The sequence below is a fragment of the Heptranchias perlo genome, chromosome 1 (assembly GCF_035084215.1).
Source record: "Heptranchias perlo isolate sHepPer1 chromosome 1, sHepPer1.hap1, whole genome shotgun sequence".
Classification (NCBI taxonomy): domain Eukaryota; kingdom Metazoa; phylum Chordata; class Chondrichthyes; order Hexanchiformes; family Hexanchidae; genus Heptranchias; species Heptranchias perlo.
Window position 1 is genome coordinate 144204595 of NC_090325.1, and position 144179 is coordinate 144348773.

General features: G+C 43.2%; 2 protein-coding genes across 4 annotated transcripts; one reads left to right on the forward strand and one right to left on the reverse strand.

Annotated features, from left to right (window-relative positions):
* The first annotated feature begins 1881 nt into the window (after positions 1-1881).
* On the forward strand, positions 1882-51592 carry prmt9 (protein arginine methyltransferase 9). 3 transcript variants are annotated; one of them, XM_067992232.1, is made up of 11 exons: positions 1882-1986; positions 12099-12335; positions 16358-16525; positions 28658-28760; positions 35618-35724; positions 37369-37561; positions 38663-38846; positions 42063-42792; positions 44597-44750; positions 44876-44998; positions 49272-51592. In XM_067992232.1, the coding sequence occupies exons 1-11, from the start codon at positions 1967-1969 to the stop codon at positions 49488-49490; spliced, it is 2238 nt and encodes a 745-aa protein (XP_067848333.1). In that variant the 5' UTR covers positions 1882-1966; the 3' UTR covers positions 49491-51592. The 3 variants fall into 3 exon arrangements, with proteins under 3 accessions (XP_067848333.1, XP_067848347.1, XP_067848339.1); XM_067992246.1 differs by lacking the exons at positions 1882-1986; positions 12099-12335; positions 28658-28760 and having other exon boundaries at positions 16460-16525; XM_067992238.1 differs by lacking the exons at positions 1882-1986; positions 12099-12335; positions 16358-16525 and having other exon boundaries at positions 28661-28760; positions 35622-35724.
* Positions 51593-57380: 5788 nt separating this feature from the next.
* Positions 57381-94828, reverse strand: tmem184c (transmembrane protein 184C). The gene is made up of 10 exons (XM_067992254.1): positions 94172-94828; positions 91987-92117; positions 91835-91871; positions 88196-88401; positions 74869-74943; positions 69187-69280; positions 68390-68502; positions 68134-68233; positions 63676-63847; positions 57381-61016 (listed from the first exon to the last, which is right to left on the reverse strand). The coding sequence occupies exons 1-10, from the start codon at positions 94286-94288 to the stop codon at positions 60733-60735; spliced, it is 1329 nt and encodes a 442-aa protein (XP_067848355.1). The 5' UTR covers positions 94289-94828; the 3' UTR covers positions 57381-60732.
* Positions 94829-144179: the final 49351 nt, after the last annotated feature.

Below are 144179 nucleotides of genomic sequence, written 5' to 3' on the forward strand. Positions count from 1 at the left end.
TATATTACCCTAGTAGCCATCATTTATGTTTGAATCTAGATAATGAGCTATGGCAGGTTATTTGACCATGGGAAAGCAACACAGCTGAACCACAACTGATAGCAGCTAATTCAGCATAGACCAGGGATCAAACCTAGGACCTTATTTATACGTGACTTAGTACGACACCACATGTAGCATTTACTCGGGCAGTTATCTCTTGTGCGGTGGAACAGTATTGTGTAAAATTAGGTCACTAAGCTAATGCCAGCCCGCTTGATAATTTCATGCAACCGTTCAAGCACATTTCAATTAGGAGAGACAGCCTGCTAGTGATCCTCGGAAACCAGAGAGAACATGCCATGCAGTCTGTGATTTCTTCTCCTGTTATTCACCGCGCTGTCCTTCCAGACAGAGAATGAAAATTCCAAGCAGATGTTGCAAGCAGTAAATTCTGCTTACATGTGTGGCTGGGTGTCCATTGTTTGGAGCAGGGCAACCTCCTGTTTTGTCCTTGGTAAACTAACATGGCATTTATTTAAATTAAATAAGTTATGCACTGTTATAATAGAGGAAATATTGTAGGTATACATCTTCAGAGTCAGGATACTGTGGAGTGCAAATAAGTTATTTTTATACTTGTCTTTGTCATGTTTCCTGTCTTATTTTAACTTTAAAGACTCCATTTGCACCAGGGAAAGGACAGGGAAGTGGAACTAGAATAGATAGCTGCAGCCAAAGAGCTAGCCGAAGTAGAGGCACAGTGGGCCAAATGGCCTCTTTGTGCTGTGGTTCTATGATTCTGTCTGCTTCAAAATAACCATTACTCTTCTGTAAAGTATTCTGAGCATTGTTTGAATTAAAGAATTATTCTACTTTTTTTTAGCTTCTTTAAGTTTGCTTCACTCTGCAAAAAAGAGTAACGAAATATCCTTTTGTAGATGTCGTGACTGAAAATAGGCATTTGCCTGTATTTTCAAAGTTCTGAGGTGGGACTGTCAGTATTCTAAAGGCTTATAAAAATATATATATATATAATTTGTTCTTTTAACAATAGAATGTTCTACCTCAGACAGCAGACAATTTGAGGTTTTCCTGTATAATATGTGCTAACCCTTTGAATACTGAAAGCAGCTTTCACTGTTGCACATATTTTCTGTAATGCCACATCTGCAAAATGCAGTGTACATATGTAGTGCTGGATATTTTAAAGAATTACAGAAATGGACTAAAGCCTGGAATATTGCATATATAGTTATTGCATTATTATAGTTATGCTGTTTATTTTGGTGCAGCACTATTATTGTAATCCTCAAAAGATGGAAGAAAATGAAAAGAACTAAGACATTCATTTGTTACTGCAGGCACTAAATAATAAAAATATTTATGTTTAAGAGTTTGACATCATGTATTAGCCTAGAGAATGGGCTGTCAAGGGCTATTTGATCAAAGTCTGTTTGTGTACAACTGGAGTAGAATTCTTTGATTTCAGTGAGATAATTCCAACTCTCAACAAGAGACACTAAAATTAAATTTATAAGTCGCTCCTTCTTCCCTTTGGAACATAGGAATTGCTAGATGAGAAAAGACCAAGGTCCAACTTGTTTACCTTCTATCATCCTGGTAGTCGCATGATATAACAATAATGGATTTTACCAAAATGACCACCATAAAATAGGGATGCAACTTATGTTCTGAATTTCAACACACTTGTCTAGCCATCAATAGTTTAATAACTGATTAGAAATAGGACCAGCTCTGAGTGCTGCTGTTCAATCTGACCTATTGCATCTGGCTTTGTTTTAAATTTTTCTCTTGATGTGTTTTACCTTTGTTGTCTTTATCTCTGAAATTACAGGAATCTTTCCAACAAACTCTTTTTAAATGGGCAGAAGAACTTGATTCTTTAAGTCGGATTCAGGATATATTTGACTGCTACGAACAGGCCTTGGAGCTCTACCCCAATAATGAAGTGATATGGAACAGTATGGGAGAACATTTATTTAGGTTTGTGAAAGTATTTTCCAATTAAATTTGAATGTCTGTTATATTAAATGGTCATAAGTTGCAACTTCTATAAAACTCCTTAACAACCATTACTGTGTCCTCCCCTCCTCCTCAAAGCCCACCCAAGTGCCACATTCAATTCTGGGAACTTGGACTGTGAGTATTAGTGAGTTCAATCATAAGCGTCATCACACCGTAGCCCAATCCAGTCCTCATCTGACATTCACAAACGTGAACTTTGCAACAAGATAGAGAGTTTCAAAAAAAAAAATTCCTGTTGTATGGTTCTATGGGTGATGGTTGTCCTCCAGTATCTTGCCCAAATGGCATTATTAAAATTTGATCCTTGACTATGTGTTGCCATGTTATTCGACGGCAGTGAGTATCACAACTGAACCTCACCCAATGACCTTATTTGAACACATTTAGTATGGGTTGCAAGATAGTGATCAGAGCACCGGCTTCTTTTATTTTTTCCCTTCTTAACCAAAAGATGCTGAGGTCAGTTGTTGTGTCCCTTCCATTTCCTTAACTGAGATCAACAGTTGAATCTGGGAGCTTCTTTGTCTGTGTCGCTCGGTCACTTGTTGGATAAATTTGCTGAGCCACAGGAGGAGTCCACTGGATAGAGATTAGAAGCAGGCACCATGATTATTCCCCCTCCCTTTCTAACCTGGGTACACTGGTGCCCATTGCAATGCCCTCTTATCGCCCCAGTTGAGATCAGCTAATTCAGCACAGACCAGGATCAAACTTGGGACTTTCTTGGTCTGCAGTGCAGAGTATCGGTCAGGAGAGGCAGCTTTTACATATAGAATCATAGAGATTACAGCATAAAAGGACATTCATCCCACTGAACCTGTGCCAATGCTGGCTCCTTAACTGGAACTATCTACTCTAATCTATTTCCCTGTGCTTTGACAATATACTTTGATATTGATAATCTAAGCTGACACTCCAGAGCAGTAGTGAGGGAGTGCTGCACTGTCGAAGGTGCTGTCTTTCAGATCAGACAATAAACCAAGGCCACGTCTGCCCCCTCAGGTGGACATAAAAGGTCCCATGGTACTATTTTGAAGAAGAGTAGGAGAGTTCTCCCCGGTGTCCTGGCTAATATTTATCACCCATCCAACATCACTGAAACAGATTTTCTGGTCATTATCTCATTGCTGTTTGTGGGACCTTGCTATGCACAAATTGGCTGCCGCATTTCCTACATTACAACAGTGACCACACTTCAAAAGAACTTGATTGGCTGTAAAGCGCTTTGGGATGTCCTGAGGTTGTGAAAAGTGTTATATAAGTGGAAGTCTTTCTTTATCCTTTGATATTCTTCCTTTTCAAATACTTATCTAATTCCCTTTTTAAATGACATAAGCCTTGATTTTAACCCCCTCATGTCGGGCGGAAGGAGGTTGGTGGGGGTGGGGGGGGGTGGAGTTAACCCTAAAATCGGGGAACGTGTCCCCAACCTGCTGCGTACAGGTTTGTTGCTGTTTTTACGGCAACTGGTTTCAAGGCTTGCGAGCGTTCTGCCTCTGAAACACAGGACACTTCATTAACATATTTAAATCAGGCTCCAACAGTGCAATCGTGAGCCTGATTTAAATTTAACTGCTGCCTGCCGGATTTCCCAGACCTCGCGAAACCTGGCAGTGTAAGGGAGGCAGGAGCTGCTGGCTCCGCAAGGTAAGTGCTTTTTATAGCACTCCTTGTGGGCCAGGAGAAGCAGAAGTGCTCCCCCCGGCCCCTCAAGAAAGCCTTTCGCCTCCCTTCTGCCATTAAATTCGGCAGGACCTCCGCCCCCCCCTCCGCCCCGGCCTTGACGGGCTTTCCCCATGCTACTGCGCGCCCCCGCACCCTCCCCGCAAATATCGGGACCATGGTCCTTGCCTCAGCAGCCACTTGTAGTAAAGCATTCCATGTTCTAAACACTTTTTTTGAAGAAAATTTGAATCCCTTCATTCTTGTGGTAATCCTGAGTTCATGCGCACATGTTTACCCAGCAATGGAAACAATGCTTTACTATTCACCCTCTCAAAACCTTTCCTAATTTTGAAAATCTTTGAGATTTCCCTTTGACCTTCTCTGTTCCAATGTTGGAAGCCACAATTTCTTGATCTTTTTGCCAAAAATCTTTTTCCTGGTAGAATTCTAACATCCTTCCTATAATGAGTTGCCCAGAGTTGCAAGCAATACTCCAACTGTGGGGTCTCTCTCTCTCTCTCTCATTTGCAGTAGCTACAAATAATACATGCTGAATAATAAACAGTTGAAATACTGATATTTTATATTAAGCCTTCTCCTTTTACTTTGCAGTGCTGTATTTGAACAACAGTGAATGAGATGTGCTTATATTGACTTTTACCCTTACAGGTTTTGGTATTAGCCATCATCGGAGTGGTAATAATGCAGACTTCTCACTCATTATTACTATGAGTTACTCTTCCCCCTTCACTAATCTGTAACTAAATAAATCAATAATTATTTAAAATGAAAACATTAACTATATAAGCTGGTTAAATACAGATAAGTTTTTTTTTTAAATTCCCACCTCTACACCCCTCTATCCACCTATCTTGGAGGTCCTGGCTGGGGCACAGTTCCACAGGCACTGGCAAACTTGTAATATCTTATCCAAGTGGCTAGTCTTCATGTGTGAGCCTAGATAGTGAATATGGGCATTGCAATGGAGTCCAATTCTGTCCTCTCCCAATGTTCTCATGCATGAACTTTCCAGCTGGTGTCTCTGGATAGCAACCTGAGATGAGTCCACCGCCCCCACAGGGCTTGGAGATAAATTGTACTCTACGCTGCGCTCCTGGCTGACATCACCTAATGCAGAACAGACTAGAGATAGAATCTGGGACCTTCTGAACTGTCTGGCTTACTACTGCACCATAGGGTAGATTCCAGGCACACAGTGTATTCCTGGCACAGAGCCTTAACCTCCGGGAATACATATTGGGAAATTGCAGGTATATTCCCCACGATTTTCCATCCATTAAAATTAAATCATGGGAGAACACCCACGATTTAATGATGCGTGCGATTTACCCACTGGGGTATCAAGAGAGCCAAAGTGGTTTTCAGATAGAGTTTAAACTTAAAGTAACAGTCGCACCAGCAAGAGGCTGCACGTTGATGCAGAAACAATGACCATATAAAATTCTGATACCAGCTTTGAATGAGCAGAGATTTTACGATGCTACAATAATGTTCGCTTACGCCCAGCGCATAGGACTTCCTGTGAACCAAAACTTGACCTTGCCTACAAAGTAATCTGGGAGGTAGTGTACCTTGGGTGAACAATAAACTAATTTACCGGAAAGAGTGGGGGTAATTTTAACTTTCGGCACGGACGGTTGTGGATTGCCGCCCGTTATACACCACTATTCCCTCTAAGCTGCGCGTGTGCATGGCCGCGCAGCAGTTTATTGTGTGCCACACACTTCCTCATTTCGTCCACGCTGTCCTGGCACCTGTGGTTTCTGTTATTGCTCTCAATACACCTTTTTTTGACATTTGTAGATGTTTTAAAGCTCGGGGCCTAAAGCATGGTTTACCTGAAGCCTCTCCAATCTAATTGAGCGGCTTTCTACTTTTTTTCTATAAACACTAAGCCCTCTACCGTTCTGATGGATGCAATATTGTTTTATTCAACGCGCAGTCCCGAGGAGTCCCAGCTGGAAGGAAGTGGAGTGGGGTGGGTTCCTGTACAATCTGAATTATATACAGGTTAAAATGTCGGCTGCAAACAGCGGTAAGAACCCAAAAAAACGACTGAGTTGGAATCAACGTAAATCGAACAAAGGGTCCTTGGGGACTCGGGATGGACTGCATACTTGTAGGTACTGTTTGCGCTACACAGCTGGACAGCGGTAATAGCCAGGAGGTCCAAGTCTACACATAATGGGAAAATTCTATGTCTGATTTTTTAAAAATCAAATAAAACATGAAACAATTTCAGCTGTTTGAGAGAGGCTGCACTATATCTACAGAAAGAGCCACAAGCTCGTTCGCGCTCCACTCCAGAACGATAGCCCGGGGCTTGCGCTCATTGGCCTAATTCCAGCTCCGAAACCCGTCCCCGATCTCCTTCAGCTGCCGCAAAGCTGTTAATTAAAGGGGCAATGCTCACAGAGCTGTGCATGTGTGAATCTCTGCAAACAAAAAACGCCTCTCTTTAAAAGGCATAACATTCCCTTTTAATACTCCTTTTTAAAGTTGTCAAACAAATTGAGTGATTTTGTTTTTTTCTCATTCAAGAAGCAAGTGTATTTTTTAAGGATTCCCGCAATAGTATTTTTAAGAATTTTTAAATAATCGGGATGTTGGAATGTATTATTATCAGGACCACTGATTTACAGTAGTTAAAGACTGTTTTATTGCTTAGGGATCATAAAAACATAAGAAATAGGAGCAGGAGTAGGCCATACGGCCCCTCGAGCCTGCTCCGCCATTCAGTAAGATCATGGCTGATCTTCTACCTCAACTCCACTTTCCTGCCCTATCCCCATATCCCTTGATTCCTTTAGTGTCCGAAGATCTATCGATCTCAGTTTTGAATATACTCAACGACTGAGTAAAGCCCTCTGGGGTAGAGAATTCCTAAGATTCACAACCCTCTGAGTGAAGAAATTTTTCCTCATATCTGTCCTAAATGGCCGACCCCTTATCTTGAGACTATGCCCCCTAGTTCTAGATTCTCCAGCCAGGAGAAACAGCCTCTCAGCATCTACCCTGTTAAGCCATCTAAGAATTTTATATGTTTCAATGAGATCACCTCTCATTCTTCTAAATGCCAGGGAATATAGCCCCATTCTACTCGATCTCTTCTCAAAGGACAACCCTCTCATCCCAGGAATCAATCTAGTGAAGCTTCGTTGTACCCCCTCTAAGACAAGTATATCCTTTCTTAGGTAAGGAGATCAAAACTGTACATAGTACTCCAGGTGTGCTTTAACCAGAGCCCTATATAATTGCAGCAAGATGTCCTTGCTCTTGTACTCCAACCCCCTTGCAATAAAGGCTAACGTATCGTTTGTCTTCCTAATTGCTTGCACCTGCGTATTAACTTTCTGTGATTCATTCGCAACCCTTCAGATAATGAAGCAGTCCGTGCTTGCATGCAGCAAGACCTGGACAACATCCAGGCTTGGGCTGATTAGTGGCAAGTAACATTCGCGCCAGACAAGTGCCAGGCAATGACCATCTCCAACAAGAGAGAGTCTAACCACCTCCCCTTGACATTCAACGGCATCACCATCGCCGAATCCCCCACCATCAACATCTTGGGGGTCACCATTGACCAGAAACTTAACTGGACCAACCACATAAATACTGTGGCTACGAGAGCAGGTCAGAGGCTGGGTATTCTGCGGCGAGTGACTCACCACCTGACTCCCAAAAGCCTTTCCACCATCTACAAGGCACAAGTCAGGAATGTGATGGAATACTCTCCACTTGCCTGGAAGAGTGCAGCTCCAACAACACTCAAGAAGCTCGACACCATCCAGGACAAAGCAACTGCTTGATTGGCATCCCATCCACCACCCTAAACATTCACTCCCTTTGCCACCGGCGCACCGTGGCTGCAATGTGTACCATCTACAGGATGCACTGCAGCAACTCGCCAAGGCTTCTTCAACAGTACCTCCCAAACCTGTGACCTCTACCACCTGGAAGGACAAGGGCAGCAGCATGGGAATAACACCACCTGCACGTTCCCCTCCAAGTCACACCCCATCCCGACTTGGAAATATATCATCGTCCCTTCATCATCACTGGGTCAAAATCCTGGAACTCCCTACCTAACAGCACTGTGGGAGAACCTTCACCACACGGACTGCAGCAGTTCAAGAAGGCTGCTCACCACCACCTTCTCTAGGGCAATTAGGGATGGGCAATAAATGCTGGCCATGCCAGCGACACCCACATCCCATGAACGAATAAAAACAAAATGTACAAGGACATCTAAATCCCTCTAAATACCACATTTCTTAATAAAAAATATTCTGCTTTTCTATTCTTCCTACCAAAGTGGATAATTTCACATTTCAAGCTTCAAGTGCTGATTCTGAATGTGGCTTCAGCCTTATGAATGATATAAAAACAAAATTACGAAATGGCTTGAAAGAAAATCACCCTGATATGCTTATGCGGATCAAATCTCAGCTGTCAAGTGGTAAGGAAGTAAACCTGGACAAAATATATAAACACTGGAATAGAGGGAGAGATGGAAGAGAAAAACATCTGAACCAGAGACAGTCGCCACCTTCTTCTCCATCATCTCACCTGTCAGCTATAGACTCTGGGACCCCGATAATACCAGGGAGATGGGTTGGCAGCGGGGGGGGGGGCGACTGGGCGCGTGGGTAACCCGCCTAGTAAATCGATGCATTCCCTACGCGATCGCGGGTAAATTGAAGCCACTTACCTTGGCTTCCAGGTTTCTCGTTGGAAACCTGCGCAGCGGGCGGACTGCACACCCGCATCACAGGCTGTCAGCTGGAGGAGCCCTATTATAAGGGGCAGTCCTCCAATGCTGCTCCTGCAGCAAACAACCAAAAGAGCAGCATGGAGCAGCCCAGGGGAAAGGCTACCCCCAAGTTTGATGATGCCTCACTCCAGGTATTACTGGATGGGATGAGGAGGAGGAGAGAGATATTCTATCCGGCGGACGAAGGAAGTGGCATACCTCTGCCACCAAGAAAGCGTGGCACGAGGTGGCAGAGGAGGTCAACAGCAGCAACGTATCCCGCAGCTGGATCCAGTGCAGGAAGCGCTTCAATGACCTAACTAGGTCAGCCAAAGTGAGTACACTTACTCATTCTCCTACACTCCGTCTTCCACATCACCACCCCCACCCCACAACTCCTTCTGCACTGCCAACACTATATCACATCACTCCTCACACCCACTCAAACCTCATCCTCAACTTACCTGCACTTACTCACCTCCCCTGTACTCATCCCACCACTACCACTCAACCCAGTCCTCATACAATGTCATGGCTCTGTCGCATATTCACCCTCTGATGCATCTCTTTCACGGTCAGCCTCACCCAAACCAGTGCATTCAGCAGTTGGCCAGGTCACCATCCCTCACTCACACCTCTCTACTTTCTCCCCTTATAGGAGAAGAGAGCCCAGAATGCACGGGAAAGGGCGAAGACCGGAGAGGGGCCGCAACATCAGGTCGTCCTCACGGATGCGGAGCAGGAGGCTCTCGAATTGAGCCACCCCCTCGAGTGCTTGTCCATGGGGGAGGCCGAGACTGCCACCCGACAAACGGCTGGTGACAGAACTTTAACATTCAGCACTCACAATAGCAAGTGATGTTAACATGCCTTACCATCTTCAGCACCTCAACATCTGTCATGATACTTAATATTGCCTTCTGTTCTCTTGCAGGGCCTTCAGCGACTGCTGCGACGGCGGAGGGCGATTCCTCAGAGGACCTGCCAGCCTCTGAGGGGCACTGTCACATCTGAGCGAGCCATCCACCAGTGCAGATACACACACCTTGATGGGTCCCCGTCCTCACTTAGTTGGGGTTGCAGGTGGTGAGTCACCACACACGTGAGCACGAGCAGACACTGGTGGCAGGGGCAGCTGTGGAGAGTCTGCGTTAGTGGGAGCATTCTTTTCCAGGCTCAGCTCAGCTGGACACAAATGCTGAACCCTGGGGGCCATCCATGAAAAGGAGAATGATCGAAGGGGGGCAGCAGCACATTTGCGAAGTGCTGGAACAGGTGCCACGCGCACTCTCCACAATTGCGTAGAGGATGGAGGAGTCCAACTCCTGCATGAGTGGAATGGTGGCACAGGTACAGGAGGGGATCTCTGAGATACTGTCACAGAGACGTGAGGGCATCTCTGAGATAGTGTTGCGGATAAGTGTGGGAATGTCTGCGATGGAGGGAAGGCTAGCCTCCATTGAGCTTCAAGCACGGCTCACCAATGAGTCCATTCAGGCCCTGACAACGGCCCTTCGGACTCAGGGTGAGCAACATTCTGCCGCTTTAAACAGGCAGGCAGATACACTAGGACTGACCTTACAAGGCTTCACACATGTCCACCAAACTGTCGTCCAGCAGGGTGGAAGGAGTGACGTCGGCCTGGTCCAGGAGAGGGATGATGGCGAAAGGGGACATGGAAGTGTCGATGCCACTCAAAGTGCTTCCACATCTCACCCGTTGCCCCCCTCTCAACCAGTACCCGCAATGCTGCCCCCTCTCCAGGTGGTCGAGTCTGCCCCTGCATAGGTTCAGGTGGAACGGTCTTTGGAGGGGCCCTCATGGGCACCGAAACCCAGAGGGCGTCGGCCCAAAGCATCTAATCGGTAATGGCATGACCAAGAGCAACCTGCCATTACCTCTGCTGCAGCCACAGGGGAAGAACCACATAGGAGTAGTCGGAAGCATACGGCAAAGGTTTTGTGTGCACAAAGGTGTTTGACCATTTGTCATGTTTTTTATTTATGTTTGATTTTTTTCCACTCACAATAAATATTATTATTACCACTACTGCCACGTCATGCCCATTCTTGACTGGCTTGTGCAATAAGTCCCTTTCATGAGGTTCACCATGAACACCCATATTTGATGCCACCCATTGGGTCACTCTACAGTGGGTGTATGTGTAGTTGCACGACTATTTTGTGCAGGGAGCGGGGGAGGGGGCTGGTGTGGCCGCTCCTCTGTCCAGGTGGTGAGGACTGGACTCTTCACACTGTCTGATGTTAGGAGAACCGTTCACATATCAGTGACTCCCTGGCCTCACGAGCAGCCAGGTGAGCTGTTGTTCTGTCCATGCTCCTCCTCCTCCTCCTCAATATGGGTGGCAGATGTGGATGGGGCCTCCTCCAGCGGCACCTCTCTCTGTTGTGCCTTGTTGTGCAGGGCACAACAGACTACTGTAATGCGTCCCACTCTCTGTTGCGTATTGAAGCACCCCCCCAGAACGATCAAGGCACCTGAAGCACATCTTGAGCAGCCCTATAGCATGCTCAGTTGTAGACCTGGTACCGATGTGGCTGTCGTTATATCGACGCTGTTGCTCGGTGGTGGGGTTCCTCAGAGGTGTCATGAGCCACGTGTGCAGGGGGTATCCCTTGCCCCCGAGGAGCCGGCCCTTGCGGATGTTTGGTGCATGGAAGAGGAGCGGGATGTTGGACTCCTGGAGGATGAAGGAATTGTGGCAGCTGCCAGGGTATCTAGTGCACATGTGAAGAAATCTCTTGCAGTGGTCACAGGTGAGCTGAGTGTTGATGGAGTGATAGCCCTTCCTGTTGATGAACAGTCTTGGCTCGTGTAGAGGTGCTCATATTGCTATATGGGTGCAATCGATTATACCCTGCACCCGTGGGAAGCCAGCCACAGCGTGGAATCCCACTGCTCTCTCCATCTGGCTGAGGTCATCCATGGGGAAGTTGATATAGTGCGAGGCCCTGAAAAACAAGCCGTCGGTGACCTGCCCTATGCACTTCTGTGCAGACGACTGATAGACCCCGATGATGTCCCTGGTGGCACCCTGGAAGGATCCAGAGGCGAAGAAGTTGAGGGCAGCGGTGACTTTGACAGCGGCAGGTAAGAAGATGCTGCTCGGGCCAGCTGGGAGCAGCTCGGCATTAAGGAGGCTGCAGATGTCCGCAACTACCTGGCGACTGACTCTGAGCCTCCGTATGCACTGCTCCTCAGAGAGGTCCAGGAAGCTGAGCCTTGGTCTGTAGACCCTGTGGCGAGGGTAGTGCCTCCTGCGACACCGCTCTCTCTGACGAAGGGTCATCAGCATGTTTCTCCACAGATGCTGCCTGACTTGCTGAGTATTTCCAGCATTTTCTGTTTTTATTTCAGATTTCCAGTATCCGTAGTATTTTGCTTTTGAAATTGAAATGACTATGCTACTGCTACAAAACATCGTACAGATTGCTGATCCGTCAAAACCAGTTACAGCATTATTATTGATTCTACATGGTATAATAGTTAATAGAAAATTATTTTTTAATGAATAAAGTCATTGTAATATAGAAAATGTCTTTTTTGAAAGTTAATATACCCAAAAATGAAAGTTAATTCTGGTTTGTCTTTTTTTTCTCTCTATGAGCAGCATGGGGTTCCGAGATGAAGCTGCTGGCTATTTCCACAAAGCTGTCAAGCTCAATCCTGACTGTGCAGATGCAAGGGAGAATTTTTATCGTGTCGCCAACTGGTTAGTGGAGCGCTGGCATTTTTTAATGCTGAATGATAAAAAGAGGAATATTGCCTATCAAAGAGCAATCCAGAAAGCAGTGCAGTCTGGTTGCACATCTGTTCTGGATATTGGAACAGGAACTGGCATTCTCAGGTCTGTGGAATTTCCCTGCATGTGGTTCTGATGTAATGTGTGTGTATATAATATGTGTCTATGTATGTATACTATAAAGACGGGATTTGGAGGGGCAAAGTACCAAACTGGGAAGAAATGAAAGGTAGCATGTCTGAAATTCCCTGTGTGTTTTTTCATTATCAAAAAACAGATCAAGAGATGTGGTGAATCACATCCATGACATCAGTATGCACAATATGTGCCATACATACCTCGCTAACATCATTCATGCAATGTGCATGCATCTCTGGATCCAACTTTTTGGCAGAAAAAGAAATGAAAGACAGCAACACTATTTTTCAGGTTAGGTGTGACTGTTCCAACTTCACAAAACGAGAAGGAAAACATCTACAGCCCTTTTATTTGGACACAACCAAAAAATCATTTTATGGTGAAAGTGGAACTTTTCACATTAGTCAGTAAAACATTGTACCCCAAGGAATTTACGCACAGTTATACTTTTTCATGAGTATTACTGCAATTATTGCAAGAGGAAACAGACCTACCATTCCTCCATGTGCAGTCCATCATGCTTTGAATTTTGAGCCCATTCTGTATATTTGTAGCTACTGTAACAGAGCTCCCATTATTTGCATGTACACCCTAGATGTCTGGTTATCTAAAATTTAAAGTGCCAATGATCGATCTGATCTTATGGTAATGGCATGAGGAATGAACAATGAAATTGGATATTTTAAAAATAGCTCTTTGTTCAGACACCACTTTATAGGGCTCAATAATGTAAATAATTGTAGATTGCCATTTAGCTTAACTGTACCTTTTTCTTAATGTGGTGCTTTTTTGAGTTTTAATGATGCTCAAAAAATAGTGGACTATTTTGCCGGTTTTCTCTGAATTTATCTTTTTTTTGGGTCCTTTTTTTTACCCGGCTTTGAATCTGAAAAAACATGAGCTTTTAAATCGGCAGTTAAAATAAACAACTTTAATGTTCCTTAATAATGAGTCACTTGAGACTGGTTGAAAGTACGCAGGGGTCCTTGGCTAAAACAGATGTTTATTGCTTGGAATAGTGGTGGGAAAGGATGTCAGTCAGTACGATATCCTCATGAGCACTTAATGACATCAGTTTACTGGTCTTCTTCTCCAAGTCAAGGCAGAAAATTGAGTTGTTTCCAGGGGGGACGCAAAATACTATAGGATGTGTTTATCCCAACAGTTCCGATAAATGAATAATTCAGATAACTGCATATTAATTTCGGTACACTGATGTAGAAAATTATATTAATTCAGCACAGAATCTGATATGCAATGAAGTAATTGTATATTTAGGGCAGGTGATTCAATTAACTGGCTAATTCAGATATAGGATTTTTTTTTAACCGTACCCAGTTGGAGGTAGTAGTCCTGTAGTGTAAAGTAACACCCTCCCCCCCCCCCCCCCCACTCCCAAACATACATACTTATCTTTTATTTTAAGAAACTCAGTAACACATGCCAAAGCAACATTGTGATAAGGAATAGCTGCTGAGGTTAAACCCTTTCATAGATTCTTAGACTAGAGGTCTCCACCCAAATTTAATTGTGCACCCTTTCCATAACTGATTGTTTAATATTGTCAACATTTTGAAAGTGTACAAACTATACACGTGGGAAGAGAAGGGAGAGCGAGTTACAATTTTTTTTTAACAAAAGGTCATGCTTTTTTGGACAATTTGTTTTTAGAAAATAATATTATTGTCTTGTGAACAGACAAGGAACTGTGCCCAGTTCCTTATGTTGCAGCCAATTATGTTATTCATTATTCCAATGAGCTTATCTTGTATCATGAACCACTCTGAACCAAAGCTATTTTATAATGTTCATGTTTTATTTTAAAAAAAACTTTTCTGTGCATTTCTGTGCAAATGCATCCTGGGCAGTTCAACATGTACTTACAGCATTTGCATTGATGGAAGCAGATGTAATATTTCACATTAAAAACAATTGGGCTTGACTTCAAAACAGCTCAGACTCATGGGATGAAAGTATTCTCTTTGTCAGTTGTAAGTTCCCTAAGAGGAAATAGTTTATGTGCTCTCAATCAGATTCCTGGTGAGCATGAGTCCATAGATCAAAATCTCTCAACTCCAGGCAAACTGTTACTCAGACATGAGAACTGGAAAAATTCTAACTGCCCTAAACAAGTTTGCTGTGTTTGACATTGAGTGTCAGTGTTTTGTCACCAGTGCTATCATCTGTTGACTTGGCCATCACTAGAATTCATTTAAAATATAATTTAACAAAAATATCAGTTGCAGTTCTTTAATTTCAATTAATTGGAATTGCACTCCTATTAGATTTTAATATGATATTTGGAAAATAGTTTTAACATTTTTTTTGGTGTGACTAGAATGATTTTGTAATTCATGGTTTGTTGGTGAACAACAATGAAGCTTTTGGAAGTACTCTGAATACCTGCAATTATTCTAAGTGTTTGCAAATTGGGTTGTCTTAATAAACTTGGAGAAATAAGTCCAAACTCAGTGGAATTAAATCTTTTTGTTTGCATACTGATATACTCGGTATCCCCTACTGATGGCATACACAGTGCATGAAATATAATTGCAACAGAAATTATTTTCTTAGCCTCAAACAACACAGTGTGCAAAAGTGTGGTGAATGGATTGATGTAGGACTGCTTAACCTCAGTGATGCATTGTATAACAGGTGTACATTTCTGATTTGCGGTGATTGTGAGAAGGGAGGAAATGGAGAAAACGTAGTTGAGGTGGGAAGAATAGTCCTCTAGAAAGAGAAATATCAACTGAGAAAAGATGAGATACAGGGAATAGAAATTAAGATAGCAAGGGCCAGGCGAGGCAGAAGAAATGAGTACGTGGTTATTGCCAGAGACTGATGGGTGAAGGAAAGTGAGAAATGATAGTCAATTTCTTTTTCATTCTTTTATATTTTTCCTTGCTTTATGCCATCCTTCCATTTCTTCCTCTCTTTACCACTAACCTTCTCTGTCTTGCTTTTCTTTACTTTTTCTATTATCCATCATTCCTTTTGTATTCATGTTCTCTGCTTCATTGTTCCTTGCTTCTTTCTTTGTCTAAATTTATTTTTGTGATCATTTGGAAATGTTAGTACTTGTAAAATAATGGACATCATGTACCCAAATTTCCAATTTGTACTGGCACACTGCATCAACTCACCAATGTTATTTAACAGAACATCGCTCCCCTGCTACCTCTGCCACTGAGAAGGACAAGAACAGCACTGTCGCAGGAACAGCATCACCTTCAAGTTCCCCTCCAAGTGGCACACCATCCTGACTTGGAGATATGTCACTGTTCCTTCTTTGTCGCTGGGTCAATATCTTGGAATTCCCTACCTAATGTCATTGTGGGAGCACCATCATCACAAGGACTGCAGTGCTTGTGATGATGGTGCACACCACCTTCTCAGGGCTACTAGGGATGGGAAATAAATGTGGCCTTGCCAGCAATATATATATAAAATGGTAAGCCTCCCCATCAGTAGTGTGGACTTATAACAGTACCCCAATTATCTTACTGTATTGGTATGCTGCACCTTAGACTGGTTTCCAAACTGAACTGGGCTTTTTGGGGAAAGTACCTTGCAGAGTTAAGTTACTTCCCCAGTGTAAAGGAAAATTGAATGCCTTTGTAAATTCATACTTTACTCTCATATCAAACATTTGTTTCAAGACTGGTAAAGGCACAAAAATGTTAGAATAATCTGAGATGGAGGATCAAATAAGGTATTAAAAATTACTTGTAAAATGGTTTGGGAGGGGTTGCAGAAACATATAAGTCTAGAATCAATGCATTGGTGGAAACAGGGTACTCTTTAGAACATACAAAAATGTAATCTGCATCTTCATACCCACAAGAAATAATTTCTGGGAACCTAATTGTCAATCACAAGGTTGGAGTTGAAGAAATATAGGTGATAGACTTAAGACAACCAAATAAATTTGTTAGCCATATTTTTCCTTCCTCTCTCAAATCTCATTTTTTTCCTCTGTCATTCAGTATGTTTGCAAGAAAGGCTGGAGCTTCCCATGTGTATGCTTGTGAGCTGTCCAAGACTATGTATGAACTTGCCTGTGAAGTGGTAGCTTCCAACCAACTGGCAGGAGAGATCAAGATTCTGCATATGAAATCGTTGGACATGGAAGTACCTAAAGATCTCTCCAGCAGGTGCGTGCAGTCACAACCTAACAAAAACAGTGTGTTCTGCTTTGAAAGCTATGCTTCTAGGTTTAAAACTCCACGCCATAGCCAAAAGCCATAACGGAGAAACTTATTTTGGTGTGTTTTCTAGTCCTACAGTGAAGTATTGCAATTCTAAAATTTGTGCCTCAGCTTTGGCTTGTTAAAGCTGCATCCAGCAAAACAAGGGTTTCTACTCCTGAAATGGGATTACAGGATATACTTTGAATTTTCAATAAATGCTTTTGTATTTCATCTTGTAACTGTTCCATAGTTTACGAAATGGTTTTCTTTAAATTACTAATAGTAATTATAACAAAGGCGAATCAGAGAAATTTAGACAAGCACAGACAGTCATAGGTTTTAGGTTAGAGCTAGGTGCAGAGGTAGTATATTGGGTTAGGATGATAATGTTTTCCCCTCTGCGACCTGAGTTTAATGGATGGGTGGAATATAAAGAGGTCAACTTTCTATTATGTTTAACTGTTTGGGCCTGTTACCATGTGGGCTTACTCCCAGTGCTTTTTCCTCATTCAACTTGCAAAAGACAACTTTCATAGGTGAACAAGCTCACTATGATCTGAAATTTAACCATATGCATTTAGTGTATGGAAAATAGTATACTGCAGGGAAAACAATCCTTTTATTATGAATTTGCTACTTGTATGTAAAGTTCCACTGCATCTCGCGTCACTTCTGAAAACTGGTAATATCAGTCATACCAGACGCTTTTTGTAATGGGACTAAACTATTAGACAGGTTTATTCACAAATAGAATTATTTACAAATGTACATAGTATAGGCGAGTTATTGAAAAGTCCAAAACAGTATTAGAAGTCTGAAAAGTTAATCAAACAAACTAGTCAGACAAGACATTATGAATTTTTATAGAACTTGAGATGGTGTACTTCTCAAAGAAATAAGCAATCTTGTTTCTCAACAAAACAGAATGCAAGTTACATAAGCATTACATAGGTTGGAAGCACTCAAAGTAGAGAAGTCACCCGGTCCAGATGGGGTGCATGCTAGGTTGTTGAGGGAAATAAAGGTAGGGATAGCGGAGTCTCTGGCCACAATCTTCCAATCCTCCTTAGAAGTGGGAGTGGTGCCAGAGGACTGGAGGATTGCAAATGTTAAACCCCTGTTCAAAAAAGGAGAGCGGGATAAACCCGGCAAGTACAGGCCAGTCAGCCTAACGTTGGTGGTGGGGAAACTTTTAGAGACAATAACCTGAGACAAAATTAATTGTCACTTGGAAACATATGGGTTAATAAATGAGATCCAGCATGGATTTGTTAAAGGAAAATCATGTTTGAATAACTTGAGAGTTCTTTGATGAAGTAACGGAGAGGGTTGATGAAGGTAATGCGGTTGATGTTGTGTATATGGACTGTCAAAAGGCATTTGATAAAGTGCCACATAATAGACTTGTTAGCAAAATTGAAGAGATTGCGGGTCAGGGGGGAGATCGCCGGGGGTGGGGTTTAAGAGATAGTAGGTCAGAGGGGAGATCGTGGAGGGGGGGAGATTGCGGGGCGGGGAGGGTTGAAGAGATCATGGGTTGGGGGCAGATCGTGGGGGGGGGGGGTTGAAGAGATCGCGGGACAGTGGGGGGCTTCGGATCGTGAGTTGGTGGGGGACTTCAGATCGCAGGGAGAGAGTAGGCGGATCGCAGGGAGGGAGGCCGATCACGGCTGGATTGCTCGGAGGGCCAAGTGGGGGGTGAGGGGGGCGGGGGGATGAACTCCTGCCCCTTCTGGCCCACAAGCAGTGCTGGAAAGGCTCTTATCTGCTGGATCCGGCTGTTCTTGCCTCCCTTCAGCTGCCGGGTTTCCCAAATCCTGGGAAACCCGGCCCTCAGCTGTTAAATGTAAAATTTTCATAGCATCTTCGTTGTCATGACGAAAGAAGTCATAGGATTGGTACCATTTTACAGCCTCTCGACGGTACTCTCCAACATTAAAGACTTTAGTTGGGGCTCCAATCCAGTTGAGGTAGCGATTGAGTTTCTTAGCAATATAGGTCTTTCCCCTAGCTGGCAGTCCTACCATCACAATCACCGTGGGGGAATTAGTCAGGTGTGGAACAGATGATCGGGATGGCAATGCCGGTGCCTCATCCTTGTAAGGGATCCATATTTTCCGCATTGGGTTCCGCGTTAACTCCCTGGGCATTGTCTTGCTTGCGTTGCTGGTAAAGGATGGGCTTTGGGTTTTTTTTTGTTTGGGATCCAATGTGTCCAATGCAGAGGATGGCCGGAATACAGGTTGCGATAATTTTCAACGTGCACCATCTAGTTCAACTCCGATCTGATCTGATCCACAATGCTGCAAATGTGCTACTGAAGCTGCTGGTCTAATGCACCTTTCACTGCAGGTATTAACAAAGCTGAACCTCGAGAGAGCTTTGCAGTCCTGCCACATCCAGTCGTGAATGGTGGTGGACAATTAAACAACAAATGGGAGGAGGAGGCTCTGTAAACATCCCCATCCTCAATGATGGCAGAATCCAGCACATGAGTGCAAAAGACAAGGCTGAAGTGTTTGCAACCATCTTCAGCCAGAAGTGCCGAGTGGATGATTCATCTCGGCCTCCTCCCGATATCCCCACCATCACTGAAGCCAGTCTTCAGCCAATTCGATTCACTCCACGTGATATCAAGAAACGGCTGAGTGCACTGGATATGGCAAAGGCTATGGGCCCCGACAGCAACCCGGCTGTAGTGCTGAAGACTTGTGCTCCAGAATTATCTGCACCTCTAGCCAAACCGTTCCAGTACAGCTACAACACTGGCATCTACCCGACAATGTGGAAAATTGCCCAGGTATGTCCTGTCCACAAAAAGCAGGTCAAATCCAATCCGGCCAATTACCACCCCATCAGCCTATTCTCAATCATCAGCAAAGTGATGGAAGGTGTCGTCGACAGTGCTATCAAGCGGCACTTACCCATAACCTGCTCACCGATGCTCAGATTGGGTTCCGCCAGGACCGCTCAGCTCCAGACCTCATTACAGCCTTGGTCCAAACATGGACAAAAGAGCTGAATTCCAGAGGTGAGGTGAGAGTGACTGCCCTTGACATCAAGGCAGCATTTGACCGAGTGTGGCACCAAGGAGCCCGAGTAAAATTGAAGTCAGTGGGAATCAGGGGGAAAACTCCCCAGTGGCTGGAGTCATACCTAGCACAAAGGAAGTGGTTGTTGGAGGCCAATCATCTCAGCCCCAGGACATTGCTGCAGGAGTTCCTCAGGGCAGTGTCCTAGGCCCAACCATCTTCAGTTGCTTCATCAATGATCTTCCCTCCATCATAAGGTCAGAAATGGGGATGTTCGCTGATGATTGCAGTGTTCAGTTCCATTTGCAACCCCTCAGATAATGAAGCAGTCTGTGCCCACATGCATCAAGACCTGGACAACATCCAGGCTTGGGCTGATAAGTGGCAAGTAGCATTCGCGCCAGACAAGTGCCAGGCAATGACCATCTCCAACAAGAGAGAGTCTAAGCACCTCCCCTTGACATTCAACGGCATTACCATTGCCGAATCCCCCACCATCAACATCCTGTGAGTCACCATTGACCAGAAACTTAACTGGACCAGCCACATAAATACTATGGCTACAAGAGCAGGTCAGAGGCTGGGTATTCTGCAGCGAGTGACTCACCTCCTGACTCCCCAAAGCCTTTCCACCATCTACAAGGTACAAGTCAGGAATGTGATGGAATACTCTCCACTTGCCTGGATGAGTGCAGCTCCAACAACACTCAAGAAGCTCGACATCATCCAGGACAAAGCAGTCTGCTTGATTGGCACCCCATCCACCACCCTAAACATTCACTCCCTTCACCACCGGCGCACTGTGGCTGCAGTGTGTACCATCCACAGGATGCACTGCAGCAACTCGCCAAGGCTTCTTCGACAGCACCTTCTAAACCCGCGACTTCTACCACCTTCTACCACCTAGAAGATAAGAGCAGCAGGCATATGGGAACAACACCACCTGCATGTTCCCCTCCAAGTCACACACCATCCCGACTTGGAAATATATCGCCGTTCCTTCATCATCACTGGGTCAAAATCCTGGAACTCCCTTCCTAACAGCATTGTGGGAGAACCTTCACCACACGGACTGCAGCGGTTCAAGAAGGCGGCTCACCACCATCTTCTCAAGGGTAATTAGGGATGGGCAATAAATGCTGGCCTTGCCAGCGACGCCCACATCCCATGAACGAATAAAAAAAAAGTAAAAGTCTGTTAAAATTTGCGGCACGCAGCCTCATTAGCATATTTAAATAATTGTCCCGCCTCTTGAGAGGTTAGTCGCCTGCCCCACAACCCGTCTCCGTTAAAACCGGATGTGAGCGCGGGTTTCAGATTTTTGAAATTTGAACCTACCTCACCCCACCCCTCTCCCGCCCATTGTGGGGGCTTAAAATCCCCCCCCAGAGTACAAAAGCAAGGAAGTTATGCTAAACCTTTTTAAATCACTGGTTAGGCCCCAGCTGGAGTATTGTGTTGAATTCTGGACACCACACTTTAGGAAGGATGTCAGTGCCTTAGAGAGGGTGCAGAGGAGATTTACTAGAATGGTACTAGGGATGTGGGACTTCAGTTATGTGGAGAGACTAGAGAAGCTGGGATTATTCTTCTGAGAGCAGAGAAAGTTAAGGGGAGAGTCAATAGAGGTGTTCAAAATCATGAAGCCAGAGGACACAGATTTAAGGTAATTGGCAAAAGAACTTGGGGCGAGATGAGGAGAATTTTTTACGCACCGAGTTGTTATGATCTGGAATCCACAACCTGAAAGGATGGTGAAAGCAGATTCAACAATAACTTTCAAAAGTGAATTGGATAAATATTTGAAGGGGAAAAATTTTCAGGGCTATGGGGAAAGGGAAGGGGAATGGGACTAATTGGATAGCTTTTTCATAGAGCAAGCACGAAGGGCCGAATGGCCTCTTTCTGTGCTGTATCAGTCTGTGATTCTATGATAAGCTTACAGCATTTAGTTCACCCAGGTACCCCAACAAGATAAACTGAACTTATTACACACAGTGTGCTGCCTTTTTATATTCCTAATTCTTTGCTTTGAAGGCTGGTCTGTCAGATAAAAGTGATTGGTTGAACAATCTTTACAGTCTACAGACACTACAGCATAAGGGTGACAAACTGAGAGTATTGCTGATGAGTGTAGATATACATTGTCTGGATTTGGGCAGATTGAACTCGCAACAGACATTTAGTTACATTTCATTCATGCCTTGCTCGAAGCACCTTTTAACTTAATTACTTTTTTTGATGAGAAGCAAGTAACCTTCTTCTTGCAGTGTGTCCTGATGAGATGCAGAAAGTTTTCTTGAGGTGCATCATCAATCAAGACCTTAGCATGCCAAAATATTTTGTCTTCTTCAAAGTACTGTGGCAGTAAATTAGACATCTCGGCCCTGATATTACCAGGGAGGCGGGATGGCAGCGGAGGTGGGGGGGGCGACTGGGCAACCCGCCCAGTGAAATCCGTCCGTTCCCCACGCGATCGCGGGTAAATTGAAGCCACTTACCATGGCTTCCGGGTTTCCCGTCGTCAACCTGCGCAGCGGGCGGACTGCGCACCTGCATCACAGGCTGTCAGCTGGAGGAGCCCTACTTAAAGGGGCAGTCCTCCAATGCTGCTCCTGCAGCGAACAACCAAATGTACAGCATGGAGCAGACCAGTGGAAAGGCTGCTCCCAGATTTAACGATGCCTCACTCCAGGTCCTACTGGATGGGGTGAGGAGGAGGAGGGAGATTTTCTACCCAGTGGATGGGAGGAAGTGACCTGCCTCTGCCACCAAGAAGGCCTGGGTCGAGGTGGCAGAGGAGGTCACCAGCAGCAGCAACGTCTCCCGCACCTGCATCCAGTGCAGGAAGCGCTTCAATGACCTAACTAGGTCAGCCAAAGTGAGTACACTTACTCATTCTCCTACATTCCGTCTTCCAAATCACCGCCTCCATCCCATAACTCCTTCTGCAGTGCCAACACTACTCTATCACATCACTCCTCACACCCACTCAAACCTCATCCTCAACTTACCTGCACTTACTCACCTCCCCAGTACTCATCCCACCACTACCACTCAACCCAATCCTCATACAATCTCATGACTCTGTTTCATACTCACCCTCTGATGCATCTCTTTCACGGTCAGCCTCACCCAAACCAATGCATTCAGCAGTTGGCCATGTCACCATCCCTCACTCACGCCAGAGAGCCCAGAATGCACGGGAGAGGGCGAACATCGGAGGGAGGCTGCAACACAAGGTCGTCCTCACGGAGGTGGAGCATGAGGCTCTTGAACTAAGCCGCACCCTCGAGCGTCTGTCCGTCGGGAACGCCAAGACTGCCACCCGACAAACGGCTGGTGACAGAACTTTAACATTCAGCACTCACAATAGCAAATGCTGTTAACATGCCTTGCCATCTTCAGCACCTCAACATCTGTCATCATGCTTAATATTGCCTTCTGTTCTCTTACAGGGCCTTCAGCGACCGCCGTGTTGACGGAGGGTGATTCCTCAGAGGACCTGCCGGCCTCTGAGGGGGCACCGTCACATCTGAGCGAGCTATCCACCAGCGCAGATACATACACCTCGGTGGGTCCCCGTCCTCACTTAGTTGGGGTTGCACATGGCGAGTCACCACACACATGTGAGCACGAACAGACACTGGTGGCAGGGGCAGCTGTGGAGAGTCCTCGTCCTAGTCGGTGGGAGCACTCTTCTCCAGGCTATTATCAGCTGGACACAGATGCTGAACCCTGGGGGCCATCCTTTAAAAAGAGAATGATCGAGGGGCAGTAGCACATTTGCGCGGTGCTGGAACAGGTGCCGCGCGCACTCTCCACAATCGCGCAGAGGATGGAGGAGTCCAACTCCTGCATGAGTGGAATTGTGGCACAGGTACAGGAGGGAATCTCTGAGATAGTGTCAGGGTAAATGCGGGAATGTCTGCGATGGAGGGAAGGCTAGCCTCCATTGAGCTTCAAGCACGGCTCACCAATGAGTCCACTGAGGCCCTGACAAAGGCCCTTTGGACTCAGGGTGATCAACTTTCTGCCGCCGTAAACAGGCAGGCAGATACACTAGCACTGCCCTTACAAGGCTTCACACATGTCCTCCAAACTGTCGTCCAGCAGGGTGGTAGGAGTGCTGTGGGCCTGGCCCAAGAGAGGGATGATGGCGAAAGGGGACATGGAAGTGGGGACGCCACTCAAAGTGCTCCCACGTCTCACCCGTTGTCCCCCTCTCAACCAGTATCACAATGCTGCCTCCTCTCCAAGTGGTCGAGTCTGTCCCTGCACAGGTGCAGGTGGAGCAGTCTTTGGAGGGGCCCTCATGGGCACTGAAACCCAGAGGGCGTTGGCCCAAAGCATCTAATCAGTCAGGGCATGAACAAGAGCAACCTGCCACTACCTCTGCTGCAGCCATAGGGGAAGGACCATGTAGGAGTGGTCGTAAGCATAAGGCAAAGGTTTTATGATCACATAGGGAATGCACAAGTGTGTTTGACGGTTTGTCATGTTTTTTATTTATAGTTGATTTTTGTTAATGGCACATTAAATATTAATATTGTCATCACTACTGCCACGTCTTAACCATTCTTGACTGGCTTGTGTAATAAGTCCCTTTCATGAGGTTCACTGAACACCCACACTTGATGCCACCCATTGGGTCACTCTACAGTGGGTGTAGGTGTAGTTGCATGACTATTTTGTGCAGGTGGCTGTGGCACTGCACTGTGTTGTGGAGCTCCACGTGGCGGAGGTGGACGGCGTGCCTGGCGAGGCTGGTGATGTTGCTCGTCCTCGGATGAAGTGATGAATGCAGCAAAGGCACCCCCCATCCTGACGGTGTGAGATTGAGGGGGTCCGCAAAGTAGGTAAATGTGTTTGCACAGCAGAGTTTTGGGTATAAATTAATAATTTTGAGTGGAAAGACAAAGGTGTTGCAGCCAAAACTTTCTCTGAAGTGACAGAGTGCCCTGCTGCAATAAATGAGGTATTCCCCCCAACTGTCAAATAATCCTTTGCATCTCCCACTGACTGCTGGCTGAAACACGTCTGTTCCAACAGGGAGTGTTTCCCACAGCACGGGAAACATGCTGAGGATCCTTCAAAATTGCACCCCTGCCAAAATCTCCAGTCAATGAGGTCTGTCAAGTATCTCAAGTACCTAAATAACAACGTAAATGATCATCCCACCAGCTTTAATTGCCGATGGGAGTCTCTCATCCGGGAGCTGCGTGCGCACCCGAACGCGTCATTGGGGAACCCGGAAGTCAGCAGGTTGGAGCCGGGCTCCGAACCCGCTCCAGAATTCCGCCATTTTAGGAGACCCCCCCCCCCTCCCCCCAACACACCCGCTCGGCCATCCAAAAATCGGCCCCCTCATCACTGAACAAAAATGCTGATGCTTGATGAAGGTGTTAAAAGCTAAACAAAAACAGGAGGAAAATATTTGATCATTTTTTATCACCGGGTACTCTCTGTTCATTTATTATTGGATATTAATCCACAGCAAAAACAAACTGCTCTCAAGTTCGTTATAGTTCAGGATAGAGCTGGTGATGTTAATACCGCCAATTGCAAAGTCATGAGAACATTAAAGCAAGGTATTCCATTCTTACTGTTTTGAGAAGCAATTGCTCCTTACCTGTCCAGACAAACTGTGACTGACAGTGTTATCCCGATCACTGAGTGATCTAACCATTTGATGATTTCCCCAAAAGCAGATTAAGATGAATTAATGGACGGTATATATCCAGTTACTAAAATTGACACAATTACCGTGGGATGGCCTAAAACTAACTTGATCAAAAGTACAAGTTTCGACCACAAGGTCAGATTATTCAAGGTTTGGTCTGAAAAACAGATAGTGGAGTCAGTGATATAATTAAGGGTTGGACATCCAGTGAAGCAGTGTACAAAACCTTGAAGGGAATCCTGCAGGAATAGTTACTTCAGTGAAAGTATGCCTTTATTGGTTCTGTTTTGGAAATTTTCCCAACTTGACAAAGGACCTTAAGAATTTCTTTGAGTTATGTACACTGAGGCAAAAGTAAATTTGGAGGTTCCATCATTTAAGATTTTTTTTTAAAGAATGACTCCTTCCTTTTTAGGATGTGATTACCTAAGTGACTTGCTTACATGCATTGATGTAGGATATTACTATTAAGCATATATAATTGACATGTTTCAAATTCATAACCAAGGTAAACATTGGGCTGCTGTCCTTTTAAAACTTTTTATCATCATAGTAATTGCTCCATGTGGTTGCATCCATCAAAGTGTATTGCATGTAGGGCCTTATTTCAGAGCTACATCTCTGTTCTTTTTCTTCTTGTTGGTAGCAGTTAATACTATCGCAACACGAAGATAGGGTAATTCTTTTGTTGCTTCAATGGTTCTAATCAAGTTAAGTTTTGTTTCTGTAGCTCTTGGTGTTTTTGCAAGCTTCTTCAGAATGTTTTGCTTAGTTTTTTGCCATTACTGTAGTTGTTGCATTCACTTCTGTTTTTGAATCGGGAATGTGGTACACACTACCACAAGGAGAAGTTGAGGCAAATAAATTATAGATGCATTTAAGGGGATGCTAGATAAGCACATGGGGGAGAAAGGAATAGAAGGATATGGTTGATAGGGTTAGATGAAGTAGGTTGGGAGGAGGCTCATGTGGAGCATAAACGCCAGCATAGACCAGTTGGGCCTAATGGCCTGTTTCTGTGCTGTAGACTCGATGTAACTTGATGAATCCTAATGTGGAGATGCCGGTGATGGACTGGGGTTGACAATTGTAAACAATTTTACAACACCAAGTTATAGTCCAGCAATTTTATTTTAAATTCACAAGCTTTCGGAGATTTTCTCCTTCCTCAGGCAAATGTTTCAAGATCTCCTTGAAGCCTACGCATTTATACATATTGAACAATAATACATGGTGTTTACAGACTGCCCCTGCAACTGCCCGTTGCCAAGGCAATCACCGTGTTCAGACAGAGAGGTGTTACCTGCAGAACCTCCGAATACACATTCAACAAAAAAACAAACAGGGAAAAAAAACAGAGAAAAAAAAACACAGAGAGAGGCAGAAACATCCGGAAGGCAGAGAGAGCCAGCAAATGACCCATTATATTAAAAACAGATAACATTTGTTCGCTGGTGGGGTAACGTGTAGCGTGACATGAACCCAAGATCCCGGTTGAGGCCGTCCTCATGGGTGCGGAACTTGGCTATCAATTTCTGCTCGACGATTTTGCGTTGTCGTGTGTCTCGAAGGCCGCCTTGGAGTACGCTTACCCGAAGGTCGGTGGATGAATGTCCATGACTGCTGAAGTGTTCCCCGACTGGGAGGGAACCCTCCTGTTTGGCGATTGTTGCGCGGTGTCCGTTCATCCGTTGTCGCAGCGTCTGCATGGTCTCGCCAATGTACCATGCTCTGGGGCATCCTTTCCTGCAACGTATGAGGTAGACAACGTTGGCTGAGTCACAGGAGTATGAACCATGCACCTGGTGGGTGGTGTCATCTCGTGTGATGGTGGTATCTGTGTCGATGATCTGGCATGTCTTGCAGAGGTTACCGTGGCAGGGTTGTGTGGCGTCGTGGACGCTGTTCTCTTGAAAGCTAGGTAGTTTGCTGCGAACGATGGTCTGTTTGAGGTTGGGTGGCTGTTTAAAGGCGAGTAGTGGAGGTGTGGGGATGGCCATAGCGAGGTGTTTGTCCTCATTGATGACATGTTGAAGGCTGCGGAGAACATGGCGTAGTTTCTCCGCTCCGGGGAAGTACTGGACGACAAAGGGTACTCTGTTGGTTGCGTCCCGTGTTGGTCTCCTGAGGAGGTCTATGCGATTTTTTGCTGTGGCCCGTCGGAACTGTCGATCGATGAGTCGAGCGTCATATCCCGTTCTTACTAGGGCGTCTTTCAGCGTCTGTAGGTGTCCATCGCGTTCCTCCTCGTCTGAGCAGACCCTGTGTATTCGCAGGGCCTGTCCATAGGGGATGGCCTCTTTGACGTGGTTAGGGTGGAAGCTGGAAAAGTGGAGCATCGTGAGGTTGTCCGTGGGCTTGCGGTAGAGTGAGGTGCTGAGGTGCCCGTCTTTGATGGAGATTCGTGTGTCCAAGAAAGAAACTGATTCTGAGGAGTAGTCCATGGTGAGCTTGATGGTGGGATGGAAGTACTTGATTCAAGCCACACCATGGGGGTGATTTTAAACCCCAAGAGAGGGCAGGTGGGAGTTGAAAATAGTTGTTTTTTTGGGTCACACCCACAAAATTTTCAGACTTTGCATTCCCAATGGGAAGCCTGTACTTTTACGCGCCGATGTTAAACCCGGAAATAAAGCCGGGTCGCAGTTGTGACCAAAAAAAAACTTTTCAACTCCCACCCGCCCCCAACCCACCCGTTCTTGGGATTTAAAATCACCCCCATTGTTCTCTTTGTTATGTTATCAGCAGCATTCCTGAATCTTTCTCCAAACATGGAAAAGGATGTTCAATCAGTGTTTTTAAACATTTGTAAATAATGTAATTTGTAGTTTTTTTACAGAAGTTCTGTACAAGTGTGGTTAATTGTTATTTTTCTGTAGACATTCTTAACTCCGGTTGAAATGCAATTTTGCTTTTGTGTTTCTAGTGTTTGGCCAAAGCGTTAATTTAAGACAGACTCCCGGTCAAAATAAAGAAATTTACAATATAAAGATGTTTACAATTTTCTTCTGTTAAAAATGTTGTAAAAACCTATTTAAAATATAACAGGTGCTGTAAACAAATACTCCACTCAGAGCCATTGGCCATAGATTAATGGATTTGCAGCACACCACTGAAGTGGAATACAATATCTGTTTAATAATCACAATCTTCACACACAGGTCATAGAGCATTATTAGAATTTTCAATATTAAAATAAATTTGATAAACGGGCTGAAGTTCCTACCTTCATTAATTTTAGTGGAAAAGTACACCTGAGTAAAAAGTGGTATAATATCCCTTTATACTCACATCAATGCATTCGCTAAAATTAGCAAAGACAGGAATTTTGGCCCCTATAATATGTAAATAAGTTTCAAGGCTTTCTTATTTTGTCCTCAGGGTGTCGCTTGTTGTCACAGAGACTGTGGATGCTGGGCTGTTTGGTGAAGGAATTGTAGAGAGTTTGATACATGCATGGCAACACCTTCTTCTACCACCAAGGGTATGCTTTTTATACAGTTGTGACCTTCTAATATGTGAACATTAGACATGCTTTGACGCGCCTGTACCATAGTCAGCCCTGGCAGTCTCATGCCTCATTCACTACCCTTTTCTATTAAGTGGGTATGTTTTGATGGTATTACTTTTGAATATGATATAACTGACTATTGTTGTATTTATGTAGAATGTCATATCGAACTTTTCTGATAAAGTAACTTTTATTTAACCACAATGTAGTTGGGTGCCAGCCAGAATTACCTGGATTGATTATCCAGTTTGTCCAAAGTTTGTTGGAAGTGTATGTAAAGTATACTCTGCCCTTACAACAGTCATTGGGAACCAAGCATTTTGCACATTATAATGCAGTAACTTTACCATGATGTAGTACAGAACATAATAGTAAAAAGTGAAGAGATGAGACCGAGTTATTATTGCCAAGGTAGTATTACAACTGTGAGCCTTGTACTTGGTAGAGGAATGGGAGGTGGCAAGCATAGAGATGACATGTAATTTTTAAAAATATATTTCACAAAATTAGATGGATTAATTCAGAATGCAGCAATTTTATACTAAAGTGTGGAGCTTTACACTAAAGTTCCCTGGCACTTATATAGGACTTTTCACATCATCAGAACATCCCAAAGTCCCTTGCAAACAATTAATTACTTCAGTAACGTGTAAACATGGCAGCCAATTTGCACACAGCAAGGTCCCATAAACAGCAAATGAGATGAATGATCAGTTAACCTGTTTTTGGTGGTGCTGGTTGGGAGAGTAAAGTTGTTTAGGACACAAGGAGAACTCCCTGCTCTTCTTCAAATAGTATCACAGGACCTTTTACCTCCATCTAAATATGCAAATAGGCTATAAAGATCACTTCAGCTCACCACAAAATCTTTTCATAAAGGAAATCAAAGTTAATCTTGGTGATGTGGATCCTCTGGTGGTGCAGCTTGTTCTAACAGAATTCTGCCAGCGGGTGGCAGTAATGCTGTTAGCTGAACTCTATATCGTGAAGTAATACTATTTTAAGCTGTGTTACTCTTGCCTCTTGTTTTTATGCTAATAGTGATCTTTTAGACATAATCACCTGAGTGGGGGAAATAACCTATTACACTGACAGGCAATGGTAAAACTGGTAGAAGTAGGAGAAACAAATGTATTGTGAATTCACTGCTTCATGTTCTGATAGGTACTGTCATCAGTGGTATACTTGAGTATTATTTGGGAAGCCAGACTATTCACAACTACAAGAAAATAAAAGAGAGACCAATCTTGTTTTTTTTTCTATTTTATTTTCATTTTCTTGAAATTGCGAATTGCTTGGCTTGTGCATAGCTTTCCAAATGCAGTGTTCAGTGTTGCGGGGAAACTTTAGACCCACTGGCTACTTACCTTCATTGTAAAATGGAAAACTCTTGGCTGTCTTGGGCAATGTTGTGAACTCACAAAAAAGGATGATGCCAAATTGGAGTGGCTGAAGACATTTGTGCTACGAGTGATAGGGCAAGGTGCTCAGTCGCAGAAGGATATCGTTGCCCACAAAACCTGGGATCAGGTTTGTGTGACTGCTGATGGGGCGTACTTGATGGCAGAAGACTTGGCCAATGATTTCCTTGCCTCTGCAGCTAACGTCATAAACAAACTGAAGCTAAAGCCTGTTAGAAACTCAACCACTAAGTAGCATCCTGTTAAGGTAGCTGAAAAGGAAATGGCAAGTTGTTAGGCAAAAGCAAAGGGCCTTTAAAGGGTATTTGAAGTATATTCAGACTGATTAAGAGCTTTAAAGGTAGATTATAATACTTCAATTTGTGGGGCCAGAAGGGTCATTAAGGAAATGAATGAGATCATTGGGTTACATTCATCTGTAAGAGCACACAATTACGTAGAATTATCCTTTTTCCATTGAATCAGGTCTATTGCCAGTTGTGATCAAAATGATTCCTTTGGGTTAATGCCGATGAATGGCAAGTCCAGTGCTAACCAACAAACTTATGAGGGCATCCTTGGGGGCTGGAAAGAGAACCATACAGTATTAGTGTCTTATCCAACAGGCCATAGCAGTGACCCATTTGTGCAGAGATTGGAAAAACTGGTGGAGTTGGTGCTCAGGTAGAAGGCTTTAATGGGCCAGTTCAGTGCAAAGCTGGTGAATAGGATTCAGTTTGAAGCATGCACACTCTCTGTATTCCAGAGCATATTTGTGGTAAAATTTTAAAGGGGGTACAGGAACAGAGAGACCTGGGAGTTCACATTCATAAATCTTTGAAGGTGGCAGGACAAGTTGGGAAGGCTGTTAAAATACAGGATCCTGAGTTTTATAGAGGTATAGAGTACAAAAGCAAGGAAGTAATGGTAAACCTTTATAAGTCACTGGTTAGACCTCAGCTTGAGTACTGTGTCCAATGCTGGACCCCACACTTTAGAAAGGATGTCAAGAATTTGGAGAGGGTGCAGCGGGGATTTACCAGAATGGTACCAGGGATGAAGGAATTCAGTTAAGTAGAGAGACTGGAGAAGCTGGGGTTGTTCTCCTTAGAGCAAGGAAGGTTAAAGGGAGATTTATTAGAGGTGTTCAAAATTATGAGCGGTTTTGATAGAGTAGATAAGGAGAAACTGTTTCCACTAAGCAGGAGGGTCAGTAATCAGAGGACACAGATTAAGCCAGGGGGGAGACAAGGAGAAATTTTTTTACTCAGTGAGTTGTCATGATCTGGAATGCTTTGCCTGAAAGGGTGGTGAAAGCAGATTCGATAGTAACTTTCAAAAGGGAATTGGATATTTACTTAAAAAGGAAAAATGTGCAAGGCTATGGGGAAAGAGTAGGGGATTGGGACTAATTGGTAGCTCTTTCAGAGAGCTGCCATCGGCAGGATGGGCTGAATGGCCTCCTTCTGTGCTGTATGATTCTATGAAAAGGAGGATCCTAATAAGCCTATAAACTACCAAGGAATCTTCCTGATATGAATGGTTCTTAAGGGTTGTTATGGCAAGTATTAGATACTCTGAAGATCTGTGGTGTAATCCAAAAGGAACAGGCTGGTTTCTACTCTTGTGAGGAATCTGTAGGCTTGATTCAAGATTCCAAGTAATGGAGAAACCATTCAATGGGCTGTAAGTTGTGTCCATGTTGTGGTCAGGAGGATGGTGGCAGCACACTCGCATTTTATGGTGAGTTGTATTGATCGCCATGCCACTTGTGAGGAGCTCCTAGTACTTGCTGTCCACCAAGTAAAGGCTTCAAACCACGTTCCTGTTGTCTAAAAGAAAGAACTTGCACACCTATAGATCCTTTCACGTCCTCAGTTTGTCCCAAAGCACCGCACAGCCAATCAAACACTTTTTAAGGGCTCGATTTTCGGACCCCCATGCCGGCGGGTTCGTGGTGGGGGGGCTCCGAAAATTGGGGATTCCCGGGGCGGGTCAGGAGCCTGGCTCGAACCCGTCCACTTCCGAGTTCCCCAGTGACTCGCTTACATGCGTGCGCAGCCCCTGCATGTGGGACTCCGGCGGGATCCCACTTAAGGTAATTATTTTGATACTTCAGGTCGTTAGCAGACCTGATTGACATGATATTTTAGGAGGGGTGGGATTTTCATCTCAACTGAGACTGTTTCCCATACTGGGGGAAACACTCCTAGTTGAAATGGACGTGTTGCAGCCATCAGCCTGTGGCAGCTGCAAAGGTCCATTTGACAGGTTTGGGGGGGAGACCCTCACTCATTGCAGGAGGCCACTCTGTCGCTTTGGACAAAGCATGGCCTCCACCACCCTCCTCCTACCTTGCGGACCCCCTCAAATGTACATCTTCCGGATGGGGGCCACCGTAGCTGCAGTCATGACCTCCTCGGAGGACGAACAGCATCACCAGCCTCGCCGGCCACGCCATCCACCTCTGACACGTGGAGCTCCACAACACAGTGCTGTGACCTGCACGGTAGGAGGGAGAGCAACCGCAGAGAGAGATGCGTCGCAGAAGGCACTGCCCTCACCTCAGGGTCTACAGACCGAGGCTCAGCTTCCTGGACCTCTCTGAGCAGCAGTGCATACGGAGGCTCAGAGTCACTCAACATGTAGTCGTGGACATCTGCAGCCTCCTTCATGCCGAGCTGCTCCCGGCTGGCCCGAGCACCATCTTCTGACCTGTCGCCGACAAAGTCGCCACTGCCCTCAACAACTTCTCCTTCGCATCCTTCCAGGGTGCCACCGGGGACATCGCCGACGTCTCTCAGTTGTCTGCACAAAAGAGCCCTGCAAGTACACCTAAAACCACTCCGCAGAGACACAGTGGGTAGCATCAGTTGTGGGTCTTCATAGTGATCCTCAGGAAAGGGCATTATTGCACAAACCAGACAAGATTCGCAAAGACATGGCAGTAGCGGTGACAATATAATATGTAATATGAGTTGATCAGAAATCAAATGTAAGTTTAAAAACCATGACAAACCCTCAAACACCCTTGTGCATCCCCTTCATGCTCACGACACATTTGCCTTATGCTTCTTACAGCACATATGTGATGCATACCCTGTGGCTGCAGCACAGGTAGTGGCAGGTTGAGTGAGGCTGACTGTGAAAGAGATGCATGAGAGGGTGAGTATGAGACAGAGCCATGAGATTGTATGAGGATTGGGTTGAGTGGTAGTGGTGGGATGAGTACTGGCGAGGTGAGTAAGTTTTTTTTTTTATTCGTTCACGGGATGTGGGCGTCACTGGCAAGGCCGGCATTTATTGCCCATCCCTAATTGCCCTCGAGAAGGTGGTGGTGAGCCGCCTTCTTGAACCGCTGCAGTCCGTGTGGTGACGGTTCTCCCACTGTGCTGTTAGGAAGGGAGTTCCAGGATTTTGACCCAGCGACAATGAAGGAACGGCGATATATTTCCAAGTCGGGATGGTGTGTGACTTGGAGGGGAACGTGCAGGTGGTGTTGTTCCCATGCGCCTGCTGCCCTTGTCCTTCTAGGTGGTAGAGGTCGCGGGTTTGGGAGGTGCTGTCAAAGAAGCCTTGGCGAGTTGCTGCAGTGCATCCTGTGGATGGTGCACACTGCAGCCACAGTGCGCCGGTGGTGAAGGGAGTGAATGTTTAGGGTGGTGGATGGGGTGCCAATCAAGCGGGCTGCTTTATCTTGGATGGTGTCGAGCTTCTTGAGTGTTGTTGGAGCTGCACTCATCCAGGCAAGTGGAGAGTATTCCATCACACTCCTGACTTGTGCCTTGTAGATGGTGGAAAGGCTTTGGGGAGTCAGGAGGTGAGTCACTCGCCACAGAATACCCAGCCTCTGACCTGCTCTCGTAGCCACAGTATTTATATGGCTGGTCCAGTTAAGTTTCTGGTCAATGGTGACCCCCAGGATGTTGATGGTGGGGGATTCGGCGATGGTAATGCCGTTGAATGTCAAGGGGAGGTGGTTAGACTCTCTCTTGTTGGAGATGGTCATTGCCTGGCACTTATCTGGCGCGAATGTTACTTGCCACTTATAAGCCCAAGCCTGGATGTTGTCCAGGTCTTGCTGCATGCAGGCTCGGACTGCTCCATTATCTGAGGGGTTGCGAATGGAACTGAACACTGTGCAGTCATCAGCGAACATCCCCATTTCTGACCTTATGATGGAGGGAAGGTCATTGATGAAGCAGCTGAAGATGGTTGGGCCTAGGACACTGCCCTGAGGAACTCCTGCAGCAATGCCCTGGGGCTGAGATGATTGGCCTCCAACAACCACTACCATCTTCCTTTGTGCTAGGTATGACTCCAGCCACTGGAGAGTTTTCCCCCTGATTCCCATTGACTTCAATTTTACTAGGGCTCCTTGGTGCCACACTCGGTCAAATGCTGCCTTGATGTCAAGGGCAGTCACTCTCACCTCAGTGCAGGTAAGAGGAGGATGAGCTTTGAGTGGGTGAGAGGAGTGATGTGATAGAATAGTGTTGGCAGTGCAGAAGGAGATGTGGGGTGGGGGCGGTGATGTGGCAGACGGAATGTAGGGGAATGAGTAAGTGTACTCACTTCGGCTGACCTACTTAGGTCATTGAAGCGCTTCCTGCACTGTATGCAGGTGCGCGATATGTTGGTGGTGCAGGTGACCTCCTCTGCCACCTCGAGCCAGGCCTCCGTGGTGGCAGAGGCAGGCCACTTCCTCCCGTCTGCCAGGCAGAAGATCTCCCTCCTCCCCCTCCTCCTCACCCCATCCAGTAAGTACCTGGAGTGAGGCATTCTTACACCTGGGAGCAGCCTTCCCCCTGGGCTGCTCCATGCTGCATTTTTTCCTATTTTCTGCAGCATCAGTCAGTGGAGGACTGCCCCTTTAAATAGGGCTCCTCCAGCTGACAGCCTATGATGCGCCTGCGCAGTCCGCCCGCTGCGCAGCTTTCCAGCGCAAAACCCGGAAGCAAAGGTAAGTACCTTCAATCAAGCTGCGATTGCATGCGGAGCACCCCGCGCGCCCAGTCGACCCGCCAACCCGCCTCCTTCCTAATATTGGGCCCTAAGTGTTCAACCTATCATCAGTGAATATAATCAATCAGTGATTTATCTTCCTTTGGGCAGGGAGGGGGTGAAGAGATAACTCTGTGTATATTGACAGGGAATGAGAACTTCCTCTTTCGCTGACATGTATGCATGGGACTCCGATCTTGCCGCGCTTACGCATTATAGGTTCCCCCCCCCACTCCTGCTTCCCCGCCCCATGCCCCTGCTTCCCGTGGGCTCTGCTCTCCTCCCCACTTTTGGCAGTATAGGCCTGGGAAACAAACCTGCAGCCATATATTTGGGAAGCTAGAGCTGTAAGCAACAACCTTTCACTTTTTAAATTTAGTTTTATTTTTCTCGTGAAAATATTGTGTTTAATTTTTTGTTTCTCAGCCAGCAAGACAGGAAGGTCCCACTGAAGGATTTGGCCGTGTCATCCCATTGCATGCTGTTGTATTTGGCATGGCAGTAGAGTGTCAAGAGATCCGCAAACATCACAGGTTAGTTTCTGCAAAGCATTTGTGTACAAAACCTAGTTTAGAGACAAGACTGAAAAGACTGCACAGTATGATTGTGCTCAGCTATTTATTTTAACTGAGTTTTTTTTTCTGTTCTTGGTTTGTTTTTCTTGGAATGGGAGCAGTGTTGACGTAAAATGTCCCTTAATCCCATCCTTAAATGGCATTTCTGTTGAACCAGTGTGCTATTTATGTTTTTCATGCTTGCCATATATGGGGGCTCTTTAAGTGTGACTTTAAGTTTGGTGCTTGAGAATAGATTTGTGCTGTGGACTTGCAACTTTATAAGATTACCCAAGTTCATTTCACATCTCCAGAGTGAATTAACTTTCATCCCAACAATTTTGCTTGTCTCTCAACCTAAATCTTGTGAGATGACAGTATGCTAACCTAATACCAATTTTTTTTTAACAAAATTAAATTGACAAAATAATCTGCAGGCTTTTTACTTAAGCCAAGATAAATGAAAATGGTCTCTGTAAGTGTTGAACTTGGATTTAAACCACTCGTGGGGAAGGGGAGGGGAGGTCGGCAAAATACCAGTTCTCACATCTTTTTAAAACACTTGATTCTTTCTCACCCTCACCACAATCCTGGTGATTCCTTAAAGGAACACTCCCTGTTGCTTGTTTGAAAATATGTAAAAAGTTATATCCAGTTGAATAGTTAAAATCCTCAATAAGTGTTACCACCACTGCGTATATGTTGAACTGCTAGGATTGCTGTCATTCGATGTACCTTACTGAAATGATTATTTAAAATGGTGGTGCCAGCATTTCGTGATCACTGCTCAACTCCCATTGACATGAAATTTTTGCAAGGTGTTGCAATATCATCAGATCACCATTTTCAGACTATCCTTTAGAGCATGCACAATGGTGGCAATTATTATAGACTTGATGTACTCATGGTTTAAAGTGGAGTTAATAAGATATTCGGGGAATTTTGGCCAACTTGATTTAATTAAAGGTAAGTTTTCATTTTTGTTAAATAGCTTCCAGTACTCCTTTTATAAGGGTTGTGATATAATTTTCCAATGTGATGAATAAACTAGGATTAGAGAAATATACAGAATGCTAATCCATGGTTAGGGCAATCAGTTTGTTGTGGCACAACAGTCCACAATAAAACTGTAAATTTCTCCACTTGTCACATATGTGTGTCTTTGATGGAAAAGTCCCGAAGGTAGTTAGTAGTCACTGAATCATGTTTCCAACCTGGCATAGAGAGAGAGAGAGAGCAGTCAGTATGGAACATCAAAATACATATTGTCATGCAAAAGACCTATCATCCGGGGATCAGCATATCTACTGAGGGAACTGATCAGCATGGAGAGTGCAGGAAGAGAGCAAGTGATGCCAGGAGGAGAGACATGGCAAGAACCTTCTTACAGACACTAACGGTTTCTGAGATTTTCAACACTTATTGCTGCAACAAATTACTTGCCCCATTTGAAATAAAAACACTTTGTTTTTTTTCGTAATGTTTCAGCTTGGCAATACAGCCATTGTTCTCAAGGATTAAGAGAATTTTGAAACTATACCCACCTTACAATTAGAGGGCATTTAATTATAGAAAGGTTAATGAGAAGCTGGCATCACAGTTTGTTTTTATCCTGTTTGGCAGAGTTTGCTTCAGTGAGGTTGGTGGGTTATATTTGAATGAAGCAATAAAATGGTACAGCCCAGTTAGCAGTGAACCCTGTATCGGTGATGCTGCTGAACCTTACACCACTGAGAGAATGAGGCAAGTTCCTGGCGGATACACGCCACTGACTGACCACTTCCAGGCCATGACCATTGATTTCAACAGTCCACAGGTATGAGAACAACTGCATCACTTCCATGAAAGCATATCTAAAAAGGATATTCTAAGTTTGAATCATGCCTCTTGCTCTTGTTACTTAACCTGTTGGTACAAGTGAGGCAGACTTAATAATGTTGTCATGATTATGTTAACTGGCTTATAGTGGTATTCAAATTTTCTCCAAAAGTCAGAGCAACAGGCATGTGTATGCAGAATTGGGTGCAGGAGCAGGACTGTGCAAAGTTGTACTGTCATTTAGTACTCTTGATAACTTCTACATTGTTTCACTACGAATTTGTCTCCCGGGGTGAGCTAATTATTTGGTTAAAGTGTCTTTGTACCTGAAGTTATTTTTGTTTTTGAAACTATTGGTTAAATTCCCACACAAAAGTCACTGAGGTGCCAAGCTTGAAGAGAGTCTGGGTCAGGCACTCGGCACTATAGTGTTGTAGCACTATCTCCAGTTTGTGGTCTCTTTGAGCAGACTCCCTACTGGTAGTGAGTGATGTGAACACACTAATGTCTGTAGGACATGCGATTGGGTAGTAACAGTAAGTTATTGCTATATTTTTCTAGTGTTAAGAGTGTACTACTAGAGTAACAGATCAACATGTAGAGCTTGAAGGGGTAATTTTCTGACTCTTCACTTCTGGTGGGGAGCCTCATTTACCAGGAGCAAATATCAGAAACTGAGGTGCTTGCTGCTCAAGCTTTTCTGACCATTTACAGCAATGGTCAGAAAATGTTGGGCAGTACATGCGCAAGTTTTCATCATGTGCTCCCAGCAGGCGAGGCTCCTCCCTGGATGGGTGAAGTTAGAAAATGTCCCCTCTAATGTTCGTCTTTGTCAGTGGTAAGAAATTTGCTTGAATGTAAGCATTTTAAAAAGGATCTACTTCTGCACTATTTCACCACATAGTAACCAGGCTTCTATATTTGAAACTTTATGATTCAGAACATTTATGTTAGTTAAACGGAAAAGTATCATATTTAACATGATTTTAAAAAGCTTCTACAAGGTAACTTGTTGCTCATTCTGTTGAAAGTACTGTGCGTGAAGTATGATATGAAGTATACAGTAATTTGTGACTATCATGTTTGTGTGTTGTGTTAGGAATTGGAGGGGCTGACTGCCAGGAAACCTTGCCGACTTTGTCTGCCAGTAGTTAAGGAGGGTGTGCTGGACGCTATTGTAGCCTGGTTTGTTCTGCAGCTAGATGAAGATACAAGTCTCTCCACTGGCCCTGATGAAAAGACCTGTTGGGAACAGGCTGTGTATCCTGTACAGGGTGTGCTTGGTAAGTGTAAAATAATGTAAATGGAAGACTTGCCATTAGTTTTGAAGGAAAAATGTTATTGAATTCTGAGTCTAACTTTGATGTCCTTATTATCTACAAAAATTCTAAAATCCCTTCGGAACCTATTCAGTGAAAGTTTGATGTTTGACTCAGGTATGATATCCATTACAAATGGATGCCTTTCGCATTTGTTGGGGAATACAACAAACAGCATTAGGCATTTAGCTCTGATGATACAAAACAACAACTTGCATTTATATAGCACCTTTAACATAGTAAAACATCCCAAGGCGCTTCACAGGAACGTTATCAGACAAAATTTGACATTGAGACAGGTGACCAAAAGCTTGGTCAAAGAGGTAGGTTTTAAGGAGTGCCTTAAAGGAAGAGAGAAAGGTGGAGAGGTTTAGGGAGGGAATTCCAGAGCTTAGGGCCTAGACAGCTGAAGGTGCGGCTGCCAATGGATGGGAAGGGGAAATTGGGGCTGCGCAAGATGCGAGAATTGGAGGAATGCAGAGTTCTCAGAGGGTTGTACGGCTGGAGGAGGTTACAGAGATAGGGAGGGGCAAGGCCATGGAGGGGTTTGAATACAAGGATGAGAATTTTAAAATCAAGGCATTCCCGGACCGGGAGCCAACGTAGGTCAGGGATGATGGGTGAATAGGACTTGGTACGAGTTAGGATACGGGCAGCAGAGTTTTGGATGAGCTCAAGTTTACAGAGGGTGGAAGATGGGATGTCAGCTAGGATATCATTGCAATAATTGAGTCTGGAGGTAATGAAAGCATGCATGAGGGTTTCAGCAACAGATATGCTGAAGCAGGGGCAGAGACGGGCGATGTTACGGAGGTGCAAGTAGGTGGTCTTGGTGATGGAGAGGCTATGGTGGCTGAAGCTCAGCTAAGGGTAAAATAGGATGACGAGCTTGCGAACAGTCTAGTTCTGCCTTAGACAGTGGCCGGGGAGAGGGATGGAATTGGTGGCTACGGAACAGTTTGTGGCGGTGGCCGAAGACAATAGCTGTGGTTTTCTCCAATATTTAATTGGAGGAAGTTTATATTGCCACTTTGATTTGGCTGCAAGACTTTCAACAACTGAATAAAAATATTGAGTTATAAATAGGAAAGTGGAGGAGGGGAGAGAAAATGAGACATTATATTTCTCTTTTTCTTTGTATATATACAGTAATTTATCATGTTAATTTATATAAAAGAAATCAGAGTGTCAGAAATATGCGGTATCATTTTTTTCATCTTATTATAATTTTGGATTTTCCCTAATTTTTAAGATACTTTATCCTTCACCTATCTCAGGATAGGCTCACCATCTAGCAAGGGAAATGGCTGGAATAATGCTTTTTCTGTGGAACTTTATAATCTGTCATGTATGTATTTTGTGACTTGTCTCTCAATCCCAACCTGTATGGAAACCTTCCCTACAGATCACTTTCCTCCTGTTCTCAGCTGAAGTGTTATAAGAACATAAGAACATAAGAAATAGGAGCAGGAGTAGGCCAATCGGCCCTTCGAGCCTGGTCCGCCATTTAATAAGATCATGGCTGATCTGATCCTAACCTCAAATCTAAATTCATGTCCAATTTCCTGCCCGCTCCCCGTAACCCCTAATTCCCTTTACTTCTAGGAAACTGTCTATTTCTGTTTTAAATTTATTCAATGATGTAGCTTCCACAGCTTCCTGGGGCAGCAAATTCCACAGACCTACCACCCTCTGAGTGAAGAAGTTTCTCCTCATCTCAGTTTTGAAGGAGCAGCCCCTTATTCTAAGATTATGCCCCCTAGTTCTAGTTTCACCCATCCTTGGGAACATCCTCACCGCATCCACCCGATCAAGCCCCTTCACAATCTTATATGTTTCAATAGATCGCCTCTCATTCTTCTGAACTCCAATGAGTAGAGTCCCAATCTACTCAACCTCTCCTCATATGTCCGCCCCCTCATCCCTGGGATTAACCGAGTGAACCTTCTTTGTACTGCCTTGAGAGCAAGTATGTCTTTTCTTAAGTATGGAGACCAAAACTGTATGCAGTATTCCAGGTGCGGTCTCACCAATATCTTATATAACTGCAGCAATACCTCCCTGTTTTATATTCTATCCCCCTAGCAATAAAAGCCAACATTCCGTTGGCCTTCTTGATCACCTGCTGCACCTGCATACTAACTTTTTGATTTTCTTGCACTAGGACCCCCAGATCCCTTTGTACTGCAGTACTTTCCAGTCTCTTGCCATCAAGATAATAACTTGCTCTCTGATTTTTCCTGCCAAAGTGCATAACCTCAAATTTTCCAATATTGTATTGCATCTGCCAAATCTCCGCCCACTCATCCAGCCTGTCTATATCCCCTTGTAGGTTTTTTATGTCTTCCTCACTCTCTACTTTCCCTCCCATCTTTGTATCAGCTGCAAACTTTGATATGTTACACTCGGTCCCCTCCTCCAAATCGTTATGATTAATTTTGTTCTGCATTGTCTGATTTCAACCTATGAAGCTTTGGCAGCTTCGGCAATGTTCTTGTTTGGACTCAACTGATTTGTGGCAGCAATACATTTGCCTCCTCACTGGAGTGTTTATTATTTTAGTGCAAAATTAAGAGTTCCTGCAGCAGACTTCAAATTTTGCCTGTCTTATTGTGAGACATTTTCTTCGGAGAGAGAATGGTTTTGTTCCAAGTATCGCTTCTAACCAGGAGTCAAGTCTTCAGAAACAGTCCATTGTGCCAAAATTGTGAGACTGCTTTCCTGCCACATTCTTGGCTCGACAGCAATGCAGATTGGAGATGACCTGGAGGTCAGTGTGATCTTCATGGCCAGAAATCAGGACCATTGTGAATTGGATGCACTGACCTCCATGTATTCATTCTTCAATCAGTGTCGTGGGTAAAGGAATTGTACATTTGTTCTGAGAGGTTGCATAACCAATGCATAAAAAACTTCTATGAGGATTTTTTATTGAGCCTATGTGTATGTGTGATATGAATAAAATGCTATAAATAACCTCAGGGGTTCTGATGACTTCTATGAATTATTGAACATTCTCTGCGAATTACATCATATCATCCAAACTCCTCAATTAAACTATTTGCTTTATTACTTGCTCCCAGCCATTTAATATGTAAACAATTTTTTAAAAGTCACTGAATTAAAATACAATATGCTTTATTTACATTTTCCTCACTTTCCTTTTTTTTTCTGTTTCAGGCCAGACAGTAAAACCTGGTGATACTCTAGTAGTTGATGTTTCCTGCAAGAACGCATACCTGGTTTTTCACAGTATTGGTATAGTGAGCCATGAACACAAGATGGAAATTGAAATGAATGCCATGAGTGATCAGACATGTAATAGTTTTGCAAGTGAGGCTGAACTTTGTGATGCTTTGGCCAACCTTCAGACTACAAGTGAACCTAGAACGACCCTTCTACACTGTATGCTTGAATCTTCAGAAATAGCTCGTCTCAATAACACACAATATAATGACCATTTCAAATCTGCCTTAAGCAGTGTATTGTCTTCATTAATGTCAGTGGATAGTGGAACCTATTTCTCACAAACCATAGATGACAGGAGTTCAAATATGAATTTTGAAAATACTAACTGTCAAAGTTCTTCAGCTCTAACCTCCGACATGTTGTGCGTGTTGGATGTATCAGAGGGTTTTTCCATTTTGCCCTTGATTGCTGCCAAGTTGGGACCTGTTAAAGTTTTTAGTTCCTTAGAAAAAGCACAGCAGCAAGCTGCATTAAGCACTCTAGCAGAATCTAATGAAATTTCAAAAGATCGGTTGGAATTTTGGCATAATTATCTGGAGGATGACTCTACAATATTACAAAGGCCTCAGTCGGGCAAGCTATGGAGTGTTATTATTCTTGACGCTATCGAGATGTGTGGACTCATACGACAAGGCCTGGTAGAGAAAGCAGCTCTAGCTAGGTATGTCAGCTTTGCTTTTAATTGCTTAAAAGAATGCAGCTAAACTCTTAAGTCTCGTTAAAACAGCAAAGCCATGGTTGCTGGTGGCAATGGTGAGAGGAGGGGAAATCAATAGGTAACTCAAGTTTGTTCCAATCTGCAACATTTCATTGAGCAGGGGGTGTCTGAACTTTTGTTCTCTTGGGCCACGTGTGTGTGCGTACTATAGAGTCTGGTGGGGTGTGGGGGGGAGACATGCAAAGTTTAAATCAATGTTCCCATTAATTTGTATATATCTCATATTGCTGATACTATCAGAACTTGGTGTTCTGATTTAGTGTTTATCCAACAGTGAGGCAACAGCATTACAAACACCCCGTACAAAACTTTCAGGCCCACGATATTCAAACAGAACAAACAAACAAATAATAAACCTAAGTGCAATTAGAACTGTTTGCAAGGTTCTGGGACCGGATTGCTAGAGTGAAAGGACAGTACATTGTAGAGAGCTGGGGAAAAGGCTGTCCTTTAGGCTGAGGACTGTTGCATGGTACAGGGGAGATCAGAACAGCAGCATTCATAATTTACAGTCGTTTTTGTTCCCATGCATACTGAATGATTAGAATTTATTTTTCGATCTTTATTAGAGAATAGTTTCCAATGGAACTTAAACTGTAAGTTCTTTGTATTACACTGCATCATAATTCTTTTGCTACTACAGATAATGGGGTAGAGTTTCCGCTTTGGGCGCAATTGGGCACAACAGAGCGGAATTGTTTTCTTTTCTTTTGCAATAAAAAATATTCATTGATGTATTTAAAATGTAATTCTGGTTAGAGGATTGGTTAACGGACAGAAAACAGAGTGTAGGAATAAACTTGGCAGGCTGTAACTAGTGGGGTGCCACAAGGATCGGTGCTGGGGCCTCGGCTATTTACAATCTATATTAATGATTTAGATGAAGGGACCGAGTGCAATGTCACCAAGTTTGCTGATGATACAAAACTAGGTGGGAAAGTAAGCTGTGAGGAGGACGCAAAGGGTCTGCAAAGGGATATAGACAGGTTAAGTGAGTGGGCAAGAAGGTGGCAGATGGAGTATAACGTGGGTAAACGTGAGTTTATTCACTGCTGAAACCCCCATCAATGTCTTTGTCACCTCAAGACTCGACTATTCTAATGCTGTCCTGGCCGGCCTCCCATCTTCCACCCTTCCTAACTTAAACTCTTTCAAAACTCTGCTGCCTGTATCCTATCTCGCAGCAAGTCCCGCCAGCCCATCACTCCTGTCCTCGCCGACCTACATAGGCTCCTGTTCAGCCAATGTTTCAAATTTCTCATACTTGTGTTTAATCCTTTTATGGTCTCGTCCCTCCCTACGTCCATAAGTTCTTCTAGCTCCACAATCCTCACCCGAACACTCCGTTCCTCTGACTCTGACCTCTTCCGCATCCCCCCCTCTATTCGCCTGACCATTAGCAAATGTGCCTTCAACCGTGTAGGCCCCACACTCTGGAATTACCTGCCTAAACTTCTCCATTTCCTCCTTTAATAACTTCCTTAAAACCCACCTCCTTTGGCTCAGTATCCAATTCTTTGATTATGCCTCTACGAAGTGCTTTGGGATGTTAAAGGCACTATATAAATACATGTTTTTTTTAAATCAATATTGATTTCTTCTGGCTCTGCAAGGTAAAGGACAGTGCTTGCACCAAACTACACAGGTGTGTTCCATAGATCCTGGGGAGGCATATATGAAGTTTAAAGTTTATTGGTGAATCATCTTAATTGTTCAGACTTGTAATATTCATGTATTTTGTTTTTAGATGTTTGCTTCGACCCGAGGGAAGGTTGTTTCCTCAGTGCATAACAATATATGGAATGTTCATAGAGTCTGAGACATTACTGCAAGAAAGTGCAGTCCAGGGAAAAGAACCCACGTTAGGGTTCAATATTGCACCTTTCATCAACCAGTTCAAGGTTTTTAATGTATTTTTATACTGTCAATATTGTACTTACTTAAAATTCATTTTTGTAAATCAGTGCACTGAGCCTGTAATAAATGTGATTAGATTCAATTTAATTAAGCTTCTTTCCCCCTACAGGTACCTGTCCATGTATTCTTGCATTTATCTACATTGCCTCATGTCCGTTTAAGTGAGCCAGTGGAGCTATTAAAGCTGGATCTGATGGGTCTGGTCACTGATGATTTGTGCAGTGAAGTCAGGGTAAGATAAATTCTTAAAAGTTAAGTTGTTTATTTTGGCTCCTGGTTTAGTTTTATCTTTTAAACATATTTTCTGATTTTGGAAACATAATTCTTAAAAAAAAAAGTACCAAAATCAGTCCTGACCTTTTACTGCTAATTAGGGATATGTTTCCTGTGCGTTGTTTCCTTTTAAAGTTAAAGTACAGTAGATCGTCAATCATCCATCATTACTGCCCCACCCCTCCCCCAAACAGCAGATGATAATGAAAATTGGTAGATCATTAAAAATCCACAGATTTTGTTTTTGTGTTGACGATACAACAGTCTGCTCGGCCTGGGAATGAAAAAAAGGAAAATACAAATAAAAAAAAAATCATGTCATTTAATTCATCAAGACAAAGAGAACGAGATGTAAATAATGAAAGATTAATTTCAACATCTAATGCAAGCCTTTAGCCGATGAAAATTTGGGTGGATAATTTTGAAGGCAGATATTAGAAATTCCACTACACGTGAACAGACCAATTTGTCAGTTAAAACAGTACAGTAGCGGGGACACATTTCCCCCTCTGCTTGTAGAAAACATTGGGCCAAATCTTGCTGGAGTGGGGCATCTTACGGTGTGTGCCATTAGACTTTTTCCTCACCCTTCAGCTGGAATTTTTTTTGCACCGTAACTTGCTGGAAGTGCGGGCTGATTACGGCAATGGGGCATCTGGGGCCTTAGTGGGACCAATAGTGTATCCCCTTAACCAATGAGATTTGAGGATTGAGAAAGAAACAGAGGAACGATGGAGGAGGAGGGTGAATTAAGAGTTAAATCAGGTACAGAAAGAGAAATAGAGAGGGAAAGAAAGATTGGATTAAGAGGGAGAGAAAAAAGAGACAGAGAGGAAAAGTAAGAAAAAAAAAAGAAAAATTTTAAATTTGACATTTTTAAAATCTCAACAACAATTTACTACATGTAGGAATAAGACTCAACAATTGAAATTGTTCTCTTTCTGGGCCGAAGAGATTGGCATTTCATTAACAATTATATCATTAAAAGGATATTTACACTATTAAGTATGAGCCCTAAACTTCTGCAGTAAGTTTAATGGGCAATTAATGTGCAAATCCAGGCAAGTTCTTAAAAATAACGGGAGGCTAAGGATGAGATGCCATTTGTGACCAGCAAGTTCTGGAGATTTGCAACTCACAACATATCCCTTCATCCCCTGAACTTGCTGTCTGATTTACGCATTAGTAACAGCGTGCGTGGTTAACATGCCGTTATTTTTTCAGGAAGATTTGGCCCATTATCTGAAAACCTTGTAATCAGTGACTGCTACCTAAGTGAAGACATGACCGGTTATGCTAATCATTTACCAATGCTGTACAAATTTAAAATTCTCATTCTTGTGTTCAAATCCCTCCATGGCCTCGCCCCTCCCTATCTCTGTAACCTCCTCCAACCCTAAAACCCTCCAAGAACTTTGCATTCCTCCAATTCTAGCATCTTGTGCATCTCTGATTTCTTTCGCCCCTTCATTGGCGGCCATGCCTTCAGCTGTCTAGGCCCTAAGCTCTGGATTTCCCTCCCTAAACTGCTCTGCCTCTTATCCAAGCTTTAGGTAACCTGTCCTAATATCTCCTTATGTGGCATGGTGTCAAATTTTGTCTGATAACGCTCCTGTGAAGCATCTTGGGACGTTTTAACAACAACTTGCATTATCTAGCGGCTTTAACGTATTAAAAGGTCCCAACACGCTTCACAGGAGCATTATCGAACAAAATTTGACACCAAGCCACACAAGGAGATATTTTATTAGATAGATATTTTACTATTACATTTAACATGATACAGAATCGGTTTATACCCCTGAGAGGCAAGAACTCTACTTGCCAAAAAAAAAAGCCATGGACAACTAAAGAGGTAAGGGACAGTATAAGACATAAGGAAAGGGCATACAAAAAGGCAAAAAATGGCACAGATCCTGGCGAATGGGAAAGATACAAAGATCAACAAAGGGTCACAAAACAGATAGTAAAAGATACAAAAAGAGAGTATGAAAAGAAACTTGCAAGGGATATCAAAACCAATACAAAGAACTTTTATAGTTACATTAGGAAAAAGAGGGTGGTCAGGAGCAGTGTTGGCCTCTTAAAAACTGAAAGTGGGGATATTGTCATTGACAATGGGGAAATGGCGGACATGTTGAACGATTACTTTGCGTCAGTATTTACAGTAGAAAAAGAGGATAGCATGCCGGAAATCCCAAAAAAACTAATATTGAATCGGGGACAGGGACTCGATAAAATTAATATAAGTAAAGCAACAATAATGAAGAAAATAATAGCACTAAAGAGTGACAAATCCCCAGGACCAGATGGTTTCCATCCCAGGGTTTTAAAGGAAGTAGGTAAGCACATTGCCGATGCCCTAACTATAATCTTTCAAAGTTCTCTAGATTCAGGAACTGTCCCTCTGGATTGGAAAATTGCACGTCACTCCGCTTTTTAAGAAAGGAGAGGGAGAAACCAGGGAATTGTAGACCAGTTAGCCTAACATCTGTTGTGGGGAAAATGCTGAAGTCTATAATTAAGGATAGGGTGACTGAACACCGAGAATTTTCAGTTAATCAGAGAGAGCCAGCATGGATTTGTGAAAGGTAGGTCGTGCCTGACAGACCTGATTGAATTTTTTGAAGAGGTGACTAAAGTAGTGGACAGGGGAATGTCAATGGATGTTATTTATATGGACTTCTAGAAGGCATTTGATAAGGTCCCACATAAGAGACTGTTAGCTAAGATAGAAGCCCATGGAATCGAGGGAAAAGTACGGACTTGGTTAGGAAGTTGGCTGAGCGAAAGGCGACAGAGAGTAGGGATAATGGGTAGGTACTCACATTGGCAGGATGTGACTAGTGGAGTCCCGCAGGGATCTGTATTGGGGCCTCAGTTATTCACAATATTTATTAATGATTTAGATGAAGGCATAGAAAGTCTCATATCTAAGTTTGCCAATGACACAAAGATTGGTGGCATTGTAAGCAGTGTAGATGAAAACATAAAATTACAAAGCGATATTGATAGATTAGGTGAATGGGCAAAACTGGCAAATGGAATTCAATGTAGACAAATGTGAGGTCATCCACTTTGGATCAAAAAAGGATAGAACAGGGTACTTTCTAAATGGTAAAAAGTTAAAAACAGTGGATGTCCAAAGGGACCTAGGGGTTCAGGTACATAATCATTGAAGTGTCATGAACAGGTGCAGAAAATAATCAAGAAGGCTAATGGGATGCTGGCTTTTATATCTCGAGGACTAGAGTACAAAGGGGCAGAAGTTATGCTGCAGCTATACAAAACCCTGGTTAGATCGCACCTGGAGTACTGTGAGCAGTTCTGGGCACCGCACCTTCGGAAGGAGGGAGTGCAGCGTAGGTTTACTAGAATGATACCTGGACTTCAAGGGTTAAGTTACGAGGAAAGATTACACAAATTGGGGTTGTATTTTCTGGAGTTTCGAAGGTTAAGGGGTGATCTGATCAAAGTTTATAAGATATTAAGGGGGAACGGATAGGGTGGCTAGAGAGAAACTATTTCCGCTGGTTGGGGATTTTAGGAGTAGGGGGCACTGTCTAATAATTAGAGCCAGACCTTTCAGGAGCGAGATTAGAAAACATTTCTACACACAAAGGGTGGTAGAAGTTTGGAACTCTCTTCCGCAAACGGCAATTGATACTAGCTCAATTGCTAAATTTAAATCTGAGATAGATAGCTTTGATTGCCAAAAAGCTATCTAAGGGATATGGGTCAAAGGTGGGTATGTGGAGTTAAGATCATGGCTGATCTGTGATCTATCAAATGACGGAGCAGGCACGAGGGGCTGAATGGCCTACTCCTGTTCCTATTTACTATTAGATATATTATGTTAAAGGTGCTATATTAATGCAACTTGTTGTTATACATACACAATTACTGTAATATTAGATTCAAACTTCTTCTGCCTCAATTACATGAGGGATATGTAGCTATTATCCAAACCAATTTTTAAAAAATGTTTAACTTATCTGGAGGATTTCTTGATAGTTTTAAGTAAATTCATAGCATTGTTTGAAATGAAGACAAAATATATATGAAAATTACTCTCAATGTCTCTAGAACCGTGGGACATGCAATATTGGATTATTTGGTTAAAATTTAATGTAAAATCTGTTTGATTCTTCAGCCTTGGGCGTTACATGTCCTTTTGGATATCTTTACAGATGTACAATCTAACTTCTGCATTACTCTGTTTGATCATATAGGTTCAAGTGCATTCCTCTGGACGGCTAACTGCAGTTCCATTTTGGTACGAAATTTACCTGGACACAGAAATCAGTCTGAGCACTTGGAGTGATACTTCTCATTGGAAGCAGGCTGCCTTTGTTCTGGATAATCCAATCCAAGTTAATTCAGGAGATGAACTTGTACTGAAAATTCGCTATCACAAGAGTAGTATCTCAATGATTGTAAACCGTGGGTAGCAATACTTTAAAGTCAGGCTCAGAAATAGCAGTGAATTGAGTAGAGCCGAACCACTTCATAGCTGAAATGATGGCAGAATACCCAAGAATTGGTAAGATTAAATGAGATGAAAGACCAATGTCTTGCAAGAGGATGGGGTTTGTTTTCCTGTAAGCAGTCACTTCAGAACATAAAGTTATTAATCCATGAATTACAATAAGGTGAAGAAATACAGAGCAAAAACAAAATCAAGTTAGTATCCAAAGAGCATTGTATTCACCACAACTACATATTCAATTAAGTGACTCATAAAAGAAATCAACTACGTGGCTCAGGGTGCAGAAGAGAATTTAAATGAGAAATCTTGTTATCTAATGTCTGCTGACACAAACACAAACAAAAGGACTAAAAAAAATTTGCCTCCATATAGAGCCATATCATATCCTCGGGCATCCTATAGTGCTTCAAAAGTCATTCATTGCATGTGCAGTAGTCACTGTTATATAGACAGAAGTGGCAGATAATTTGTGAACAACAATGTCCAACAAACAGGTGATGAGATGAAGTGTCAATTTAGTCTGTTTTTGGTGATGTTGGTTGAGGGAGAAATGGTGGTCAAGACACCAAGGGTGCCCTGCTCTTCTTCAAAGTTGCTGGACTATAACTTGGTGTTGTAAAATTGTTTACAATTGTCAACCCCAGTCCATCACCGGCATCTCCACATCAAAGTCAATCTGAACCACCAGAACAGGCTGACAGGATCTTTGTTTAACATCTCATTTGCAAGATGGCACTTCTGACAATACAACACTCTCGCACCATTACACTGAAGTGGCTGTATGTGTGAATGAGCCTGTGCCTAAGGATGAAAAACTCTTAATTTGCATTGCTGATTTCAAGACCATTTTGTCTAAAGTTTCTTAAGGCACTTTAACACATTTGCAAGCAAGAGTACATGTCTCTAATATTTTATCAATTATGCATATCCAACAACTATTGAAGTAAATAAAAGTGTAGAAGGGGTGTTGAAGACTTCACAAAAGTTTGAATTTCAGTAATTAGATATGTCCTTCAAGAACCATTGTTGTCAGTTTAGACACAAGCTATTCCTAGAATTGAGCCTCCAGTGCAAAACTCTACAAGGTATCAGTACTGTTGTTTTATCTTTAATAGTTCTGAATACTTTCCTGGAGGAAACTGGATGGAAGGGGAGTTCAACCAGTATGAGACATAAATTCATGTGTCATTTAAAATTGCATGATCACTGAAGCATTGACTTCATTTAAATTAATGATCTGCATTGATAATTCAGTCCTGGTAGTGCCAGGGCTTAGGAACTCCTTCAAACCAGATCTGATGATGTCACCAACCCTTCACTTTTAGCCACAAAAAACATACATACTTAATTTTGGAGTTACACAGCCATCTGGTGGAAGGTTTCCTGGAGGGCACAAGAAGCAGTATGCCTTGAGAAACACCATGGTTAATGAAAGTTGAGATTTTGTTCAGGCTAGGCAGATCTGATGATCAAGACCTTATTGCCCATTAGAGATAATTCCAGTTATAGAGGATGCCTGGGATCCTTTCAAAAGGAGGATAGACTATTGAGTATTGATCCTAATTTTTATTTTAAAAACCTTTTGTAACCTTTATTATGGAGTCTCAAATAGAGATAGCTACTGCCATTAAATCAGATGTTAATTGTGCTTCAGATTCCATAGAGACATCCCAATCCTCTGGCAGAGAGACTTCTTCTAGCCTCTTAAAATTGTGCAGAGATAAGGTATTCTGAAACATCTGAAATTGTGCCCCTGTGAAATGGTCGGTGATACAATCATTCAATTTGGGATTTCTCAATTGTTGCAGACTCCCATTGATTGGTGGCTCTTACACTAGCTATTAGTGTTGTCTAAGGATAGCTGTTAGTCTTTGGTAGACTGCTATTGTGCAGTTGGCAAAATATGTCCAGGCTGAGCATCTTGAATAATTAATTACATGTATATTTGTACACACAAACACTTCTGCTCCTTTACTGTAATCACAAGGTTTTTGTGGCTTTCCTATCTGAATTGTTTACCATTGTCATTAATATTACTTATAAAGACAATTTATTTGGAAGAAAGCTGTGTTTGGTGCTTATTTGTTGAAAATGGAGGGGAGAAATGAGTTGAAGTAAGCTATAACATTCTCTGAACAGGGCTCTGCTACTGCTGCAGTGATGTTTCTGTGTTCTACAGAGCAGAAAGGTCCAGATTTGCACCTTAATCTTAGCTAATTCAGCAAAGATTTTTATCCAGGACCATCAGATGCAAATTTCTCAAGTTTACAACCAGTTATTGTACTGGCAACATTAAAAAGACAAATAACCTATTGTAGCAGGGGAATCCAAACTGCCTTATGCCATGAAGAGATAATTTTATTATAGTACTAGTTGATCACCCATGTCATTGCACATGGGGAATGAAGACCAAAATAAAAAAAACTTGCATTTATATAGCAACCACAGGATGCCCTGAAGTGCTTTACAGCTAATGAAATACTTATGAAGTGTAGTCACTGATGTAATGTAGGAAATGCAGCAGCCAATTTGCACACAGCAAGCTCCCACAAACAGCAACAAGATAATGACGAGTTAAACTGTTTATTTCAGAGATGTTAGTTGAGGGATAAATATTGGCCACGACACTAGGGAAAACGCCCCTGTTCTTCTTTGAAGTAATGCCATGGGATCTTTTACGGCCACCTGAGGGGGCAGACGGGGCCGCGGTTTAACGTCTCATCCAAAAGACAGACAAAGACCAAGTGCTAATTGGAATATAGCGTGCAGATGTAGTTCAGTTGCCATTTTACACGCATATGTTCTGTGCTTATTTTTAGATTTCCAATTAATCATTTCCATGTCCACAATTATAATGGAAATTGCCTATGTAAACCTGTCACTCTAATTACACTCTCCCAGCAGTGGTGGCCCTGCAGTATCCCCAATGACAGGAAAATGCAGTTATAGTGAGAAGTTAACATAGGCAATTTCCATTATAAATATAGACAAATATAGAATTTATAAAAAGAAAGCATTGACAGGAAATGTACCCATACTGTATTATTACAAAAGCATGCATCACTATTCTATGCCAATAGAATCAATTACAGCTGTTCAAGGTATGGTGTAAATCCAATGCTTTAGGTACTATTTGGATCACAGAACCAAAAAACTGAGTTAGTATTGCTCAGACACAATGTAATCCAATTAATAAAGCTAATGAAATGTCTGCAACTGTATTTGGATCCAGATAGTGGTTCTGACTTATTCAGGTTAAGACAGAATACTCATAACAGCACTTTTCACAGGGATAGATCAGAATCAAATGATTTTTTTCTGCTACATGATTTAGAAAGCATTTGACAGCTGTATAGTAATTAAACCAGCAGCTATCCTGCAGAAGACTACAAGAACTAATACTTTAGTAAAATAAATATCTTGGCTTGATATGTCAAATCAGAAATATAGTTTATACACAGGAAACTAAAACTTTTTTGAAGACTTTCTCACTGAACCAAAATGTCAGATACAATAAAATGTACCAGTAACTCTGCCCAATTCTGTAAAAATGAAAGCCAGATACTTCACATCTATTTCTAGCTTCAAGCAACAAAATCAGATAAGGCAGTTACTGCATTTTAGTATGGAAACCATTAGCTGTTATATTTTGCCAACAACTATAAAAAAAGTTAAATTTTTTTAGTATCGCATAACCAGTTTCCATTCGGGTATGTAATACTGCATATTGTGTATATACCAGCTACCCGGATGAGTCATCAGTTTGAACATGGGGCACACCACGGAGTGAGGTGGGCACAAAGTGGAAAACACTACTTCCATAATGGCAATTTGGCTGGAGTGGGAAGTAGTTCAGTACTTTATGATTTTTGTGACCATCAGTTGAACAAATTTAAATTTAATGAATTGGCAGGTAGCAGATGATCATTAGTCACTGGCTATGTGTTAATTAATTCACTGAATAGTTGAGCTTACTGAGTAGCTGAAACCTTTGGGACCTAACTTGAGAGGAGTATAAGGAAGACCACAGAGTGAAGTGGGAACAGAGTTGGAACAGTACTTCAGTAGTGGGAATTAGAAGCAAAGGGGGAAGGAGGAGAAGAGTAGTTTAACTGAAGTTTAAGTAGATAATATAAACTTAACTAGAGCGTAATATTTATAGGAAGAATGACAGAATAGGGGACAGTGATGGGCGGTTCCTGCAGAATGTGGGAGTTTTGAATAGCAAACGTTAACTCAAAAACACATCTCCATGAAGTGTCTCCAACTGAGATTACTCAACGTCAAGATCTCTGGTTAGGCCCCAGCTGGAGTATTGTGTCAAAGTCTGGGCACCACACTTTAGGAAGGACATCAAGGCCTTAGAGTGTGCAGAGATTTACTAGAATGGCACAAGGGATGTGGGACTTCAGTGACATATTGCATAGGGAGACTAGAGAAGCTGGGGTTGTTCTCCTTAGAGCAGAGAAGGTTAAGGGAAGATTTAATAGAGGTGTTCAAAATCATGAAGGGTTTTGATAAAGTAAATAAGGAGAAACTGTTTCCAGTGGCAGAAGGGTCAGTAATCAGGGGGGACAGATTTAAGATAATTGGCAAAAGAACCAGAGGTGAGGTGAATTTTTTTTTAAAAAAGAGCATGTTACGATGATCTGGAATGCACTGCCTGAAAGGGTGGTGGAAGCAGATTCAATAATAACTTTCAAAAGGGAATTGGATAAATACTTGCAGGGTTTTAATTTGAAAAGCTAAGGGGAAAGAAGAGTGGGACTAATTGGATAGATCTTTCAAAGAGCCAGCACAGACATGATGGGCTGAATGGCCGCCTTCTGTGCTGCATCATTCTAGAAGTTGAGGCAAAGTTGGAGACAATCCAATACATCAGGGAGGGAGACAGGAGTTGAAGAGGGTCTCTGGCCATGATAGGAGGAAGTTGTGGTGACTATCCACATTAGGGAAATCAAAGAGGAACAGGCTAGAGCAGGAACACCCAGAACAAATGACCCTCTCCAAAAAGTTTGAAGCAATGGCTTCCTGTGGGGAGGTGGAGGGCTCCTGGCAGGACCATCAAATGGATTACTATGGCACCAAAAAATGAAATTGCTCATGTGGGGAGGATTAGGAATGCAGTATTAGGAGACTTGAGAGGGATGGACAATATCTTTTGCAGTCCAGAGGGCTAAAATGGCATTTTGAAAAAGAGGAGAGCGCGCATCCAGTCATTGTCCATGTGGGAGTTTAGGGAGCAAGACTTCAAAAGATGGCAATCTCTGAATTACTTCCACACCTACAGACTAGAATAGGGAAGGATAGGAAGATTAAGGAGCTCAACACCTGGTTAAAGGGGTGGTGCCCATTTTATGGGGCATTCTGGATGGATGTGTTACATCTAAACAGGAAGGAAGCTATTGAAGTGACAAAACATCTAATTAGCAAAGTGAGTGGTCATTTAAACTAGGAAGGAAGGGAGGTAAAGAAAATAAAAACAATCAGAAATAACAAGTTAGAAATAAGAAGTAAATATACAAGTAAAGTATTTAGCAAAAAGGATAACGTACAAAAGGAATAAAGTGAGTAGAGGAGAAAAATCAAATCAACCAGGTATAAAGTTGGGGTAAGAACGAGAAAGTAATGAAGTGTTAGCTTGGACAAAAAAAAAACAAATCAAAAAATTGACTGTTACATTAGTGGGGTTGTATAGCTCCCCCCACCATGGGAGTGAAATAGAAGAGGAAATCTGTAGATAGGTTAGGGAGATGAGTAGAATACAATTAGTCTTCTAGATTTTAATTACCCACACACTGATTGGGACAGGGAGTAAATGGAGAAAGGGGAATGGAGTTCCTAAAATGTGTGCAGGATTCCTTCCTTAAGCAGTATGTTTGTATACCTTCATAACTAGATCTAATTTATGAGTACCAAAATAGATCAGTAGATGAGTAAAATGTGGGTGAGCAGCTCCAGAGAAGTGCCCATATGATACGGATCAAAGTCCAAATAGAAAGGGAAAAGTGGAGGAAAGAGAATTGGCACAGAGGATTGTAGATTGACAGTAGGATTTTTTTTTAAAAAGGAGATTCCAAAGTGGAATAAATATGTATCATTTTAAAAAAGGAAACCACTTCAAGTTTCAGAATGTAACAGTCCATGGTTATTCAAGTACCTACAAGGGAACCACTCCCAGTGAGTGCGCTGTACAAAATCCCCAGTTTGCTACAGCTTTATTTTGAAATTGTTTTGCACAGTATTCCTTTTCTAGAATGCAAACCACATTAAAAGGCACCATCTTTCTGGCACATTTAATTTGAATAGTGCAACACATTAAGTTCTTCCCCGTTCACTTAAAGTAGACATGAAATTAGTGCTCACATTCTCATTTACTAGGTAATACACTATTGATGAGAATAGTGAGTCTCGTTGAAACCTTTCCTACTTCAAAACAAACCAGAAAGTTGAGCTTAAAATTTAGAGTGATCCATAGGACAGAGATGGAACTAAAACATAGAAGTCAAATAAGGTCATTCAACATAATGAAGCTGATCCCTCTGGTACATTGACTCCCCCATCAAGACGTCTAATTGCATTTTGAATAACTTGATACCTTTGGTCCCATTAACTTGCTAAGATTTTAAACATTTATTAATTTTTCCTACTATCTACTCCAAATTTACTTTTTATTAATTTCCACCTATGTCCTTTGGGTCTATTTTCTTAAATGCGATTTTAAAAATGCAGGTTTATCTGATTCTCAGATTACAACTGATCTAATACATCAATGAATGCACTCCATTACCAACTGATTACTGTACCATAAGCAGTGCTTATGTCTGGGAGTCAATGTATGAAAAACATTGAAAGAAACCTACTTTATTAAGAGTAAGGTATACTCAGCTACAATTTTTTTTAAATTAGAAAGTTTACTTAACAAGTGACATGGATATTTAAATGCATGAATATGCTGATTGAATGTCATCAGAGCAGTCACTGACCAGTCAGCTCATGGGCATTGTACAATATTTTATGATGTGGAGATGCCGGTGATGGACTGGGGTTGACAATTGTAAACAATTTTACAACACCAAGTTATAGTCCAACGATTTTATTTGAAATCTACAAGCTTTCGGAGGCTTCCTCCTTCCTCAGGTAAATGTGACATTTACCTGAGGAAGGAGGAAGCCTCCGAAAGCTTGTAGATTTCAAATAAAATCGTTGGACTATAACTTGGTGTTGTAAAATTGTTTACAATATTTTAAACATAGTTCCTCCTCTTGTATGTCTATTAGCTAAATTAAGCATTATATGGGAAGTAAAAAATGAATGCATGAACTACAGGCATTTAACATAATTGAGGCTATCAAAAAATTGATTCTCATTCCCTTATAAACGGCGATTTAAAACAATCTGAAAATTACAGAATTTCTTGGCATTTTCAGCACACAAGGCCAATTACACAAGCTTCTGCCATCATTAATGCAGATTTAGCAGAAAGTAATTCAGGATGTACAGATATATACTGATTGTCAACTTTAAAAAGGAAACAACCTAGCATTCATTCAGTAGCATACACATTTAACAAAATTATACCACTTCTAGGAAGCCCTTATGCATCCAAATCTTTGATTACTGGTTGAAGTTGGTTTTGCAGATAGTATACTGATCCAAACTGGGCCACTTTATATAAAAAGAAATTGGGCCATCCATGACCTTAAAGGAATTATTAATTACTTTCACATGATCCTTGTGTTTAATTAAGCAATTGGTAACTTAAGTTTTAAATTTAAAGGCTATGATATAGTTTAACAAGCAGAATTCACAAAATTCCCTACTCATTTCTTAACAGTATGCCCAACACATATTACAGACCACCATTTTATTGCAGTTGTCAGTTTGACTTACACAAAAGACCATGTCAATTTTTGTTCATCTTTGTCACGAGCCTGACAGTTTAGCATTTGTAAACTTTATTCCATTTTAATAATTTACATTTGGACAGCTGAACAAATCTTACTGTTAAAACATTATACCAGAAAAGATTTATGGTACATTTCCAATGTTTTAATTCACACTAAGCCTTTTCCAAGTTACAGCATTGTGAGTACGATGTGCAAAAGTCCCATTTAGTTAACTTTGAGAGCAGCTCAGCATTATAACAATTTTGATATAGGATTTTATACTGTATTGAAACTCAGTGGCTCATATGTACTAAAATAGTATTAATCCTAGATAGGCAACAGTCCAAAAGGAGCCTCCATGATGTACAACAGAGACAAGTAAACCTTGGCCCAAACAATAGACCAAAGTACAATAATGAGACAACCAATTTTCACCTAAGATATAGGAGCCACAATTACATTTTCAGAAATTTGATAGACAGCAGGAAATAAATGTATTCGATTCAAGCTGCATATGTAGCAAGAACATGTTTTGACATATAATGGCAGTATTAACTTAACCAACCACTATAATAGGATCATGTAAGATACTGCTATAATGACTGTTTGGAGTCAGGTTTTATGGAAACTGCATGTTTTATTATGTAACCCAGAGGTTTAATGCCAATATACCTCACTCTAACCATCTCTAACATAATAAACCAGTGATCTTTGCACATCAGCAGATTTGACTGGCCTTTAGAACCTGTAGAATGCACTTTAAAATATATATTAAAAGGTTAAAAAGAAAACAATATCATGTAGTGTAGGTGTTATAACAAGAGGTCCTTCCTAGGTTGACATCCAGTGGGATACTAGCGTCCAGAGACTGCGGGTGCCCCCCCCCAATATCGTATGGATAATCGGTGCCCATAAAGCCCTTCCACCATATAGGACTAACCACCCTATCGGCTGGTATGTTGACGGTTATGACCACGGAAGGAGTGTTCATGTCGCAGCCTGTCAGACTGTTAATCAGCCAGTGAATCTTTCCTCTACTTTGCACTATTCTCCAAAGGGAAGAGTGTGAAGATACAAAATGACTACTAGAGGACCTGTAAATGGCAAAAGCTCTTGAACTGATACCAAGAATAAGTAATGTCCACAGGATACATCAAAAAGTTTTAGCAAAAGAAAAAAAAAATCAAAACTTGCATTTATAGAGCACCTTTCACGTCCGCAGGACGTCCCAAAGCACTTTACAGCCACTGAATTACTTTTAAAGTGCAGTCACTGTTTTGTAGGCAAACTCAGCAGCCAATTTGTGCATAGCAAGGTCTCTCAACATCACCGAGACAAATGATCAGATAATCTGTTTTAGTGCTGTTGGTTGAGGGATAAGTGTTGACCAGGTCATCGGGAGAAAACTCTGCTCCTCTTCCAACAGTGCGTTAAGAGCGTTTACATCCACCTGAGCAGGCAGATGGGGTCTTGCTTTGCTGTCTCATCCGAAAGATGGCACCTTTGCCAATACAGCACTACACTGAAGTGTTAACCTAGATTATGTGCTCAAATCCTTCAGTGAGGCGTGAAATCACAGCTTTCTGACTCAAAGCAGAAGCTGCTACCACTGAGCCAGAATGACACTTGACATAAGTGGAGGGAACAGGTTAATAAATTATACAGTATTGCATTAACAAATATAACTTTCCAAGTCTTTGGCAGCCCACTAGCACAACACTTTAGTGTGACACATTCTGCCAAGGCTGAGACCCACAGTTTTTCCCACAGGTCGAGTGTAACATCTCAGTTCAGCCATTTGAGAGGAGGGTAACAATGATGAATTGAATGGTGAGTAAACCTACACTGCTCTGATGTACCCTACAGTGGACAGTTACAAAATGATATTGTCAGGTGAGAATAAATCATCCATCTTATACTGACAAAACAAGACCACCTAAAAACCAGAGGGAAAAAATAAAGGTTGGGCGGGGGGGGGGGGGGGAAGCAGATCTTAAAGCATATCTTTTTCCCCAGCACCCTTACAGTTACAGTCTGATGAATTTGCAAGTGAATAGTGCCAATGTGGACCACAATTGATGAAAAAAGTATGTCTTGTTCTGTAGTACTATACTATATAGCTAAATGCTTCTGTTCCACACCATAATTTCAGTGCCACTACAGTTACCGCTATTTCTGATGGAAAGCTTCTGGGTTTCATGCACTTTAAATATCCATCTTATGGCTGTAATCTTGCATGCATCTGGTGTCAATCAGCACAGGCAAATCTCTTTTGGAAAAAAACAGGGGACAGGCACGTGTGTCAGATTTTTAAAAAATGCATCCTGACCATTATATACAGTATTGGGATTTCTCCCTCTTTCAGATTATTAGCTAGCACAAGATTCGTGCATTTTGAATTCAAGTTGAATTGCAGTAAAACACAGTAAGCTGGGCAGAAGTTGAATTATAACTAGCTGGCCCAGGAAAAATGAAAAACCATTATTTTTTTTTTAAAAAGAGGAAACAAGCCCCCAGTGGCCATTCTTCCACTCTATTTAACTACTGTGCAATACTTCTCTGACATTTCTTATTCCTTTGGTAATAGAACACAGTGCTCATTTAAGTTTTCTAGTTGTAACAGTTTTATCTTAGTAATTTAATAGTAAACATCACCATGGGCAGCTTTCGTGCAAGGCTCATTTCTCTTACCTCCTCCAAACATAAATTCTCAGTAAAGAAACAAAACTGATGAGGAATAGGAAATACAACATAATAGTTTAGGCAGCTTAGATAAATGAGCACTGTATGCAAAAGGAATACAAAATGGCTAAGAAATGCTCCAGCAATTTAAAGCAGAGTAGAAATGAATGACATTTATAATAAAATGAGAAGCACTGGTTGTCACTATCACAGGACTATTAAAATTCAGAGTACATCAGCCACTTTGGTTGCTAACAATGCTCTTTAACTAGTAATTTCAGAGACTATTGCATGTTGATGTATCCTGTAATGTTCTGGCCAGTATTTTAGCGTTACTGCCGTTAAAAGTCATTAAATGTATTCTATACAGTATACTTAAACTCATTTTATGTCACCTTTGTGCTATGAACTCCATAAATTTGCATCTCTATGTATTTGGTCAATATTTACCTTCATTCCTAGTCAGTTTTCTTAACTTACAGTGTTAGATTTCTAAACTTCATCCAAGTTTTAAGTTGAGTTCATCCATAATGCTCAGTGTGGTCACCCATGGTATCAACAAACGATGTGGCCTGAAAGCAAACCTCTGAGGTCAAAAGTTTAAGTAACAATACACATATCTTGATCAGAGTTTCATGCTGAATCTTTAGGCACAGAATTTAAGGAGTCTTCATTCCCTTTCTCTCTGGCTAAATTGTCAATAGCATCATTTGTTGATGGGAAAGAAAATATAGGGTGGGGTGCAAGAGACGCATGTGTTTGTCCAAATCCTTGGTAGTATCCCATTGGAGATGGTGGGAGAGATGGGGTGTCAGAATTCAGGTCCTGGCTAGCTGAAGACAGAAGACTGGTGTGTTCATTGTGTTCCTCTTCTACAACAATATTTGTTTTCCTTGGTCGACCCAACACAGTCCTCCCTGTAAAATTTAGACATTAAATATCATTCACTTCCAACTTTTTAGGTTTTTGCAAGTCAGATCCATAAAAGCAACATCTTGATGAAGTAGCGTCCACTACATTTATGAACCACTGAATTTAAGAGTTGTTTTGGGGCGTATGTACCCTGCAGTTAGCAGCCTAAGACTAGTAGTTTAGGTTCCAACTAGCAGAACCCCACTTACATTAATTGGCAGGAAAGCAGTCTGCTTGATTGGATGGATGCATTCCCACACAGAGCTCTTTCCCAACAATAGGAAATTTAAAAAGTTTAGAGAGCAGGAGGGGGTGGGGGGCGGGGAGAATCCCTGTGATTTAAACTTTTAAATTTGAGATAAGGTAGATCAGAAGGATGCCCAGGAGGTCAGAGACCACCTGAGCATTTTATAAATCATGTGTGACACCGCACTGGATTTACACCCAATGTGATGTCAAACTAAAGTGATGCAAGACTACCCATCCAGAGATCTCATGGGGGAGTCAAGTTGGGCTCGGACTCTGAATTTATGCTGCAAGTTTAGTAATGCTAGTGGAATTGCATCCTTACAGATGAGCAAAGGAGATAAAGCTTATCAGTACAGCTGCTAGAGTTTGAAGATTAGGCATTATAGTATACTCCAGAATCCTCAAGTCATCGGACAAGCTTTAAATCAGTAGCAGATTTTGATCTAACACCTAGTAACATGTCATCAGCTTCACAAGTGTAATATTACTCATATCCCTCTACTGAATGGAATATCCTCTACAGATCTTGAGAATTAGCTGGGATGATAATCTGACTCTCAAACTGCTGCTCCTAGGTTGTGGTTGGTCAATCTTTGATTACACAAAGTTTTGCTTACTGCCAAATCTGTGAAAAATATGAACTGTCCATAGCAGATCAACAATGTTAAAGGCCGTAATTTTTCCTGTTAGCTGTTTAAAACATTTTCTTTTGCTTGTTAAAGTCAAAGAAGGGGAGGGGCAATTTGGGACAAAGGAGGCCACCTTGTGATTGATAGTGGAACAGCAGTAATACTTAAGTATTTTGCCTCAGGTTTTATAAAGGAAGATGAAAATAGGACTGTTGGGAGTACTTGAGGAGCCTATGAATAAGTCACCACTGGAGACAAATATTCAAAAAGTGTTTTTTTAAAAAAAGCTCATGAGATTGAATCGAAAAGTTAACTGCCCCAGATGATATGCATCCCAGAGACTGGTGAGCAGATGGTGGAAGCACTAACCATCATTTTCCTAAGATATTTGGAAATGGGAATTGTGTCAAAGTCCGAGAGGTTGGCAAATGAGTTAGGAAATATAGGCCAGTTAATCTTGCCTTGGTTGCAAGTTAACTTCTAGAGTTCATAATGCAGGACAAAATTATTGAACACAGAAAGGCAGTGGCTAAATCAGGAACACGAGCATGGATTTGCCTCTGACTGTGAGAAGCATTGCAGCCAAGCGCAATGCTATCCTCACCCAATGCCAGACATGAGCATTTTCAGAACATGTCACTAAATATCAGGAATGCAATCCATGTCTGATTTTCCCCTCCTTGATCCAAAAGCAAAGAAGCCAACTGCAGTGCTCCCATTACTGCCCAGGCTGAGATCAGCTAACTCAAAAACACATGGACTGAACTCAGGACCTTCCTGGTCTTTTGGCTAGGCTCTTAATGAGATAATACCAGAGGACTTATAAAAACAACTATCCTATCAGTTCACTCTTAATATTAAAATTTAACCAGCATTTGCAGTCACACAAGTACAAGGCTCCAATATTGTTCAGCACAGTGCATTGCAGGAGCTTGCAGTGTAACTTTGATCTGCGATCCTATGACACTTTCTACAGGTACTAGTCAGAGACCCACACTTGCAATATAACTAGCACATAAGATTTTAGCACCAGTTGTGGTTGAATTATAGGCAGTTTTTGCTGATGACCAAGGCTTACTAGGGAAGGAAAAATAAATGTTCTCCATGAATGGTGTTGAAATATCAAAGGATCAAATTGAAAGAAAGTTAGGAATCTCAACGAGTCCAACAAAGCAGCGTAGCAATCAATAAGGCCAATCAAATGTTTAACTATATTACGTAAACAGTACAACACAAACCAGAGGAAGTCATGATCAAACTCTACAGTGCTCATCAGGTCACCTTGAATACTGTGTTGCAAAAGGATAATTGGCCTGGTGGTTATTTCTGAACAGTGGGTTTGGGATATGTTGAGTCCTGCCCGAAACAAGATCAGGTCAATACAAGAACACATTTTAGATACAGCTTAGCTGCAAGACTAAGTTCTGCGGGCCAGTAAATAGCACCCACATTGCCTTGCATACAAGACATCTCCTCTCCCTGCCCTCGCCCTTTTCGGCTTCCAAACAGTGGTATAAATTTCTAGTCTTGGAATATACATTATATATAAAACATGAGATCCCTTTTATTAACAGCATGAATCCTAATAAAACAAATACCCGAAGAACACTAGTGTCCCTGTATTCACTTTAGAATTGACACTGAACTTGTGTAAGCACTAGATGATATTTCAGAGTTGTCACCCTCAACATAAACATGAAGCGAAATATTTTCATTCCAAATCAAAATAGTATTTATGAACAAACTTGAAATGCGAGAATCATCTCACTAAAACTGGCTTCCTTACCAACATTCCGTACTTGTTCCGATATATCTGCTCTAATGTCAGAGATATCCCACATGGCAAGAAAAGAATCCAAGCACGAGCCTTCTTCAGCTTCCTGGACATATGGCTTGTAGGAAAAGCTATAATGGTGACCAATCGCAGCAAAGAACATTTCAATACAAATGACAAAATCCTGGGGAAAATACAAAAAGTATTTGGTGAAATTACTTTGTTTTTGGTTACATACCTCTCCATTCTAGCTAGTTCCCACACTTTAATTACAAACATTTAGCTGGATAATAAGTTGATTTAAAATGATAAGGAACTACTTAAACAGTAAGGTTAATTTCAAATCTGACCATTAAACTATACATTGATTATACTGACCACGGTATACAAATAAGGCTGCAATGTATGTATCAAAATAAAATCTTGTTTTCTCTTTATTTTAGTCGCTTGAACAGTAACATACAAGTAGAATTGTACACCATTACTTTGGAAAGAGGTGATCAAAATTATGATTTTTGATGAGGTTTTAAACAGAGGGAGAGAAGTAGCAAGGCAATGGGGCTCAGCAAATGTTGCAAAGAATAGGACTAAAAGGTTCTGCCAATGGTGGAATGGAGGAAGAACAGAATCAGTGGATCAAAGATTAAGGGCTGGGGTGTAGATTTGGAACAGTTTGCAGAGGTAAAGTGCAGCAGAGGTATGGAGTGCAGGGGAGACGAAAATTAGGATGTTGATTTTGATGCACTGGAAGATAGGGAGCCAATGGAAGTCTGCGAGGACAGGGGTGATGGGCAAATGGTACTTAGTGCAAGGATATTGGGGTTTTGGGTGGGTTGGAGGTAGTGTATGATGGAGCTGAAGATGAGGGATGTCAGTGCTGGGAAATGGAATAAGTTTCCAATTTTGTCTTCCAAAGTCCACATCAAGCACTCCCAAGCCACATATAACCAAACACTAGACAAAGAAGGAACTTGTGCTTTTCACAGCCTCGGGACATCCCAAACCATAGCTAAAGGAGTACTTCTGAAGTGCAGTCACTCTTATAACGTAGGGAAGTGCAGTAATCAATTCATTTACAACAAGATCCCACAAACAGCAATGAAATAAATGACCAAATAATCTGTTTGAGTGATACTGGTTGAAGGATAAATATTGGCCAGGAGAACACCCCAGCTCTTTTGAATAGTGCCACGGGATGTTTTATGTTCACCTGAGGGCAGATGGAGCCTCGGTTTAACGTCTCATCTGAAAGACGCATCCCTCAGTACTGCACTGGAGCGTCAGCCCTAGTTTATGTGCTCAAGTCTCTGGAGTGGGACTTGAACCCATAACCTACCACATTCAGCATCAATAGGGGTGGACAACCAGCAACTAACAGGAGTAGGAGGCTCCATGAACGTCTCCATCCTCAACCATGGCGAAGCCTAGCACAAGTGCATGAGATGAGGCTGAAGTATTTGCAAGTGTCTTCAGCCAAAAGTGCTAAGCGGACAATCCTACTCGGCCTTCTTCTGAGATCTCCGCCATCACAGATGCTGGTCTCCAGCCAATTCAGTTCATTCCACATGACATTAAGCAGCAAGTGCACCGGACACAGCAAAGGCTATGGACCCTAACATCCTGGCTGTAGTGAAGATCTGAACAACAGAACCAGCCAGATAAGGATGCAAGAGTTGAGTACCAGAGGAGAGGAGATAGTAGCTGCCCTTGACATCAAGGCAGCTTTGACCATGCATGGCACTAAGGAGTCCTAGTAAATCTGATGTCAATGAGGGTGAAAGGGCAAAACCTTCAGTGACTGGAGTCATACCTGACACAAAGGATGATGAACCTAGTTATTGCACTCAATCTCAGCCCAGGACTTGGCTGCAGGAGTTAATCAGGGAAGTGTCCTTGGCCCAAAGATCTCCAGCTGCTTCAATGATCTTACCTCAGTTATAAAGTCAGGAGTGCAGCGGTTTGCTGATGATTTCAGTGTTCAGCTCCATTCACAACTCCTTCATTAACGAAGTGACTCAAGCCAGCCTGGGTCTGGACAACATTCAGGCTTGGGCTGACAAGTGGCAGATAACATTTATGACCTATAAGTGCTAACCATTTCCAAAAAGCCCCAATCACTGTCACCTGACCTTGAACAGCACCATCACTGAGTCCCCTACCTTCAACTTGGGGTCACTCACCAGAAACTTAACTGGACCAGCCATATCAATACAGACGCTACAAGAATAGGACAGACCTCTAAAAGCTTTTCCACCATTTACAAGACTCAAGTTAGGACAGGACAGAGCAGTTTGCTTAATCGGCACCCCTGCCACTGAACTCAATATCACCCATTGCATCACCAGCACACTGTGGCTAAAGTAAATACTATCTAACAATGGTCATCTCTGGGCGTCACATCTCGTAACATAGTATAAATTTATTTTCAATGTCTTTTACAGTATTTTTTTAAAAATACTAAACTTCACTTTGGCTTATTCTGCTTGTAATCTGTCCGTGGTAATCATAAATGCATTTCAACCTCCATTCAAGCCTAGCTCTACTGACAAAACATCAGAAACTTTGGTATGTAATCTAATTCTAATTGTTTAATATAAATAAATCTGGCTTTTACTTCATCTCCACATTAGCTTGCCACCTCTTGTTCCAGACACTGACCACTTTTATTTAATTTATTTGCCTGAATCCATTTCAATTCCATTTTCCTCATTATCTACCAAAACATTTCATGTTAACCTAAGGGTGTAAAGACCCATGAGCAGCACAACACAACAGGGTCCTCAACTTTTTCCAAAGAAACTCCGGGCACAATCGTATTGGAACAGTGTGTTTAATGATAGACCTATCTATGGTACCACACAGAACAGAACAACACTTCGTCCCTTTGCCATCGCCCCCAGATCTTCCATGTCTTGCTTTATATCTCCAAATTTCTCTTCACCTTGCCACAGACCAGTCTCTCGAGATTATATTAGACACCAATCTATACTTCAGCAGCAGAATAATACATTAGGGTTGAAATTCCAGCGGAAGTACAGTGGAACAGGACATTAAGTGTACCAAAGGAGAAAGACTCCGACCCTGTCACAAGCTGTGGGGATGGGGTCATCGTCCGGTGGCCCATACATGCAAGTGCACACCAGTGGTGCCCACTCATAAAGGCCTGGAAAATCTGAGTAGCACAATGACACTCTGATGGCAGAGCAGTGGCCTGGAAAGGATCGTATCTGTGGAGGGCAAAACTTTGAAAATTGCTCCTCAGCCAGTGCTGGGCCACTTAAATTGAAGTAATCAATCTGTTCCAGGATCAATTACCTTAGGCTGCAAAAGTTCAAGGGCCTTTCCTAGGCCCTTAGTGGGACTAAAGCTCGCTCTCAGCTGGCAAAAGATTCTACTGAAGACTAAGTCATACGGAGCACAATTCCTGGTGTAGCCCAGAAAATACCCCCCTAGACACATCTTATTGACATGGAGTGGGGGGCTGGGCAAAAGATTTGCCTTCTTTTACCCGCCCCAACCAGAATATGTCTCAGTTGTGTAAACGGGGCAGAATCCCAGCAGAAACAGTTTCCATCCCATTTTCCGGTTCCTGTCTGGCAATTCTGTCGTAGGGGCGCCACTGGGTTTTACACTTATAATATTCCATTCTTTATAAACTGTGCATCCTGATTCACTGAGCAGCACCACTATTCTGTATTTATATTTGTCACTTAGTCAATTCAACAATTTCTCTTTACTATTTCCCAACTAATTTCCTATCGATGACATGCGGCTACCCCCAATTCCATCGAACTCAATTTTAGCTAACAATCTATTGTGCAGAACCTAATTAAATGCCTTCTAAATATCCACATTTATGTCATCCATTAATCCTTCTCTATGCACCACCTCAGTGACTATCAAATAGTTCGATTATGTTAGACATAACTTACCTTTCACAAAACCATGCTGACTCTCCCTACTCAGTTTATACTTTTCCAAGAGCTCACTTATCCGGTCACTGATGTATCGCTGCAATTTCTCACACTTGTGACGCTAAATTCACTCACCTAGTTACTTGGTTTGTCCCTTCTTCTCATTTTGCCACTTTCAAATTCCCCAGCACTATCCCCAAATCTAACAAGCTTTGGAAGATTGTAGCTAATGTAGAGTTCGTGTCTGATTATTCTATCAAGGATTTTCTCTCCCCTTAGTTAAATAGTTAAAATATAGATACTTACCAAGACAATAAAACTAATGACCATTTTGGAGTTACTTCTATTGGACATTTTGTTCACTGTTTGATAGCAACATCTCCAAATCTGTAGACCTAGCAATTATTAATAAGTATATATACATTTCTAAGATCCAACTTCTTTGAAAAAATAATTTTGAAGACCAGAAATAAACTCTTTTTAAAAATAAAGCAAATTCTGTAAGGAATGCAGGTTTCTAAATAGATTACTGTAGTCATGCAATTGCTAAATTTACCTGCAGACCAGTAGCGACAGCTTCTACGCTTTCCCAGTCCCATGTGCGTTTTTCAGAAATTATGCCTACTTTCACAAGTACTGCAATCAAAGCAGCTTGCCTAAAATGGATTGACAACATTTTTTTAAAAAAACAATATGAAAATAATAGTTCTAAATGTTTTTTTCTCTCCAATTCTAACCACTGGTCAGTAAAATGAAAACAGGTAAATGGAATTTAATTTTTTTTAAAAAGCATAAATAAATCTTTTACTTACCAGAAGGATACAAAGACAACCAATTTCACACAAAGAAACTTGCCCACTGGTCGGATGGGATTCAGTTCATTTCTCAGCACTTTATAAAACAGCACAAGGCAATACATGGCAAACTACAAAAACAAAACAGAACTGAATCCCCAAGACAAGAGTAATAAACGACAACTTGCATTTATATGGCGCCTTTTAACGTAGAAAAAAATTTAACTGAATGTGAATACAATTTTGAGTGCATCAGAAAATGTTCAATGCTAAATAGATAGTTTTTTTTTAAATTTAAAAAGAAGCATCAGTTTTTTTTTGCCACCCAATAGCCCCATTTGATTTGAACTACATTTTTGTTAAAACTAAGAAAACTTCCTGAGTATTTGTAATAGGGTGCAAGAATTCTTTGATACTTTAGAAGGATTCAGAGCAGAGGAGTTTTGAAAAAAAATCAAATAAAAATGCCCTATACTTAATGAAACTTATGTAATATCAATTCTAGATTAGAGTTAAAAACCGACCATCTTTTGAGGGATAAACCCTAGTACACTGATTTCATAATTACAAATCATGTAAGAATATGCAGCTTTCCTGCAGCAACAAACATAATTAAAGAGATTACTACAGTCTCATTTAGCAATATAGGGAGGGATGAAAAGAGATGAGAGTTCAGTTAACTTTCGTGGAACATCCAATGTTAAATTTAAGAGCAAGAGCAAAGATAAATCGGCCCAAAAAGTTCTGAATCAAATGCAACAAACTGGAAACATAAAAGTTACATTATAGACAGATGCATATATTGCAAGACTTACTAGTTGTGAAACATTGTTAATTATAACCAAGTACGTCCAAGCATTTTTGAAGCTGAAATTCCCCTCATCATAGACTCCAACAAGTTCGCAGATTCTTTGGGAGAAGGAAAAATTGTTTTTAAATCATCAACCTATTAGTACTGTGCACCATTTAATAAAATACTTGATTGCCTGCCCAGACTTGAATGCTGAAATTCTAAAGTACAGCTAATAAAAGAATATTTAATGTGTGTGTGCAGAGTACCCTGCTGGATCCTTCTCTTGAATATCGCCAGGAATTAATATCAAAACCACTTTATTTATAATACTCGTCACAACTGGAAAGCTCCAACTCTAACAGATTGTGAATAACCATTTAGTTTTAAAGAAATGGATGATATTGGACATACTGATTGCAAATCGAGCACTAGAGCATTCAGAAAATCCAAGTTTAAATGCCAACATCAACCTGCATTTGATCTCCTCCCACCATCACGTGGGGTCACTGATGAGGCAGCTGAAGATAGATGGGCCAAGGACAATGCAGTGATATCCTAGGGCTGCAGTGATTGGACAAGCACAATCACTAGGTCAAATATGGCTCCAGCCACTGAAAGCTATTCCCATAGACTTCAGTTTTTCTGGGGCTCCTTACTCAGTCGAATGTTGCCTTGATGTTGAGGGCAGTTAGTCTCACCTCTGCGCTGGCATTCTGCTCTTACATCCATGTCTGGATCACAACTGTAACAAGATCAGGAGCTAAGTGGTTCAGGTAGAACATGATCCTCGACGAGCAGGTTATTGGTCAGTAAGTGGTGCTTGATGGTACTATTGATTACTTCTGCCATCACTTTGATGATAATTGGAAGGCGGCTAATTGGCCTGATTAGATTTGTCCTGCTTTTTGTGGATATAACATACGTTGGGAATTTTCCATGTTATCAGGTAGAAGCCAGTGTCGTACCTGCACTGGAATAGCTTAGCACAGCTTACCAAGATAAACCAAGTTTCAACTCAGACCTAATCATTATCCACAACAACTTGCATTTATATAGCATCTTTAATGTAGTAAAACATTCCAAGGCACTACACGAAGTGTTATCAAACAAAATTTGACACCGAGCCACATAAGGAGATATTACGACAGCTTGGTCAAAGAGGTAGGTTTTAAGAAGTGCCTTAAAGGAGGAGAGAAAGAGAGAGAGGCGGAGAGGTTTAGGGAGGGATAACAGAGCTTAGGGCCTAAGCAGCTAAAGGTGCACAGCCGCCAATGGTGCAGCGATGAAAATTGGGAGCGATGAAAATTGGGGATGTGCAAGAGGCCAGACTGGAGGAGCGTAGAGATCTCAGAGGGTTATAGGGATGGAGGAGGTTACAAAGATAGGGAGCTAGGCCATGGAGGGATTTTAAAACAAGGGTGAGAATTTCAAAATCGAGCCATTGCCGGACCGAGAGTCAATGTAGGTCAGCGAGCACAGAGGTGATGGGTGAATGGGACTTGATGCAAGTTAGGATAAGGGCAGCAGAGTTTTGGATGAGCTCAAGTTTACAGAGGGTGCAGAGTGGGAGGTTTACTTTCTGATCACTTATCCTACAAGTAAAAACTTTAGAAAAATACGTAAATAACACAAACAGGCTATTCATGTGTATATTGCCAGGAAATTAAAAGGCCCATTGGCATGTAGATTCCAAAACTTTTGAGAGCAGCTATTTCCACTGCCCCAACTCTGGAGTTAAATCAACTTTAAATTCACAGTTAAAGAGAGTTCTTCCCTACCTGTGTGTTATAGAAGAACAAAGCTGTAAAACTGATGAGGTGACTCTTAAGTCATAAGGTGTACTGTATGCAAATTTCTGACAGATGCAGCACCGTTGTTATATAAAAACATAACCCACGGACTACTAATTGATTCAGTATTTATAGGTGTGGCCCTGTGATCATGTACACAAGTTGTAAAAATTTTGCATTACACCAGTACTTCAATGGGGTATTTTGCAATTGAAGAAATATCAGCATTTTCATTGTAATCATACCTAACTTCCATGCAACATATTCCCAACTAACCCTTACAATGCACATAATCATCTATTTTGCCATGCGTATTGTGGAATACAAGCTGAATTATCCACTATTGAGTTTCGTTGTAGGGTTTGTATGCGACACTACCAGCAAGATTTACTTTAGGGGTTTATCACCAGTCACTGCCACAGAAAAAATAATTTACCCTTTGTGTTCATATTATCTACTGTGGATCACTTTTGTTTTGCTACTAAATGAGTTTCTCAATACAAATTCCTACTTGAGAAACAGCTAGTTTTGTCTGTCAAGAGAAGAGCAGGCAGTGCCACTTATATTAGCCATCATCACATGACAAAGCATTTGTAGTTCATTATTAGGATTTTTTTTAATAGAAGGAAAGATAAAATGTAGTATAAAAAGGAATTTGGAAGATTTTTGTGGCAGTAATGCAAATTAATATCAGAATCAACCTAAAAGACAAGATATACATGTTCTGAGAAGGTGCAGAAAATTGAGAGGGGAGGGAGAACAGCCAGAAGTCGAGATCCATGTGGGAACCAATGGCATAGGAAGGAAAAGGGCACAGGCCCTGCAGTCAGAGTTTCAGGAGCTAGAGAGGAAGTTAAAAAGCAGGACCTCAGAGGTAGTAATCTCTGGGTTACTCCTAATGACACGTGCTAATGAGTATAGGAATAGTAGAATAAGACAGGTTAATGTGTGGCTGGGGAAATGGTGCAGGAGGAAGGGATTCAGATTCCTGGGTCATTGGGACCAGCTCTAGGGCAGGGGGGGACCTGTACAAGCCAGATGGATTGCACCTCAACAGGGCTGGGACCAATGTCCTTGTGAGGAGGTTAACTAGTGCTGTGGGGGAGGGTTTAAACTAATTTGGCAAGGGGATGGGCACCAGAATGAAACATCAGAAAGGAGAAACAAGGTGCAGAGACTGGGAGGGACAAATAGTACCAGTGTAAAGAAGAGTTCAGAAATATGATGGACCAAACAGTGGGCAAAAGCGAGGCAGCCCAAGATGAGTTTGGAGTGCACGTGCGTAAATGCACGTAGCATAGTAAATAAGGTTGGTGAGCTGCAGGCACAAGTCACCACATGGGACAATGATATGGTGGCAATAACAGAGACCTGGCTCAAAGAAAGGGAGGATTGGGCACTTAATATTCCTGGCTACATGGTATTTAGGAAAGATAGGGAAGGAAAGAAAGGAGGTGGTGGCAATATTGATCAAAGAAACTATTATAGTACTGGAAAGGGATGATGTAGTTGAGGGGTCAAAGACAGAATCTATTTGGTTAGAATTAAGGAATAGAGGAGCTATTACACTATTGGGTGTATATATAGGCCACCAAATAGTGGGAAGGAGATAGAGGAGCAAATTTGTAGGAAAATTACAGAAAGATGCAAGAACCATAGAGTAGTGATAATGGGGGACTTCAATTATCCCAATATAGACTGGGACAGTAAACAGTGTAATGGGCAAAGAGGGGGGGAATTTCAGAAATGTATACAAGAGAACTTTCTTGATCAGTGCGTTTCCAGTCCAACGAAGAAGGAAGCAGTGCTGGATCTAGTTCTGGGGAATGAAGTGGGGCAAGTGGAGCATGTTGCAGTCAGGGAGCATTTGGGGAACAGTGATCATAATATTAGGTTTAGAATACTTATGGAAAAGAGCAATCAAGCTTAAAAATACTTAACTGGAAGAGGGCCAATTTCAGTGAGTTATAAAGAGATCTTGCCCAGGTGGACTGGAATCAAATTGGTAGGCAAAACAGTAATTGTACAATGGGAAGCCTTCAAGGAGATGGTGGTTCAGATACAGAGTAGATACATTCCCACGAGGGGGAAAGGAAAAACACTCAAAGCAAGAGCTCCTGGATGACTAAAGGTATGGAGATTAAAATGAAACAGAAAAAGGAGGCTTATGACAAATGTAAGGTTCATAATACAATAGAGAACCAAGCTAAATACAGAAAGTATAGAGGAGATCTAAAAAAGGGAGTAAGAGGAGCAAAGAGAGAGTACGAGAATAGATTAGCAGCTAACATAAAAGGGAACACAAAAATCTTTCATAAAAATATAAATAGTAAAAGGGTAGTCAAAGGAAGGGTGGGGCCGATTAGGGACAAAAAAGGAGATTTCTTATGGAGGCAGAGGATATGGCTGAGGTATTAAATGAATACTTTGCATCGGTTCACTACAGAAGAGGATGCTGCCAATGTAGCAGTAAAGGAAGAGATAGTAGTGATATTGGATAGGATAAAAATAGATAAAGAAGTTCTTAAAAGGTAGGCAAGTACTCAATGTAGAAAAGTCACCCGGTCCAAATGGGATGCATCCCAGGTTATGGAGGTAAGGGTAGGACCTAGCCTCAATCTTCCAATCCTCCTTAGATATGTGGTGTGCCAGAAGACTGTTCAAAAAAGGGGAGAGGGACAAACCCGGCAATTACAGGTTAGTCAGCCTAACATCGTTGGTGGGGAAACTTTTAGAGACATTAATCAGAGACAAAATTAATTGTCACTTGGAAAAATATGGGTTAAAAAATGACAGCCAGCATGGATTTGTTAAAGGAAAATCGTGTTAACTAACTTGATTGAGTTCTTTGATGAAGTTGCGAAGAGGGTTGTTGAGGGTAGTGCAGTTGATGTTGTGCATATGGACTTTCTAAAGACATTTGATAAAGTACCACATAATAGACAAAATTGGCTAAGGAACAGAAAGCAGAGAGTAGTGGTGAACGATTGTTTTTCAGACTGGAGGGAAGTATACAGTGGTGTCCTCCCAGGGGTCAGTATTAGGACCACTGCTCTTTTTGATATATATTAATGACCTGCTCTTGGGATACAGGGTATAATTTCAAAGTTTGCAGATACACAAAATGCAGAAATGTAGTAAAAAATATGGAAGATAGTAACAGACTTCAGGAGGACATAGACAGATCGGTGAAATGGGAAGACACATGGCAGATGAAATTTAACGCAAAAAAGTGTGAAGTGATACATTTTGATAGGGAGAATGAAAGAGGCAATATAAACTAAATGGTACAATTTTAAAGGGGGTACAGGAACAGGAATTGGATAGCTCTTTCAACGATCTAGCCCAAGCACGATGGGCTGAAGGTGGCCTCCTTCTGTGCTGCATGATTCCAAATGAAAGGGGTTTTAAGATTCAATGGAATCTAAAAGCCAAAGGTTACAGGAAACCCAACAGAGCAAGTTACATGTGGTTCTAAAAAAGGCAAGAAGTTAATTAGGCCATTGGGAGAATCCAGCAGAAAAACAGGAGAGTCAGCTAAACTCAAATTGAAGTCATGAAGAATATGAAAATGAAAGTGTTCCATAGGTCTGTGTTGAGCTCAGTTAGAACCATGTAGCACACCAAAGGTGGAAAGGTCAAATTTGTGGAAGAGAAGAATTGAAGTGGCAATCCACAGGGAGGTCAGGATAATGCTGATGGGCAAAAGGGAGAGGTAGAGCAAAGTAGTCATCTATCTGCATTAGGTTTCCCCAATAGAAAGACAACACTATGAACAAGTGAATGCAGCATACTGATTGGAGAAAATACACAGATTAGTGTGTAACAGAAGTGTTTGGAGCTCTAGACAAATGTAAGAAGACACAAAAAGGTAAAAATATTTGCATTCTTTGCTCCAAAACAATATTACTTACAATGCAATTATTGTTGTAAATGGTCTGACTACAGTATACTGCAAAACTCCAAGCTTGCACCTGAACAGCAACACCCTATCAAAGAAAGCACAAGCAAAAAGGTTATCAGAAAGGGCACTCATTTGGAGCAATATATAGGTTCTGAATACAACAGGTAATAGAAAATACTACTACTCTCAAAACTTCAGTGACCTAGAGAAACACGAATACAATTAGCATTTTGAATGAATATAAAATCTAAAAAATGAACATGTAATTGTAATCATTCTCAAAGGCACATTTTGTAAAGCATATAACAATTAAAATGCAGCAACAGAGGTAGACATTATGTGATCTATAGATGTCATTTCTGGATCATAAGGTACACAAATAAAATAACTTGTATACTGGAACTTATAGCAATGGAAAAATATGTAATAGTACAATAAAATATGGTACATAATTTTAGTCAAATCAAATACAGCATTTTTAAATAGTCAAGTATTTGCAGATATATACACCGACTGTTCTCAAGAGCCATCGTCATAAAAGTGAAGAAAACAGGAGAACACGATACTTATCAATTATGGTACTGATGTTAGATAAGTTAATGTAGATGGAAAACAGAGGCACCAACAATGTGCACAGATTGAAATAACATCAGTTTTTCTTTCTTCAGCTTTGCCTGAGTAAACCACAGATAAGGAAATATTCCGTGCTTCAAGTATTCACTTCGAATTTCTGAAAACTGAAAACATATGACCCTGACAAGCTGACATTAGCATCTGAAGTACTCTATTACACACAATTATTTTATATTATACACAATTATACACATAATTGAAAGGAGCAACCAGCAATATTTGTAGAAACTGGGAAGACCTCTATCGGTTCCACAATGTATTTAGAATTAGAAACATAGAAAATAGGAGCAGGAGTAAGCCATTCGGCCCTTCGAGCCTGTCCACCATTCAATACGGTCGCGGCCGATCCTCCATCTCAATACGGTCGCGGCCGATCCTCCATCTCAATACGGTCGCGGCCGATCCTCCATCTCAATACGGTCGCGGCCGATCCTCCATCTCAATACGGTCGCGGCCGATCCTCCATCTCAATACGGTCGCGGCCGATCCTCCATCTCAATACGGTCGCGGCCGATCCTCCATCTCAATACGGTCGCGGCCGATCCTCCATCTCAATACGGTCGCGGCCGATCCTCCATCTCAATACGGTCGCGGCCGATCCTCCATCTCAATACGGTCGCGGCCGATCCTCCATCTCAATACGGTCGCGGCCGATCCTCCATCTCAATACGGTCGCGGCCGATCCTCCATCTCAATACGGTCGCGGCCGATCCTCCATCTCAATACGGTCGCGGCCGATCCTCCATCTCAATACGGTCGCGGCCGATCCTCCATCTCAATACGGTCGCGGCCGATCCTCCATCTCAATACGGTCGCGGCCGATCCTCCATCTCAATACGGTCGCGGCCGATCCTCCATCTCAATACGGTCGCGGCCGATCCTCCATCTCAATACGGTCGCGGCCGATCCTCCATCTCAATACGGTCGCGGCCGATCCTCCATCTCAATACGGTCGCGGCCGATCCTCCATCTCAATACGGTCGCGGCCGATCCTCCATCTCAATACGGTCGCGGCCGATCCTCCATCTCAATACGGTCGCGGCCGATCCTCCATCTCAATACGGTCGCGGCCGATCCTCCATCTCAATACGGTCGCGGCCGATCCTCCATCTCAATACGGTCGCGGCCGATCCTCCATCTCAATACGGTCGCGGCCGATCCTCCATCTCAATACGGTCGCGGCCGATCCTCCATCTCAATACGGTCGCGGCCGATCCTCCATCTCAATACGGTCGCGGCCGATCCTCCATCTCAATACGGTCGCGGCCGATCCTCCATCTCAATACGGTCGCGGCCGATCCTCCATCTCAATACGGTCGCGGCCGATCCTCCATCTCAATACGGTCGCGGCCGATCCTCCATCTCAATACGGTCGCGGCCGATCCTCCATCTCAATACGGTCGCGGCCGATCCTCCATCTCAATACGGTCGCGGCCGATCCTCCATCTCAATACGGTCGCGGCCGATCCTCCATCTCAATACCATACTCCCACTCTCTCCCCATATCCCTTGATGCCTTTTGTGTCTAGAAATCTATCTAGCTCCTTCTTAAATATATTCAGTGACTTGGCCTCCACAGCCTTCTGTGATAGAGAATTCCACATGTTCATCACCCTCTCCTCATCTCAGTCCTAAATGTCCTACCCCGTATCCTGAGACTGTGACCCCTCGTTCTGGACCCCCTGAGCCAGGGGGAACATCCTCCCTGCATCCAGTCTGTCTAGCCCTGTCAAAATTTTATATGTTTCAATGAGATCCCCTCTCATTCTTCTAAACTCAAGTGGATACAGGCCGAGTCAACCCAATCTCTCCTCATACAACAGTCCTGCCATCCTTGGAATCAGTCTGATGAACCTTCGCTGCACTCCCTCCATGGCAAGTATATCCTCTCTTAGTTAAGGAGATCAAAACTGCACACAATACTCCAGGTGTGGTCTCACGAAGGCCCTGTATAACTGCAGTAAGACATCCTTGCTCCTGTACTCAAATCCTCTTGCAAGGAAGGCCAACATACCATTTGCCTTGCGAACTGCTTGCTGCACCTGCCTGTTTGCTTTCAGTGACTGGTGTACAAGGACACCCAGGTCCCTTTGTACATCAACATTTCCCAATCTATCACCATTTAAATAATACTCTGCCTTTCTGTTTTTCCTTCCGAAGTGGATAACTTCACAGTTATCCAATCCTATTAAATTATAAACAGCCATGAAACCTGGCTACCAAAGGCAGCCAGAGCAAAAGATGCTGCACCAGTACCACAGGTAGCATAATCCAAAAAGCAGTTCCTTGGTTTGGAAACATTGACAAAGTAAATTTCAATTAAGTTAACTGTAGGCAACCATTTCCTGATTTAAGATTTAAAAGTGTCATGCTTTTCTGTAATTTCAACGCTCTCCCCTTCTAACAGCAGCAACCCCGTGAGTACACTTGCAAATGCTCGGATTTCTAAAATTATTAGGTTTGAAACTTTAGGAGAATGGCCCCATTATACAATTAGCAGATACCCAGTTTGTCGTAAGATAGCAACACGTCAATGAACGGACACCCTTCAGTCTTCATGTAGGTGCATAAAGAACAAGAGTAAAGAAGTAATGATACATTGGTACAATTTGGTTAGACCACAGTTGGAATACTGGGTGCAGTTTTGGGTAACATTAAGGCCAGAGAGCATACAGCATAGATGCACTATGATGATGCCAGGTATGGGATACTACAGTAATGAGAGACTTAAGATACTATTGCCACTGGATCAGGATGGTTAAGAGGAGCTTCAATAGAGTTGGGTTTTTTTTAAGGTCATCAGGGTTTTGATGGGAAATGGTCTTTTCCCTGATTGGGGAATCAGTGATGAGGGTGTGGAGAGGGGTTCAGAGAATTTTTTTCACAGTTGTTAGAGCATGGAATGCTTTGCCACAGGTGAGGACATATAGCCAATGCATTTTTTTTAAAAGGGAAGAGCAGATAAGTATTTGAAAAGCAGAGGAAGATACAGGGTTATTGGGAGGGACAAAGCAAGGCAGTGGGATTAGCAAAAGAGCCAGCACAGAAACAATGGTCCAAATGACCTCCTTCTGTGCTGTAAACCTCTATGGCTCCATTAAATCACAAAACAAATAAAATTTTATAGTTAAAAGCTACTTTCATGATACATAAAAATCAAATAAAAAAGATATCTCAAATCTCATGGGGCAGAAAACACTGGTGGGAGTAGTTTATAGGCCCCCTTAACAGTAGTTTATAGTGTTGGACAGAATATAAATCAGGGAATTAGAGGAGCATGTAACGAGGGTAATGCAATAATCGTGGGGGACTTTGATCTTCATATACTGGGTAAACCAGATTGGCAAAAGTAGTTTGGAAGACAAGTTCATGGAATGCATTCGAGACAGTTTTCTAGAACAATATGTTGAGGAACCAACCAGGGAACAGACTATTTTACATCTCGTATTGGGTAATGCGACGGGGTTAATTAGTAATCTTATAGTTAAGGATCTTCTGGGGCAGAGTGATCATAATGATAGAATTTCATATTGAGTTTGAGAGTGATATAGTTAAGTCCGAAACTAGGGTCTTAAATTTAAACAAAGCCAATTATGTAGGTATGAGGGGCAAGTTGGCTAAGGTAAATTGGGAAATTAGATTAAAAGATATGACGGTAGATAAGCAATGGCAAACATTTAAAGAAATAATTCATAATTCTCAACGAATATACATTCCCTTGAGGAATAAAAACTCCACAGGAAAAATGATCCAACTGGGGAAGTTAAGGATAGTATTAGATTGAAAGAAGAGGCTTACAATGTTGCCAAAAATAGTAAACTTGAAGTTTGGGAGGGTTTTAGAAATCAGCAAAGGATGACCAAGAAATTGATAGAGGGAGAAAATTAAATGAGAGTAAACCAGCAAGAAATATAAAAGCAGATTGTAAGAGCTTCTACAAGTATGTAAAAAGGAAGAGATTAGCAAAAGTAAACACGAGTCCCTTAGAGGCAGAGACCGGAGAAATTATAATGGGGAATAAGGAAATGGTAGAGACGTTAAACAAATATTTTGTATCTGTCTTCACAGTAGAAGACACAGAAAACATTCCGGAAATAGTGGGGAATCAAGGGTCTAATGAGAGTGAGGAACTTAAAGCAATTAACATTAGTGAAGAAAAATTACTGGAGAAATTAATGGGACTAAAAGCCGACAAATCCCCTGGACCTGATGGACTACATCCTCAGGTTTTAAAAGAGGTGGCTGCAGAGATAGTGGATGCATTGGTTTTGATCTTCCAGAATTCCCTAGATTCTAGAACGGTCCCCGTGGATTGGAAGGTAGCGAATGTAACCCCACTATTCACGAAAGGAGGCAGAGTGCAAATAGGGAACTATAGGCCAGTTAGCCTGACATCAGTAGTAGAGAAAATGCTAGAATCTATTAATAAAGACACAGTAACAGGGCACTTAGAAAATCATAATATGATTAAGCAGAGTCAACAGGAGAGAAAGGAAAATCATGTTTGACAAATCTATTAGAGTTTTTTGAGGGTGTATCTAGCAGGGTAGATAAGATGTGGAGATGCCGGTGATGGACTGGGGTTGACAATTGTAAACAATTTTACAACACCAAGTTATAGTCCAGCAATTTTATTTTAAATTCACAAGCTTTCGGAGGCTTCCTCCTTCCTCAGGTAAATGTAGATAAGGAGGAAGCAGTGGATGTTGTATATTTGGATTTTCAAAAGCCATCTGATAAAGTATCACACAAGAGGTTGTTACACAAGATTAGGGCTCATGGGATTGAGGATTGATTACTGGACAGAAAACAGAGAGTAGGAATAAATGGGTCGTTTTCAGTTTGCCGCAAGGATCAGCGTAATGAGCTGTTTACAATCTGTATCAATGACTTAGATGAGGGGACAGAGTGTAATGTATCCAAGTTTTCTGACAATACAAAGCTAGGTGGGAAAGCAAGCTGTGAGGAGGACACAAAGAGGCTGCAAAGGGACACAGACAGATTAAGTGAGTGGGTGAGAAGGTGGCGGTATAATATGAGGAAATGTGAAATTATCCACTTTAGTAGGAAGAATCGAAAAGCAGAATATTTTTAAAAAATGTTAGAGACTAAAAAATGTTGGTAGTCAGAGGGATTTGGGTGTCCTTGTACATGAATCACAAAGTTAAACTTGCAGGTATAGGCAAGCAGTTAGGAAAGCAAATGGTGTGTTAGCCTTTATTGCAAGGGGGTTGGAGTATAAGAGTAAGGAGGTCTTGCTGCAATTATATAGGACTCTGGTTAGACCACACTTGGATCACGATAGAGTTTTGGTCTCCTTACCTAAGGAAGGATATACGTTCCAGAGAGGGGGTGCAATGAAGGTTCACTAGATTGATTCCTGGGATAACAGTGCTGTCCTAGGAGGAGAAATTGAGTAGAATGGATCTATAATCTCTGGAGTTTAGAAGAATGAGAGATAATCTCATTGAAACATTTGAAATTCTTAGAGGGCTTGACAGAATAGTTGTTGAGAGGCTGTTTCCCTGGCTGGAGAGTCTAGATCTTGAGATAATAGTCCCCAGATAAGGGGTTGGCCACTTTGGACTAAGATGAGGAGGAATTTCTTCACTCAGGGGGTTGTAAATCTTTGAAATTCTCTACCCCAGAGGGCAGTGGATGCTCAGTTGTTGACAATATTCAAGATGTGGAGATGCCGGTGATGGACTGGGGTGGACAAATGTAAGGAATCTTACAACACCAGGTTATAGTCCAACAAATTTATTTTAAAATCACAAGCTTTCGGAGATTATCCCCTTCGTCAGATGAATGAGTGAAAAGGTTCTCAAATCGCATATCTTATACTAGGCTGGGACAGCATCACACCAATCAAAAGGTGTCGTTGTTATTCAAACAGGCCAGTCACGGAGAACAGCACGTCCCAGTACACTGGATATACATTGTGTCAATTACACAGACAGGCAGAAAGAAACCCAAAAAGGCAGAGAGAGAGAGAGAGAGAATATTAAAAAACATAATTTTTTTCCCTTTTTTGCTGGTGGGGTTACATGTAGCGTGACATGAACCCAAGATCCCGGTTGAGGCCGTCCTCATGGGTGCGGAACTTGGCTATCAACTTCTGCTCGACGATTTTGCGTTGTCGTGTGTCTCGAAGGCCGCATTGGAGAACGCTTACCCGAAGATCGGTGGCTGAATGTCCTTGACTGCTAAAGTGTTCCCCGACTGGGAGGGAACCCTCCTGTCTGGCGATTGTTGCGCGGTGTCCGTTCATCCGTTGTCGCAGCGTCTGCATGGTCTCGCCAATGTACCATGCTCCGGGGCATCCTTTCCTGCAACGTATGAGGTAGACAACGTTGGCCGAGTCACAGGAGTATGAACCATGTACCTGGTGGGTGGTGTCCTCTCGTGTGATGGTGGTATCCGTGTCGATGATCTGGCATGTCTTGCAGAGGTTGCCGTGGCAGGGTTGTGTGGTGTCGTGGACGCTGTTCTCCTGAAAACTGGGTAACGTGCTGCGAACTATGGTCTGTTTGAGGTTGGGTGGCTGTTTAAAGGCGAGTAGTGGAGGCGTGGGGATGGCCTTAGCGAGGTGTTCGTCGTCATCGATGACATGTTGAAGGCTGCGGAGAACATGGTGTAGTTTCTCCGCTCCAGGGAAGTACTGGACGACGAAGGGTACTCTGTTGGTTGCGTCCCGTGTTTGTCTTCTGAGGAGGTCTATGCGATTCTTCGCTGTGGCCCGTCGGAACTGTCGATCGACAAGTCGAGCGTCATATCCCGTTCTTACGAGGGCGTCTTTCAGCGTCTGTAGGTGTCCATCGCGTTCCTCCTCGTCTGAGCAGATCCTGTGTATTCATAGGGCCTGTCCATAGGGGATGGCCTCTTTGACGTGGTTGGGGTGGAAGCTGGAAAAGTGGAGCATCGTGAGGTTGTCCGTGGGCTTGCGGTAGAGTGAGGTGCTGAGGTGCCCGTCTTTGATGGAGATTTGTGTATCCAAGAAAGAAACCGATTCTGAGGAGTAGTCCATGGTGAGTTTGATGGTGGGATGGAACTTGTTGATGTTATCGTGTAGTCTCTATGGACCCACGGCGAAGAATCACTGAAGAGACTACACGATAACATCAAGTTCCATCCCACCATCAAACTCACCATGGACTACTCCTCAGAATCGGTTTCTTTCTTGGACACACAAATCTCCATCAAAGACGGGCACCTCAGCACCTCACTCTACCGCAAGCCCACGGACAACCTCACGATGCTCCACTTTTCCAGCTTCCACCCCAACCACGTCAAAGAGGCCATCCCCTATGGACAGGCCCTATGAATACACAGGATCTGCTCAGACGAGGAGGAACGCGATGGACACCTACAGACGCTGAAAGACGCCCTCGTAAGAACGGGATATGACGCTCGACTTGTCGATCGACAGTTCCGACAGGCCACAGCGAAGAATCGCATAGACCTCCTCAGAAGACAAACACGGGACGCAACCAACAGAGTACCCTTCGTCGTCCAGTACTTCCCCGGAGCGGAGAAACTACACCATGTTCTCCGCAGCCTTCAACATGTCATCGATGACGATGAACACCTCGCTAAGGCCATCCCCACGCCTCCACTACTCGCCTTTAAACAGCCACCCAACCTCAAACAGACCATCGTTCGCAGCAAGTTACCCAGTTTTCAGGAGAACAGCGTCCACGACACCACACAACCCTGCCACGGCAACCTCTGCAAGACATGCCAGATCATCGACACAGATACCACTATCACACGAGAGGACACCACCCACCAGGTACATGGTTCATACTCCTGTGACTCGGCCAACGTTGTCTACCTCATACGTTGCAGGAAAGGATGCCCCGGAGCATGGTACATTGGCGAGACCATGCAGACACTGCGACAACGGATGAACGGACACCGCGCAACAATCGCCAGACAGGAGGGTTCCCTCCCAGTCGGGGAACACTTTAGCAGTCAAGGACATTCAGCCACCGATCTTCGGGTAAGCGTTCTCCAAGGCGGCCTTCGAGACACATGACAACGCAAAATCGTCGAGCAGAAGTTGATAGCCAAGTTCCGCACCCATGAGGACGGCCTCAACCGGGATCTTGGGTTCATGTCACGCTACATGTAACCCCACCAGCAAAAAAGGGGAAAAAATTATGTTTTTTAATATTCTCTCTCTCTCTGCCATTTTGGGTTTCTTTCTGCCTGTCTGTGTAATTGACACAATGTATATCCAGTGTACTGGGACGTGCTGTTCTCCGTGACTGGCCTGTTTGAATAACAACGACACCTTTTGATTGGTGTGATGCTGTCCCAGCCTAGTATAAGACAATATTCAAGACTGAGATCAATGGATATTTGGACACTAAGGGATTATGGGGATAGGGTGGGAAAATGGAGTTGAGGTAGATGATGATCAGCCATGATCGTATGTTCTTATGCTACAACTTAAGAGCAATAGTCTTTTATGAAGAAGCTCTTTATTCATGATCACCCGAAAGGCAACTTCCATAGACAGGCCTGCGTCTCGTATGAACCAAAATTCAACCTGATGCATGAAGTGACCAAAGATAGTGCACCTCAGTTAACCTTTGTAGCACTGGGATGTATACACTGAAATAGCATTGGGCTGCCCATCATATACTCCTGACTTCTTTAATAGAAGTAGTAAGACCACCCCGCACAGTCAGAAGTGCCATCTTTTGGATGAAACGCTAAATCAACTGCCCATCTGCCTGTTCAGGTGTGTAAAGAAATCTCATGCCATTATTTTTCCCCTAAGAACAGCAAGTTCTTCTGGTATCCCAGCCAAAATTCATCCTTCAACCAACACTATTAAAACAGATTACCTGGTCATTCATCTCATTTGTTGTTTATGGGATAAATTAGCTGCTACATTTGTACACCTAACAATAACAGCACTGCAAAAGTAATTAATTGGCTTTGAAATGCTTTTGGGGTATTCTATTGATGTGAAAGACAGTTTATAAATGTAAGTTCATTCTTTCTAACTTGATACTTAAGCATTTTGCATTCTCATCTCCTTTAAACTAAATCTTTTGATGAGTGTTTTTACACAATCACATGCCTCTGGACTCAGTTCTGTCTCGTCAGTCACTTGGAAACACAGTTGTAATGAGTGAACTAAAGACACAATGAACAGTAATTAGTCCCAGGCCAGGCAATTTCTCACACCTCTGCCTTTTCCTTACTAAGGAAACTTCCTTTAAGAAATTCCAGGTCCCCTCAACAGGCAGGTAAACAAATTTTCAATCATTGTATCTTCCAGACTGTTAAGAGTGAGAATTGTCAGCTTTTAACACCTGGGTGGGTTTTCAATTTTCTAACAGTTTATAGGTATTAGAAATAGTTTGGTCCTAAACGACCACTGTTCATCTCCTTTCACAATGGCAATGTGGAAATGCATAGAGATACCTGACCATATTAACTTTCTAATACCCTTAAACCATAAAAAAGAAGAAATGCATGATGGATATTTGACCATATTAACTCTTTGGCTCACATAATGGGGTAGCTACAGCACACACACACAGAAAGGCACAATTGTGTAATTACGTTTAAGCCTTGGTATGTTGATAATTAAGTTAGCTGAGCACCGTCTGGCTCCCCTAGCAGATAAGGGTATTGCTGACTATAAAATATAATGAGAATACAGTTTCTTGAAAGGCCATGTGGCCTTGAGACTGACTTCAGCCCTACTGATAACCAGGACAAGAATGCGGGGAGGATAAGTGTGCTCAGGCCTACGAGGCCTATGTGCCAAGATAGGAATGAGCTATGGACGTCCAGAGGGGGCAGGCTCACTACTTGATTGACCAACTACCTGAACCAATAAAGAATGTACGTGTATGCCCATATTCTACGACAGGTGGGCGTACACGATTTACTGTATAAACATGAGCTGTCTCACTGACTCAAAGAAGCAGCGCCTTCAACCTTTGCTTGAGGGCGCTCTTCCCTTGTATACAAGTCAATTAAAGTAAAACTTTTCCCTTTGTAATACTGGTCTGGGTGTGTTAGTGCATTGGTATAGTGTTAAGTTTCCACAGCAACTTTGCATATATTAACATTTCACAATTTGAGGTGTTCAGCCAACCAACCAGAACCTGATGTTTACAGTTAAAGACATAGGCATACACAGACAATGGCAGATCAACTTCCTTGGTCATGTCTACCGCCACCACTATGGGATTGCGCGGTTGGTGACCTACAATGCACATGCGTGGTCCAACAAGCCCTGGGCCCGAGTGCGTATGCGCCAGTCCTTGGTATTAGTCACAGCGAACCCAGACAGTGTGTTCACTCACCACAATCCCCTCCCCCCACCCACAACGTAAAGGAGAGAGCAAATCTTGAGATAGCAGCCATGCTCATCATTTTAAACATCCTAGTGCCTAGCCCTAAATGACATTCAAATGAAAAAAATGCAATTTAAAATTTTGTAATTTGAAACTGGATAGAACCCCATTACCGTCATAGGCGGTCAGCTTTGCCCCGTTGCAAATGTGTCAACTTACCAAATTGCTAATTTCCATCCACACCAAATTCTGAACAGATGTAAAGTCGTGTTGAGTTTGTTTCTGCTCTTAATGTGATTAGAGTGGAAAAGGTCTCTTCAGGTAAACTGATTCACACCTGTGACACTCTGCATGCTTAAATTTTCGGATGAATGAGCCAAGATGGGCAGAATAGACTTTCTCATCTGCATTTATCTCGTGAACAGTGATTTTAAAAAAAATTAGCAGCTTTATTCTAGTACTATGAATGAAATGGTTAATAAAAGGCATCATGTAAATGGTTAATTCGCTACATTATTACATCGAGTCTACAGCACAGAAACGGGCCATTTGGCCCAATGGTCTACGCCGGCATTTATGTTCGACACGAGCCTTCTCCCGCCCTACTTTATCTAACCCTATCACCATACCCTTTCTCCCTCATGTGCTTATCTAGCTTCCCTTTAAATGCATCTATGCTATTTGCCTCAACTACTCCTTGTGATGGTGCATTCCACATTCTTACCACTCTTTGGGTAAAGGGTTTTCTCCTGAGGTTTGTAGTTCCCTGGACTTGTTCTATCTCCCTTTTAAAATATAGAAACAACATTAGCTGTCCGCCAGTCCTCTGGCACTATTCCTTTTTCTAATGATTTTATATCAACATGTAATAGTGCCTCTGCTGTCTCTTCCCTAACTTCTTTTAATATGTGTGGATGCAATCCATCTGGGCCAGGGGTCTTATTCTCTCTAAGTTTGATTAGTTTATGAATTATTTCCCCCCCTTTCTATCTTAAATGCCTTTATATCTTTTTTGATCTCTTCTTCTAATGTCATGCCCACCTTGTTAATCTCCCTAGTAAATACTGGGGCAAAGTAACTTCAATATTTCTGCCATTTCGCTGTCATTACCTATGAGTTTATCTTGTGCATCCTGTAGTGGCTCTGATCCATCCTGATTTTTTTTTGTTATTTGTGTCTGTTTCTTTTTATATTCCTTGATAATTTAATTTAGTAGTTCCTCTTTGCTTTCCTCATTTTTTTAAAAGACATCTTTCCTCTCTGTAGTCCCCTTTGTCATCCTCTCTATTAGTGTCTGTGTACTTAGAGTATGCCGTTTTCTTTAGTTTCAATTTTACCCTTAACTCTTTATTCATCCATGGTGTTTCATTATTGGCTCGTTTGTTCTTGTCTTTTTTTTAAAAATTGAGGAATATATTTCTCCTGAACTCTATTGATCACCATTATAAATATTACGCACTGCTGTTCTATCTCTTTGTCCATCAACATTTTTTTCCAGTTTACCTTCCCTAGTTCATTTCTCATCCCATCAAAATTAGCTTTTTTCCAATCTATTAGTTTCATCTTACGTCTTTCCCAATCATTATTTTAAACCCTATTATGTTATGACACTATTGCCTAGATGTTCCCCTATGCTTACTTCTCTTATATGCTCCGATTCATTTCCCATTATTTGATCCAGCACTGATTGTTGGGTAAGAAAGGAGTCCTCGTCACACTGTAAAAATTCCATTCCCCTTTCCCTACATCATCTTGCCAGTTTATTTGGGGGTAGTTGAAATCTTCCACGATTATTTGATGTTTTTTTAAACTCATTTCATAGATTTGCCTACATATTTCTTGCTCCATTTCCCTCCCACAATTAGGTGGTCTGTAGAATATACCTATTAACGTGATTGAACCCTTATCTTTTGTCTCAATCCATATGGATTCTGTTTCTATCTTATTACTTATGTCCCCTTTTTCTATTGTCATTATGTTGTCTCTAATTAGTACAGCTACCCCAACCCCCTTCTTCCTTCCCTATCCTTTCTAAACAAGTTATATCCTAAAATATTTAACTGCCAGTCCTGTTCTTTATGTAGCCATGTTTCAGTTATCCCTGCTACATCTGGCTCGTTATGAATTATTGCCTCCAGCTGATTTTGTATAGATTTTAAAATATTGCATAAACAGAGACTAGGATTGAACAAAGAATAGTACAGTAGTAAGGATACAAATCTATACTTTGGTACATGTACAACCATGAATACAGGCCAGAAAAAAGTACATTACTTCTAAGGTTTATCATGTAAAACAGTTTAAACTTCTGCAGGAAAACTGGCATCTCAATTAATTGCATTTAAGCAGTGCATAAACAGTTGGAGCTTTGCTACTTACTCTCCCATATGCCAAGATGGGCAGCAGCAGAGAGGGGGCAGATGTTTCTGTTGATCTTTAGCTTCCAGCAGTATCACCAAATTGGGGTACTGATAGGTCAAATAGCTCAGCAGGAAGATCATGAAGTTATAGATGACATATGCTTCATAGCATTCTCGACACGTGTCGACATATATTGCGATATGAGGATATTTCAGGGCTATCCACTGGTAAGAAAAAAATGGTTTCATGTAAAAGTAAGTAACTAGACTTTGCTTTACTACACAAACTTGTCAGCATCTAGACACCAAACTGTTGTATAATGAGTAATATGGATCTGCATTTTAGAAAATACCACCCAAACACCAAACTAACGCAATAGAAAAAGACAAAGATTCAAGTATGCTTATCCTAATCAGACCACAGTGAACATGCAATATACACTCATACCCAATGACACTTCCATGCCAAAACCTTCCAATATCAATATTCAGTATCAAAATTCAAGCTGTTGCAAAGTTGTAGATTTTCAGCACCTACAATATTTGTGTTCCCACCAAATATTTGGTGTGAAACTTACTTCTCTTTCCTGTATTCTAATCTTTGTTTTGTGTGCATGCATCAGAGGGTCCCAAGTTGTGAAGTAGCATTCATACATAAATTCATGATTTAGCTTAACCCATTCTCCATTGAATGAAAGTGCTCCAAAATATATTTATTTGATGGGGAACGGGTCAAATAAAATGAAAAAAGTTCTCTTCAAAAAGGAGTTATTTTAAAAATGATTTTAGAGAATGAAACTCCACAATATAAACATGAGGAAATTTGTACCATTCATTTTTGAAGGGGCCGGAATGAATGCACTTTGTACTTAAAAAAAAAACGATTCCTTTAAAACACCAACTAGCATTAATATTGCACCATTAATATAGGAAAAAACCCCAAAGCACTTCACAGAAGGGTAATCAGACACCAATCCAAAGAGAGCGATAGATAGATAGATAGATAGATAGATAGATACATATATAAAAAAATAATTAGATGGGGTGACTAAAAACAAAGAGGTGGGTTTTAAGAAGAGTCTTAAAAGGAGGAGAGGGAGGTGAAGAGGCAGAGAGGTTTAGAAGAGAATTCTAAGGCTTAGGGCCTAGATGGCACGGCCACCAATGGTGTGACGTAGGGAATGGAGGTGCACAAAAGACTGAGTTGGAGGAATGCAGAGTTTTTGGAGGGTTGTCAGGCTGGAGAAAGTTACAGAGAGAATCACAAGAGCTCTGGAATAGTCAAGTCTGGAGGTGAAATGGACAAGGGTTTCGGCGGCAAATGGAATGAGGCAGGGGTGGAGGTGGAAGTAGGCAGCCTTTGCGATAGAGAGGATATGAAGCTCAGCTCAGTTTGAGGTTGCGAACAGTCTGCTTCAAACTGAAGCAGTTGCCAAGGATGGAATCGGTGGTGAGGGTATGGAGTTTGTGGTACGGGTCAAAGACAATGCCTTCAGTCTTCCCAGTGTTTAGCTGGAGGAAAATGCAGCTCATCCGCAACTGAGTATCAGACAAGCAATCTGACACCGAGGCAGTGGAGTTGAAGATGATCTGCCCACAATTGGATAGGCAAGAGTGCAACCAAGCAAGGGCAGTCCTACTTAGCTGTCTAACAGAGGAGGTGTATTGCAGGAGGATGGTGTGGAAAACTGTGTTAAGGTTATTCTTCCTACCAAAATGCACCACCTCATACTTATCTATATTGAAATTCATTTGCCAAATACACACCCATTCTGCCAATTTATTAATGTCCTCTTGCATTTTGATGCATTCTTCCTTTGTATTAACTATACCCCCAATTAGGTGTCATCCGCAAATTTTGAAATTGTACTTCCGATTCCCGAATCCAAATTGTTAATGTAAATTGTGAACAACTGTGGTCGCAGCACCGATCCCTGTGGAACACCACTTCTCACCTTTTGCCAGTCTGAGTAGCTACCCTTAACCCCTACTCTCTGTTTTCTGATTTGTAGCCAGCTTGCTATCCATTCTGCTACCTATCCGCTGACTCCACATGCTCTGACCTTAGCCACGAGTCTACAATGTGGTGCCTTATCGAAGGCCTTTTGAAAATCCAAATATTGCATCTACTGCATTACCCTTGTCTACTCTGTTATTTCTTCAAAGAATTTAATAAGGTTGGTCAAGCATGACTTGCCCTTCTGAAATCCGTGCTGACTATTCTTTATTATATTTTCCTATTACATCTTTGAGTAAAGATTCCATTATCTTTTCTACCACCAACATTAAATTAATTGGTCTACAGTTCTCTGGACTTGTTCTAGCTCCCTTTTTAAATATAGGAACAACATTAGCTGCCCACCAGTCCTCTGGCACTATTCCCGTTTCTAGTGAATTTTTATATATATTAATAGTGCCTCTGCCATCTCCTCTCCAACTTTTTAATTTTCACAGATGCAATCCATCCAGACAGGGGTGTTATCCTCCCTAAGTTTGATTAGTTTATCAATTATGTCCCCCTTTTCTGTCTTAAATGTTTTTATATCTTTTTCGATCTCTTCTTCTAATGTCCTGCCTACCTTGTTAGTCTCCCTGGTAAATACAGAGGCAAAGTAACTAGTCAGTATTTCTGCCATTTTGCTGTTGTTACCTGTGAGTTTATCTTGTGCATCCCTTAGTGGTCCTATCCCTATCCTGATTTTTCTTTTGTTATTTATGTATCTGTAGAATACTTTACTATTTCTTTTTATATTCCATGATAATTTAATCTCGTAGTTCCTCTTTGCTTTCCTAATTGTTTTTTTGACTTCTTTCCTAACCCCTCCTTTATTGTCTATGTACTTAAAGTATGTATTTAGTTTCAATTTTACCCTTATCTTTATTCACCCATGGAAATCTGGAACTCACTCCCCCAGAGGGCTGTTGAGGCCAGTACAGCTGACATTTTCAAGACTGAGAGTGATAGATTTTTGTTGGGTAAGGGTATCAAGGGATATAGAAGAACGACAGGTATATGGAGTTGAGATACAGATCAGCCATAATCTAACTGAATGGCTGAACAGGCTCAAGGGGCTGAATGGCTTATTCCTGTTTCTATGTTTATTTATTTACACATATATTTCAACACTCTGAAAGGAGTTATGTTTGGTTCCCCAAATGTGGAGTCATTTCTAGCCTAGTTGTTTTACTTTTAGGTATAATTGAGAAAATATTATGTTTTACAAATTGTTAATGCAAGGATTTATCTAATCTACAGTAAGGCAACTTGGCTTTTTTAAAAATTTACCAAAACTCAGTTTAATTTGGGTTTATTGGTTCTAAAAAGTGCTCTAGATCTTGGGTGGAACTCAGTAAAAGAAGCCATCAAAATGAAATTCAGAAATCTATCTTTCTTCAACAGTATTAATTTAGTTTATCCAAGACATACATTAGGACTTCACATTAGTCTTTAATACAAGGGTGTGATTACTGAAAACATGCAAGCAAAAACAAGCTACCCAGTCAACAAGCACAATAACACAAGCACTGTAACACATTGTGCAGTACAAGGCACTCTGCAACCCAGCTTCTTACTAATTATCTGGTAAATCAATAATGTATTTTAATTCAAGGCTTCAAGCAACACAAATTATCCATAAGAACTTAAAAATCAACTTACACTGTCTAAACTGTAAATAGGTACCATCCATAGGATCCTGCAGACAGAAAATTTGGACAATAAATTACAATTTCTAAATATTCTGCATTTACTATTTTTCCTAGATGTACAACTGACATTGTTATTAGTAAAATCAAAGGTGCATTGAGTACCTTATTATTGGCTTCTGTAATTCTGGCTGAGTATAATGCACTAGATGCTGCAAGATGCCCCAAAGTGATATTGGAATTGTCATAAACACAAAAATCCCAGCAATGAACCATGCTTTATTGTGAGTTCCGACCTGGATTTAAAAATAGAAACAAAACATTACTGGAAACAACTAAATATTATGGATACATAAAGCTGCATGTTTATTACCAGTAATTCAGCCACTAGAGAAAAATCTTGAGATCATTAAATTGTTTGAAATCAACAATATGGTTTTGGGAAGCATGTAAAATGACCATGTATGGTGTGGGGATATTGCCTAGTATTATTGCCATTTTTTTTGCTGTTGCTGGCAGCTTGTGTCATCAGTCAAGATGCTTCATTAAGTGAACATGTGGTCACATTCATAAAGGATTAACAATTGCTAATCACTGTCAGTTTGAGTTGATTGCTGGGGAAGTGATATATTACAAGAATGTCTGTGTGCATTTCCTGTCAACTTTTTCCATTATAAATTCTTGTGCTGACATTTATTCACTGTGACACGGGAGACTAAAATGAAAACTGTCCCCTGCTACCAGTTCTTATCCCACGCCTGTCTGTCTCAGGACACACTTCAAAAGCCCATTTCAACCTTTGCATGGGATCCGGCTTTTTAAAAATGAGGAAAGCAGGATTCCCTAAAGGTTTTTTCATTTTTTCCCCAAAATCCTTTATCAGGGACAGCTTTTGAACTAAAGGGCTTCTTCCCCATGACTTTGTGGAAAGCACTATTATTTAAATAACAGGATCATCCCCAAATTCGAGCCTTGAAGGGAAACTGAACGTTCCCAGTCTCCCTTCACCCTTTCCCTCCTCTGTACCAATCAGAGTGCCTGTCTCTTGCCTTTTCCTTCTCCCCTGGACCTGATAGGCTACATCCTACGGTTTTAAAAGAGGTTGCTGTAGAGATAGTGGCTGGATTAGTTTTGATCTTCCACAATTCCCTAGATTCTAGAACGGTCCCCATGGATTGGAAGGTAGCAAATGTAACCCCGCTATTCAAAAAAGGGAGAGAAAACAGGGAGCTACAGGCCAGTTAGCCTGACATCAGTAGCGAAAATGCTAGAACCTATTAAGGACATAGAAACAGGGTACTTAGAAAATCATAATTTGATTAGGCAGAGTTAACATGGTTTTATGAAAGGCAAACTGTGTTTGACAAATCTATTAGAATGTTTTGAGGGTGTAACTAGCAGGGCAGATAAAGGGGAAACCATTGGACATAGTATATTTGGATTTTCAAAAGGCATTCGATAAGGTCAGGAGTGAGATTAGAAAACATGTCTACAGTAGAAGTTTGGAACTCTCTTCCGCAAATGGCAATTGATACTAGCTCAATTGCTAAATTTAAATACGAGATAGATAGCTTTTTGGCAACCAAAGGTATTAAGGGATATGGGCCAAAGGCAGGAATATGGAGCTAGATCACAGATCAGCCATGATCTTATCAAATGGCGGAGCAGGCACGAGGGGCTGAATGGCCTACTCCTGTTCCTATGTTCCGAGGTGCTACACAAGATGAGGGCTCATGGGATTGGGGGTAATATATTAGCATGGATTGAGGATTGGTTAATGGGCAGAAAATAGAGTAGGAATAAACGGGTCATTTTCAGGTTGGCAGGTTGTAACTAGTGGGATGCCACAAGGATCAGTGCTTGGGCCTCAGCTGTTTACAATCTATATCAATGACTTAGATGAGGGGATCGAATGTAATGTATCCAAGTTTGCTAACGATACAAAGCTAGGTGGGAAAGTAAACTGTGAGGAGAATGCAAAGAGGCTGGAGAAAAGCTGGACAAAGAATAGAAAAGAGAAAGACCCAGAAGAGAAAGGGAGAACCAGAAGAGGAAAGACAAGGACAGGAGAGAAAAGCAATAGTCATTTAAGAGGGCATCCTCCAATTTACTGTAAACAATGCCCCAGAAGATCCATTAATGTAAAAATACAGTTTTAAAAACCTGTGAGCAAATTACTAGCAACATCCCACTACCCTTCAACATGGGAAGTACATTTGCTTACAGGAAGGAGTTTCTAGGTTCGAAACATTATAATATGCCACTTCTTAGTTAAGACTTCTTGTTTAAATGCATCATTTTAAAACAGAAATAACTTATAATAAAACAAAATGACAGACTGCCACGTTACCTCAGATTTTCGCAGCTCCCAGACACAGAGAGGAATAGCAACCACAACACCCACTATGTATAGGAATACCACCAAAGGGCGGATCCACTGTCTCCAGTTCCCACAGGTGCACGACATGGTTCCAGGATATCAGTGTGCTTCTCACCCAGTTGATCAAATCCTACTGAATCTACATCCCACGGGAACAAGTACTACACTTTCTCAACCACCCCAATTACCCCGAGCGTTAAACTCCCTCAGTTTCTCCAATGGGCTTCTGCACAGTTCCTGGATACCTGCACCACAATGCACACCCCGCCTCTGACTAACCTGGACACTCGCTGCAACGGGCACCCTGCCCCCTGGACACCCTCGCTGCAACGGGCACCCTGCCCCCTGGACACCCTCGCTGCAACAGGCACCCTGCCCCCTGGACACCCTCGCTGCAACGGGCACCCTGCCCCCTGGACACCCTCGCTGCAACGGGCACCCTGCCCCCTGGACACCCTCGCTGCAACGGGCACCCTGCCCCCTGGACACCCTCGCTGCAACGGGCACCCTGCCCCCTGGACACCCTCGCTGCCACGGGCACCCTGCCCCCTGGACACCCTCGCTGCCACGGGCACCCTGCCCCCTGGACACCCTCGCTGCCACGGGCACCCTGCCCCCTGGACACCCTCGCTGCCACGGGCACCCTGCCCCCTGGACACCCTCGCTGCCACGGGCACCCTGCCCCCGGACCCCCCTCACTACAACGGGCACCCTGCCCCCCCCTCACTACAACGGGCACCCTGCCCCCGGACCCCCTCACTACAACGGGCACCCTGCCCCCTGGACCCCCCTCACTACAACGGGCACCCTGCCCCCTGGACCCCCCTCACTACAACGGGCACCCTGCCCCCCGGACCCCCCTCACTACAACGGGCACCCTGCCCCCCGGACCCCCCTCACTACAACGGGCACCCTGCCCCCCGGACCCCCCTCACTACAACGGGCACCCTGCCCCCCGGACCCCCCTCACTACAACGGGCACCCTGCTCTCCGAGCGGATGGACTCGGCGGTGTTGATGCTGACAAGCTGGAGCCGGGTCTTTCAGGTTTCAGCGCCCGCTGCATTTCCTGAGAGAAGAGCCTCTATTTGGACGGAGAGACCGGGTGCTGAAGCGGCTCCGAGTGCGCACCGAGCCCGGGCCTCCCACGACCAAACACTCAGACTGAAGACAAACGAACAGGCCGAGTCACTGCAGCCTGCCTCCGGCTCGGGCCTCAGCCGCTCTGTGCGCGTTCACACGTTGCCATTATTGCCGCCGCCGTGCTTCTCCCCGCACGACTCCAAAACGCCTCCGGTTACCGACCTCCTCGAGCGGTTTCTAAACCGACTCTTTGTCGTAAACACCCGGCGCACCTCCCCCCGCAGTCAACCCGGCCTCACTCAGGACCCGCCCCCGCGCCACTCCCATAGGTTCTCACAGCCGGCGCGAGCTGCGTCCGGGTTCCATCTCCACTCTGTATGGTCAGAACGGGTGTCAATCATCGGCCTCCGGCTCGGTGAGGTGGATGGGGAGGGGCCTTGTAAACAGGTCAAGGTGGACCAATTGGTCACGTGAGAGGAAGGATCAACTGAGACAGGTGACAGACCTGGAAGCCATAATTATACAGTGAATAACAGTAAGAGAATAGACTGGCAACCAACATAAAAGGGAATCCAAAAGTCTTCTAAAGGCATGTAAACAGCACGGGGGGGGGGTGGTGCTGATTAGGGACCATAAAGGAGATCTACTCATGAAGGCAGAGGGGATGGTGGAGGTATTAAATGAGTACTTTGCATCTGTCTTTACCAAAGAAGCAGCTGCTGCCAGAGTCTCAGTAAAGGAAGATATAGTTGAGATACTGGATGGGCTAAAAATTGATAAAGAGGTACTTGAAAGGCTGGCTGTACTTAAAGTAGATAAGTCACCCGTTCTGGATAGGATGCATCCTAGGTTGCTGAGGGAAGTAAGGGAGGAAATTGTAGAGGTACTGGCCATAATCTTCCAAATATCCGTGGATATGGGGGTGGTGCCAGAGGACTCAGGAATTGCAAATGTCACACCCTTGTTCAAAAAAGGGTGCAAGGATAAACCCTGCAACTATAGGCCAGTCAGTTCAACCTCAGTGGTGGGGAAACTTTTAGAAATGATAAACCAGGACCGAATTAACAGTCACTTTGGATGAGTGTGGATTGATTAGGGAAAGCCAGGACAGATTTGTTAAAGGCAAATCGTGTTTAATTAACCTGATAGAGTTTTTTGATGAGGTAACAGAGAAGGTAGATGAGGGCAATGCAATTGATGTGGTGCATATGGATTTTCAAAAGACATTTGATAAAGTGCCACATGGTAGGCTGATCATCAAGATTGCAGCCCATAGAATAAAGGGGGCAGTAGCAACAGGGATACAGAATTTGCTAAGGGACAGGAAACAGTAGTGGTGCACAGTTGTTTTTCCCCAGACTGGAGGGAGGTATACAGTGGTGTTTCCCAGGGGTCAGTACTAGGACATCTGCTTTTCTTGATATATATTAATGACTTGGACTTGGGTGTGCAGGGCACAATTTCAAAATTTGCAGTCAACACAAAACTTGGAAGGGTACTAAACAGTGAGGAAGATAGTGATAGACTCCAAGAGGATATAGACAGGCTGGTGGCATGGGTAGACACATGGCAGATGAAATTTAACCCAGAAAAATGCAAAGTGTTACATTTTGGTAGGAAGAACAAGGAGAGGCAATATAAACTAGAGGGCACAACTCTAAAAGGGGTACAGGAACAAAGATCTGGGAGATTATGTGTACAAATGGTTGAAGAAAGCAGTTAAAAAATAATTATACAGGATCCTGGGCTTTATAAGTAGAGGCATATGTTATGAACCTTTAAAAAACACTGGTTCATCCACAACTGGACAATTGTGTCCAGTTCTGGGCACCACACTTTAGGAAAGATATGAAGGCCTTAGAGAGGGTGCAGAAGAGATTTACTAGAATGATTCTAGGGATGAGGGACTTCGTTTCATGGCCAAAATTGAGAAGCTGGGATTATTCTCCCTGGGAAAAGACAGTTGCAAGAAGATTTGATAGAGGTATTCAAAATTATGAAGGGTCTAGACAGAATAGAGAAACTGTTCCCATTGGTAGAAGGGTCAAGAACCAGAGGACATAGATTTAAGGTGATTGGCAAAAGAACCAAAGGTGACATGAGGAAAAACTTTCTTACACAGCAAGTGGTTAGGATCTGGAATAAGTTGCCCGAGGGGGTGGTAGAGGCAGATTCAATCATGGCCTTCAAAAGGGAACTGGATAAGTACTTGAAGGGAAAAAATTGCAGGGCTACAGGGAAAGGGCAGGGGAGTGGGACTTGCAGGATTGCTCTTGCATAGAGCCAGCACAGACTCAATGGGGAAAATGGCCTCCTTCTGGGCTGTAACCTTTCTATGATTCTAGGACCCAGTGGTCAATTAGACACACAGGCTAGATCTTAAAACAAGTGAGGTTTATTCACCAACATTGTTCTTACTTGCAACAGTAATCAGTATTACTTTCCAGCCAACCTCTTACCCCTCTCAATGCCAGCCTCTCCAAACTTCTCTTTCCAACTGAACCATTTCCTTGCCTTTTATTCTTACATCATCAAAGGCAATTAAAGTCAACAATTTCTTAAAGCTATACTGCCTTTTATATAACTTCTTAAAGTTGTATCCCTATCTTGGATACAGAGCTCTCAACATCCTATGGCTTACATATCATCCCTATCTCACTTTGTGACATATCCTCCCACCAGCAAAGAACCAGGGGCTCGAGCGATTTCTGTCGTAAGGCACGACATTTGAGAGAGAGCATCCACATTCCCATGTGCCGATCCGGCTCTATGCTCAACTGTAAAGACATATGGTTGGAGGGACAAAAACCCGGGCATTCTTTTCCTTATTCACCTGCATCCACTTAAGAGGGGCATGATCCATTACCAGCCAGAAGGTTCTCCCTAATAAATGGTACTTTATTGTCTCCACCACCCATTTGATCGCTAAACACCCTATAGCATAATTGCATTCTCAAAGTAGCAACTTTCTACTCAGGTACATTACGAGATGCTCAGCCCCTTCGATAACCTGAATAGTGCTGCCCCTAGCCCAACGTCTGACTCATCCGTCTGGAGGATGAATTCCCAGGAGAAATCTGGAATGATCAGTACTGGGTCAGAGCATAAGGCATCCCAGAGGTCCCCAAATGCTGTTCCCCCACCAGGGGTCCATCGGACCATATTCGGCTCTCAAGATTTGATCAGATCTGTCAAAGGGGCCGTCCTGGTGGCGAAGTCTGGGATAAATCTTTGATAATATCAGACGAGGCCCAGGAAAGTTCTTTCTCGTTTTTTGTCACAGGGCCATTTCCTAATAGCCTCTATTTTGTCAAGCTAGAGCTTAAATAGTCCACCCCCAACTACATACCCCAAGTAACGCGTCTCCAACAAACCCAAATGGCATATCCTTGGTTGGCCTTTCTTAAGCTATCCAGTACCATTTCTAATTTTTGTTGATGGGTCTCCCAGCTGCTGCTGTAGATTACAATATCATCTAGGCATGCAGCAGCATACTGAGCATGTGGCCTCAAAATCCGATCCATTAGCTGCTGAAAAGTGGCAGGAGCAATGTGCAGCCCAAATGGCATCACTTGGTACTGGTATATACCTCCAGGATTCACAAAGGCCGTTTTATTCTTTGGCAGAATCCGTTAACGGTATCTGCCAATACCTTGTTATAAGGTCCAGGGTGGACAAGAAGTTGGCATTTCCCAGACGTTCAATTAGCTCATCCACTCTAAGCAGGGGATAAGTGTCAAACTTGGATGCCTCATTTAATTTTCTAAAACCATTACAAAATCTCCATGACCCATCGGGTTTTGGTATCATAACTATAGGGTTTGACCATTAGCTGTGAGACTCTTCTATTACCCCTAGCTCTAGCATTGACCTGACCTCATGGGAGACCTCCTGTCTCTTCGCCTTGGGGATTTGATACGGTTTCACCTAGACCATTATCCCCAGAGGCATTATGTTATCATGTTTAATAACATGAGTTTTCCCTGATTGAGAGGTAAAAACATCCCTTTTCTTTCGACAATTTTTAGCAATTTTAATCGCTGCTATGCTTTTAGTTCTTTGGCCAGGTGAACTTTTCCGGTTTCTCTAGTCTTAGTTTCCAAATGATGCCCCGACTCAGACATTAGGGTCGAACATACGAACATACGAATAATGACAGGCAGAAAAAGACTCTCTGGTCCATCCAGCCTGTCCCACACAATCTTGTGTATCACAATATATACACTCCCCACGCAATATGATCTCCCAGGAGAGGCGATAAATCAGATAAAAACCCAGGCTAATTTGGGGGAAAAAAATCTGGGAAATTCCTCTTTGACCCCTTTGGCAATCGAAACTAGTCCAGGAGATCACTCTGGCCCTGAGAATTCTATGCATTATATTACCTACCTTTTGTAAGAGGTGATCTCTGCCCCAACCAGAAACAGTCCAGCTCTCGCTTGAAAGAATTCAGCGAATTGGCGTCCACCGCACGAGCCGGCAGCCTGTTCCAGAGCTCCAATTTTCTCTGGGAAAAGATTCACTTCCTAACATCTAACCTAGATCTGATCTTGTACAACTTAAAATTGTGACTCCTGGTCCTCCCTAACATATTTAATTGGAACAAACTGTCAACTGGAACACCATCTATTCCTTTCATTAACTTATAAACTCAATCACATCACATCTAAGTCTACGCTTCTCTAAAGAGTCCCAGCTCCTATAGCCTATCTTGATAACTAAGATGCTTTAAGTTGGGAATTAATATAATGGACCTCCTCTGCACCATTTCCAAAGCCTCAATATCACCCACCATGCGAGGAGACCAAAACTGGACAGAGTGTTCTAAATGAGGCCTGACAAAGGTCTTGTACAAGGACAAAATACTATGCTTTGTCTTATGGTCAATTGTCCTATAAATGCACCTCATCAGCCTATTTGCTCTAGCTATCACTTCACAGCATTGCTAATAAACCTTTAGAGATCTGTGCAGTAGAACTCCCAGATCTCTTTCTTTCTCCACCTGCTTTAATGCTTTTCCCTGAAGGATATATGTATGTTGAGCATTTGTCCTGCCCACACGCATAACACTGCACTTTTCCAAATTAAACATCATTTGCCAGTCACGAGCCCAGTCCCCCAACACATCAAGATCCGCCTGAAGCAGTTGAGCATTGTCTACAGTCCTGACACCCACATAAGTCTTGGTATCATCTAAAAATTTGCAGTTTGTACCCCGAACACCTACATCTAGATCATTAATAAAAATAGTAAAGAGCAAAGGTCCCAACATCGATCCCTGTTAGACACCACTGGTGACAGATCCAAATCCATTGATAACTACTTTCTGCCTCTGGCCTTCCAGCCAGTTCTCTATCCTGATTTCTCCATGGTTTCAGCAGATTAATATGCAACAATTTCTATTTATATAGCGCATTTTACGTAGTAAAGCATCCCATGGCATTTCACAGGCGTGATATCAAACAGAATTTGACACCAAAGCACAGAAGGAGATTAGGTGCCTCATAAAAGGTTATTATGCAAGATAAGGTGCTCATGGTGTTGGGGGTAACATATTAGCAAGGATAGAGGATTGGTTAAGGACAGAAAACAGAGAGTAGGGATAAACGAGTCTTTTTCAGGTTGGCAGGCTGTAACTAGTGGGGTACCGCAAGGATCGGTGCTTGGGCCTCAGCTATTTACAATCTATATTAATGACTTGGATGAAGGGACTGAGTGTAATGTATCCAAGTTTGCTGACAATACAAAGCTAGTTGGGAAAGTCAGCAGTGACGAGGACACAAAGAATCTGCAAAGGGATATAGACCGGTTAAGTAAGTGGGCAAGAAGGTAGCAGATGGAGTATAACATGGGGAAATATGAGGATATTCATTTTGGTAGGAAGAATAGAAAAACAAAATATTTTTTAAATGGTGAGAAACTATTAAATGTTAATGTCCAGAGAGACTTGGGTGTCCTGGTACAAGAAGCACAAAAAGTTAGTGTGCAGGCACAGCAGGCAATTAGGAAAGCAAATGGCATGTTGGCCTTTATTGCAAGAAGGTTGGAGTACAAGAGTAGGGAAGTCTTACTACAATTCTACAGGGCTTTGGTGAGACCTCACCTGGAGTACTGCGTACAGTTTTGGTCTCCTTATCTAAGGAAGGATATATTTGCCTTTTAGGCGGTGCACTAGATTAATTCCTGGGATGAGAGGGTTGTCCTATGAGGAGTGGTTGAGTAGAATGGGCCTATACTCTGGAGTTTAGAAGAACAAGAGGTGATTTCATTGAAACATATAAGATTCTGAGAGGGCTTGACAGGTTAGAGCCTGAGAGGTTGTTTCCCCTGGCTGGAGAGTCTAGAACTAGAGGGCATAATCTTAGGATAAGGGGTCGGCCATTTAAGACTGAGATGAGGAGGAATTGCTTCATTCAGAGAGTTGTGAATCTTTGGAATTCTCTATCCCTGAGGGCTGTGGATACTGAGTCGTTGAATATATTCAAGGCTGAGATAAATAGATTTTTGGACTCTAGGGGAATCAAGGGATAGGGGGATCGGGCGGGAAAGTAGAGTTGAGGTTGAAGATCAGCCATGATCTTAATGAATGGCTCCTATTTCTTATGTTTTTATAGATATTATGACAGGTGACCAAAAGTTTGGCCTAAGAGATAGGTTTTAAGGATTGTCTTAAAGGAGGAGAGAAAGGAGAGATCGGGAGACACAGTGCTCACACAGTATGCAGTGTCATGAAGTGAATAACAGTGTGCAATGTTACAGACTGAATAACACAGCGTGCAATGTTACACAGTGAATAACACAATGTGCAGTGTCACACAGTGAATAACACAGTTTGCAGTGTCAAACAGTGGATAACAGTGTGCAAAGTTACATAGTGAATAACACAATGTGCAGTGTCGCATAGCGAAAAACAGTGTATGGTGTCACACAGTGAATAAAACAGTCTGCTGTGTCACACATTGATTAACACAGTCTGCAATTTCACACGGTGATTAATACAGAGTGCAATGTCACAGAGTGAATATCACAGACTGCAGTGTCACAGAGTGAATATCACAGACTGCAGTGTCAGACAGTGAATAACAGTCTCCAGTGTCACACAATGAATATTACAGTCTCCAATGTCACAAAATGAATAACAGTGTCCATTGTCACACAGTGAATAAAACTGTCTCCGGTCACACAGTAAGTGACAGTCTCTAGTGTGACACATTGAATGACAGAGTCTGCATTGTTACACAGTGAATAAGATAATCTTCAGTGTCGGATGGGGAATAACACAGTAGTCAATATTACACAGTGAAAAAGTGCAGTGTCACACAATGAATAACACAGCGTGCAGTGTCACACAGTGAATAATACAGTCTCCAGTGTCACACCATAAAGGACACAGTCTTCAGTGTCACAAAATGAATAACACAGCGTCCATTGTCTCACAGTCAATAAAACTGTCGGTGTTACACCGTAAATGGCGGTCTCCAGTGTGACACAGTGAATATCAGAGTCTGCAGTGTCACACAGTAAATTACACAGTCTGCAGTGTCACAAAGTGAATAAAACTGTATGCAGTGTCATACAGTGAACATCACATTCTGCAGTGCCACACAGTGAATAACACAGTACGCAATATTACACAGTGAAAAACACAGTGTGTAGTGTCACGTAGTAAATAACACAGTCACGAGTGTCACTCAATGAATAACAGAGTCTCCAATGTCATACAGTGAATAATAAAGTCTGCAGTATCACACAATAAATAACAAAGTCACCAGTGTCACGCAACGAATAACACAGTGTGCAGTGTCACACTGTAAATAACACAGTTTGCAATGTCACATAGTGAATAGCACAGTGTGTAGTGTCACACTGTGAATAGCACAGTCTTCAGTGTCACACTGTGAATAATACAGTCTACAGTGTCACACCGTAAATGATATAGTCTTCAGTGTCACAAAATGAATAACACAGTGTCCGTTGTCACACAGTATATAAAACCACCTTTGGTGTCACATAGTAAATGGGAGCCTCCAGTGTGACACCATGAATAACAGAGTCTACAGTGTCTCACAATAAATAACAGAGTCTGTAGAGTCACACATTGAATAACACCATCTGCAGTGTCACACAGTGTATAACAAAGTCTGCAGTGTCACACAGTGTATAACACAGTCTGTAGTGTCACACAATGTATAACACAGTCTGCAGCGTCACAGAGTGAATAATACAGAGTGCAGTGTTACATCATAAATAACACAGTGTTACATAGTGAATAAAAAAGTCTGCAGTGTTACATTATTAATAAGACAGTGTGCAATGTTACACAGTGAAAAGCATGATGTACGCTGCCACACAGGGAATAACATATGTGAGTAGCGCCAGGGACTGACTGCTTCCACTATCGATGATGCGGATTCGCACTCCAGCCCGGAGCGAGTTGGGCCACGCATGCGCAACATTGGTCACCAACCGCGCATGCACATTTTAGGTCACCAACTCCCCTCGATGCCATTCACTGAAAGCGCGGACTGGAGGCCGAGCATGAAAAATGCTCTGCAGGCAGGATCAAATTATACATTCCAGACAAAAGGTTGGGTGAGTATTGTCCTCCCACATCCTGTCGGTGGCAATAGCAGATTATGTTACTGCCACTACAGTGGTGGCAAGAGACGCAACTGCAACGTTCCCATCCTGAGAATATATATCTTTAAAAGGTCTGTGCCTCTTGGACCTGAAAGGGCAAAGGTGTAGGTCATGCCAGGGAGATTGACAGGGATGGGAGAAAGTGAAGAAGCGAAGGTTTTCTTGGGGATTAGGGCAAAGTTGGGCGTGAGGAAGTGATTGAACTGATCGACGGTTGCAGGTGGCAACTGGAGGGCCAAAGACTTTGCAATTGGGATTCAAAATGTGCAGTTACCAGTGACTTTGGTGGAGAGCTTTTTTCCAGGGACAGGCACAGAAGGAAATGGGGTTTGAAGGGGAGGAGGATGTGAATGGTGAAGGATATAAGGAAGTTGTCGTATATGGCCTTGCCTGTGATAGAGACCATAGCTATAGAGAGGCCACTTAAAATGCCATGGGTGAGGAGAAGGCTGTGATTATGGTTAGGGGAGTTTATATAGAGGGAGAGATTGAGGGAGGACAGGAAGGCAGTGAACTAAGAAGAGAGAGGGCAAGGGGAGTTGAGATGAAGATTGAAATCACAGAGAATGATAAGTAGCTCAGTGCAGAGGTTAAGAGAAAATAAAGAATGCTGATATGGTGCAACTAGAGTAATGGGGTAACAGCAGTCATTACACTTCATCCTCTGTTGTGTGAGGTCAATCTCACCAGTGAGCCCAGTGTCTCTCTGAGGATTGAAACCCACAGCAGAGTTGTAAAATTCCATTTGTCAGCAACCTAGGAAGGAGATCCTACTCAGTGCTGGTGATCTGAATAAATTGTAAACAATTTTACAACACCAAGTTATAGTCCAGCAATTTTATTTTAAATTCACAAGCTTTCGGAGGCTACCTCCTTCCTCAGGTGAACGATGTGGAACGATCTGAATAAACAAAGCATCTGTCTAATGGTAATCCTTCATTGTTTCATTCCCTGTTTTTTTTACTATATCTGGTTGTCCAGTCCCTGTTGGAGATCTTGGCTGCTCCACTGGCTCCTCAGATGCCAAGCACCTGTATCAAAAAAACAAAAAAAGATTTTGATTTTTATTTGAAGGTTTAATTTCTTCTGTCCTGTTGCATTGTATATCTGTATCTATTTTTACAGGTGCATACATATAACCAAACACACACAGGAATACAAGCTTGTACAAAGACAGACATATACTAGTGCATACATAAATAGAACATTTACACAAGCAGTTACAATAGGCTGAGCAAAACAAAACAAAGCTAGTCTGAGGTGTCCAGTGGAGATCCAGAAATAGACACATCATTGTGAGAGTTTCTGTTGTGTGTTATTGAGATCGTCCTTTCATATTCCTGCATTGAGTCATTCACTCTTTTGTCAGTTTCAGTTGAAGTGATCAGAAAGAAAGACTTGCATTTATATAGTGCTCTTCATGACCTCAGGATGTCCCAAAGTCTTTATAGCCAAACAAGTACTTTTGAAGTGTAGTCACTGTTGTAATGTAAGAAATCAGAGGATTAGAAATAACAGTAGTACTTTTTGCAGCAATCCGGCTAATACTTTTCAAATTAGTTTAAGTTTTCTATAGCAAATTAAAGTATAGATCCAGATGCTAAAGCGCTGAATATAAAAACTTGAAATTGCAGTCCTGACCGATTCTGCATTGGCAAATCTTACAACAAAAATTACGGTGCTACTACTATAAGACTAATTTCTTTATTTCAGCTATTCCACGACTAACCACAAGAGAGCATCAGAAACAGAGAAAAGTTGTAAAGTGGCATAAGAGGGTATGGGAAAAGAGAAATCTATAACTGTAATTCAGGCTGCTCCTTTTAAAGTAGTGTTAAGCAGAAAGGGTAGTACTTCTGACTGGGGGAATGCTGCACCCCTCGGTTGGTCCCCAATCTTTGGTCTTTTCTGTTTACACAACTCTCACCCATGGCTCCAAATAGTCACTTGTGCATGGTGGTGGCCACACCCCGGGAAGCTGCGTCAGCTAGCAGGATTATCTAGGTGAGGGTAGCCCGTGGATTTGTATCCCGGATGATAGAGACAACCATCTCCCCAGTGTACCAGGAATGCTGTCGTGAATTAGGCGGACTGGCAGATGGGCTAACTTCTCCGGCTAAGAAGGCATGGTAGCAAGGCTTTGTGGAAAGCTCAGATCTTCGGTATGGGTGCATCAGATACTTCAGCTCATCCACTGCAGCCCTCTCCATCTCCAGATGTCTCAACCTCGTCTTGACACTGGATTCAGATGTGGGGGACAGAGAGAGTGAGGAAAATTCGGCCCAAATTTCTCTCACTTAAATCAATCTCACGTGCAAGTGCCATTCATCTCATATCTCTTTTCTTCTTATCATTACCTTCAATATCTTCATTCCACAAGCCCTATGATGATGGGCGAACAGTGAAGCAGCAGGTGAGGTGACACTGGAAGCTGTAGTTACAGACCTGCACACTGGTGGCTCAGGGCATAGGTCGTTCTTCACTAAACAAAGGGCAGTGAATCTCGGCATCCCCCGGTTGACTGAGCAGCCCTTTTAAGGACAGCGCTGCTCACCTCCATGGCATAAGGAATGGACTAGAAAATTGCTCACTTCTCTGTTTCCTGGTCAGCATGCTGCAGCTGATGGGCAATGCATGTTTGCGGTCAAAAACATCCAAAATCAAGAACCAAATCTTTCCCTCTCATTATTGCTGCCTGGTACACTCATGGACGGTGATTCCACTGATAGACCTCAATGCAAAACTGCGCTGATTCCCAGAGAACTGAACAGATATAAAATAGACATTGCAGCACTAAGCGAAACTTGCCTTGCTGAAGTTGGCCAACTTAAGGAAACTGGTGCTGACTTTGCCTTCTTCTGGGGTGGCCAGCCCAAAGAGGAACATCATGAGGCTTTGCTATCAAGTCCAGTGTTGCAGACAAACTTGAGAACTTTCCCAAAGGCATCAATGACCGCCTCATGACACTAAGATTGCCACTCGCTGGGAAATGTCATGTCACCATCATCAGCGTCTATGCACCAATCATGACCAATACAGACAAAATCAAAAACAAGTTCTAAAAAGATCTAGATTATGCTATCTCTCAGGTACTTAAAAATGACAAACTCATCATCCTGAACAACTTCAACCCTCATGTAGGGTCAGACCTTCAAACTTGGCAAATATGGCATTGGAAATTACAACAGCAACAGCCTTCTGCTCCTATAGAAATGCACTGGATGCAAAATATCGTCTTGAAATCTCAAATAATCATCAGATTCAGACTTTGATATCAGCGGTTGACTTTCTTTATTTCAGATATTAATTACAGTAAGCAAGCAGACAATGCAGACATCTATGTGTCTACAAGCAAACAGCTAATTGGGATGACCCCAGTCCTCCAGTTCTCACCTTTAGTCCAGGTACTTCAAGCTGCTCAACTTCTCTACTAAACCTCACCCTTATATATCCTCACATAAACCACTTCCTTCTTGTTTCATCATTCTTGCCTAATTTGGGAAAACGAGCAGGTCAGCACATCCTCCAAAGACCCCTGGCCATTAGTAATCTATTTAGCAGAGCCAGACAGACCAGGAATATACTTCTAACAGAACCAGACAGTTCAGAAGCAAAGGTTGTCAAGACAGTTCACACAGGAAGATAGTGTTAGAAGCAGATGATCTAATTAGTGGCTAATCACATCACAATTGGTACCAAATCTAGACAATGGGGTCAATTTTAATCCCCCTCGCCCAGCGAGAATGGTGCGTGGGAGATGTTAAGATACCACCCTGAGGCCGCACCATTTCTGCCCGGTGACATTTTCTCTTCACCAGCATTGAAGTCGGCCGAGGCTCCCATTGCAGGTAGACAAGAGGCGAATTTAAATCTTAAAGTTCCGGCCCGTGACAGCATTTTAACTTCTGCATTCGGAAGACCCGCACGGGGCCAACCTAACATCACAACCATGGCCGAAATCCACGGAGTGGCCAGAAGAGGCTAAGGTAAGTTTGGAAAAATAATTTTTATATGGAATCCTGTGGGCCAGGAGGAGCAGGTGTGCTCCCTTGAGCCCTGCAAGGATACCCTGAGACTCCCCTGCCCAGGCTTCCCCCCCTCAACTACGTCATTCCCAAACTCCCTCCTTCCTCACTTACTTTGCCAGGGACCGTTTCCTTTGGTCCCCAGTGGCGACCTGACCCTCTGCGACTTTCCACTCTTGTCCGCTGGCATTGACGTAATTCCTGACGGCTTCAGGCGGGAGTCAGTTATGGGGTATTCAAATGAGGCCTGAGTATTAAAATCTTCCAGGCCTCACACTACAGGCAGCCAGAAAGATCATTGCCTGCTTTGGCACCTGCACATCGATTTCTCCCCTAAGTTAAAATTGACCCCAATCAGACGGCCTTGCAAAGGTAGGTATAAAGAAGTACGCCAGTCCTATTACTCAGATAAGGGATGTCTGCTCATTGCACCAATCAGATTATACGGTGCTCAGCAGTTTTCTCTATATTCTTACTCCTTGCTAACTAATCTTTACCATAACCCTTCACACCTTAGCCTTTTTCAGAAAACTTATCTTAAAACCTGGTCTACCTGACACTGAACACAGCCTTGGCATCACCAACACCATCTTCCGCTTGCCAAATAAGAATGCCATCTTGGATGCATCCTTGTTCCAAACACTGGCATCTGATTGATTACAACTTAGTCAGGAAAGAGAACATCAACGATGCCAAGATCACCAAAGCAATGAGAGGTGCTGAATGCTGGACAGGCCATCGTCTCATTCGCGCAAAACTCAACATTCGCATTAGACTTCCTTGTAGGCCTCGGGGCAAAAAAGCACTCAAGACATTAAATATCAGTCCCACAGCCTAGTCAAGCAACCACCTGACATAGTTATACTCACAGATACTTACATTTCAGTCAACAATCCGGACTCCTCCATCACTATCCTTTGGTATGTTCTGGTAGACCCACCAGAGTGAAGGCACAGTGACATGCTCTGGGAGTTCTCAACATCAAGTCCAGACCTCATGATATCTCATTGCTTTGGATCAACCAAAGAAATCTCCTGCTGATTACCACCGAACACAGATGAGTCAGTACCTCTCCGTGTTGAACCCCCCCCTTGGAGGAGCACTCAGGGAAGGAAAGGCAAGAGTGTACTCAGATGGGGGTACTTCCAAGTCCACTACCAAGAGTTACTCAGTAGGTTCTCTTCCATGAAGGACCTTAGGACAGAAGTATCGTTACTGGCCAAGTCCTGAAGGACATAGATAAGACAGGCAGAATGGGAAGGGGGGAGGGGTAGCCCTAATAATAAAGGATGACATAAGTACAGTGGTGAGAAAGGATCTGGCTCGGAAGAACAGGAAATAGAATCAGTATGGGTGGAGATAAGAAATAACAAGGGGCAGAAAACACTGGTGGGAGTAGCTTATAGGCTCCATAATAGTAGCAATACCATTGGACAGAGTATTAATTATGAAATAAAAAGAACTTGTAACAAAGGTAATGCAGTAATCGTGGGGGACTTTAATTTTCATATAGACTGGGCAAATCAAATTGGCAAAAGTAGTTTGGAGGATGAGTTCATGGATTGCATTCAAGACAGCTTCCTGGAGCAATACGTCATGGTAATTAATATCAGTAGAAAAAACCGGGGAACAGGCTATTTTAGATCTTGTATTATGTAATGAGACAGGGTTAATTAGTGATCTCACAGTAAGAGATCCTCTGGGGAAGAGTGATCATAATATGATGGAATTTCATATTAAGTTTGAGAATGACGTACTAAGTCAGAAACTAGAGTTCTAAACTTAAATAAAGCCAATTACATGGGTATAAGGGGCGAATTGGCTAAGGTAGATTGGAAAATTAGATTAAAGGGTATGATAGTTAAAAAGCAATGGTGAACATTTAAAGAAATATTTTAATATTCTCAACAAATATACATTCCATTGAGAAATAAAAACTCCAAGGGAAAAGTGATCCACCTGTGGCTAACTAAAGAAGTTAAGGATAGTATTAGATTAAAAGAAGAGGCCTATCAAGTTGCCAAAAACAATAGTAAGCCTGAGGATTGGGAGAGTTTTAGAAACTAGCAAAGGATGACAAAAAATGATAAGAGAGAAAATTGAATATGAAAGTAAACTAGCAAGAAATATAAAAATAGATTATAAGAGCTTCTACAAGTATGTAAAAAGGAAGAGAATAGCAGAAGTAAACGTTGGTCTCTTAGAGGCAGAGACAGGAGAAATTATAATAGGGAATCAGGAAATGGCAGGTGTGTTAAACAAATATTTTATATCTGTCTTCACAGTAGAAGACACAAAAAAACCCATAAATAATGGGGAACTAAGGGTCTAATGAGAGTGAGGAACTTAAAGTAATTAATATCAGTAGAAAAAAAGTATTTGAGAAACTAATAGGACCAAAAGCTGATAAATCCCCTGGACCTAATGGCCTACATCCAATGGTGGCTGCAGAGATAGTGGATGCATTGGTTATGATCTTCCAAAGTTCCCTAGATTCTAGAATGATCCCAGCGGATTGGAAGGTAGTAATTGTTACTCTGCTAGTCAAGAAAGGAGGGAGAGAGAAAACAAGGAACTACAGGCCAGTTAGCCTGACATCAGTCGTCAGGAAAATGCTGGAATCCATTATTAAGGAAGTGGTAATAGGGCACTTAAAAAATCATAATATGATTAGGCAGCGTCAACATGGTTTTATGAAAGGGAAATCGTGTTTGACAAACCTATTAGAGTTTTTTGAGGTTGTAACTAGCAGGGTAGATAAAGGGGAACCAATGGATGTTGTATATTTGGATTTTCAAAAGGCATTCGATAAGATGCCACATAAAAGATTGTTACACAAGGTAAGGGCTCATGGGGTTGGGATAACTTATTTGCATGGATAGAGGATTGGTTAACGGACAGAAAACAGAGAGCAGGGTTAAAGGGGTCATTCTCAGATTGGTAGGCTGTAACTAGTGGGGTGCCGCAAGGATCGGTGCTTGAGCCTCAGTTATAATCTACATTAATGACTTAGATGAAGGGACCAAGTGTAGTGTATCTAAGTTTGATGACGATACAAAGCTAGGTGGGAAAGTAAGCTGTGAGGAGGACACAAAGAGTCTGCAAAGGGATGTAGACAGGTTAAGTGAGTGGGCAAGAGGTAGCAGATGGAGCATAATTTGGGGAAATGTGAGGTTATTCACTTTGGTAAGAAAAATAGAAAAACAGAATATTTTTAAAATGGTGACAAACTATTATATGTTGTTGTTCAGAGAGACTTGGGTATCCCCGTACAAGAAACACAAAAAGTTAGCATGCAAGTACAGCAAGCAATTAGGAAAGCAAATGGAATGTTGGCCTTTATTGCAAGGGGGTTGGAGTACAAAAGTAAAGAAGTCTTATTACAATTCTACAGGGCTTTGGTGAGACCTCACTTGGAGTATTGTGTACAGTTTAGGTTTCCTTATTTAAGGAAGGATATACTTGCCTTGGATGCGGTGCAGTGAAGGCTCACTAGATTAATTCCTGGGATGAGAGGGTTGTCCTATGAGGCGAGTTTGAGTAGAATGGGCCTATACTCTCTGGAGTTTAGAAGAATGAGAGGTGATCTAATTGAAACATATAAGATTATGAGGGGGCTTGACAGGGTAGGCGCTGAGAGGTTGTTTGCCATGACTGGAGAGTCTAGAACTAGGGGGCACAGTTGCAGGATAAGGGATTGGCCATTTAAGACTGAGATGAGGAGGAATTTCTTCTTTCAGGGGGTTGTGAATCTTTGGAATTCTCTACCCCAGAGGGCTGTGGATGCTGAGTTGTTGAATATATTCAAGGCTGAGATAGACAGATTTCTGGACTCTAGGGGAATCAAGGGATATGGAGATCAGGCGGGAAAGTGGAGTTGAGGTTGAAGATCAGCCACGATCTGATTGAATGGTGGAGCACGCTCAAGGGGCCATGTGGCCTACTTCTGCTCCTATTTCTTATGTTCTTATAGCTGCCAGACTGGGCCTGCATGAAATGGTGAGGAAAACCTGCTCGATCGTGTTCTCACCAGTCAATCTGTTGCAGACATGTTCATCTATGACAGCATTGGTGGGAGTGACCACTGTACAGCCCTTGTGAAATCAAAGACTCACCTTCACAGTGGGGACACCCATCGTGTAGCTTGGCACCAACGCTGTGATAAGTAGGTCAGACCAAGGACAGATCTTGTATCCCAACACTGGGCATCCAAGAGGCACCATGGGCCATCAGCAGCAGAATTATATATATCCACATTGTTCCATGCCTGGTATGAGGTGGCAACCGGGTTCAATGGTCTATACAGTACCCGCAGGACCCCGGAACACAAGGGGTACAAGATGGCATAATTTAAGGAATGTGGTGAGGTAAGGATTTCCAAAAGGAACATTTACCAGGTTGGTAGCACATGATTGCATACCGCAAAATATTGTCTGTCAACTTGTTCCACATTTACTGCTCACTTATGCCAAACCATTACACAGACTTACAACTCTTTCATTGCATTTCACACATATCTATAACTCAGCAGGGCATACATTCAAAAAAAAGTACAATTGCAAGCCTTGCCTCTTACATCTAACAAGGGGGTAGATTTTCAGCTTGCTGCCTGGATGTAAAATTGGCATTGCAGATCATCCGCCCATTATAGAAACCATAAGGTCTTTATTTCTAACGCCGGTTTTATGCCCAAGCGATAAGTTGAAAATCTACCCCAAGGACTTCAAATTTTTGTAACACAATCTAGCTATGTGATGCATGGTCGGTTACTGATATCTAGATTGGCTTGCAGGTAAACACATGGCTGTCACAGTGTATGTGCCCCTTCAACTTATCGTAACCGAAGAATACTTTCCTGCTTGCATAACCAGACAGCATACTGCAACCCTTTCACCAAAGTTTGCAAGTAGCAAAACATCTAGTCACATCCCTGAGGATGCAGTTAATGAGCTTGAGGAGGTAATATCTGGTGAGGTATTCCATTGATGAGACACAGCATGCTTTGGAAACCAGCCACCCTGATAAAGTGTTGTCCCTCACCTGATGCTTTCTGTTGGAAAATAAATAAAAATGCAAAAAAAAGTCAAAACAAAAGAATAAACCAATTTACCAAACAAAATGCAACCCTCTCCCGCCTCAAAAATGCAAGTATCTTAAATATTATCACAAAACAGCAAAACACACCTTTAAAAATATAATTCTTAATGCTAGGAAGTGGACTCTCAGATATGCCCATTTGAGGTGAGCTACAATTATGGTAATCCTTACCTTAATTTAAATATTTTTTACACTCTTGAATGAGCCTCATGTAATACTAGCACAGCCCAGCTAGAAAATAATTGGCTTTGCTCATCAGGCACATATTAGGTCCAAAGCCTACCAGCCCAATTTTCACTCCTGCCCCCCACTTCCCCTTGAAATTGGCTCACTGGTGCTGACAGCACATTGGAAATTTACACTGTGATGTTTTTTACCTTGCTACATAAAGTACAAAAGTTAAGTTGGCAAAGCATGTAACGTAACCTGCAAAATTGAGTTTCAGCTGAAACCAGTTAATGCAGTTCTATTGTAATTTTGGAAAATAAGTTTTATTGTTATCATAGAATCATAGGATCATACAATGATTACCGTACAGAAAGAGGTCATTCAGCCCATCGAGCCTGTGCCAGCTCTTTGTAAGAGCAATCCAGTTAGTCCCATTCTCCGGCTTTTTCCCTGTAGTCCTGCAAATTTTTTCCCTTCAAGTATTTATCCAATTCCTTTTTGAAAGCCATGATTGAATCTGCTTCCATTACCCTTTCAGGCAGTGCATTCCAGATCATAACTACTTGTTTCTTAAAAACATTTTTCCTCCTGTCTTCTTTGGTTCTTTTGCCAATCATCTTAAACCTATGTCCTCTGGTTCTCGATCCTTCTGCCAGTGGGAACAGTTTCTCTTTATTTACTTTATCTAAACCCTTCTTGATTTTGAACACTTCTATCAAATCTTCTCTTAACCTTCTCTGCTCTAAGGAAAACAACTCTAGCTTCTCCAGTCTATCCACGAATCTGAAGTCCCTCATCCCTGGAACCATTCTAGTAAATCTTTTCTGCCCCCTCTCTAAGGCCTTCACATCCTTCCTAAAGTGCGGTGCCCAGAATTGGACACAGTGCTCCAGTTGTGCCCGAACCAGTGTTTAATAAAGTTTCATCATGATTTCCTTGCTTTTTTACTCTATGCCTCTATTTATAAAGCCCAGGATCCCGTATGCTTTATTAACCGCTTTCTCAATCTGTCCTGCTACCTTCAAAGATTTGTGCACATATACCCCCAGATCTCTCTGTTCTTGCACCCCCTTTAGAATTGTACCATTTAATTTATATTGCATCTCCTCATTCTTCCTGCCAAAATGTATTACTTTGCACTTCTCTGCGTTAAATTTCATCTGCCATGTGTCCGCCCATTCCACCACCCTGTCTATGTCCTCTTGAAGTCTTTTACTATCCTCCTCACTGTTTACTCCACTTCCAAGTTTTGTGTCATCTGCAAATTTTGAAATTGTGCCCTGTGCACCCAAGTTCAAGTCAATAATATCTATCAAAAAAAGCAGTGGTCCTAGTACTGATCCCTGGGGAACACCACTGTATACCATCCTCCAGTCTGAAAAACAATTGTTCACCACTACCCTGTTTCCTATCACTTAACCAATTTCATATCCATGCTGCCATGCCCCTTTTATTCCACGGGCTTCAACTTTGCTGACAAGCCTATTATGTGGCACTTTATCAAGCGTCTTTTGAAAGTCCATATACACAACATCAACTGCATTGCCCACAGAGAGTGGAGGTAACAGTTATGACTTTGTTAACAATTATATTACTTTTGTATAGACGAATATAATTAAATTGTAGATGCTTGTGTAAAGAGCGCTTTTGTAATTTTATTTGAAATGGCGAACAGAGGAAATCTTCCTCCAAAGCGTGGCACTAAGTCTGCCTTCTTCAAAGTGAGTTAAGAATTGTAATTCCTTGAAGTGGTTTCACTGTACTCACATTAAGTATTGTATGCGACAGTTTATTTATTTGTGTTAAGGTTATGTATGGACAACTCTAAGCCACTTCAGGCATCACAATATAATCTTAGACATAAATCTAAATTTCAATTAATGTCTCCTATATTTGAAGGGAGGCCTTTTCCTAGCCACCATAAGAGGCAGCAGCGGAAGCTACTGTGATACATATGTATGTTTAAATCAATTGTCATCAGTTTGCTTGCCAAAACATACAGGAGAAGACTCCACTGAATACAGGCTCCATTAAAACAACATTACAGTGTAATTGGAATATCCTGTCTTTAATCAAACTGGAAGGAGAATACAGCATCTGGTTTTAATTTGCTGAATTGAACTGATCAGAGAGAGCCAGCGTGGATTTGTAAAGAGTAAGTCATGTCTAATGAGCCTAGTTTAATTTTTTGAGGATATAACTAACGTGTTAGATAAGGAAATGTCTATGGATGTTATTTATATGAACTTCCAGAAGGCATTCGACAAGGTTGCACATAAGAGACTTAACAAAAATGAGAGTGCATGGAATTGGAGGTAACCCTATTGACATGGGTAAGGAATTGGTTAGGGGGTAGGAAACACAGAGTAGGGATAATGGGTATGTAATCAAATTGGCAAGATGTGACTAGTGGTGTCCCCCAGGGATCGGTACTGGCTTCGGCTTTTCACTATCTTTATAAATGACTTAGATGAAGGAATAGAGAGCTGTATATCCATGTTTGCTGACAACACCGAGTTAAGTGGCACAGTAAATAGCGTAGATGGGAGCAAAAAGTTCCAAAGGGACATTGATAGATTAAGCGAACAGGTAAAACTGTGGCAGATAGAGTTCACTATGCGGACAACACAGTGAACTGTTGAGAGTTTGGTAAGTGTGGAAGTTTAAGGGTTAATCTCTTTAAAATCTAGTGCATATCGCTTTCAACTGTTTAAGTTCAATTGCTATCAACTGTTTAAGTTCAATTTTAAAGTTTAAATTTTTAAGTTTCTGTCAGGCTTCAGCAGAGAGAGCTGCTGTAGTAAGTTAATTGGTTAGCTAGATTAAACTGGTACCTGAAGGTGGGGCAGGCCTGACTCATCTGAGTCACAAACTGTAGAAATACAGGGGCCTGTCAGTGCGACAGCACGGTGTGCGGACAACACAGTGTGAACTGCTGAGAGTTTGCTAAGTGTGGGAGTTTGGTGAAGTGGGGGAAGGAGGTGCTGCTTTGCCTTGCTTTTCCTAACTTTTTCCCCAGAGCGGCAGTGGACCTGAGCGTAGAAAACTGAGATTGGGGAATAAAAGCAGCAGCAGACCTGCAACAAGAGAAAACTACTGTGCGACGTCACAGGTGAGGCAAGAGAGTCCGAGAGGTGAGCACAGTATAAAAGGAGAGACCGAGAACGGGAGGAGAGTCTAAGAGTCTAAGGCAAGTCATGGCAGCAGAGCTCGCACCCGTGATATGCTCCTCCTGCATTATGTGGGAAGTCATGGACACTACCAGTGACCCTGGCGACCATGTGTGCAGGAAGTGTGTCCAGCTGCAGCTACTGGCTAACTGTATTTCGGAGCTGGAGCTGCGGGTGGATTCACTGTGGAGCATCCGTGATGCTGAGACTATCGTGGATAGCACGTTCAGTGAGGTGGTCACACCGCAGGTAAAGATTATGCAGGCAGAAAGGAAATGGGTGACCGCCAGGCAGAGTAAAAGGACTAGGCAGGTAGAGCAGGAGTCCCCTGGGGCCATCTCCCTCTCAAACAGATATTCTGCTTTAGATACTGTTGGGGGAGATTGCTTATCAGGGGAAAGCAGCAAGAGCCAGGTTCGGGGCATCATGGGTGGCTCTGCTGCACAGGAGGGGAGGAACGAGAGTGGCAGGGCTATAGTGATAAGGGATTCAATTGTAAAGGGAACAGATAGGCGTTTCTGCGGCCGCAAACGTGACTCCAGGATGGTATGTTGCCTCCCTGGTGCTAGGGTCAAGGATGTCACGGAGCGGCTGCAGGGCATTCTGGAGGGGGAGGGTGAACAGCCAGTAGTCGTGGTCCATATTGGTACCAACGACATGGGTAAAAAAAGGGATGAGGTCCTGCAAGGTGAATTTAAGGAGTTAGGAGATAAATTAAAAAGCAGGACTTCAAAGGTAGTGATCTCAGGATTACTACCGGTGCCACGTGCTAGTGAGTATAGGAACAGGAGAATAGACAGGATGAATGCGTGGCTGCAGGGATGATGTAGGAGGGAGGTATTTAGATTCCTGGGACATTGGGACCGGTTCTGGGGAAGGTGGGACCTGTACAAGCGTGACGGGTTACACCCGAGCAGGACCAGGACAAATGTCCTCGCGGGGGTGTTTGCTAGTGCTGTTGGGGAAGGTTTAAACTAGAGTGGCAGGGGGATGGGAACCTGAGCGGGGAGTCAGAAGGGAATAAAGTTGAGAGCAGCAAGAGAGGGAAGACCCAGGGGAAATTTACAATACAAATAGTACAAACAGTTGTTCAAGAGCAAGTGAAAGGGAAAAGCGTAGAGCAATGGAAAGAAACTGTACTTTAGGCACGACAGATAAAATAAAAACTAGAAGGCGTAAGGCGATTAACCCAGCATCAAAGCTGAAGGTCAGGTTAGGGTGTGTGGCCCAACTAAGAGTTCTATATACAAATGCACGGAGTATAAGGAATAAATTAAATGAACTACAGGTACAAATTCAAATTGGAGGGTATGACATGATAGCTATTACTGAGACTTGGCTGCAGGATGGTCAGGATTGGGAACTATACATACCAGGTTATAAGGTCTACAGGAGAGATAGGGAAAATGGAAGAGGGGGAGGAGTAGCCTTAATGATTAGAGATGAAATCACTTCAATGATAAAGGGGGATATAACGAGAGGTAAGCAGCCAACAGAGACCTTATGGGTTGAATTGAGAAATAGGAAAGGATCTAAGACTATAGTGGGAGTTGTATATAGGAGCCCTGGAAGCAGCTCTGAAGTGCTAGATTGTACAAATGCAGAGATTAGACAAGCGTGTAAGAAAGGCATAGTGGTCTTAATGGGGGACTTTAACCTTCACATAGATTGGGAAAAGCAGACTAGCAACTGTCAGAAAGGTAGTGAATTTCTTGAGTGTGTCCGGGATAGTTTTCTACAGCAGTATGTCCTAGAGGCAACAAGGGGGCAAGCCATACTAGATTTAGTAATGAGTAATGAACCAGATTTAGTTAACGGCTTAACTGTGCGTGAACATCTATCCAATAGTGATCATAACATGATCGAGTTCAATGTAGTGTTTGAAAGGGTAAAAAGTGAATCAGCTGCTAAGATTCTAGACTTGAGCAAGGCCGACTTCAATGGGATGAGACAGAGACTGTCCATAGTAAACTGGGCAAATCTGTTAATGGGTAAAACGACTGATGATCAGTGGGAAATGTTTAAAGAAACATTTAACGTGATACAGAATCGGTTTATACCCCTGAGGGGCAAGAACTCTACTTGCCAAAAAAAAAGCCATGGACAACTAAAGAGGTGAGGGACAGTATAAGAAATAAGGAAGGGGCATACAAAAAGGCAAAAAATGGCACAGATCCTGACGAATGGGAAAGATACAAAGATCAACAAAGGGTCACAAAACAGATAGTAAGCGCTACAAAAAGAGAGTATGAAAAGAAACTCATAAGGGATATCAAAACCAATACGAAGAACTTTTATAGTTATATTAGGAAAAAGAGGGTGGTCAGGAGCAGTGTTGACCCCTTAAAAACTGAAAGTGTGGATATTGTCATTGACAATGGGGAAATGGCGGACATATTGAACGATAACTTTGCATCAGTATTTACAGTAGAAAAAGAGGATAGCATGCCGGAAATCCCAAGAAAACTTATATTGAATCGGGGACAGGGACTCGATAAAATTAACATAAGTAAAGCAACAGTAATGAAGAAAATAATAGCACTAAAGAGTGACAAATCCCCAGGACCAGATGGTTTCCATCCCAGGGTTTTAAAGGAAGTATGTGAGCACATTGCGGATGCCCTAACTATAATCTTTGAAAGTTCTCTAGATTCAGGAACTGTCCATCTTGATTGGAAAATTGCACATGTCACTCCGCTTTTTAAGAAAGGAGAGAGAGGGAAACCGGGGAATTATAGACCAGTTAGCCTAACATCTGTTGTGGGGAAAATGCTGGAGTCTATAATTAAGGATAGGGTGACTGAACACCTCGAGAATTTTCAGTTAATCAGAGAGAGCCAGCATGGATTTGTGAAAGGTAGGTCGTGCCTGACAAACCTGATAGAATTTTTTGAAGAGGTGACTAAAGTAGTGGACAGGGGAATGTCAATGGATGTTATTTATATGGACTTCCAGAAGGCATTTGATAAGGTCCCACATAAGAGACTGTTAGCTAAGATAGAAGCCCATGGAATCGAGGGAAAAGTACGGACTTGGTTAGGAAGTTGGCTGAGCGAAAGGCGACAGAGAGCAGGGATAATGGAAAGGTGCTCACATTGGCAGGATGTGACTAGTGGAGTCCCGCAGGGATCTGTCTTGGGGCCTCAATTATTCACAATATTTATTAACGACTTAGATGAATTGTAAACAATTTTACAACACCAAGTTATAGTCCAACAATTTTATTTTTAATCCCACAAGCTTTCGGGGGCTTTCCCCTTCCTCAGGCGGTGTGGAAATGACATTTTCGAATCCTTAGATGAAGGCATAGAAAGTCTCATATCTAAGTTTGCCGATGACACAAATATTGGTGGCATTGTAAGCAGTGTAGATGAAAACATAAAATTACAAAGCGATATTGATAGATTAGGTGAATGGGCAAAACTGTGGCAAATGGAATTCAATGTAGGCAAATGTGAGGTCATCCACTTTGGATCAAAAAAGAATAGAACAGAATACTTTCTAAATGGTAAAAAGTTAAAAACAGTGGATGTCCAAAGGGACTTAGGGGTTCAGGTACATAGATCATTGAAGTGTCATGAACAGGTGCAGAAAATAATCAATAAGACTAATGGAATGCTGGCCTTTATATCTCGAGGACTAGAGTACAAGGGGGCAGAAGTTATGCTGCAGCTATACAAAACCCTGATTAGACCGCACCTGGAGTACTGTGAGCAGTTCTGGGCACCGCACCTTCGGAAGGACATATTGGCCTTGGAGGGAGTGCAGCGTAGGTTTACTAGAATGATATCCAGACTTCAAGGGTTAAGTTACGAGGAGAGATTACACAAATTGGGGTTGTATTCTCTCGAGTTTCGAAGGTTAGGGGGTGATCTGATCGAAGTTTATAAGATATTAAGGGGAATGGATAGGGTGGATAGAGAGAAACTATTTCCGCTGGTTGGGGATTTTAGGAGTAGGGGGCACAGTCTAAAAATTAGAGCCAGACCTTTCAGGAGCGAGATTAGAAAACATTTCTGCACACAAAGGGTCGTAGAAGTTTGGAACTCTCTTCTGCAAATGGCAATTGATACTAGCTCAATTGCTAAATTTAAATACGAGATAGATAGCTTTTTGGCAACCAAAGGTATTAAGGGATATGGGCCTAACGCAGGCATATGGAGTTAGATCACAGATCAGCCATGATCTTATCAAATGGCGGAGCAGGCACGAGGGGCTGAATGGCCTACTCCTGTTCCTATGTTCCTAATATGGAGAAGTGTGAAGTCATCCACTTTGGACCTAAGAAAGATAGATCAGAGTATTTTCTAAATGTTGAGAAGCTAGGAACTGTGGAGGAGTAGAGAGATTTAGGGGTCCAAGTACAGAAATCACTAAAAGCTAGTGGACAGGTACAAAAATAATTTAAAAGATTTATTGAATGTTGGCCTTTATCTCAAGAGGGCTGGAATACAAAGGGGTAGATGTTATGTTACAGTTACATAAAGCTCTGGTTGGATCCCATTTACAGTCTGCGTCCAATTCTGGGCAGCGCACCTCAGGAAGAATATATTGACCTTGGAGGGGTGCCGCACAGATTCACCAGAATGATACCGGGGATAAAAGGGTTAAATTATAAGGACAGGTTGCATAGACTAGGCTTGTATTCCCTTGAGTATGGAAGATTAAGGGGTGATCTAATTGAGGTGTTTAAGGTGATTAAAGGAGTTGATAGGTTAGGTAGAGAGAAACTATTTCCTCTGGTGGAGGAGTCCAGAAAACAGAGCTAAGCGATTCCACAACCAACGGATCAGATCAAAGCTCTGCAGTCCTGCCACATCCAGTCGTGAATGGTGGTGGACAATTAAACAACTAACGGGAGGAGGAGGCTCTGTAAACATTCCCATCCTCAATGATGGCGGAGTCCAGCACATGAGTGCAAAAGACAAGGTTGAAGCATTTGCAACCATCTTCAGCCAGAAGTGGATGATCCATCTCGGCCGCCTCCCAAAATCCCTACCATCACAGAAGCCAGTCTTCAGCCAATTCGATTCACTCCACGTGATATCAAGAAACGGCTGAGTGCACTGGATACAGCAAAGGCTATGGGCCCCGACAACATCCAGGCTGTAGTGCTGAAGAGTTGTGCTCCAGAACTAGCTGCGCCTCTAACTAAGCTGTTCCAGTACAGCTACAACACTGGCACCTACCCGACAACGTGGAAAATTGCCCAGGTATGTCCTGTCCACAAAAAGCTGGACAAATCCTTTCCGGCCAATTACCGCCCCATCAGCCTACTCTCAATCATCAGCAAAGTGATGGAAGGTGTCGTCGACAGTGCTATCAAGCAGCACTTACTCACCAATAACCTGCTCACCGATGCTCAGTTTGGGTTCCGCCAGGACCACTCGGCTCCAGACCTCATTACAGCCTTGGTCCAAACATGGACAAAAGAGCTGAATTCCAGAGGTGAGGTGAGAATGACAGCCCTTGACATCAAGGCAGCATTTGACCGAGTGTGGCACCAAGGAGCCCTAGTAAAATTGAAGTCAGTGGGAATCAGGGGGAAAACTCTCCAGTGGCTGGAGTCATACCTAGCACAAAGGAAGATGGTAGTGGTTGTTGGAGGCCAATCATTTCAGCCCCAGGACATTGCTGCAGGAGTTCCTCAGGGCAGTGTCCTAGGCCCAACCATCTTCAGCTGCTTCATCAATGACCTTCCCGCCATCATAAGGTCAAAAATGGAGATGTTCGCTGATGATTGAACAGTGTTCAGTTCCATTCGCAACCCCTCAAATAATGAAGCAGTCTGAGCCCGCACGCAGCAAGACCTGGACAACATCCAGGCTTGGGCTGATAAGTGGCAAGTAACATTCACGCCAGACAAGTGCCAAGCAATGACCATCTCCAACAAGAGAGAGTCTAACCACCTCCCCTTGACATTCAATGGCATTACCATCGGCAAATCCCCCACCATCAAAATCCTGTGGGTCACCATTGACCAGAAACTTAACTGGACCAGCCGCATAAATACTGTGGCTACAAGAGCAGGTCAGAGGCTGGGTATTCTGCGGCGAGTGACTCACCTCCTGACTCCCCAAAGCCATTCCGCCATCTACAAGGCACAAGTCAGGAGTGTGATGGAATACTCTCCACTTGCCTGGATGAGTGCAGCTCCAACAACACTCAAGAAGCTCAACACCATCCAGGACAAAGTAGCCTGCTTGATTGGCACCCCATCCACCACCCTAAACATTCACTCCCTTCACCAGCGGCGCACAGTGGCTGCAGCATGTACCATCCACAGGATGCACTGCAGCATCTCGCCAAGGCTTCTTCGACAGCATCTCCCAAACCTGCGACCTCTACCAACTAGAAGGACAAGAGCAGCAGGCACATGGGAACAACACCACCTGCACGTTCCCCTCCAAGTCACACACCATCCCGACTTGGAAATCTATCACCGTTCCTTCATCGTCACTGGGTTACAATCCTGGAACTCCCTTCCTAACAGCACTGTGGGAGAACCTTCACCACACAGACTGCAGCGGTTCAAGAAGGCGGCTCACCACCACCTTCTCAAGGGCAATTAGGGATGGGCAATAAATGCTGGCCTCGCCAGCGACGCCCACATCCCATGAACGAATAATAAAAAAATTTAGAGCTTGGACATTCAGGAGTGATGTCAGGAAGCACTTCTTCACACAAAGGATCGTGGAAATCTGGAACTCGCTCCCCCAAAACGCTGTTGAGGCTCGGTCAATTGAAAATTTCAAAACTGAGATTGATAGATTTTTGTTAGATAAGGGCATTAAGGGTTATGGAACCAAGACAGGTAAATGGAGTTAAGATACAGATAAGCCATGATCTAATTGAATGGCGGACCAGGTTCGAGGGGCTGAATGGCCTACTCCTGTTCCTATGTTCCTATGAATTGTTTTGATAATTCTAATTGCAATGCTTAAATTGATTTGGTACTGTAGTTATAATATTAGATAAGGTAAGGCATATTTGTATTACAGTTTTAGTCAAATGTGCAACTATTAAAATAAAAACAGATTTTCCTGTGTGCCACAACATTTGGCTGCCCCTTGCCTGCACATTGACCTCAGCCCATTTCCTGGGGTCAGGATAATTTCAATAATTAGGACGGGCACTAGGGCCATTTTTGGTGCTGCTGGGGTGCCCTCCTCAGGTGGAGGAGGGAAATTGCTGTGGTACCTTGCCACTGAGTGGCTTGGCTGGCAGTGCTACTTTGACTATTGCAATTGGCCAGGCTTGTGATCGATTGCCTTAGTCAAAGCAGTTTTTTAAAATTTGAAACTAAGGCGCAAATGACAGGAAATATGTCATATGACACCATCCTGTCATTTGCACCTTATTATAATAAGCCAGCTTTATGTCACTTCTGGTGGGAATTCCTGCAAGTGGCATTGGGTGGCACGTTAAACAGCAATAATCATGGAGCAGGCAAATTTACTGAGGGTTTATTTTATTTCCACAACACGTTAGTGTCTCCCATTTACATCTGACATTAAAGCACTGGAGGGAGCTGGCAGAGTCCCAGTGGTAGCCGAGCAGGAGATATTGGCTAAAGGAGGAGTTCATTGGTAAACACTGCAGCATGAGTGGCACTTCAAATGTATCAATGCTAGGTATTTTGGAGCAGGAAAAGCAGCAAAGGTCATGCTGAGCCTCTGCACAGCAGCAGCCAACTCTTCTTCACCCGTCACCTCTGCCCCTTCCTCACCCTTGGTCAACCCTGTCTTGCCTCATCAAATACCTTCTGGGGTGATGGCTGCTTCAAGTGATGCAAATTGATGCGGAACACTGAGGTGTATGAGGCAGTCTTATGACACAGACTTGTTCCTCTTGGGCTATGGCCTTTCTGTAAAATCATAAGACAATTGTAGGACTCCTGTTACCATCTCGTGGAAATCAATTAACACAGCACACACTGACAAAAAGGTTCAGGGTTTATAAATACCCAAAAGATTTGTGTTGTCTGTACAGTGGCCTCATTATCTCTTTCCACCCTCTTGTGGGCATCATTAAAATAACACTCTGTAACAAAACATCCATATCGTTATGTCCATATAGGTAAAGCCTCATTTCATCTTTTATTTTTATGTCAGCTTTTGTTCAGGTATACTTGTTTAAAACACTCAAATAAATCTCCATGACATTAGTTTCCTCTGTTAAATTTCTCCCTGATCCTTAAAAGCAATTGAGAAAACAGCTCCAGGATATCAATTTAACTGTACGCTCTATGTTAAACAACGTAATCACAGATAACAATCCCATGGTCTCAACCGGAAAGGAAACATATGTTACACTTATAGCCGAGCCGCAGAACCATAATCTAGGCCACGTATTGAAAGAGGATGCCTCCTATTTCATTAGCTGCCTTCTTCATACTTTAAAACAAACGGGGGTAAATTTGGTCTTTACCAGTAGCGCAAAGCAGGCTCATCGTGAATCAGCAGCCCGTTTTACACCGTGCCCAATTTTCTTTTCTGTTTCGCACTACTAGCGAAGAGCAATTTCACCCCCACTAAGTTGAAAACTCCCTTACCACCTGCTGCTGTCCATCTCCTGCTCAGCACTTGTCCCTTCCTTTTGGTAATAGCACATTGAAATGAAAAGAAAAATAAAGTAAATACATGAACATGTAGTCTTTCCAAAAAATAGATTTTGGAGGTGAATTTCCTCACTGTTTTTAGTGTATTGCCAATGCATAATCAGGGCAAGTAAATTTTAGTGGCACAAAAATTGGGCAGGAGCTGGTGTTCTACCATTAAATTGCTTCTCCCGAGTTCCTTTATACTTTTTGGCCCTTTCTGCAATTCGTCCACTGAGTCCTGAGTGCCCTCATTTAAATAAAATCAGGGCCAATGGTGCTGTAGCTTCGAGTTGCCTTTTACACTCGCAATGCACTGGTCAGCCTGGTGTTTCTTCTTACGTTCTATTGGTATGGTGCTCTGAGGGAGAACCTCTGAGGCCTGGCCACATGCTGCAGTCCTGAGAGACGGCAGTCTCAGGCAGGTGGATTCTAGCCGACGTCATTCTACTGGGCCCTGGATCTGTGTCCCCACTGATCAGTGGGAGGTTGGTCTAATGGCAGCTGTCAGATCCTGAAAGCCCTGAGACAGCAGTATGCATCGTGACCGCCATGACCTGGAAAACTCCATGCAGGCTGCTCTCTATTCTGTCCTCTGTGGCCACCAGGGCTACAGTCCGTGCTTCCATCGAGATGAAGGGACCCTGGCCACTTCTTAGCTGGGGTCCACTGCACATTCCATTGAAGCTGCTACATACAAAATGTACAGGGGAGAACTGTATTCAATCATGGCTTTCAAAAGAGAATTGGATAAGTAGTTGAAGGGAAAAAATTTGCAGGGCTACGGGGATAGGGCGGTGGAGTGGGATTAGTTGGATTGCTCTTGCAGACAGTCGGCACGGATTTGACGGGCTGAATGGCCTCCTTCTGTGCTGTAACCATTCTATGATGCTATGCTCCATTGGTGCCTGTAGTGAAGAAAAAGCTTCCCTGATGTTGCTGCAAATGAGGGCTGTAGTCTCGAGTCACATATTCTCGAAGACTGACCTCAGAACCTGCACATGGATATAATGTTCCTTGAACATCCTTCTTTTCAGGCGAGTACCTATGTGTTCTGGTTCCCATGACTCTGAAGCTATAGGCAGCCTTCTCCTCAGCCTCCGCTGGAAGGTGGCACATCCTCATCCACTTCCCACTAATCTGGCTCCTTCGTGCTCTGTGAATCATCTAGTGCCTCATCCTTACTAACACTATATAATTGACCCAGAGTGTACATCTCTGAGCTGGTGCCTGGGAATGATGAAGCAAGTGATGCAGGAGGTGAGTTGGAGGGCGTTGGACAAGGGAACATGGGGCAGGGTTTCTGTGTAGGCACTCATAGCTGGACTTGAGTCTGACTTCATCTCCCTCTTCCTCCTCATCATCATCATAGTTGACAAGGAGGTAGTATTCTGTATTGTTATTCCTCCTCCTCATCATCATCTTCGTCCTGTGTCCAACTCCACCCCATTGCTGTGATACATCTGCAGGAAAGGGGAGGAGAAACTAAAAATGTATGAGCATTACCCCCTTAGGAATAAGAAGACAGAGAAGAGGGTTGCCAGGGTGACAGTGTTGGTGTTCAGTTACTATCCTGGCACTGGCAATATATTGCAGACCTCACCATTTCCCACTGTAAGACGAGACTGGCTCCTCACGAGCTTCATTGCTTTCTCCCTGCAGTGCGTGAGCTGTTTTAAGGTGGGGATGGTCCGCTGCTGGACTCTTACGAGGATTGTGCACCAATTTCTCCTGCAAGAGGATTGAGTAAATGACGGGAAGTCTAGCAGCTGAGGAGTGTATGCCAAGTGGCATGGAAGAGCTGAAGTAAGAGATGTACAAATATCAGCACGTTAAAGTGGAAGGAGTTTTAGGGTTGTTCATGTAAGTAATTGCTGTTAGGGGAGCTGGGTAGACATAGTGCAGGATCCCGAGTTAGTGCTCCCCTTAACCAAACAGCATTGTGAAGGATTAGTTGTACAAGTTAAGAGGTTGAAGAGTGTGCTGGTGGCCAGGATGAGCAAGGAAGAAAAGGGAGAGTGTTACCTCACCGGCCCTGGTGAGATCATTGAACTTCTTGCGGTACTGGTCAGCGGTCCGGGGGGTGAGAGAGTTGACACTCAATGCCAGTGAGATTCGTGGTAGGTTTGCTGGCATGGTCATCTAGCAATCTGTTTCTTCTGAGCTCAATTTCCTCCAGGAGAGCTTGCTGGTTCGAGTCTGTAAAATTCTGTATTCTTCGGTGCTTGGATGCCATGAGTATGAGACATGCAGTGACATTAACTGAGTCAAGTGGGTGAGCCAAACACTGCTACTTCCTTACCTGCTTGTCCCCCAGTCTGCTGATGAAGTGTGCAGGCTGAACTGTCTTATTAAAGGATGCAATCCTATTTCCATGCACTCCGGCAGCTTGCACTTGTTTTACACGGGATTTACTCCAACCACTAATCCAATGGGTTTTCAAATGAGCTGACCCAGGAACCACCCCCCCCCCTCCCATGTAAATACCTCTCCAGACCACCAGGCCATTGCAAATCTTTTTCAATTGATATAACAGCAACACAAATCACTGTGTGGAAATTCACTTCCTTCGTGCTTTTCTTTTGATTTTAGGATGTGAGTATCAGCAGGAAGAAGACTCATAGGAGAAAGGAAAAATACAGGGTGGGGAAAGAGGAAACTGGTAATGACAAGATGGGAGAGGCAGAGATTTAAGAGAAAACTGCCTCCTAGTTCATTCTTGATTCTGTGTGCTGTTGCTTGGATCTGGGATCAAACCAGGCCCCATGGAGAGAAGTTTTGTTGATTTAGGTGCTGATTTGCATTGGAACAGTTTGGTTTGTTTACAACATATATAAAATATATAAAAACAGCATTGATTTTCAGATGAATACAAGCATGTTTTTGCCATGAAGTTGACATTTGTGTTTTGTGCAGTATTTGATAACTTATGCTGATGTTAATAGAACTTTCAATTCCTTTTAGAATCACATTCATTTAGCTTCTATTTGTAGGAGCTGTTAAATCATTTGTTAATTTTTCTGGGAGTCTGTTCCACATATTTACAACACCCTCGGGAAAAAATCTTTCCAGTTGACATTTCCATTGGGGTCCTCTGGCTTTCCTGCTGTTTATGCCATTTCTCTGGGATTTCTGCCAATCTTCTGCCAAAGTTATGGCAGGAGATTGGGAAAATGCCCATGGAAATTCTACCTCCCCCCACCAACTCTAAGTCACTTGAAATTTGTAAGTTTCCCATGGCACTATTTGAAGAAGAGCATGGGAGTTCTCCCGATGTCCTGGCCAATATTAATCCTTTCATCAACATCACTAAAGAATAGATTGGGGTAGAAATTAGTTTGGGCCCGAGGCCGGCCCTAAATTGGGCCTCAGGCCTTATCTATATATATTCGGGGCGAGCGGTCAGCACCCCACAGGCAGCTCGTCCTGCGAAGAAAATGCAGACCGCCTGCCTCGCCAGCAACAATTAAGTTTCGGGGAGGGGAAGTTGGAGCAAGCAACTGGGGGCTGGCGATTGCCAGGCCTGTGGAGTTGGGGGCAGCATCCCTGCTCCTCCTGGCTCCATGGAAAGATGTTTCAAAAAAATTTTAAATGAACACCCCTTTTGTTGGCAGCCTTGGGGGCCACTGAAGAATCCTGAGCGGGACAGGCCCAATTTTGTAAAGGAGTCCTTCAACAGGTACAAGGCCCCTCATTAATAAATTCAAGGAGCCTAAAGCCTGTTTTAGACATCCAACTGGACGCTTAATAAATGGGCCCAACGTTTGCGCAGATTAAGCACCGCGGCAGAAAGTCCAAGAAAATTCAGGTCCAGGATGTCCTCCCCCTGACCCTGCTATTCTTGGCGGGGTCAGCAACAGAGGTCACCATTAGATAGATTCCAATATATATGCCCGGATCAATGGACTGTGGGTTTTCAGTTCATAAGTTAAAGTCTCTTCAAGCAAATAACTTCCAACTTTTGTCAACTTTTACCAGCCAATAGAATTGTCTGCAGAGCAAAAACCACAATGATACAGGCCCTGAAAAGCATGTCTGCAGCTCTGACTTTCCCAGGCAAATGAAAGGTTCAGTTCCCACTGGCCACATAGCTAGTTTAAGTCTCACTATAAAATCTGAGTTTATTTGAAGTTTTGCAATTTCATAGAATCATAGAATATAGAATCATAGAAAGTTATGGGACAGAAGAAGGCCATTCGGCCCATTGTGTCCGTGCTGACCGAGAAAGAGCTTTCCAGCTCAATCCCACTTTCCAGCACTTGGTCTGTAGCCCTGTAGGTTACAGCACTTCAAGTGCACATCCAAGTACTTTTTAAATGAGTTGAGGGTTTCTGCCTCTATCACCCTTTCAGGTAGTGAGTTCCAGACCCCCACCACCCTCTGGGTGAAAAAAATTCTCTTCAGCTCCTGTCTAATCCTTCTACCAATTACTTTACATCTATGCCCCCTGGTCACTAACCCCCCTGCTATGGGAAATAGGTCCTTCCTATCCACTCTATCTAGGCTCCTCATAATTTTATACACCCCAATTAAATCACCCCTCAGCCTCCTCTGTTCCAATGAAAGCAAACCCAGCCTATCCAATCTTTCCTCATAGCTAAAATTCTCCAGTCCTGGCAACATCCTCCTAAATCTCCTCTGTACCCTCGCGAGTGCAATCACATCTTTCCTGTAATGTGAAGACCAGAACTGTAAGCAGTACTTAAGGTGTGGCCTAACTAGTGTTTTATACATTTCTAGCATAAACTCCCTGCTCTTATATTCTATACCTTGGCTAATAAAGGAAAGTATCCCGTATGCCTTTTTAATCACCTTATCTAACTGTCCTGCAAACTTCAGGAATCTGTGGATATGCACTCCAGGGTCTCTCTATCCTCTACACTTCTCAGTATCCTCCCATTTATTGTGTATTCCCTTGCCTTGTTTGCCCTCCCCAAATGCATTACCTCACAATTCTCTGGATTGAATTCTATTTGCCATGTTTCTGCCCACCTGACCAGTCCATTGATATCTTCCTGCAGTCTACAGCTTTCCTCCTCACTATCAACCCCATGGCCAATTTTTGTATCATAGAATCATAGAAAGGTTACAGCATGGAAGGAGGCCATTTGGCCCATCGAGTCCGTGCTGGCTCTATGAAAGAGCAATTCATCTAGTCCCACTCCCCCGCCCTATCCCCATAGCCCTGTAAATTTTTTCCTTTCAAGTATTTATCCAGCTCCCTTGTGAAGGTCATGATTGAATCTGCCTCCACCACCCTCTCGGGCAGTGCATTCCAGATCATAACCACTCGCTGTGTAAAAAAGTTTCTCCTCATGTCACCTTTGCTTCTTTTGCCAATCACCTTAAATCTATGTCCTCTGGTTCTTGACCCTTCTGCCAATGGGAACAGTTTCTCTCTATCTACTCTGTCCAGATCCTTCATGATTTTGAACACCTATCAAATCTCCTCACAACTATCTCTGTTCCAAGGAGAACAACCCCAGCTTCTCCAGTCTATCCACGTAACTAAAATCCCTCATCCCTGGAATCATTCTGGTAAATCTCTTCTGCACCCTCTCTAACGCCTTCACATTCCGTGAAGTGCGGTGCCCAGAACTGGACACAATACTCCAGTTGTGGCCAAACCAATGTTTTATAAAGGTTTTCATCATGACTTCCATAGTTTTGTACCCTATGCCTCTATTTATAAAGCCCAAGATCCCGTATGATTTTTTTAACTGCTTTCTCAACCTGACCTGCCATCTTCAACGATTTGTGCACATAATCCCCCAGATCTCTCTGTTCCTGTACCCCTTTTAGAGTTGTGCTCTCTAGTTTATATTGCATCTCCTCATTCTTCCTACCAAAATGTGTCACTTTGCGTTTTTCAGCGTTAAATTTCATCTGCCACATGTCTGCTCATGCCACCAGCCTCTCTATATCCTCTTGAAGTCTATCACTATCCTCCTCACTGTTTACTACCCTTCCAAGTTTTGTGTCATCTGCAAATTTTGAAATTGTGCCCTGTACACCTAAGTCCAAGTCATTAACATATATCAAGAAAAGCTGTGGTCCCAGCACTGACCCCTGGGAAACACCACTGTATACCTCCCTCCAGTCTGAAAAGCAACTGTTCACCACTACTCTGTTTCCTATCCCTTGGCCACTTCTGTATCCATGTTGCCACTGCCCTCTTTATTCCATGGGCCGCAATCTTGATGATAAGCCTACCGTGCAACACTTTATCAAATGCCTTTTGAAAGCCCACATGCACCACATCATCTGCATTGTCCTCATCTACCCTCTCTGTTACCTCATCAAAAAACTCTATCAGGTTAGTTAAACACGATTTGCCTTTAACAAATCCGTGCTGGCTTTCCCTAATCAATCCACACTCATCCAAGTGACTGATAATTCTGCCCCGGATTATCATTTCTAAAAGTTTCCCCACCACTGAGGTTAAACTGACTGGCCTATAGTTGCTGGGTTTATCCTTACAACCTTTTTTGAACAAGGGTGTGACACTTGCAAATCTCCAGTTCTCCAGCACCACCCCTGTATCTACGGATGTTTGGAAGATTATGGCCAAAACCTCCGCAATTTCCACTCTTACTTCCCTCAGCAATCTAGGATGCATCCCATCCGGACCGGATGACTTATCTACTTTAAGTACAGTTAGCCTTTCAAGTACCTCTTCTTTATCAATTTTTAGACCATCTGGTATCTCAACTATATTTTCCTTTACTGAGACTCTGGCAGCACCTTCTTCCTTGGTAAAGAAGGATCCAAAGTACTCATTTAGTACCTCGGCCATCCCCTCTCCCTCCATGAGTAGTTTGCCTTTATGGTCCCTAATTGGCCCCACCCCTCCTCTCACTACCCGTTTACTGTTTATAAGCCTGTAGAAGACTTTTTGATTCCTTTTTACGTTGGCCATCAATCTATTCTCATTCTCTCTCTTTGTCCCTCTTATTTCCTTTTTCACTTCCCCACTGAACTTTCTATATTCAGCCTGGTTCTCACTTGTGTTATCAACCTGACATCTGTCATACGTCCCTTTTTTTCCATTTCATCTTATTCACTATCTCTTTTGTCATCCAAAAAGCTCTGGCTTTAGTTGCCCTACCTTTCTCCTGCGTGGGAATGTGCCTAGACTGTACCCTGAACCATCTCCTCCTTAAAGACCGCCCACTGTTCAATTACAGTTTTGTCTGCCAATCTTTGATTCGAATTTACCCAGGCCAGATCTGTTCTCATCCCATTGAAATTGGCCCTCCTCCAATTGAGTATTTTTACTTTAGAGTGGTCTGTGTCCTTTTCCATAGCTATTCTAAACCTTATGATACTATGATCGCTGCTCCCTAAACACTCCCCCACTGACACTTGCTCCACTTGGCCCGCCTCATTCCCTAGAACCGAGTGCAGAAATGCCTCCTTCCTCGTTGGGCCGGAAACGTACTGGTTAAGAAAGTTATCCTGAACACATTTCAAAAATTCCTCCCCTCTGTGCCCCTTATATTATTATTGCCATCCAAGTCTACATTAGGATAATTGTAAACAATTTTACAACACCAAGTTATAGTCCAGCAATTTTATTTTAAATTCACAATCTTTCGGAGGCTTCTTCCTTCCTCAGGTGAACGTTGTTGGAAATGAAATCCTCGAAATGAAATCCTCGAAATGAAATTTCATTTCGAGGATTTCATTTCCAACAACATTCACCTGAGGAAGGAGGAAGCCTCCGAAAGCTTGTGAATTTAAAATAAAATTGCTGGACTATAACTTGGTGTTGTAAAATTGTTTACAATTGTCAACCCCAGTCCATCACCGGCATCTCTACATTAGGATAGTTGAAGTACCCTGTTATCACTACTCCATAGCTTTTGCACCTCTCTGTAATTTCCTTGTAAATTTGCTCCTCTATATTCTTCCCACTAGTTGGTGGCCTATAGAATACACCAAGTAGTGTAATGGCCCCTCTTTTATTTCTTAAGTCTAATCAAATAGATTTTGTCCTTGACCCCTCCAGGACATCCTCTCTCTCCAGTACTGCAATATTCTCCTTAATCAATAATGCCATCCCCCACCCTTTCTTTTCTTCCCTATCTTTCCTGAATACCTTGTATCCAGGAATATTTAGTACCCAATCTTTTGTGAGCTAGGTCTCTGTTAATGCCATGACATCGTAGTCCCATGTGGCTATTTGCGCCTGCAGCTCACCAACCTTGTTTACCATGCTTCGTGCGTTTACACACATGCACTGCAAACCAGTCTTAGACTTTCCTGTATTGTCTTAGTCTGATCCCACCTAATACTGTATTTTTACTTGCTCTAGTACTATCTTGCTCCCCTGATCCTTTGTGCCCCTTGTTTCTCCTTTCCATTGCTGCATCCTGGTGCCCATTCCCCTGCCAAATTAATTTAACCCCCCCCCCCCCCAACAGCACTAGCGAACCTCCCTGCGAGGACATTGGTTCCAGCTCCGTTGAGGTGCAACCCGTCCGGCCTGTACAGGTCCCACCTTCTCCAGAACCGGTCTCAATGCCCCAGGAATCTAAAGCCCTTCCTCCTGCACCGTCTCTCCAGCCTCGCATTCATCTGCTCTACTCTCCTATTTCTATACTCACTAGCGCGTGGCACCAGAAGTAATCCGAAGATTACTACCTTTGAGGTCCTGCTTCTTAATCTCTTTCCTAACTCCTAAAAAACTGCCTGCAGGACCTCATCCCTCTTTCTACCCATGTTGTTGGTACCGATATGGACCACGACCTCTGGCTGTTCACCCTCCCCCCCGAAGAATGTTCTGCAGCTCCTCAGTGACATCCTTGACCCTGGCACCAGGGAGGCAACATACCATCCTGGAATCACGACTGCAGCCACAGAAACGCCTGTCTGCTCCCTTAACTATAGAATCCTTTATCACTATTGCTCTCCTGACCTTTCTCCTCCCCCCTGTGCTGTAGACTTAGCTCTGTCCGCACTATCATCTGCAAACTTCTTAATCGTGCCCCTTACATTTAGATATGAATCATTAATATATACCACAAAAAGCAAGGGACCTAATACTGAACGCTATGGAACCCCACTGGAAACAGCCTTCCAGTCACAAAAACACCCGTCGACCATTACCCTTTGCTTTCTGACACTGAGCAAATTTTGGGTCCAACTTGCCACTTCCCCTTGGATCCCATGGGCTTTTATTTTTCTGACCAGTCTGCCATGTGGGACCTTGTCAAAAGCCTTGCTAAAATCTATCACACGCGCTACCCTCATCGACCCTCCTTGTTACCTCCTCAAAAAATTCAAACTAGTCAGACACGACCTTCCCATAACAAATCCATGCTCATTGTCCTTGATTAATCTGTGCCTTTCTCAATGACGATTTGTATTGTCCCCCAGAATTGTTTCCGATAATTTGCCCACCACCAAGTTAATGCTGACTGTCCTGTAATTACTTGGTCTATCCTTTTCTCCCTTTTTAAAGAACATTAGCAGTCCTCCAATCCTCCGGCACCACGCCTGTAGCCAGAGAGGATTCAAAATGATGGTCAGCGTCTCCGCTATTTCCTCCCTTGCTTCTCTTAACAGCCTGGGATACATTTCATCCGGGCCTGGCGATTTATTTACTTTCAAAGATGCTAATCCCCTTAATATTTCCTTCTTAACTATGTTTATCCCATCTAATATTTCACACTCCTCCTCCGTAACTACAAAGTCTGCATGGTCCCCCTCTTTTGTGAAAACAGACGCAAAGGCGCTGATTTTCGGATGGCCGAGCAGGTGCGTTGGGGGTGGGGGGGCTCTGAAAATGGCGGAATCCCGGAGCCCAGCTCTAACCTGCTCACTTCCGGGTTCCCCAATGATGCGTTCGGATGCGCACGCAGCTCCCGCATGCGGGACTCCCACCGGCAATTAAAGCTGACGGGATGATAATTTAGATACTTATTTAGATAGTTGAGGTACTTGACAAACCTCATTGACTGGAGATTTTGGCAGGGGTGCAATTTTGAAGGATCCTCAGCGTGTTTCCTGTGCTGTGGGAAACACTCCCTGTTGGAGCAGATGTGTTTCAGCCAGCAGCCAGTGGGAGATGCAAAGGATTATTTGACAGGTGGGGGGAATACCTCATTTATTGCAGCAGGGCACTCTGTCACTTCAGACAAAGTTTTGGCTGCAACATCTTTGTCTTTCCACTCAAAATTATTAATTTATACCCAAAACTCTGCTGTGCAAACACATTTACCTACTTTGCGGACCCCCTCAAACTCACACCGTCAGGATGGGGGGGGGCGTCATAGCTGCATTCATCACTTCATCCGAGGACGAACAACATCACCAGCCTCGCCAGGCACGCCGTCCACCTCCGCCACATGGAGCTCCACAACACAGTGCAGTGCCACAGCCACCTGCACAAAATAGTCATGCAACTACACATACACCCACTGTAGAGTGACCCAATGGGTGGCATCAAGTGTGGGTGTTCATGGTGAACCTCAGGAAAGGGAATTATTACACAAGCCAGTCAAGAATGGCCAAGACGTGGCAGTAGTGGTGACAATAATAATATTTAATGTGCCATTAACAAAAATCAAATAGAAATAAAAAACATGACAAACCGTCAAACACCCTTGTGCATCCCCGTTTTGCTCACAGAACCTTTGCCTTACACTTCCGACTACTCCTATGTGGTGCTTCCCCTGTGGCTGCAGCAGAGGTAGTGGCAGGTTGCTCTTGTTCATGCCCTGACCGATTAGATGCTTTGGGCCGACGCCCTCTGGGTTTCAGTGCCCATGAGGGCCCCTCCAAAGACTGTTCCACCTGCACCTGTGCAGGGGCAGACTCGGCCACCTGGAGAGGAGGCAGCATTGCAGGTACTGGTTGAGAGGGGGGCAACAGGTGAGATGTGGGAGCGCTTTGAATGGCGTCCCCACTTCTATGTCCCCTTTCGCCATCATCCCTCCCCTGGGCCAGGCCCACACCACTCCTACCACCCTGCTGGACGACAGTTTGGAGGACATGTGTGAAGCCTTGTAAGGCAAGTGCTGGTGTATCTGCCTGCCTGTTTAAGGCGGCAGAAAGTTGCTCACCCTGAGTCCGAAGGGCCATTCTCAGGGCCTCAATGGACTCATTGTTGAGCCGAGCTTGAAGCTCGATGAGGCTAGCCTTCCCTCCATCGCAGACATTCTCGCACTTATCCAGACACTATATCAGAGAGTTGCTCACGTCCCTGTGACAGTATCTCAGAGATCCTCTCCTGTACCTATGCCACCATTCCACTCATGCAGGAGTTGGACTCCTCCATCCTCTGCGTGATTGTGGAGAGTGCACGTGGCACCTGTTCCAGCACCTCGCAAATGTGCTGCTGTCCCTCAATCATTCTCTTTTTAAAGGATGGCCCCCAGGGTTCAGCATCTGTGTCCAGCTGAGCAGAGCCTGGAGACGAGCGCTCCCACCGACAAGGACTCTTCACAGCTGCCCCTGCCACCAGTGTCTACTCGTGCTCACATGTGTGTGATGACTCAACATGAGCGACCCTAACTAAGTGAGGACGGGGACCCACCGAGGTGTGTGTATCTGCGCTGGTGGATGGCTCGCTCAGATGTGATGGTGCCCCCTCAGCGGCCGGCAGGTCCTCTGAGGAATCGCCCTCCGCCATTTCGGCGGTCGCTGAAGGCCCTGTAAGAGAACAGAAGGCATTATTAAGCATCATGACAGATGTTGAGGTGCTGAAGACGGTAAGGCATGTTAACATCATTTGCTATTGTGAGTGCTGAACGTTAAAGTTCTGTCAGGTGGCAATCTCAGCGTCCCCGACGGACAGGCACTCAAGGGTGTGGCTCACTTCAACAGCCTCCTGCTCCGAGTCCGTGAGGAAGGCCTGATGTTGCGGCCCCCCTCCGGTCTTTGCCCTCTCCCATGCATTCTAGGCTGTCTTCTCCTATAAGGGGAGAAAGTAGAGAGGCATCAGTAAGGAATGGTAACGTGGCCAGCTGCTGAATGCATTGGTTTGGGTGAGGCTGACCGTGAAAGAGATGCATCAGAGGGTGAGTATGAGACAGAGCCATGAAATTGTATGAGGATTGGGTTGAGTGGTAGTGGTGGGATGAGTACTGGCGAGGTGAGTAAGTGCAGGTAAGTTGAGGATGAGCTTTGAGTGGGTGTGAGGAGTGATATGATGGAGTAGTGTTGGCATGTACAGAATGAGTTGTAAATTGTGGGGTGGGGGTGGTGATGTGGAAGACGGAGTGTAGGAGAATGAGTAAGTGTACTCACTTTGGCTGACCTAGTTAGGTCATTGAAGCGCCTCCTGCGCTCGATCCAGGTGTGGGAGACGGTGCTGCTGCTGGTGACCTCCTCTGTCACCTCGAGCCAGGCCTTCTTGGTGGCAGAGACAGGCCACTTCCTCCTGTCCGCTGGGTAGAAAATATCCCTCCTCCTCCTCACCCCATCCAGTAAGATCTGGAGTGAGGCATCTTTAAATCTGGGAGCAGCCTTTCCCCTGGGCTGCTCCATTCTATAATTTTGGTTGTTTGCTGCAGGAGCAGCATTGGAGGACTTCCCTTTAAGTAGGCCTCCTCCAGCTGACAGCCTGTGATGCGGGTGCGCAGTCTGCCTGCTACGCAGGTTTCCGACGGGGAACCCGGAAGCCACGTCACGTGGCTTCAATTTACCTGCGATCGCGTGGGGAACGGATGGATTTCACTGGGCGGATTACCCACGCACCCAGTCGCCCCCTTCCCCCGCTGCCATCCTGCCTCCCTGGTAATATCGGGGCCAAAGTGTTCAATAAGAACCATAATTGAGGGGCTGAATGGCCTACTCTTGTTCTTATGTTCCTGTAACCACATCTTCTGCCTGCACACGCAGGTTACCTTTTTGCTCTCTAATAGGCCCTACTCTTTCCTTAGTTATTCTCTTGCTCTTTATGTATTTATAAAACATCTTTGGGTTTTCCTTGATTTTACTTGTCAGTATTTCTTCATGCTTTCTCTTTGCTTTCCTAATCTCTTTTTTAATTTCACCCTTCCACTTTCTATACTCCTCTAGGCTGTATTGAGCTCTCGGTGTCTGACATAAACTTTCCTTTTTTGCCTTATCTTACCCTGTATGCTCCTTGACTTGCAGGGGACCCTAGATTTGGCATTCCCTCCCTTTTTCTTTGTGGGAACATATTTGCTCTGAACTCTCACTATCTCCCCCTTGAATGCCTACCACTGCTTTGACACTGATTTACCTTCAAGTAGCTGTTTCCAGTCCACTTTTGCTAAATCACTTCTCAGCTTAGTAAAATTTGCCTTTCCCCAATTGAGAACTTTTACTCCTGGTCTATCTTTGTCCTTTTCCATAACAATGCTAAATCTAACTGAATTGTGATCACTACCACCAAAATGCTCTCCTACTGATACTCCTTCCACCTGCTCAGCTTCATTCCCTAAAACTAAATCCAGTACTGCCCCCTCTCTTGTTGGGCTTGCTACGCACTGGCTAAAAAATGTTTCCTGAATGTATTTTAAGAGTTCTGCGCCCTCTATATCTTTTACACTGATTCTATTCCAGTTAATATTCGGATAGTTGAAATCTCTTACTATTACTGCCCTATTGTTTTTGCACTTCTCAGAAATTTGCCTCCATATTTGCTCTTCTATCTCCCTCTGACTGTTTGGGGGTCTATAGTACACTCCCAGCAGTGTGACTGCCCCTTTTTTGTTCTTTACCTCAACCCATATGGCCTCATTTGATGATTGTTCTAACATATCGTCTCTCCTCACAGCTGTAATTATTTCCTTTACCAATATTGCCATCCCCCCTCCTTTTTTATTCCCCTCTCTATCTTCTCTGTAACCAGGAATGTTGAGCTGCCATTCCTGCCCCTGTTTCAGTAATAACTATGGTATCATACCTCCACGTGTCTATCTGTGCCCTCAGCTCATCTGCCTTATTCACTAGACTCCTTGTACTGACGTATATAACATTAAGCACTGCCAAACTCTTTTGTTGTCTATTTTCTAACCTTGTTTCCTCTGCTTTCCAAACTCACTTCCTAATTTTCTGACTTCCATTTCCAGCTCTGTTTCTCTCCCTTCTGAATCTACGCTCAGGTTTCCATTCTCCTGACAAACTAGTTTAAACCCTCCCCAACAGCACCTGCAAGGTTCAGACAGCCAACCTTTTTTATGTTTGGTCTCAATTATTTTAATGGAATATTTTCCTTCACTGGTGAAATGGACATTTGGTTTGACCCACATTTTAATTTTTTTAATGAGGTAATGGGTAATTTTGATTTGTTTTGTGACGTGTTCAAGATTCAATAAAAGGCTATTTCCTAAGTCCTTTTCATTATTTACCAGAGGGAATTTGAAACCAGCCTACCTTTATGTTTTGTTTTTTGACTTGGTAGATTACTTTGTTTTTTTCTCCTGTTTTTCCTCCATTAATCTCCCTACAACAAGCACCTTCTCTAAGCAACGAGTCAGTTCCAGATCTGCTCACTTCTCCACCATTGCCGATGTGTAACCAGCTGACCGCAGGGATGATTATGATTTGCTATCTGTCTAATAATAGCAAAGGTAGCACAATAGGGACAACGCCCAGACTAGTCTCAGCCAGATAGACAACTGCCTGGAGGCTTGGAACAGCTTAGGCAAGAAAATCGGCTGGATTTTCCTCCTCTTCAATGCCTGGGTGAAAAATGAAGGAAAATGAGATGGGGAAGCCTATTGCTGGATCCCAGTCCTTGGCAGCGCCTTTGGGAACTTTCTCACCCTTCAGCAAGGATCTTGTTTGACTGCCTCTTGAAGGCCGCACAGCATTTAAATTACGGTTGGGGAGAGTGAGGCCAGAGAAATTGGCATATATATTTTTGCCTGTCGCCTCAAGTGTCACTGACCCCAGAGACTGCCAGTAGAGGGGTGGAGGGATTTGTCAGATGAGCGGTGGGAATCCCGATGATGGCTGTGTTGGAGGAAGAGAGCCTGATAGTAGCCATCTCAGGCTCTCTTCTGCTGCCATATTTCACCCTTCCACTCATGCTTTGCCTTTTCTAAAAGTTTAAAAATAAAATCTCCAGGGCGCTTCTGCCCCCTTTAAGCTGTTTTTTTTCCCTAATGGCATCGCAGTGGGTGTCCTATTGCAGCACCAATAAATTTTGCTGCCTGGAAGTGGCAGGATTTCTATGTGTGGTGGGGGTCCTGCCGGGAGCCCACCATTAATTGTAATGAGCCCTGACCCACCAGGCCATGGCAGGGTCAGGACTGCAGGTGAAAGATCTGCCCTGACCTATCTTCAGCAGCACATCTGCCCTGGAGGAATCTTTTCCAGGACCTCATGAGTGTGGAGCCCTTCTCTCCTTCCTACAATTGAAAGGTTTTTAAATCTCAAGCTTGGAGTCACCTAATCACTACTTCCTGATTTGCCTCCTCTTCGCTCCTACTCTTTTCAACCATGGTGGTGTCCCGCACGAGGCTCATCCAAGCTTTTTATCTCCATGGTGAGTAGTATAAATCCATGTTCCCATTAACTGACATATGTGAGTGGTTATTTTGGCACCATTTGGTAGCACAGCAGACAGCAATGAAATGTTTGCCAGGTGAAAGTCCTTGGCCTTCAGCATGCCCTTGTCTAGCAATTTTACTTCAGTCTGTCTACAATATATGCATCACCCTGTCAATTTGGTTACTAACGTACAGTTGCAGTAATTGTGTAGCTCGTGTCACCCTAATTTTTTAAGACAACCTGAATACATTTTTGTGTCTCAACTGTTTAATTGTTTTAAACATTTATTTAGCTTTCATCTTGTGTACTGCTGCCAGTGCATTCTGCTTTGCAATGGGTATTGAAGCTCAGATAAATGTAGGAGCCTGTCAAACTTAGATTTGGTGAAATTTCTAACAGCAACACTTGCTTAGTTGGCCTTAATTAAATATATGCATTCAATGGATTAAGGTTTATTCATAATCAGGGCATGGTTATTTTATGTTTTTTTTGTTATTAAATGAGCTCACCTGGACTTCAAAGCATTAAAAAGGGGAGGCGGGAGAATTTATCACAAGGGGATATAGATGGAGTCAGGCGCTCAACAACATCAACATGCATTTATATAGAACCTTTAATGTAGTAAAACGTCCCAAGGCGCTTCACAGGAGCGTTATCATACAAAATTTGACACCGAGTCACATAAGCAGATATTGGGACAGGTGACCAAAAGCTTGGTCAAAGAGATAGGTTTTAAGAAGTGTCTTAAAGGAGGAGAAAGAGGTAGAGAGAAGGGGAATCCAGAGCTTAGGCCTAGACAGCTGAAGGCACGGGTGCCAATGGTGGGGCGAATGAAATCGGGAATGCACAAGAGGCCAGAATTGGAGGAACACAGAGTTCTTGGAGGATTCTGGGCTGGAGGATGTTACAGAGATAGAGAGCGGTGAGGCCATGGAGGGATTTGTACACAAAGATGAGAATTTTAAATTTGAAGCATTGCTGTACCTGGAGTCAATGTATGTCGATGAGCACAGGGGTGATGGCTGAACGGGACTTGGTGCGAGTTAGGATATGGGCAGCAGTATTTTTAGATGAACTGAAGTTTACGGACGGTGGAAGATGGGAGCCCAACTACCTGCAGCAAAATGTATGCGAGCCAACTTAAGATCAGACATTGTACAAATTGCACCCCAAAAATGTTATCCCTCCATACTGGATGATTGCTGAAGATGGAAACCCAGCAAGGAAACCTCCTGCTGATTACCACCTACCGCCCTCCCTCAGCTGATGAATCAGTCCTCCTCCGTGTTGAACACCACTTGAAGGAAGCACTGAGGGTAGCACGGGCACAGAATATACTCTGGGTGGGGGACTTCAATGTCCATCACCAAGAGTGGCTCGGTAGCACCACTACTGACCAAGCTGGCTGAGTCCTGAAGGACTTAGCTGCTAGACTGGGCCTATGGCAGGTGGTGAGCGAACCAACACGAGGGAAAATCTTACTTGACCTTGTCCTCACCAATCTACCTGTCGCAAATGCATCTGTCCATGACAGCATTGGTAGGAGTGACCACCACACAGTCCTTGTGGAGTCGAAGTCCAGTCTTCACACTGAGGACATCATCCAACGTGTTGTGTGGCACTATCACCGTGCTAAATGGGATAGATTTAGAACAGATCTAGCAGCTCAAAACTGGGCATCCATGAGGCACTGTAGGCCATCATCAGCAGCAGAATTGTATTCCAGCACAATCTGTAACCTCATGGCCTGGCATATTCCTCACTCTACCATTACCAACAAGCCAGGGGATCAACCCTGGTTCACTGAGGAGTGTAGAAGAGCATGCCAGGAGCAGCACCAGGCATACCTAAAAATGAGGTGCCAACCTGATGAAGCTACAATTCAGGACTACATGCATGCTAAACATCGGAAGCAACATGCTATAGACAGAGCTAAGCGATTCCACAACCAACGAATCAGATCAAAGCTCTGCACTTCTGCCACATCCAGTCGTGAATGGTGGTGGACAATTAAACAACTAACGGGAGGAGGAGGCTCTGTAAACATCCCCATCCTCAATGATGGCGGAATCCAGCACGTGAGTGCAAAAGACAAGGCTGAAGCGTTTGTAACCATCTTCAGCCAGAAGTGCAGAGTGGATGATCCGTCTCGGCCTCCTCCCGATATCCCCACCATCACAGAAGCCAGTCTTCAGCCAATTTGATTCACTCTACGTGATATCAAGAAACGGCTGAGTGCACTGGATACAGCAAAGACTATGGGCCCCGACAACATCCGGCTCTGGTGCTGAAGACTTGTGCTCCAGAACTAGCTGCACCTCTAGCCAAGCTGTTCCAGTACAGCTACAACACGGGCATCTACCCGACAATGTGGAAAATTGCCCAGGTATGTCCTGTCCACAAAAAGCAGGACAAATCCAATCCGGTCAATTACCACCCCATCAGTCTACTCTCAATCATCAGCAAAGTGATGGAAGGTGTTGTCGACAGTGCTATCAAGCAGTGCTTACTCACCAATAACCTGCTCACCGATGCTCAGTTTGGGTTCTGCCAGGACCACTCGGCTCCAGACCTCATTACAGCCTTGGTCCAAACATGGACAAAAGAGCTGAATTCCAGAGGTGAGGTGAGAGTGACTGCCCTTGACATCAAGGCAGCATTTGACCGAGTGTGGCACCAAGGAGCCCTAGTAAAATTGAAGTCAATGGGAATCAGGGGGAAAACTCTCCAGTGGCTGGAGTCATACCTAGCACAAAGGAAGATGGTTGTAGTTGTTGGAGGCCAATCATCTCAGCCCCAGGGCATTGCTGCAGGAATTCCTCAGGGCAGTGTCCTAGGCCCAACCATCTTCAGCTGCTTCATCAATGATCTTCCCTCCATCATAAGGTCAGAAATGGGGATGTTCGCTGATGATTGCACAGTGTTCTGTTGCATTCGCAACCCCTCAGATAATGAAGCAGTCTGAGCCTGCAAGCAGCAAGTCCTGGACAACATCCAGGCTTGGGCTGATAAGTGGCAAGTAACATTCGCGCCAGACAAGTGCCAGGCAATGACCATCTCCAACAAGAGAGAGTCTAACCACCTCCCCTTGACATTCAACGGCATTACCATCGCCGAATCCCCCACCATCAACATCCTGGGGGTCACATTGACCAGAAAATTAACTGGACCAACCACATAAATACTGTGGCTACAAAAGCAGGTCAGAGGCTGGGTATTCTGCGGCGAGTGACTCACCTCCTGACTCCCCAAAGCCTTTCCACCATCTACAAGGCACAAGTCAGGAGTGTGATGGTATACTCTCCACTTGCCTGGATGAATGCAGCTCCAACAACACTCAAGAAGCTCGACACCATCCAGGACAAAGCAGCCCGCTTGATTGGCACCCTATCCACCACCCTAAACATTCACTCCCTTCACCACCAGCTCACTGTGGCTGCAGTGTGTACCATCCACAGGATGCACTGCAGCAACTCGCCAAGGCTTCTTCAACGGCACCTCCCAAACCCGCAACCTCTACCACCCAGAATGACAAGAGCATCAGGCACATGGGAACAACACCACCTGCACGTTCCCCTCCAAGTCACACACCATCTCGACTTGGAAATATATCGCCGTTCCTTCATCGTGGCTGGTTCAAAATCTGGAACTCCCTTCCTAACAGCACTGTGGGAGAACCGTCACCACACGGACTGCAGCGGTTCAAGAAGGTGGCTCACCACC

Coding starts and splice junctions, on each gene's coding strand:
- prmt9 (XM_067992232.1), top strand. CDS start 1,967: ATGGGAGAACATTTATTTAG. Junction 1,987..12,098: donor ATGGGAGAACATTTATTTAG/GTTTGTGAAAGT, acceptor CTCTATGAGCAG/CATGGGGTTCCGAGATGAAG. Junction 44,751..44,875: donor CTTTCATCAACCAGTTCAAG/GTTTTTAATGTA, acceptor TTCCCCCTACAG/GTACCTGTCCATGTATTCTT.
- tmem184c (XM_067992254.1), bottom strand. CDS start 94,288: ATGTCGTGCACCTGTGGGAACTGGAGACAGTGGATCCGCCCTTTGGTG. Junction 74,944..88,195: donor CCATCTTGGCATATGGGAGA/GTAAGTAGCAAA, acceptor TTTCTTTGATAG/GGTGTTGCTGTTCAGGTGCA. Junction 68,503..69,186: donor TTAACAATGTTTCACAACTA/GTAAGTCTTGCA, acceptor TTGTTTTTGTAG/TTTGCCATGTATTGCCTTGT.